This window comes from Bos indicus, chromosome 29 (assembly GCF_029378745.1).
Source record: "Bos indicus isolate NIAB-ARS_2022 breed Sahiwal x Tharparkar chromosome 29, NIAB-ARS_B.indTharparkar_mat_pri_1.0, whole genome shotgun sequence".
NCBI classification, from domain to species: Eukaryota; Metazoa; Chordata; class Mammalia; order Artiodactyla; family Bovidae; genus Bos; species Bos indicus.
The window spans coordinates 46041142-46180183 of NC_091788.1; the positions used below are offsets into that span (position 1 = coordinate 46041142).

The 139042-nt window shown below is 53.7% G+C and overlaps 5 protein-coding genes across 15 annotated transcripts in view; 3 read left to right on the plus strand and 2 right to left on the minus strand.

Moving 5' to 3' along the window:
• UNC93B1 (unc-93 homolog B1, TLR signaling regulator) overlaps positions 1-6501 on the minus strand; it is a 10091-nt gene extending 3590 nt beyond the window's left edge. Inside the window, exons 1-8 of the mRNA XM_070783153.1 lie at positions 6341-6501; positions 6044-6185; positions 5306-5459; positions 2462-2623; positions 2120-2252; positions 1685-1778; positions 1022-1146; positions 388-570 (exon numbers count right to left, since the gene is read on the minus strand). Coding sequence (XP_070639254.1) covers positions 388-570; positions 1022-1146; positions 1685-1778; positions 2120-2252; positions 2462-2623; positions 5306-5459; positions 6044-6185; positions 6341-6436 — 1089 coding nt within the window. The 5' untranslated portion in view covers positions 6437-6501. The remainder of the gene's footprint in view (positions 1-387; positions 571-1021; positions 1147-1684; positions 1779-2119; positions 2253-2461; positions 2624-5305; positions 5460-6043; positions 6186-6340) is intronic.
• Positions 6502-16911: 10410 nt separating this feature from the next.
• ALDH3B1 (aldehyde dehydrogenase 3 family member B1) lies at positions 16912-36928 on the plus strand. Of its 4 annotated transcripts, none has more exons than XM_070782380.1 (10): positions 16912-17050; positions 22559-22721; positions 26605-26715; positions 26817-26937; positions 27240-27325; positions 27767-27848; positions 29977-30363; positions 31095-31261; positions 34181-34280; positions 36232-36928. In XM_070782380.1, exons 2-10 carry the CDS (start codon positions 22560-22562, stop codon positions 36420-36422), a joined length of 1407 nt encoding a protein of 468 aa, XP_070638481.1. In that variant the 5' UTR covers positions 16912-17050; position 22559; the 3' UTR covers positions 36423-36928. The 4 variants fall into 4 exon arrangements, with proteins under 4 accessions (XP_070638481.1, XP_070638483.1, XP_070638482.1 ...); XM_070782381.1 differs by lacking the exon at positions 16912-17050 and adding an exon at positions 18072-18179; XM_070782382.1 differs by lacking the exons at positions 27240-27325; positions 27767-27848.
• A 1722-nt stretch (positions 36929-38650) lies between these two features.
• Positions 38651-42724, plus strand: NDUFS8 (NADH:ubiquinone oxidoreductase core subunit S8). 2 transcript variants are annotated; one of them, XM_019954708.2, is made up of 7 exons: positions 38651-38739; positions 39660-39723; positions 39809-39859; positions 40424-40513; positions 40610-40782; positions 42327-42455; positions 42539-42724. In XM_019954708.2, exons 2-7 carry the CDS (start codon positions 39660-39662, stop codon positions 42668-42670), a joined length of 639 nt encoding a protein of 212 aa, XP_019810267.1. In that variant the 5' UTR covers positions 38651-38739; the 3' UTR covers positions 42671-42724. The 2 variants fall into 2 exon arrangements, with proteins under 2 accessions (XP_019810267.1, XP_070638484.1); XM_070782383.1 differs by lacking the exon at positions 38651-38739 and adding an exon at positions 38981-39167.
• Positions 42725-45622: 2898 nt separating this feature from the next.
• TCIRG1 (T cell immune regulator 1, ATPase H+ transporting V0 subunit a3) lies at positions 45623-57398 on the plus strand. 2 transcript variants are annotated; one of them, XM_070782371.1, is made up of 20 exons: positions 45623-45754; positions 47996-48116; positions 48484-48562; positions 49635-49855; positions 49942-50027; positions 50291-50417; positions 50507-50589; positions 50711-50804; positions 50886-51098; positions 51770-51914; positions 54358-54497; positions 54599-54756; positions 54834-54924; positions 55404-55522; positions 55617-55830; positions 56177-56299; positions 56399-56503; positions 56578-56695; positions 56850-57027; positions 57113-57398. In XM_070782371.1, exons 2-20 carry the CDS (start codon positions 48000-48002, stop codon positions 57189-57191), a joined length of 2490 nt encoding a protein of 829 aa, XP_070638472.1. In that variant the 5' UTR covers positions 45623-45754; positions 47996-47999; the 3' UTR covers positions 57192-57398. The 2 variants fall into 2 exon arrangements, with proteins under 2 accessions (XP_070638472.1, XP_070638473.1); XM_070782372.1 differs by lacking the exon at positions 45623-45754 and adding an exon at positions 47188-47646.
• Positions 57399-59269: 1871 nt separating this feature from the next.
• Positions 59270-120102, minus strand: CHKA (choline kinase alpha). 6 transcript variants are annotated; one of them, XM_070782378.1, is made up of 13 exons: positions 119506-120100; positions 91865-91976; positions 82143-82172; positions 81146-81199; positions 74075-74188; positions 72606-72739; positions 72143-72247; positions 71263-71321; positions 70035-70122; positions 69517-69625; positions 66740-66846; positions 65463-65544; positions 59270-60379 (listed from the first exon to the last, which is right to left on the minus strand). In XM_070782378.1, the coding sequence occupies exons 1-13, from the start codon at positions 119847-119849 to the stop codon at positions 60320-60322; spliced, it is 1398 nt and encodes a 465-aa protein (XP_070638479.1). In that variant the 5' UTR covers positions 119850-120100; the 3' UTR covers positions 59270-60319. The 6 variants fall into 6 exon arrangements, with proteins under 6 accessions (XP_070638479.1, XP_070638475.1, XP_070638474.1 ...); XM_070782374.1 differs by lacking the exon at positions 82143-82172 and having other exon boundaries at positions 119506-120097; XM_070782373.1 differs by lacking the exons at positions 65463-65544; positions 82143-82172.
• Positions 120103-139042: the final 18940 nt, after the last annotated feature.

Here is a 139042-nt window from a genome sequence, read left to right on the forward strand (position 1 = left end):
GGGGCAGTGCTGTGGGCCCTCTGGATTTGTGAATGCGGAGGGCCAACTGTGTTTTTATTACACATACTTATAAATTCGAAATTTGAAAAGACCCTGATGCTGGGAAAGATTGAAGGCAGGAGGAGAAGGGGACGACAGCGGATGAAATGGTTGGATGGCATCACCGACTCAATGGACATGAGTTTGGGTAAACTCCAGGAGTTGGCGATGGACAGGGAGGCCTGGCGTGCTGCAGTCCATGGGGTCACAAAGAGCGGACACGGCTGAGCAACTGAACTGAACTGAACTGATAAATTCGAAACCTATTTGTTGTTGTTTATCCGAAACTCAAATTTAACGGGATGTCGTGGACTTTATCTGGCTTTACCCTCTGCAGGCTGCACTTACCAGCGCGAGACCAGTGCAGGCAAAGAGCACCTCGAAGCCGCTGTAGATGAAAAAGGGCACGAGGTGGCGCAGGCGGAAGTCGCGCACGTGCTTGAAGGGCAGCTGGAAGATGTTGCCCCAGCCCACGCTGCGCAGGTCGATCTCCTCCGTGGGCCGGTATGCGGCTCCGCACAGGCCCAGCACCTGCGGGCCAGGAGGTGAGGGAGGGGGCGGGCCGCCGGGAGCCTTGGCTCCGCCCCTTGAACTCGGCCCCGCCCCTCAGCCCAGCCCCGCCCCCGGCAAATCCCAGGACCCGCCTTCTGGCCCCGCCCCCAGGTTGAAGCCACACCTCGGACCCTCGCCCCGCCCCCCATTCCCCCCACCTCTGGTTCCGCCCGGTGTCACAACCAGTCCTCCAGGACCCTGTCTCCAGCTCGACCCCGGATCTGGCCTGGACCCTCTCTCACTGGCCTCTGGCATTCCAACTCCTCTCTCAGTCCACAGGCATCGGCCACGCCTCCGAGCCTCAAGCCCAGCGCATAGGCTCAGGTCCCCTCCCGAGGACTTAGCCCTGACTCCAGACCAGACGAAGCCGCCTCTCTCCCCGCCAAGGGCCCCAGACCTGACCCTGCCACACCCCCACCCCGGGCCGCACCAGCAGCATGGCCAGGAAGGCCACCGCCATGAGCACGCTCTCCACCACAATGAGGTTTCGGCTCCGCGGTAGCGTTCGCAGAACCGTCTTGTTGAAGCCGAGGAGGATGCCCTGGCTGTTAGTGCCTGAGAAAGGGGAAGGGGGCGGGGGGGGGGGGCGATGCATCGTGAGGCAGGGAGCAGGGCACACTGGCAACTCAGCCATAAAGAAATGAGACCAAGCAGATGGGTGAGGGGAGGGTTAGAGGGGTGGCTGAGGATCCGTGCCTGCAAAGGCAGGGTTCCTTGGGAAAGCCCTTTGGAGGTGAGGGCCAAGGGGGCTGAAAGTACCTCTCCCCAGGTTGCCAGCCCACCTCCCACCTCCATACATCTCCCTGCATTGAGGGTATACTTGATCCTGAGATTCCACAGGCAGCCTCAGCCCAGATGGACCTCCTCTAGGCAGCCTTCCCGGATGCACCCTACCCTGACCCCAGGTTGAGTCAGATGTCCTAAGAACAAGGCCCTTTGCTTTTCCCAATCACCAGAGCTGTGATGGCAGGCTCTCAGCTCTGGTTCCTGTGAGCAAGGGCATCCTTTCTGCCCTTGAGGGCCCAGTGTCTGCCGGGTGACTCAGCAGGGGAGGCAAGCAGACCTTAGGGAACCCACCCCCCTGAGCACTAACCACAGTTCTGCACGTTGAACAGCGTGTGGTTCAGGTCATAAAGGTAGTGGTTCAGGAAGTAGATCATGGGCAGCTGGGCGCAGGCGAAGCTCAGCTGTGGGCAGGAGAGTGGTGTGGGTCAGGTGCGGGGCATGGAACCAGGTGGAGAGGACAGGCACCGTCTGGGAGGGGTCTGGGCACAGTCTTGGGAGGACAGGGGCCCTCCCATCTCTGGGGGGCAGTCCAATGGTGGGGGTGCCCGATGCAGGAGGACTTCCTCCTCGTCAGCACCATGGACAGTGAGGTGATGAGGTCTCTGTCACTAGAGGTAAGCAAGCAAGGGTTGGCCTAAGAAAGGGCTGTGGACTAGAGGGCTGGAAAGACTGGGATGGGCTGCAATATGTGATTCTGGGCCTGTAATAGCCTGCCTCCAGGGTCCCCATGCATGGCACTCACGTGGAAGAAGCTGTAGAAGATGGCTTGGAAGACCAGGAGGTAGGGTGCATGGGAGCCCCGTGGTGGGCGCTGCTGGGGGCCCTGCTCATCCTGCTCCTTGTAGTGGGAGTACTCGTAGTATTTCTGGGCCATCCTGGACCACAAAGGAGAGAAGGCTCTCCCCCGCCCTACGTCAGCCAGCCGGGTAGCACCCAGGCATATGTGCTACCCGGCCTGTGTCCCACCAATGGGGAAACTGAGGCCCAGAGGGCAAATAAGGCTGGCCTAAGGTCCCCCAGCTGAGGTGGACAATACAACTCTGTTGGGTCCCCGGTCTTCTACCCTGCTGTCCACCAGACTCACCTGGTGATGTAGTTGCCCATGGAGGCCCAAAGAGGCACAATGGCCATGCCCAGGGCCACAGCTGAGGGCACAAGCGTGTAGTAGCGCTCCCAGTAGTTGGTGGAGACGAAGAGGGCGTAGATGCCCACAGCCAGGAACATCATCCACTTGGTGCCAAAGAACCTGCAAGTGGGAGGAAGGATGCTGGCACCACAGGCTACCCAGAGGGCCTCAGCCCAAAACCACAGGGCCACAACTCTGGGTCTCAGCTCCTGAGGCTGGCTGAGGTGGGGAGAGACCCCTGGCCTTGGAATCGAGGGACCTGAACTAGAGTCTCAGAGATACGGACTTGCTGGTGGCCTCAGGTGAGCCACTGTAACCACACAGATGTAATGTGCGCCGTACCCCAGCTGCAAGCTTCTCATGGCCACTGCAGGGATGGAGGAGATAAAGCAGGGAGAGGGTATCAGGAGACAGTGGCCCTTGGACACAAGAAGCCCTCATCTGTGTTCTGGGCTGACTACCGAGGCCCCTCCTCCACCCACATGCAGGACCCAAGCGAATGTCCGAGGAACTTGTCCCAGGAAACTGGGTGGAGGAAACTGAGGACCACGGAGAGAGCCCTGGCGCCCCATCCCCTCTGCACTTTGCCCTTTCAGTCCAGCGTGGTCAGTTGGGAAGTTTCCTCTTCACTGGCTCCTAGAACATCAGCCTCACTGGCTCTTGGAAAATGTCACATCATATTAGGAAGGGGTTGACGAAGGACAGGACAAGGGCCCACTCAGGGCGCGGAGGCTGATCAGGTTAGACACCACCCTTCTGATCCCGGGATTAGCTTTGTTTTGGTTTTTGTTTGTTTGTTTTGAGTATTTGTGCTCATTATTTCCTTTATCTGAGTTTCCAGCAAGCTCAAAGTTCAGTGACTCTGATTTTCTGATACAATTGCTTTCTCTTCTACAACAGGGTCTTCCTGGCTCTTTTTTTTTTTTTAATTGGAGTATACTTGCTTGTGAAGAGATTAAGAAGAGGTGGCAAGAATACACAGAACTATACAAAAAAGGTCTTAATGACCTAGATAACCATGATAGGGTGGTCACACACCTAGGATCAAACTAGTCCATCCTAAAGGAAATCCACCCTGAATATTCAATGAAAGGACTGATGCTGAAGCTGAAGCTCCAATACTTTTGGCCACCTGATGCGAAAAAGTCGACTCATTGGAAAAGATTCTGATCCTGGGAAACATTGAGGGCAGGAGGAGAAGGGGATGACAGAGGATGAGGCGGTTGGATGGCATCGCTGACCCAATGGACAGGAGTTTGAGTAAGCTTGGAGTTGGTGATGGTCAGGGAGGCCTGGCATGCTGCAGTCCACAGGGTCACAAAGAATCGGACACAACTGAGCGACTGCACTGAACTGAACTGCCATCTAATAAATAGGCAGGCTGCTGCTGCTCCTGCTAAGTCGCTTCAGTCGTGTCAGACTCTATACGACCCCATAGATGGCAGCCCACCAGGCTCCCCAGTCTCTGGGATTCTCCAGGCAAGAACACTGGAGTGGGTTGCCATTTCCTCTCTAATGCATGGAATTGAAAAGTGAAAGTGAAGTCGCTCAGTCGTGTCCTACTCTTAGCGACCCCATGGACTGCAGCCCACCAGGCTCCTCTGTCTGTGGGATTTTCCAGGCAAGAGTACTGGAGTGGGGTGCCATTCTCCTCTAATCTATTTGGGGAAGGGCACCGAAACTGCACTATACATTCTGAAACTGAAAAAAAGTAAAAATACTAACACTCATTGCTGATGAGGCTGTGATTTTAAAAATGACAGTCAGTGCTCAGGCAGGTGGCACAGTCCTTTGGAAAGTCCACCCGGGAGTATGGGGGTAGGGAAAGCATGGGGGTTCCGAGTCACTCTGCCTGGGTTCAGACTTTCAGTCTGCACTTCTGCCTGTGGGAATGGGTTCAATCTCTTGGTCTCCCTGTGTCTAAGATTAGAGCATCCACCTTGGCTTGTAGGGAATGCAATATGCTTATAAAGTGCCCAGCACAAAGGAAATGAAAGGAGGTTCCTGTGAATAATAGCGATAGGTTTCAAGAGCCATAAAGCCTTTTATATGCTTCTGACCTAGTCAGGGCAGTTCTGAACGTTTATCCTAGGAGGTTTTCTTCCTTCCTTCCTTCCTTTCTTTCTCAGCCTCTCTCTCTCCCTCACCACCTCTCTCTTTTTAGTTTTAAGACAAGGAAACAGTCCAGGAGCTGGGGTGGGGCGGGGGTTGCTTTTGTTTTGGAAAGACAGGGGAACAGATCCAGTGTATGCACTGATCTCTGGGTCCCATCTGAACACAGACCTACCACTTGGTGGTTAGGTTCTGGTGGAGGGCCCGGAGACAGCCCTGGATGCCAGTAAGGCGCAGGTCTGGAGTAGACGCCCCCAGGGCACCTGGCCAACCATGCCCTTTGCAGTGAGCGATGTCCTTCAACACTGCCACCCTGATGGGTCCTGGGGTGCGTCCCTGGGCTTTGCTAGCTGATCAGATTCTTTCCAGAAACGCCACAGCCCTGACCTCATAAGGTCATTGTGGCCCCAGGCCACAAAGCAGGGCACAAGAATGATGCCACGTGGGGTACGGGCAAGCTGAGGGAAGGAGCCAGAGCGAATTCCTGTTGCTTGAGACCCACGGTGTCCCAGGGCAAAGCTCCTGTTTCTTCCCCAAACCTGGGTTTCACTCCTTCTCCAGGTCAGCAAGGCCTCTCCCCACCCCCCAGGAACACCAGGGCAGCTGGAGACCCCGGTGTCCAACAGCCCTTGCACCCCTTCAAGGTCGGAGTGGGGGCAGCCGGGCCCTGGCAGGGACGCCACGGTGCACCTGATGAGCACGGGCGTGTAGAGCAGGGCGGCGATGGGCGTCACGTTGATACCCATCAGCATCTTGCTGTCGATGTCGGGCAGCCCCATGTTGCCGTACTTCACCTCACGGTAGGTCTCATCATAGTGCAGGATCAGCTGCATCTGCAGGAGGCCTGAGGGGGCAGGGAGCGGGCATGTAGGGGGCCGCCTGGCTCTGGGGGAAACCAAGCAGAGGCGGGAACGCAAAGCCGGGCAGGGAGCTCCAGGCACCAAAGGGATCACTAACTCCAATGCCCAGGACAGCGGGGTGGCCCAGACTGGACGAGCGTGCCACTGCCAGTGGCAACGATGGTAACTTGAATCTAGATCCCCTCCCCTGCGTCGCTTTGCAGGACTTTCGGACCCCAGCGCCCCCATGCCCTGCCGCCCCCCCACTCAGGATGGCAGCAGACCCGCCCAGGGCTCCCAGCCCGCCGCCCACACACTCTCAAGGGCCGAGGCCGTCCCCGCCCCCCCGCCCGGGGACGCACCCACTGAGGGGGCGCCGCAGCTGCATCTGCGAGGGCGCAGATTGAGAAGTGAAAGAGGAAGGGAGGCCGAGGTTTCTCTTTCCGTGAGAAACCTCAGGTCCGCAGACGGAGCCGGAGGAGGGGAGGTGGGGGGAGCCTTGGGTCCCTGCGCGGAGCCCGCGGGCCGTGCCTCCTCGCCGGGCCCGGGGCCCAGCACGCCGCAGCGGGGCGCGCCGCCGGCCACCTACCCAGGTAGACGCCGTAGGTGAGCATGCCGCCCGCGCTGGCCGCCAGCACGTTCTTGAGTACGCCGAGCCGCTTGCGGCGGTAGTAGCGGCGCTCCTCCTCCTCCTCGTTGTAGTTGGGGTACGCGCCCACCAGCTCGTCCAGCTGCGGGGCACCACGGCCGCTCGCAAAGGCGCATCCCGGCCGCTCCCGCGTCCAGCCCCGCCGCCCCCGGCTCCCGGGGCTGCATCCCACTCCCGCCGGGGAGTCCCAGGTCCTCCCGGTGCCCGCGCCCCGACGCCATCCGCGTCCCCGCTCACCGGGGCCTCGGGCCCGTCGGGAACCCCGAGCCGGTCCTCATCGCCCTGCGGCCCCGCGGCCCCCGCCACCGGGTAGAGGGGCGGCTCCGCCTCCATGGCCCGACCCGCGGGAGGACTCGCCCGGGAGTCAGGCAAGGGGCCGGCACTTCCTCCCGGCGCCGGGACCTGCCGCGCCCCGCCCCCGGGCCACCTCCTGCCCTAGGGGAGGCCCTGCGCGGCTGGAGGCGTGGCCGGCAAGGGTGTGGGTGTGTGTGTGTGTGTGTGTGTGTGTGTGTGTGTGTGTGTGTGTGTGTGGGTGTGGGTGTGGGTGTGTGTGTGTGTGTGTGTGTGTGTGTGTGTGTGTGTGTGTCTGTATGTGTCTGCGTGTCCGTTGTGTCTATTTCTATGTCTCTGTGCGTGTCTGTGTGTGTAGGGGAGCGCTCACGTGTCCCTCAGTGGCCTCAGGGATGGGAGGTGATAGTTCGAATCCCCACTCTGCCACTTCCCTGTGTTGTGACTCTGGAGATTAACTCCACTTCTCTGTGACTCTGTTTCCTCACCTGTAAACCAGGGATTAAAAAGCAGAGACATCACTTTGCTGACAAAGGTCTGTTTAGTCAAAGCTACTGTTTTTCCAGTAGTCCTGAATGGATGTGAGAGTTGGACGTAAAGAAGGCTGAGGAGGGAAGAACTGATGCTTTTGAGCTCTGGTGTTGGAGAAGACTGCTGAGAGTCCCTTGGATTACAAGGAGATCAAACCAGTCCATCCTAAAGGAAATCAGTCCTGAATATTCATTGGAAGGGCTGATGCTGAAGTTGAAACTCCAATACTTTGGCCACCTGATGTGAAAGACCCTGATGCTAGGAAAGATTGAAGGCAGGAGGAGAAGGGGATGACAGAGGATGAGATGGTTGGATGGCATCACCGATGCGATGGACATGAGTTTGAGCAAGTTCCGGGAGTTGGTGAAAGACCAGGAAACCTGGCATGCTGCAATCCATGTGGTTGCAAAGAGTTGGACATGACTGAGCGACAGAACAACAACAAACCAGGGGATACTCAGCTCAAAGGGTTCAATGGGCTATTTCGGGGTTGCTGGGTTAATGCAAAGCCTTAGGAAGGTGCAGGACCATAACAAGCTCCCCTCAGCCTTCCCACTGTCATCCCTATCCCATCTCCAGGCCCCATCTGATGTGTTTGCAGGTCACCAAAGAGCCCCCCAAGGATTCCCTGGTGGCTCAGTTGGTAAAGAATCTTCCTGCAATGCAGGAGACAAGGGTTCAATCCTTGGGTCAGGAAGATCCCCTGGAATCTTGGCAATGCCAAGGAAATGGCAACCCAATCCAGTATTCTTGCCTGGAAAATTCCATGGACAAAGGAGCCTGGTGGGCTACTGTCCATGGGGTCCCAAAGAGTCGGACATGACTGAGCGACTAACACTTCACTTCAAAGAGTCCCCACAGCACCCGGGAGAAGCTCCCAACAGAGGCCTTGGCAGCCCACACCCACCTCCCACTCACCCTGAGCTTCCTTTTGCAGGGTCATTGGGAGACAGAAGGTTGTGGGGGCTGCTGGACTGCAGTAGGGTGACCACCCCCAGCACCACACTGTAGCAGGGTTCAGAGCCTCCTGCCCACTTCTGACTGGACACTGGGTCCGGGGCTTCAGTGAGAGCCCAGGAAATTTCTGCTTTGCTGGAGGTGACACTCCACAGCTCTGGATATCTGCCTGGTTAGAAATATCTGGAAAGCTTTTAAAAATATTGGTTCCAGGATAGTCTCTTCAACAGATGGTGTTGGGAAAACTGGATAACTACATGCTCAAAATGAAATTGGACCTCCCTCTGAAGGTGCTCACAGAAATTAACTTGAAATGGATCAAACACATTATTCTTCAGTTGCTCAGTCACATCTGACTCTTTGCAACCCCATGGACTGCAGCACACCAGGTTTCCCTGTCCACCGCCATCTCCCAGAGTTTGCTCAAACTCATGTCCATTGAGTTGGTGATGCCATCTGACCATCTCATCCTCTGTCATCCCCTTCTCCTCCTGCCTTCAATCTTGCCCAGGATCAGGGTCTTTTCCAATGAGCCGACTCTTCACATCAGATGGTCAAAGTATTGGAGTTTCCACTTCAGCTCAGTCCTTCCAATGAATATTCAGGGTTGATTTCCTTTAGGATGGACTGGTTTGATTTCCTTGCTGTCCAAGGGACTCTCAAGAGTCTTCTCCAACACCAAAGTTCAAAGATATCAATTCTTTGGCTCTCAGCCTTTTTTGATTGTCCAGCTCTCACATCCATACACGACTACTAGAAAAAACATAGCTTTGACTATATGGGTATTTGTAGGCAAAGACACAAAGTATCTAATAACCTAATACCTAATAAAACTCCTAGAAGAAAATGTAGTAGCTCCTGAGAGTCATGTACGCACTTCTATATTCAAAATAGATAACCAACAAGGACCTACTGCATAGCACATGCAACTCTACTTAATGTTATATGCCAGCCTGGATGGGAGTGAGGTTGGGAGAGAAAAGATACTGTGTACGTATGGCTGAGTTGCTTACTTGGTCGCCTGAAACTGCCACAGCATTGTTAATCGGCTATATCCCCAATACAAAACAAAAAGTTTAAAGCTTGAAAAAAAAATAGTAGCTTCTCAATATGGGTCTTGCAATGATGTCTCAGTTAGGACATCAAAAGCACAAACAACAAAAGAAAAAAAATCAACAGGTAGGACTATATCAACTTTAAAGTTTCTACACCTGATGCAAAGAACTGACTCATTAGAAAAGACCTTGATGCTGGGAAAGATTGAAGGCAGGAGGAGAAGGGGATAAGAGAGGATGAGATGGTTGGATGGCATCACCAACTCAATCGACAGGAGTTTTAGTAAGCTCTGGGAGTTGGTAATGGACAGGGAAGCTTGGCGTGCTGCAGTCCATGGGGTCACAAAGAGTCGGACACGACTGAGCGACTGAACTGAACTAAACACTGCAAAAGAAACCATTAAAATAAAAAGGCACCCAAAAGACTACCTTGGTGATCCAGTGGTTAAGAATCCTCCTGCCACTGCAGGGGCACAGTCTTGATCTCTGGTCCAGGAAGATTCCATGTGCTGAGGGGGCAGCTAAGCCTGAGCGCCAGCACTACTGAAAACTGCTTGCGTGCTCCAGAGCCCATGCTCCGAAATAAGAGAAGCCACCACAAGGAGAGGGCTTCCCCGGGGGCTCAGCTGGTAAAGAATCTGCCTGCGATGCGGGAGACCTGCGTTCAGTCCCTGGTCAGGAAGATCCCCTGGAGAAGGCAAAGGCTACCCACTCCAGTATTCTGGCCTGGAGAATTCCACGGACTGTATAGTCTGTGGGGTCGCAAAGAGTCAGACATGACTGAGCGACTTTCACCATAAGGAGAAGCCTGAGCACCATAACTCGAGAGTAACTCCCGCCCACAGCAACTAGAGAAACATGCACAGCAACAAAGACCCAGTGCAGCCAAAAAAATAAAATAATAAATTAACAAGGCAGATAGATGGGGAAACAGCGGAAACAGTGGCTGACTTTATTTTTCTGAGCTCCAAAATCACTGGGGATGGTGATTGCGGCCATGAAATTAAAAGATGCTTGCTCCTTAGAAGGAAAGTTATGACCAATATAGACAGCAGATTAAAAAGCAGAGACATCACTTTGCCAACAAAGGTCCGTCTAGTCAAGGCTGTGGTTTTTCCAGTAGTCGTGTATGGATGTGAGAGTTGGCCTATAAGGAAAGCTGAGCACCGAAGAATTGATGCTTTTGAACTGTGGTGTTGGAGAAGACTCTTGAGAGTCCCATGGACAGCAAGGAGATCCAACCAGTCCATCCTAAAGGAGATCAGTCCTGGGTGTTCATTGATAGGACTGATGTTGAAGCTGAAACTCCAATACTTTGGCCACCTGATGCGAAGAGCTGACTCATTTGAAAAGACCCTGATGCTGGGAAAGATCGAAGGCAGGAGGAGAAGGGGATGACAGAGGATGAGATGGTTGGATGGCATCACCGACGCAATGGACATGGATTTGGATGGACTCTGGGAGTTGATGATGGACAGGGAGGCCTGGTGTGCTGCAGTTCATGGGGTCGCAAAGAGTCGGACACGACTGAGCGACTGAACTGAACTGAACTGATGGAATGTTGGAGAATTATTTCAAATTGTGCATCTGATAAGGGGTTCATATCCATAATTCATAAAGAACTCATACAACTCAATAACAGCAACAACAAAAACCAGTTTAAAAATGGGTAGGGGAGACTTCCCTGGCAGTGATTAAGACTCCGTGCTTCGAATGCAGATGGTGCAGGTCCAATCCCTGTCTGGGGAACTAAAATCCCATATGCTTTGAATCCGCCCCCCCCCAAAAAAAAACCCAGGAGCTAAATGGACTTTTTTTTTTTTTCTAAAGAAGACATACAAATGGCCAACAGCACAAAAAGTGCTCTGTAGATGAAGAATGTCACCTGCCATATCAGTAAATAAAGGATGCTGCTGCCCTCAGTCACTGCAGCAGCCCCGGACTGTACTCCCCGAGGAGAGTCAGGATGGGGAAAAGAAGGATGCTGGCCCTGGATAGTTCAGGGGCGAATGAAAGGAATGATTTCACTAAGCTTAGATTCTTGCTTCCCATACCTAGAAAAGCACTAAATTCATTAACTTTGGCATGTCTGATTTTCTTTCATTATTGTAACAGTAATATTCTGATGTTCCCGCTCCGTGGTTTTTGTCGCATAATCTCCTATATATCGTAGCTTCTCCCTGACCTCTTCAGAGCGTTCCCTCAGAGCTTATTTGAGAGGCTGCTTCCCAGGCTTAAGTCCGCAGCAGGTCTGTTGAATAAAACATACCTTTCAACTTTGAGGTTGTGCATCTTTTCATCAACAGCGTTGCGTCACCAGGGAAATGCAAATCAAAAGCGCAAGGTAAGATATCACCTCACACCTGTAAGAACGGCTATCATCAAGAGATGACTGGTGCTGGAGAGGATGCGGAGAAAAGAGAACCCTCTGGTTCTCTTTGTGCCCTCTTGGTGGCCTAGCCATTGTGGAAAACCATCTGGAGATTCCACAAAAAAATTAAAAACAGAACCACCGTGTGACCCAACAAATCCACTTCTGGATATTTATCCAAAGAAAACGAAACAGAACATCAGAGAGATATCTGCGCTCCCGTGTGATTGCAGCTTTATTCAGAACAGTCGAGATACGGAAGCCACCTGTGTCCATCCATGGATGAGTGTGGATAAAGATGCAGTAGACACATACAATGGAATACTGTTCCGTCGTGAGAAGAAAAAAGAGAATCTTGCCATTTGTGACAACATGGATGGATTCTGAGCTTATGCTAAGTGAGCTGAGTCAAAGAAGGATAATGTCTCTTCTACGTACAATCTTAAAAAAAAAAGAAAGAATCTGAAAAAACAGAGTGGGATGGTGATTAGCAAGGGCAGGTGATGAGGTATGGGAGAAATGTTGAAGGAACGCACTCATGCCTAGTAGATAAATAAAGCCTGGGGACCTAATACACTGTACAAGGACTATACACAACAAAACTGTATTATAAATATTAAACCTACTGAGAGAATAGATCTGAGTTATCCCACCACTAGAAGAAATTTTGTTGTTGTTATTCAGTCGCTAAGTCGACCCCATGGACTACAGTGCACCAGGCTTCCCTGTCCTTCACTGTCTCCTGGAGTTTGCTCAGATTCATGTCCATTGAGTCTGTGATGACATCTAACTATCTCATCATCTGTCATCCCCTTCTCCTCCTGCCTTCAATCTTGCCCAGCATCAGGGTCTTTTCCAATGAGTCAGCTCTTTGGATCAGATGGCCAAAATATTGGAGCTCCAGCTTCAGCATCAGTCCTTCTAATGAATATTCAGGGTTGATTTCCTTTAGATTGACTGATTTGATCTCCTTGTAGTCCAATGGACTCTCCAGCGTCTTTTCCAGCACTACAATTCTTCAGCACAGCCTTCTTTATGGTCCAGCTCTCACATCCACACACGACTACTGGAAAAACAATAGCTTTGACTACACGGACCTTTGTCGGCTCCTAGGAGCGCACCCTCCTAAACCCATATCAGAAGGAGGGCCCTTGGACTGGGTGGAGACTAGCATCTGTGGTCTGCTAATAACCTTCCTGTCTGCCACCTTCTGCACTTGAAGCAATTAAGGGAAGAAATCACTCAGCCAAGGGTACCAGACTCCTCCAGTTCCTTGGACAGAGAACTGAAAACCCCAGACGAGCCAGGGCGGAAGGGTGGGAGACAGGCCCTCTCACCATGCAGGGGGATCCCCAGGGTGCCCGGTCTTCTCTGGGTGTTAGTGCGGGAAGTCCCTTTGCCTCATTTCCACTCACCCCCAATATTTCCTCCCTTGGAAAACAGGCATAAGTGAAAAAGGCCTCCGACGACTGAAAACAGGATGGAGGGGGGCTAGCTGGTGGCTGGGGGAGGAGAGGAATTTTAGAGACTGAGCAGAACTTAGGGGTGAGAGCAGAGTGACAGCTGTGGATGAAAATAGTCAGTAAACCACCCGCAATAGGAATAGAAAAGGGCTTTATTTGAGCCAAACTAAGGACTATAGCCCCAAAGACAGCCTCTCAGGTTACTCTGAGGAACTGCTTCAGAGAAACAGGGTTTTCAGCACAGTTTTATGTCTTATCAGAACACAGAATATCAAACAAGTCAGGGAGACGTTCCTTCAGGGTTCCTTCACAGAAAACAAATCAGGGTGAATACAGTAAGTCAGTATGGCCTTGGCGCCTGGAAACGGAGTCTTATCACTGAAAGGGTTACCAGCATGGACATCCCAGGAAGAGAGGCGCATCACCTTCATTTTTAACGTGGACGTTCTTCTGGTCAATGCGCCCTTTTGTTTAATGACTGAAGCGAATGCGCAGTGTTTGACAGGCCACGAGCAGGCTGTTCTAGTTAGCACCAAATTCAGGTTAACTCATGGATAAGGCAGAATGAATTCCCTCAACCTCAGTCTGTGAACATTTCTTCTATCACACCCATGGAAAGGGAAGGGCAGTGCCCCAGACCCAGGGGCTCTTAGAGAGAGGCTGGACAGGGGAGATATTTAGTTGTCACTGTGTTGGGAAAAGGACAAACCCAAATAATTCCTATAAAGGGACAAAGGGAAGATGGGGTGACCTCTGAAGGGGCTGGGAAGCTCTGAGATGCAGTCTCTGGAAGCTCCCTCCGGCCAAGAACTCACCATTCACATTTTGAGGTTCCAGGTGGCCCGGTATTTACCCAGAGCGGATGTGTGTCCTCTAAGAAAGGGTAAAGGTCACCTGGGTGGGCTTACATGCTCATGGGCAGACACCCCTGGGCTGTGTATCTCTCACCAGGAGGGACCCCCAAGATGTAATCAGATGGAGTGTATTTTACAAATCATCCAGAAAGCAAACAGAAGGTAGGAGGAGATCAAGGACATTGCTCTAGGAAGTGGGTGGTTTGCCTATACAAGTGGGTCCCCCCGCCTCCTCGTGCTGAGCACCACTGGAAGCTACTTCTTCTTTTATTTATATATTTATTTTTTGGGCCTTGCCACACAGCATGTGGGGTCTCAGTTCCCCAACCAAGGATCACACCCACGCCCTCTGCGTTGGAAGCACAGTCTTAACCACTGGACTGCCAGGAAAGTCCCTGGCATCACTTCTTAGATGCTGGCTTTCGGCAATATTGCTTGTTTTATGTGGGATCTCAGTCCACACCTAAAATATAGGTTACTGTACAGTGTAGGGTCCCAGAAATATTTAATTAAGTCTTGGAGTTCTTGTTACATGTGGACTCCTTCTGTGATTTTGGTAGCTTTTACTTTTGAATTACTTTCTTAAGATCGATTCATTTCAGAACATTTTGGGGAGGGGGGGTCATGGTAGCTCATTTCCAAATCTGACTTTATAGCGCCCAGTGGTTAATGACACTATCCTAATCCTATCAGGCCTCCCTGGTGGCTCAGTGGTAGAGTATCTGCTTGCCAATAAGAGACGCTGGTTCGATCCCTGGTTAGGAAGATCCCCTGGAGAAGGAAATGGCAGCCCACTCCAGGATTCTTACCTGGGAAAACCCATGGACAGAGGAGCCTCGTGGGCTGAGTCCATGGAGTCACAAACAGTCAGACATGACTTAGTGACTGAACAACAACTTAATCCTATTAAAAGTGAAAAGAAAATATATTTACATCTAAATAACAAAACTTTTTAAAAAAACACAGACATAAAGAGTACAAATTCAAATGTCCCAAGTTGTGCATGCGTGCGTGCTAAGTCGCTCGGTCATGCCTGACTCTTTGTGACCCCATGGATTGTAGCCCACCAGTCTCCTCTGTCCATGGGATTCTCCAGGCAAGAATACTGGAGTGGGTTGGCATGCCCTCCTCCAGGGGATCTTCCCGACCCAGGGATTGAACCCTAGTCTCCTGCGGCTCCTGCACTGCAGGTGGATTCTTTACTGTTGAGACACTTGGGAAGGTCCAATTTTTTCTGTACTAGGATCTATTTTTGTTATCATTTGAAAATAATAGATGCTCCTCACAGAAAAGCAAACAGGAGGCATACACATTATTCCTGATTCGAACACCCTGAAACAGCTCCAGAGGTCGCGTGAAGCGTCACCCCTACATTGAATTCAAAAGAGCACTCAGGGTCCACTGCTGATTCCCCTAACACTGCTTCTGTGGCCTTGAGGCAGATTTTTGCCATTTTTTAAAACTAAAAAGCATGGGAGGACTTCCCTAGGGGTTCAGTGATTAAGACTCCACACTTCCAGTGGAGGGGGGCCTGGTTGGATCCCAGGTCAGGGGGCTAGCTCTTACACGCCTAGACAAAGATTGAAGATCTTCGCACGCTGCACCTAAGACCCTGTGCAGCCAACAAAATTGATTAAAATAATTATTTTAACAAATCATAAAAAACACTAAGAACCACGGGGATGACGATTGTCACAAGCTATTGGGAGGCCCCGAGCTGGGATGTGCTAAAGACCCTGCCCAGCGCCTGACACAGCAAGTGTCCAGGATCAATGCTGCTTTCGCCTGAGACCCGAAGGCTCCTGGGAGTGGGGGTGACCCCACTCGGCTCCTAGGCAAGACAGCGGGGCCCCCGGAGACGCCGAGGGCTGGGCACCCTGACCTGGCTGCGTTAGAATCCCTGCTTGTCCGTCTGTGTGGCCCTGGCCCAGCCACTGGCCGTCTCTGAGTCTGTTGTCTCGTCTGTGAAGTTCAGACCACACGTCTGAGAATTATATGAGAGTCTGTGTCATGTGTTAGTGAAGCTTTGCTAAGTGAGCACACAAATGAGCGCCGACTGTATGCTGGGTACTGCACCCCAGTGGCCTGTGACTGCCCCCCAGGGTCACACTGGCCTCCATGGAGGTGGCTGCCGGGGCGTAGACAGGTCCTGCCTTCAAAGCTGGGAGCAGGACCCCAGGGACAAGGCCTGGGGTGGCCACTCCCTTAGGAGTGTGGAGAAAGGGGCAGAAAATCCTTCATATCTACTGAGAACCTGCTGTCTACTGGGGGCTTTCCAGACGTGCTTGGATTTCACCCTCACAGCAGCCCCGTGAGGCAGAGAGCATCAACCCCGTTTTAGGGGGAGGAAACAGAGGCCTGGAGAGGGGTTGAGACTTGCTTAAGATCACCTGGGGAGCCTGTATCCGTCAGCAGGCCAGGTGGTCAGATGCTCGGATCTGAGGCTCTGTGAGCCAGGCTCATCAGGTGAGGGACAGAATGAATGAATGAATGAATGAACGTGATGCCTTAGCCCATGACCTGCTCACCTTCCCCCATCTCTCTGCCCAGAGAGGGAGCCCAAAGGTGACGATCACAAGGGCCTTTTCATCCAGATCTGCAATCTGAAACCCAGAGGAGCTGCAGAAGGGCAGGGCCCGGCTGGTCAGATGTGCCCCCCACCGCCAGCCGCTGACCTCTGTGCTCCCCCAAAACCCACTCCACCGGCTGACCTGGGTCCTCAGAAGACCCTGGCACCACCAGACTGGCTCCAAGAATGGCTCCCAGTAGTACCTTGGCAATATCTCCCCATTTATCCCAAGCTCTCTGGGACAAGGGTGTAACCCCAGGTCCCACTGAGCCCCTGGAGCTTTAAGGATCAACACGAGGCATCCAACCCAGAGAGGGGAGGGGGTTGCCCCCTGTTCCTCCCCAGGGGGCAGTGCCCCTTAGGACTCAGGGAGCTTCACTCCCAGGCCAGGTAAGGACCCTTGTGCCAGGAGGACAGTCCTCTCTGGGGACTTCCCAGGCTGAATTCGTGACAAGTTCAGGGGTAACCCCTGCAGGAGGGATCCCCGGTCAGGGAGGGGCCCCTCAGGATCCTGCAATACCCCTGCCACCCACCAGTGTCTCCCCAGGTGGGTCCCTGATTTGCTGTGTGGCCTTAGATCAGTGACTGCCCCTCTCTGGGCCTGGTTCCAGGCTGACCACTGCCAGGCTCAGCTCCAGCCCTGCCCCGCCTGCCGCTGGCTCTGCCTCTGCCTGGCTCAGCTCCAGGCAGCAGGGCAGGGCTGTCACATGCCGAGCCACGTGACAGGCAGCGGCTGGGGGCTCCATCCCACGCAGAGGACGGGGGCTCCAGCAGCCCCTTACCCCATCCCAGTGGCTGAAGCCTCTGGGGGGCTACCAGATCCTGCAGGAGGGCCCGGAGGCCTCTCCTGCCCTCCCAGGTAGGCAGGGGCCGCGGGGAGGGTGGGGGCCGTGAGGAGCATCTCCCGGGGGCCCAGTTGGCCCAGAGGCCCTGGGCCACGATCCTGGGCAAGACCCAGGGCACCAAGGTGGAGGGGCAGCAGTGAGCCCGGGGCGACAAGCCTGGAGCGGTGGTACGGAGGATACACCTGTCCCCACACCTGTAACCTAATCAGCCGCCTGTCTGACACCAGCACCTGTGGGGGGATCTTCCTCCTTTGTGCTGGCTCTGACAGGTGTGCGGGCATGGGGGCTGGGGTGACGCGGAGGAGCGGGCACACAGGAACCTCCACGGCCACACTTGTCACGACGGCGGCTGGAGGGCAGAGGGCGGCGCTCTTTCCCAGGAGGTTAGGAGGGGTTGGCTGGAGACCAGCCCGGGCCGGTACAGAGTGACAGCCTTCTCGTGTGGGTCCCAGCCCGCCGCTGTGCCATGTGGGGTCAGATCCTCCCCCCGGGCCTCCATCTCCTCCTTGTAAAATGTCACGTTGCAGGGGTGACAGGCGCCGTGAATGGGGTGCTGGGGGAGGCGGTGCTGATGGACATAGACACGCGGCCATCAGGACGAAGCCTGCGGCCCTTCTGGGCCCTGAGGTTGTGTTTCTTGACTCCAGCTGTCTTTGGATCTGAACTCTTCCCTTTGCAGATGGGAAACTGAGGCTTAGAGGGGCGGGGGTGGGGGGGTTGTGGGGAGCAGGCTTTCTCTGCCACTCCAGGCCGCAGCCCCCATCCACACCAGAATTCCACTGCCTGGACTCTCCTCCTCCTCCAGCCAGGCCTGGGACCCTTCCCCCTAAGGCCTCGGGATGGACCCTCAGCTCAGAGCTCCCTCGAGGCCTGCTGTGTGCGCTGGTCTGGTGCTGGCCCTCTCTGGGCCCTGGCCCTCTCTTCGTGGTCCAGGGAAGGACCTAGAGGCCCCCCCACACCGAGGGAAATGCTGGTGAAATCTCAGCCTGCGGCCTCCAGCTAGCCTGGAGTCAAAGTCAGGCACGAGGCCAGGGTGGCCCCGCCCCAGGGGCCGGCCCAGCCCTGGACATTTCATAACGGCAGGGCGGGCAGCTGGGCAGAGTGCGGCCGACCAGGAAGACGGGCAGCTGGGCAGGGCCTCAGGTATGGTACTCCGTGGCGGCTGGGATGCAGTGGCCAGTGATCAGGGCCGGGGCCTGCTGGCAGGCTGGTGCGGGGACTCTGGGCTGTTGTTGAGACTCTGGGTCAGGGCAGGCCTGACCCCTCACGGTCGCAGGCAAAAGCTAGCTTTGTCTTCTCAGAGCTGCTCTGCCTACCTGGGGAGAAAGAAGGAGGAGGAAGGGACTTCCCTTTGCCCCAACCTCAGAGATGAAAGAGAGAAGCTGAGGGTCCCTGAGGCCAGCCAGCACCCGTACTGAGTCTGAGCTGGGCTGGGGTTACTGAGGGAGCCAGGAGCCCCAGCTCTGGACCAGCTGCCCCAGGAAGGAATACACCCCTGTCCCTGGGATGAAGGGGGTGCGGTGTCAAGCATCCATCTGACAACACATTTCCTGGGCATTGGCCACACGTATCCGCTGCTGGGGCGGGGTTCACTGTGAGTGGTTTTGAGTGATCACATTCTTGGGAATGGACCCTGCCAACGTCCAGGAAGAAAGGTCAGCTGGGCCCCGCCCTCCCGGCCTCGCAGAGAAGCTGTTGTCAGACGGACCTCGCCAGGATCAGGGAGTCCAGCCTCCGGCACAGCCTCTCCGTGCGGCGGGGCTGGGGTTGGCTCAGCCCACAGCCAAGGGTTGGTCCGCAGCTCCCTACAGCCCCCACGGAAGGGAGGGGGCTGCTGCATAGAGTGCGGGAGACCTTGGGAAAATCCACGTTAAGGCTACACGGCTCCAGGCGTGAGGCCAGATTAGAGACTCTAGAGTACTGGGGCCTGTGGGGCTTTCAAGCCAGGCCTGTGACCTCCACTTATGGTCGAGGGGCTTCCCAGGCCCTCAGACCACCAAGGTCACCTCTGTTGCTCTTGCCAGCTCTGCTTCCCTGCCCCCATGGGGTCCCAAGTTGATGTCCTTGCCTCCCGGGTGTCCACGCTGGGCCAAGGTCTCCTTGGTTTCCCACCCCAGGATCTTCTCCCCTCGGCCCCGTCAGCACAGCCGTCCCTTGCGGTCTTGTCTGAATAACAATCATCAGGAACCATCCTCATGAGCACTCACGGGGCTCAGCCTAGCACCAACCACTTCCCAGCACCACAGGGTAGACAAAGGCATTGTGCCCATTTCACAGATGGGAAAAGTGAGCCACAGGGAGGCCAAGCCACCTGCCCGAGGCCCGAGCTGATAACTTGGGATTTGGACCCAGGTCCTTGGGCCTCCGACACGGCATACTGGGAGCATGCTTTTGGAGGGACTGTGGTGTAGACAGGGAAACCGAGGCAGAAAGTGCGAGAGGGTGAACAGGGGTGAGGGCTGGGAGGTAGCTCATCGGCAGGACCAGGCAGGGCGCAGGGGCGGGGCCCAGGCAGCAGCGGCTTCCCGATGCTGCTTTGGAGGCAGCAGACCTGAGTGCCCACCCTGCCTGTCAGTGTCTTGATGCCACGGGCCCGGGGCCTCAGCTTCCTTCAGGGACGCCATCTGAACACCGTGCTGTACCCACTGCTGGTGCCCCCGCTGCCGACACAGTACCTGCAGTGTCACCGCCTGGTCGTTCTTATTCTTACTAGCGCACCCCCGGGCCCCTGGCCTTGAGGGAAGGTCCCGGGGCCCCCGGGAAACAAGCCGTCCCTTGTCACATCGACTGACTTAACAGCTCCCAGGGAGGTGGGCCCAGGGCCCCCAGACCCCCTGGTGCAGGAACCCCTGCACGCATGTCCAGAGCAGCTGCTCAGCTCCCTTGTGAGGTCGCAGGCCCAGGGTCCCCTCAGGCTCCAGGCCCCGCAGGTAGCCTTGGCTCACCTGCTCCTGTGGCTTGAGTCAAGCTCCACGCTCCCCAGCAGGCACCCCCGGGGGGAACTCGGTCCTGACCAAATTGCAGGGGGTACTATTGTGTGAGTTGGCCTCAGTGTTGCCTGGAGAGGCTGCTGGAATGTTCCAACCAGACCTCCACCCCCGCAGAGCTCCCCGCCCCTCCCAGCACTGGGAGATGCTCCCTTCAAGCCAGATGCCTCACATTTTTGTGGGTTCTGCCGAGACTCTTAGGAAAGGAACCCTGCGGAGGAGGGAGGGGGCAGGTGTGGTTCGCACTCAGCATCCATCAGCAGGAATCTGAAGGTGAGAGGGGGGCCGGGGGAGGGAACAGGGATAAATATTTGTCGAGCACTTGGTAACAATAACCACAGCTGACCATTAACTATGCGGGCAACAGCCACTGCTTCCCGGGGTGATATGTCATTCAATCCTCCGGATGGTAGCAAGTGTTACTGGTGGTGGTGGTTTAGTCGCTCAGTTGTGTCCAGCTCTGTGACTCCACGGACTGTAGCCCTCCAGGCTCCTCTGTCCATGGCATTTCCCAGACAAGAATACTGGAGTGTGTTGCCGTTTCCTTCTCCAGAGCAAGTGCTATCGACATCCGTATTTTACAGATGTGGAAACTGAGGCAGAGAGAAGAGTGACTTGCCCAAGGTCACACAGCCAGAAGAGGCTGGGTCAGGGTTTGAGCTCACAAGGTGGCCCGGGGGGTTCTCAAGGCTCTGGGCTCCTGGGCCTCTGTCCGGTATACCTTCTTCCCAGGAGGAGGGTCAGAGCGGAGGGTGAGCCTGGGCTTGAGGGTAGCCCTGACAATGTCCCCGCTCTGGGGCACCGTCACCCTCTCTGGGGGACATGGAACCCGCCCTGTGCCCAGACCACTGCATGCTTTCTCCTGATCGCAGCAGGAGGCCTATGGGCTCAGTCTGGCCTCCATCACGCATGGGGACAGCGCAGGGCTCCTGTCGAGCTCTCGGCAGGGTGTCCATCGGGCCAGGCCATCCTGTCAGCTGGAGCAGCTTGGCCCTAGCGGTCATGGAGCCCTCCAGAAAGCTTAGGGCTGTGGCAGCAGTGGCCACTTAACAGTAGCTGGCAGGCCTGGGGGCACTGATGCCACTCCCTGGGCCCCGAACTGGCAGGCAGGGTCTCATCCTTGATAAAAAAAAAAAACCCTGTCAGCTGGTAGGTGGAAGGGAGACCCTAACAGATGGGGAGCACAAACCCAAATGACGGGCTAAGAAGGCAAAGCGGGGCCCTGCCTCCCAGTCCAGTGGGAGAGGAGAGGGATGGGGGTGGGGACAGGGAAGTGGACGGAAGGAAACCAGTATTTACCACAAAGTACTACACCGTGTGGGCTTCCCTGGTGGCTCAGACGGTGGAGAATCTGCCCGCAATGCAGGAGACCCGGCTTTGATCCCAGGGTCGGGAAGATCCCCTGGAGAAGGAAATGGCCACCCACTTCAGTTTCTTGCCTGCAACAGTCCATGGAAAGAGGAGTCTGGTGGGCTACAGTCCATGAGAATCACAAAGAGTCGGACATGACTGAGCACCTCACACACATGCAGTGTGGTGGGGAGCACGGTCGCGGGCCCACTGTGAGAACGTATAAGGGAGTAATCATGGTGGGCTGCCTGAAGGAGGCATCAGCCAAGCAGAGACCCGAGGGAAGGGAGTCAGAAGAGAAGGAGGAAAGGGTCCCCACGGGTCCTTGGCACCAGGCCGAGGACCGAGTGCGTCAGAGCACTCCTCTTGTGAGCTTCAGGTAAACAGGCAGGGGCCCCAGGGAATGCCAGGGCCCCTACCCAGCCTGCTGGCCCAGGCTGATGCCAGCACGCGGGCCGGGCTGCCCCTCACTGCTTGCCACCCCCACTCCCTGTTCCTCCTGCACCGTGGCCGCGGAGTGGGGGGTGGGCCGCGGCACCTGTAGGAGGCGAGCTCTTCCTTCCCCATCTTGCTGCAGAGCTGGGCCACAGGGAGGGGGGGTCCTGTCACCCGGCCTCTGAGCCACTGCCCACCAGCCCGGCCTCCCCGGGCAGGGCCCCCTGCCTGGGGACCGGGGGTGGCAGTGCATTCTGCGTCAGGAATGTCCCAACGAAGTGGCTGCAGCGGCCGTTGGTGGCCACACTCCCCCGGTTGCTCCACTCAGGCCTGCTGGGCTCAGGGCTGCCGTCTCTGGGAGGAGTGCGGAGCAGGGCGGGGGCTGTGGCTTAGGGGCTCGTTTCCCTGCGGCAGGAAGACGCGTGGTCCCCCGGCTGCCTGCTCGCCCTTAGGGGTTGTGGAGTAGCAGTTCCCCAGCCCAGGCCTGGGCCCGTGACTGCCCTGGGGTCCAGGGCTCTCCTGTCCACTGGCCGAGGGGCGTGATCTGTAGTTCTGTAGTGGGTGTCTAAGTGTGTCCTGTGTGTGATTGTGTGTGGTGTGTGTGTGTGTAGGTGGGGCAGCCCGGGTCCCTGGGATTACGTATGAGTCCCCGAGGGAGTGTCTTGTGGGCCCATCTGGGTGCGGGCAGGGGCCAGGGAGGGGGCCACGGAAGTGAGGGCACCCTGACCCACGCTGCCCCCCGCCCGGCAGGATGGACCCCTTTGCAGACACCCTGCAGCGGCTGCGGGAAGCCTTCGTCTCGGGGCGCACGCGGCCGGCCGAGTTCCGGGACGCCCAGCTGAAGGGCCTGAGCCGCTTCCTGCGAGAGAACAAGCAGCTTCTGCAGGAGGCGCTGGCTCAGGACCTGCACAAGGTGGGTGGGGGTGGGGTGGGGGGGAGGGCAGGGGTGAGGGGAAGAGGGCAGGGGTGAGGGGAGGGGAATTGCAGGGAGGGGGGCAGGGGTGGGCAGGTGGGCAGCGAAGGTGGAGACAGCTGCATCCTCCACGAAGGGGAACTAAAAGCTGTCACACCCACCTCCTTTCCTGCACCAGAACCCACTCTTCTGCATTCATCCAGTCGTTCATTTCCACCTCCACTCCACTGCTATCTGGGGCTTCCCGGGTGGTGCTAGTGGAAAAGAACCCACCTGCCAACGCAGGAGACTTAAGAGACACAGGTTTGGTCCCTGGGTCGGGAAGACCCCCTGGAGGAGGGTACGGCAACCCACTCCAGTGTATTCTTGCCTGAATAATTCCATAGACAGAGAAGTCTGGTGGGTTGCAAAGAGTTGGACCGCGATTTAGCATGCACGCGCGCACACACACACACACACACACAAACACGCACACGAACAGCTTTTGGGATTTTAGTCCCCCGACGGGGAATTCAACCTGCGCCCTCGGCAGTGAAAGCGCCGAGTCCTAACCACTGGACCGCCAGGGAATTCCCCCACTCCACTCTATTTATTGAACACTTACTATGTGCCAGGCCCTGTTCTAGGCTCTGGGGATACAACAAATAAAACCAAGTCCAGGGAGCTGGCCCCCCGGGGACAGACACAATTAGACAGTAAATAAATACAAAGCATGTTGGGTGGTGATAAACACCATGGAGAGACACTCCCAGTGTGAAGGGGTTGAGAGCGGGCCAGGGTCAGGGTGCTGTTTGGTATGTGGGGGTCAGGGAGGTTTCCTGGAGATGGTGATGTGTGAAGGGGGAGGGAGAAGGGTCCCAGGGACAAGGGGGGAAATGGCAGAGGGCCCAACACGTGCAAAGGCCCTGAGGCAGGAGGTGCTTGGTGTGTTTGTGCTGGAGGAGCGGCTCGGAGGCCGGCGTGGCTGGAGGGGAGGGCAAGAGGTGGAGACACACGAGGGGTGAGGTCCGGAGAGGAGGGTCGCACCCCTGAGGCCGCGTGTGTTGGGGGGACTCCGGCTTCACCAGGTACTGTGGGCATCATGGCCTCTGTCCAAATCCTGGACGCCTGGGGCTCAGTCCCTGCTGTTTCCAGCAGTAGCCTTGACGGGACCCCAAGAAATATCCTTCCTTGTAGTCAGTCTCCCACCTTCTCAGCCAGTAGGGCCCCCCCATGTGGCTGCCGCTGCCCCAAGACAGCTGTCCCCGAGTTTCTTCTCTGGACAAAACATCCCTGTGCTTGCCACAAAGCCACAGTGTCCAGACTCACCCTTGGACACTGGTGCCCCCTGCCCTTCACCACCAGTAACCCTCCAAGGCTGTGACTCTTTGCCAGCTGGTCAGGTGCTATTCTGACACTTCACACCAGGACAGGGCCAAGGTGCATGTCGGCCGCTGTCCCCAGGGGCTGCAGCAGTCCCACACTGGCTCATGCTGAGCACCGAGCTCTTCTTCACCCCTCCTGAGCCCACGAGCAGAACCCTCCAGGGAACCCTGGAGTCATCCCTTACTGCCCTCCAGCCATCTTTGCTGTTCTGCTGGGCCTGCTGGCTCCACCCAGTTTGTGGGAGAGATGTCAGCCCTGGCAGACCTGGGGGTGCCTCTGCAGCCTCCTTGGGACCCACCTGATCTGCAGACACCCAGCAGGGTGTCCACCCTGGCTCCAGAGCAGGCCTGGACTCAGAGACTATGGGGTTTCCTGGCATCTGAGGTCATGGGTCAGGGCACCCCCATTCCGTGGGGACAGCAAAAGCTGGGCACAAGGACTTGTCCTCAGGACGTGGCCTTCTGGTGATGCCTAGCCCCTTTCTTAGTGTCCTTGAACCTTCTATTTATCACCATGCTCCGGGACTACAGCTGGGCTCCCTCATCAGCTGTTTCTGGAATCATCTGTTGTCCCATTTATGAAACCATGGTGCCAGAGCATCCTCTCCTTAGCTCTCTGACATCCAAGGGGCCTGGCTCTGCCTCCCTGTGTGGAGTGTCCCTCACTGGACCTGATCCAGGACAGAGGGGACTCTCATCTCCTACCCTGGCTTATTGGGCTCCCCCCACGGAGCCTCTTCCCTGCATACCTGCTGGCCTGGCCTGGCCGCCTCTGTGACACCTGACCCGATGGTCTATCTGGTCCCTCTTCTCCCTACAGCTCAGATTTCACCTCCCGCCTCCAACCCTCAAGGTTTCAGGAGCCAGGGCCCCATAAAGGTAGCAGCAGCCCAGGAAATCCAATCTGTCCCTCCTTCTGGTCTCGGCCAGCCCTGTTCCCACCCTCCCAGCAGGCAGCAACTGCCCTGTCTGCCCTGCACGAATCCTCCCACTTAACTTCCAGCAGCCCTTCCCGGTACAGGTGGTCACACCCAGTAACCCTCAGAGGTGACTGAGAGAGGGCATGTTCTTGCCTGACGGCACACAGCCCCTGCTGAAAACAACCTACTCTTCCATGGCATTCAATGGGGTCCAGATCATCCCTTGAAAAGAGTGAAAATGTTAGTCGCTCAGTTGTGTCCATCTATTTGCAACCCCATGGACTGTAGCCCACCAGGTTCCTCTGTTTATAGGATTCTCCAGGCAAGAGTACTGAAGTGGGTTGCCATGCCCTCCTCTAGGGGATCTTCCCAACCCAGGGATCGAACCTGGGTCTCCTGCATTGCAGGTGGATTCTTTACCATCTGAGCCACCAGAGAAGCCCCTTAAACAGGCCCAAACCTCACACAGGTCACAGGAGATCTCACTGGGCAGGAGTGTGGCCTGTGAACACAGACACAGTAGAAGGCATGCCTGAAGCAGGCCGGTGGACAGGGCTTTCTGCTCCAGGGTCCCCACATCCTTCCCACTCAAGACTCAGCTCTGCCACCCCTGGGCCCATTGTCCTCACCTCTGGCAGGAAGGCACTCTCACTGTAACAGCGGAGTCTCATTCATGAGGACAGCCTGGCTCTGGTGTCCCGGGCGATGGCCTCCAGTTTCCTGCAGCCCGCATGCTGGCTCCCTCCCGCCTCGTGGGGGTGGGGCAGGCATGCCAGCTGGCAGAGATCAGGACAGTGTCCCTATTGACTTTTGCCTCTTTCTGCCTCCTGCCCTCGAAATCTGCCCTTGGCCCCTGGGCTATGGGAACTGATGGCAATTATCCAGAGACACCTGTCCTCCGTGTCTGCTGCAGACTGACATCCACAAAGCAGGCCACAGGGACCACATGGACAGTCTTGTTCAAACTTGAGTTAGATCCTGTCCCTGCTCTGCTCAACAGTCCCCACCCCAGTGGCTAGGCCTCATCACCTCACCCACTCTCCTGCTTGCTAACCAGGAAGAGAGCAAAGCTGCACAGCGCCTTTGCACATGCCATACCCTCAGCTTGGAATATCCTGCCTCCAGGTATCCATCTGCTGCCTTCCTTTCTTTCTTCACTGCTCAAATGTCACGCCATCCCAGAGGCTGGTACTGACCATCTTGTGTAAAATAGAGCAAAGAGACACACACACACATGCACAGGCCCTCACACACACACCCTGAAACTCTGTTTCATCCTTCTATTGCACTTGTCACATCTTAATGGAGTAGTCAGTATTCTCATCATCACGTGGACTGTGCCCCCCACCACAGCGTCAGCTCTGTGGGGCAGGTCCTCTGTCTGCTTCATCACCGCTACATCCCCAGCACAGGAATGGGACGCGTACTCTGTAAGCATTCAGTGAACGTGGAGTGAATAAATGAATGAATGAATGAGTCAATAAGGCAGGCTTTGCCCTTCCCAGGGCTCCAGCTCTCTCCAGGGCTCCGGCCACCTGCGGATCCTGGGTCCCTGACCCCAGTCCCGACCCTGCCCTTTCTCCCCCACCCACCCTGCAGTCAGCCTTCGAGGCAGAGGTGTCTGAAATCAGCATCAGCCAGAACGAGATTAACTTGGCCCTTAGGAACCTGAGGACCTGGATGAAGGATGAGAAAGTGTCCAAGAACCTGGTGAGTGACGCTGGGGTCAGGACACCTCTCTGGGTGGAGGGTGGCTGAGGGGCTGGGGTTTCAGCTCCTCACCGTTCTCCATCACGCTGGCCCCGGCCCAGGCCACGCAGCTGGACTCGGCCTTCATCCGGAAGGAGCCCTTTGGCCTGGTGCTCATCCTGTCTCCCTGGAACTATCCTCTGAACCTGAGCCTGGGGCCCCTGGTGGGTGCCCTCGCAGCAGGTGAGAGGGATCCTCTGCCTTCCTGCTCCCTGCCCATCCCCTCCCAGCCTCATGGCTTCACAGCCATCCCCAGAGCCAGGGAGGAGTTGGGGGGGCCTGGCACCAGGTGGCTAAGACAGCCTGGTTTCCATGTGTGTGGCCTTGGGGCTGGCACCGCACCTCTCCTAGCCCAGCTGTATTCTTCACCTGGAGGGGGAGTGAGGTGGGCTCCTGCCCTGCAGGTGTGTGAGGACCAAATAGAGATGGGGCGTGGCTACACACGGCCCCGCCCTCTCCCCGCCCCACCCCGCCCCGCCCCACAGGGAACTGCGTGGTGCTGAAACCCTCAGAGATCAGCAAGAACACTGAGAAGGTCCTGGCCGAGGTGCTGCCCCGATACCTGGACCAGGTGAGCCAGGCCCGGTGCAGACCAGGCAGCCACACTGGGGCCGAGCAGGGCCAGGCCGGCCCTCTGGGCCCGGGGCAGGACCTGAGTTCCGACCTCCTCTGGGTTGTGTGGCCTTGGCCAGGTCACCAGCTTCTCTGTTCCCCTCTGCGTGAAACAGAGGGGTGGGGCCTGTCCCCAGGGGCTCCCTGTCTGTCTCTGGTCATCCTGACCTCAGTCCCCACCCCAACTCTGCCAGACCCCAACCTCACACGTGCTGAGCTGGTACTGCCCCTGTCCAGTGCCCCTGGGGCGCTCCCTGCTCCCCACCCAGCCCAGCTGGAGCCCTGGCATAACTGGGTCAGGCCAGGCAAGGGGGGAGCGGCCCCAGGCAGGCAGGCAGCCCGTTGGGCTCTCAGGCTGGGACCCCAGAGGGAGCCTCCGTTTGTCCATCCCCCTTCACAGAGCTGCTTTGCCGTGGTGCTGGGTGGGCCCCAGGAGACAGGGCGGCTGCTGGAGCACAAGTTCGACTACATATTCTTCACGGGTGAGGGGCCAGCTGCCGGGGGCAGGTGGGGGGGGACCGCGCGGGATGGGAGGAGCGAGAGGCCTGAGGCCAGCTCGGGGCCTTGTCCCCAGCTGCTGGAGAGAGGCTCAGAGGACAGAGGTAGACAGCCAGCCAGGGAGGACACGGGGGTGAGCTCTGGAGGGTGCGCTCGGCTCCAAGACAAGCAGCCTGGAGAGTGGCCCTGGACCCCTGGGACCCTTGGGGAGCTGGGCCCCATCCCAAGGAACAGGCCTCTCCACCAATCACAGTTTCACACGTCACAGCATCCGCCCTTGCTGAGTGAGCTCCGGCTATGCCAGGCACTCCCTCACCACCCCACAGCCCTTCTGGAAGGCTGGACGGATGAAGGTCCGGAGACTTGGGTGACAAAGAGATGCAGTGCCCACCTCACTAGCCAGGGTTGGGGCAGGCTGGATTTTGCCCCCAGAGGTCACCTGCCATCATCCTGGCATGTGCCCATGGGGCCCAGACACCACCTAGCTTCAGGTGACCAGGGCAGAGTTCCCAGAAGAGAAGAAAGGATGGAGGAGGCAGACAGCCATGTCAGTGGGCCAGGCCCTGGAGGAGGGAGGCCAGACCTGCCTCCCCCACAGCACACCTCGTCCCTGGCCGGGGAGGCTGTCTCGGCCTCTCTCCTCCCCAGACCCTGCCGCAAGCCTGGGACAAGGCCTGCCAACCGCCACTGTAACAGACAGGGAAGGAGATGGGGGGAGTGCAGAGGCAGGGTCCTCAGCTGTTCCTCCAGATTCCCAGGGCAGGGGGAATACCAGGAGGAGGCAGCTGTGGGGGCCCACCACCCACCCTCCACTCACCTTCCACTGCCACACCCTGAAGCTCAATGGGCTTTGGGCCCTGGCCCCTTAGGACCGAGGGTGCAGAGGCGAGGCAGGCAGACCCCAGAGGCCAGTGTCCAGGTCAGGCCCCTGAGGCAGTCTGTGCAGGGGCCGACGGACCATCAGAAGGCACTCTGCCACATCTCCTGACTTGCCCAGGCCTCAGTTTCCTTACCAGTGGGACAGGGGCCATCCCCAAGTCACAGGCCTGTCTTAAGGATAAGTGGATGAATGAAAGCCTTTGTCACAGCACGTGGCCTGGGCAGCATCTACTCACTCACTCACTTGCTCGCTCACTGAACGTTTACTAGAGCGCAGACCGTGCCCAGCACAGCCAGGCCTTGGGATGAAGCAGGGTAGGAAGGCAAGGTCTCCTGCGTTGTCATGGGGCCCATTCCAAGTTGATCAGGGCAGAGGTGGGAAGGCACATGGTGAAGTTGGTCAGGATGGCCTCATAGTCGGGGAGGTGTTTGACAAAGACAGGAGGCCCTGAGGGAGGACCTGTGGTCAGGGGAGGGCACCCTGGGGGTGAGGGGGCCTGGATAGAGGGGACCAAGGACAGGGAAGCAGGAGGAAGTGAGACCAGAGAGGTGACTGGGCCTCGGGCTCCCTCGGGCTGTGGTGGCTGGGAGAAAGACCAGGGTCATGGCGACACAAATGGCAGCGTGGGACCCTGGGTCAGGCGTGGGCAGGAGGGTCTCAAGGCCCGGGGGCATCAGGAGTGGTTGGGGTGGCTGAGCGGAGGAGGGGACTGTGAGACCAACACAGAGAAGAGGCCGGGACCTGGGCGGGGAGGGTGCCAGGGCTGCCGCATCAGGTCAGAGGGAGGGGAGACCCAGATGTTGACCAGCTGGAGTGGGATGCTGACCTTGGGCCACAGGGGTCATTTTCAGAGGCCAGTGGAAAGAAGGGAGGGTGCAGAGGGGCGGGTTAGAAAGAGTCCCTGCAGGTCCCAGCCTGGGGTCAGGAGCCGGGAGACATTGTAGGGGGTGTAGAGGGGGGCGCTGTTCCTGGACGTCTAAGTGGGCAAGTCAGGTGAGGGAGCCGGGACCTTCCACTGTATGGGGCTGGTCAGGGGGTAGGGGGAAGATGATGGGAGGAAGGCCCCAGTGTAGCAGCAACTGACAAGGAAAGGCCAGGTGAGACCCCATTCAAAGGCCTCTCCAGGGAAGTGCAGGGCAGGGAGTGACCCCCCTTGAGAGTGCCCAGCCCTGGGCTGGGGCCGCCCGCCTAGTCAAGTGATGGAGAGCCACTCGGTTTCCTTCCTTGCCCAGGGAACCCTCAAGTTGGCAAGATTGTCATGACTGCCGCCGCCAAGCACCTGACGCCCGTCACGCTGGAGCTGGGAGGCAAGAACCCCTGCTACGTGGACGACAACTGCGACCCCCAGACCGTGGCCAACCGGGTGGCCTTCTTTCGCTGTTTCAACGCTGGCCAGACCTGCGTGGCCCCCGACTATGTCCTGTGCAGTCCCGAGATGCAGGCGCAGCTGGTGCCCGCCCTGCAGAGCGCCATCACCCGTTTCTATGGCGACGACCCCCAGAGCTCCCCAAACCTGGGCCGCATCATCAGCCAGAAGCATTTCCAGCGGCTCCGGGGCCTGCTGAGCTGTGGCCGCGTGGTCATCGGCGGCCAGAGTGACGAATGCGATCTCTACATCGGTGAGCCCCGCCCTCCCTGCCACTGTGCCCCACTCCCACCCCCACCCCAGCGAAGACCCCTACTTGCTGGGGGTCACAGCTGGGCCCCGAGTCTGGGCTCTGAGGCTCCCCCGACCCCACCGCTACAGCCCAGCCTGGTGCCATGACTTCGTGACACCGGTGTTTCCTGTTCCTGGGGTCTGAGCCCGCGACCCCACGACTCCACACTCTGGCCAAAGTTCTCCAAGCTCAGACCCCAGAGTTGTAGGCTCAGGTTCCCAACTTCAGCCCCAAGATCAGCTTCTCCACGGGCCACACGACCCCCAGTGCTACACGCCCACGATTCCGGTTCTCAGCTCCCACTGCCCGTCCTGAGCGTCTGCTCTGCTGTCAACAAAGAACCCTGGTCTCCTGGGCTGAAAGACTCGGAGGGTCTAACAGGCTGGGACCTGGAGCCTCAGGCTCTGGGATCTAAGATCGGATCACCCTCTGACTGTGAGACTAAGGCTGAGTGGTTCTCTGAGCCCCACGGGCCCGGTCAGGCTGGGGAGCCCCTCGTGGTCATTTCCCAGGGGCTGCGGGGAGAGTACCGTCCCTGGGACATCCGGGTCCCTGAGCCCTGACAGCCCGCGGGCCCCGCCCACCAGAGGGCCCGCCCACCAGAGGGCCCGCCCACCAGAGGCCCCGCCCGCCAGAGGCCCCGCCCGCCAGAGGCCCCGCCCCTGGGCTGAGCCGGCCCCTGTCCCGGGCAGCCCCCACGGTGCTGGTGGACGTGCAGGAGACCGATCCGGTGATGCAGGAGGAAATCTTCGGGCCCATCCTACCTATCGTGAACGTGAGGAGCCTGGGCCAGGCCATCGACTTCATCAACCGTCGGGAGAAGCCCCTGGCCCTGTACGCCTTCTCCAACAGCAGCCAGGTAGGGCTGGACGCAGGTGGGGGCAGGTGGCCGCAGTGGAAACTGGAGTAGGGTCAGCAGAGGGCGATGGCTACAGGACCAGAGTGGACCAATGGGCCTGGCAGGAGGGCAGGGGTTCTTGGTCCCTCGGGGGCACTGACAGGTGGCACGCTTGGCTCTCTCTCCTTTCTCCTGGGGGCAGCAGGGCCTCCCTTTTGCCTTTCAGTCTAGGCCACGTTCTCCTGGGCCTTTAGTGGGCAGCTCCCCAGGGTCTCCTCTAGGGTCCAGCATCCTCTCTAGGTCAGGCCTGGCCTCTCTTGCATCATCTCGGCCTGGTGACCACAGTGTCCCCTTCAGTGCTTGGCTCGTGGAAGGCACACACAACACGGGATGGGATGACTGAGGGGGGATGGATGACCAGAACACGCAGACCCAAGAGTGAGCCCTGGTCCCCTGCCCCTCCCTGGGGGCCCTTTGGGAGGCTCACATGCATGTGGCCAGCCATCTCCAGCTCAGGACACACGTCCCCCACCCCCAGCCCTCCTGAGATGCCTCATAGACTGGGCAATGCTTCCCCCCACTCACCGGAGTGCCGTGCAGCATGCAGTGTCTTAGTTCCCAATCAGGGCTCAAACTCATGCCCTCTGCAGTGGAAGCGCAGAGTCCTAACCACTGACCCTCCAGGGGATTCCCCTGGACAATGCTTTTCTAAATTTTACTTTTTATTTATATTTATTTATTTAGGCTGTGTCAAGTCTCAGTTGTGGCATGCAAGTTCTTAGTTGCAGCAGGCATGTGGGATCTAGTTCTCTGATCAGGGATGGAACACAGATCTCCTGCACTGGGAGCATGGAGTCTTACCCAGTGGGCCACCAGGGAAGTCCTAGAAAGGCTTTTCTAAAACAAACTTCTAATTTTGGAATAATTTTAGATTTACAGAAAAGTTGCAGAGAGTCCAGGGAAGGCCCCTATACTCCAGTTTCTCCCCTTACGTTGGTCAAAACTAAGAAACTGACATTGGCACATTGCTCTCAACCACACTCTAGACTTTAGACAGATTTTGCCAGTTTTTCTTTCCACCCCAGGATCCAGGCCAGGGTCCCGAGCTGCATTTAGTTGCCATGGCTCCTCTGGTCCCCTTGTGGCCATCTCTCAGCTTAACGGGGTGCTGGCCATCTGTCCTGCAGAATGTCCCCCATCTCAGTGGCCAGCTGTTTCTCTCATGAAAGAAGCCCACAGGGTCAAGGGCCCATCTCTGCTCATCCTCAGGGGACCATGAGATCCATGCATCACTGGTGAGGTTAACCTTCATCCCTGGCCAAGGTTAGGTCTGGCACAAGGTCTATTCTTCCCTTTCCTTATTCTGTTCTGTGAGAGCAAGTCACTAAGTCTAGCCTACCTTCAATGGAAGGGGGTGAGAGTAAGCTCTACCTGCTGGAGGGGGAACATCTACCTGGAATCTTGGCTTGGTTCTTTATATCAGTGCCTTTTTTCTGCTTGGCCGCGCCACGTGGCACGTGCAATCTCAGTTCTCTGACCAGGAACTGAACCTGTGCTTCCTGCAGTGGAAGCACGGAGTCTTAACCACTGGTCCACCAGGGAAGCCTGATTCTTTATATCAGCATGGACTCCAGTGCATCTGCTTTATTTTCCGGGTTACAACCCAATACCACCTGATTCGTTTCCTTGTTCAACCTGTCCCCAATACCACCTGATTTTCGTTCGACCTGTCCGGCCTTTGGGCACTGGGAGCTGCTCTGTCCCAGACACCTGCCCATCCTTTGGTTTTCCCACCACTTCCTTCCTTTCTGGGTCTACAAGCTGCCTGGCCCTAGAATCAGCTGTTCCTCCAAGGAGCCCTTGTTTATCTGTGTAATGTTAACTTTAGAAAACGCTACACAGGAACTTCCCTGGGTGTCCAGTAGTTAGGGCTCTGTTAAACCTGCTCCCAATGCAGGGGGCACAGGTTTCACTCCCTGGTCGGGGAACCAAGATTCCACATGCTGCACACAGCAGTCAAAAAAGAAAGTGCTGCACAGGTGTTTGGAAGCAGGGAGGCGGGTCATCTGGCCAATCGGCTTTCAAGCTTTTCTGACTGCCTGGCACTGTTCCAGGACACGCGGTGACACAAACCCTCATCCCACCCTGCGTGCCCTGCCCTGGGTCCTCACTGAGCACTGGTGGTCCCGGCTCCGCCTTCTGCTGTCCTTACTGCTGGTCTCAACGGGATTTTCTGATCCTGAGGATGGGGGTCCACTCTGCAGGAGGCCCTGATCTAGCTGTGACCTGAGGGTCACACATTGTAACTACAGCCAAGTTTTTATGCAACAACTCTTTAGTGTCTACTCATCTTGGTGATGGACAGGGAAGCTGGGTGGGCTGCAGTCCATGGGGTTGCAAAGAGTTGGACACGACTGAGTGACTAAACTGAATCTTTCTTTATTGTCCATAGACCTAAGAAGGGCCTTCATTAAGTCAAGCAGGGGTCAAGTTCATATTTCCAAAGTACAAATCTCAGTGTCCTCCCGGTGGTGCAGTCCGCAAGGCCTTCCACAGCTTCCCTGCCCCTCGGCCTCCCCACTTGGCCTTCACCCTGGGTGGGTGGGGGTCCCTCCTACTCACCTCTGCCCTCCTGGACACCCAGCAGGCACCTCACATCCCTCCCAGGGTATCTCCCTGATCACCCGCCCCTCCACGTCCCCAGGAGGAAGCTGGGTTTCCCGCCTCCCCTGCCAGCCTGAGTCTGTGTCCGCAGCCGCCTGCGTGGACCACACTCAAGGGAGGCTCAAGACACACGTCTCCAGTGGGGACGTGGGGGTGGCAGGCTACTCTTCAGATCACATGGTGGCCTCAGACCCTGCCATGGGCCCTGGGACCCCGAGGGGGCCAGGTAGAGCCCCGGCAGCTCTCTTACCAGCCTCACCGCTGCTTCCCCGCCAGGTGGTCAAGCGGGTCCTGGCCCAGACCAGCAGCGGGGGCTTCTGCGGGAACGACGGCTTCATGCACTTGACCCTGGCCAGCCTGCCTTTCGGAGGAGTGGGTAGGTGCCGGCTCTCACCTCCCCCCACTCCCCTCCACAGAGCCTGGAGTGGAACCTTCCACGCCGGTCCTGGCACTTCCCTCCGCAGGCAGACCCGCAGACACACAGCTTACGTTGTTTTCAGCATCACCGTGAGGTCCGTCCGCGGTGCTTGCTGCAGCTTTTCTCCCCGGCCGGCCTGGTGGCACACACAGGGCAGCCCAGGTGTGCTCTCTATGCCACATGCGGCTACACGCGGCTCCTTCAAGCCCTCCCGCACCCCCTCGGGTCCATGATGGAGACAGGGGGCTGCTGTCAGCTCCCCACTCCACCAGGCCCTAGCAGCCCCCAGGCCGGCTGCAAGGTCCTGGCCTCTGAGGCTGGCCCCAGCAAGCCCGACGGCTGTATGATGTGGGGCCACCACGGCCCCTCTCTGAGAGACCTCCTCCTCAGGGGAGGAGAGGGCCCACTGGGCACCGGAGTAAATGACCAGCAGGGCCTGGCAGGCTGCCCTGGTCGTCCCAGGCCCTCCCAGGCCCTCCCAGGGCTGGGCACAGGCCGGCCCCCTTCTGGAAGCCCCACCCCCAGCCTGCCTGGCTCCCCACCTCCAGTCCCAGTCGCTCCTCTTCAGGGAAGTGAGTGGATCTGTCAGTGGGGGAACCCGGTCCTCTTACTCCCCTGATGAAGCCCCCCATAACTCCCAGCCCCTGATGGAGCCACAGGACCCTGACTCGGCTTCCAGAGGCCTGCCCTGCCTGGCCTGGCCGTGGAATCCTGCTCCAGCCTCCTCTCCTGTTTCCCTAGCTGCTGCCCCAGCCACACGGAGCTTGACCTGAGTCCCAGCACATCCAGGTCACCCACCTCCAATGCTCTCTCGAGTTGTCCCTCAGTCTGGGGCCTTCCTGCCCCCACACGCCCACTTTATTTGGTCAATGCCATATCCCTCAGGCCTCACCCACTCCAGGAAGCCCTCTCAGACTGCCCCTGCTTCCACCAGGCTGCATCCCCGGGACTTCCTACTGCCTGGTCCTTGACTGTCTCCCTACCTAGACACTGTGGACTCAACACAGCACTTGCTGTATCTATAGGGCTGAACACTTGTCCCTGCGACTCTAGAAGGTGGTGCCACTGTTCCCCCATGTCACGAGGATACCAAGGCAAAGTCACTTGCCAGTTCAAAGCTGGGATTCAAACCTAGGGAGTCACCCCAGAATCCACTGCGGGGTTGCTTTCTTTACTTTCCATCTTGTCTCCCTCTTTTTTAACTGAAGTATATTTGATTTACAATAATGTGTTGGTTTCAGCAATTCAGTTTTACACACACACACACACACACACACACACACACAGGACTTCCCTGTAGCTCAAATGGTAAAGAATCTGCCTGCAATGCAGGAGACCAGGGTTCCATCCCTGGGTTGGGAAGATCTTCTGGAGAAGGGAATGGCAATCCACTCCAGTATTCTTGTCTGGAGGATTCCATGAACAGAGAAGCCTGGTGGGCTACAGTTCGTGGGGTCTCAAAGAGTTGAACATGACTAAGCAACTAACACATACACACACACACGTTTTCAGATTCTTTTCCATTATAGGTTATTATAAGTATTGTATATAGTTCCCTGTGCTACACAGTAGGTCCCTGTTGTCTAGTTTCTATAGTGTGCAGTTAACCCCAAACCCCCAATCCATCCCTCCCCCCACCCCTGGAACCCACTCACCCACTGTCCACCCATCTTGCCCCAGACCTGGAGTCCTCAACATTTATTTGACTGGGTGCTGATGCCAGGGTGGGGCTAAGCCCTTTACCCATAGCATCTCATGATTAGCCCACTTTACATGTGGGGAAACCAAGGCTCGGGGGATGAAGCGGCCCACTCAGGTCATACCCTGTGACCGGCAGAGCCCAGGTGTGTCTGATGCCCCTTGGCTGGCCACTGGGGGCCTGACTGCCGTGCCCCCTATCCCTCTGCAGGCAGCAGTGGGATGGGCAATTACCACGGCAAGTTCTCCTTCGACACCTTCTCCCACCACCGCGCCTGCCTGCTGCGCCGCCCCGGGCTGGAGAAGATCTACGCCATCCGCTACCCGCCCCACACTCCGCGCAACCTGAGGGTGCTGCTGATGGCCATGGAGACCCGCAGCTGCAGCTGCACCCTGCTGTGAGCCCACCCCAGGCGCGGGGCACTGAGCGTCCCTCCCACCCCACGCCCATGAGTCCGCTGCCGTGGCCACCTGAGGCTGGTGGAGACACGACCTGGGATCCACGATGCAGGGGGAAAGGACCTGCCAAGGCCACAGTCCAGACCAGTGCTTGCCCTCCTCTCACCCAGGGCTTCTCTTTTCAGGCCCTCAGCTGCCCCGCAACCAGGATGGGCCAAGGTGTGGGCACGTGGGAGACTGTGTAACCTGCTCTCTGGCTCCCAGGGTGGCCACCTATGTCCCAGGAGAGTCGGGCAGCTGTGGGCACTTCTCGGGACCTCTCTTTCTGTGGAGGGGTGCAGAAGGGGTCCTGGCATCTGGTCCATGCCCTGCTGTGGACCTGCTGTGACCTGGGTTGTTCCTGCCCTCTCTGAGCTTGTCCCCCTCTCTGGTGTAGAGAGGAGGTGACAAACAATATCTCCTGAGATCACTGTGAGGATTAAAATTTGGAACATAATTGCTGACTCTAAGCTCCAGCGTCCTGTCTCCTCATTCGGGCGGGGGAAGGCTGCCTCCCTTGTCTCTCTCCCCACCTCTCCCTCCAGGCAAGATTGATGAGATGCCCGCAGTAGATTCTCCTTCCCTTCAGCTCGAGCCCTGAGGAGCTCTGAACATGCTCCTGTCCCCCAAGTGGTTGGCCCTGGGCACCTTCCCTTCTCCATGTCCCACCCTGAGCTCATCCTCTTCCTTGTCCTGCTCATCCTCCTGGACTTCAACGCTATGGAGCGGTCCCCAGTCATTCAGCTGCCGAACTCCCAGGCCTCCAGCTGGACCCTCCCTTCTACCTCCCAAGTCCCATCTCTGAGCAATTCCTGATGATTCGATGACGCCACAGGCCTCCCCAATCCACACACTAAAATAAAGGCTGTGCCCAGGGCCATCCATCACCAACCCTCTTCGCCCAGGCCCAGCCCTTCTCAGTGCACCCACGGATCTTCCCAAAGCCCACTGGACCATGCCAGCCCTCAGCCTGAACCCCTTCACGGACTCCCTCTGGCCCACAAGTCTGGACGGGAAACCTTCCTTGGGAGGCTCTGCCACAGCCCTGCGCAGGCCCCGTGCCGCCATCCTTGTCCTCTTCTGATGCCCTTGATGTGTCCTCCTCCAGGGACCTCCCCACACGCGCTGGGCGCGCCCTCTGGCCCTTCTTGTTCTGCCCAACTCCTCTGTGCTCTCTGCTTGGATGTCAGCTCTTCCAGGAAGACCTCCTTGTCCACCTTCTACTCCCTGCCCCCCCAACCCCCCACCAAGACACGGGCGGCCTTCAAGGGTTTTCTCAGTGTCTGCGGTCTCCCAGTCCCCTCTGCCACACAGTTCACCGGGAGGAAACATGGGTTTATTTGGTGGCTGTTTGGGTTACGGGGCTCCCGAGTCGCATACATCCAGGAGCGGTTGAGGCGGCCGCACTGCGCAGCTCTCAAGGATTGGACCAAGTTCCTGCACAAGCCCGGGTCTCAGTTTGTAAATCGTTCCTCCACACAGGGTTGCAGTGAGGATTAAGTGAAGCTGCCCGTGTGGAGGTTTGGCATAGAGCAAGCACAGCTAGAGCAAGCACAGCTATGATGGCAAAGCGTCTGCCTGCAGTGCGGGAGACCCAGGTTCGATCGCTGGGTCGGGAAGATCCCCTGGAGAAGGCAATGGCAACCCACTCCAGTATTCTTGCCTGGAGAATACCATGGACGGAGGAGCCTGGAGGGCTCCAAAGTGAAAGCGAAAGTCGCTCAGTCGTGTCCGACTCTTTGTGACCCCATGGACTGTATAGTCCATGGAATTCTCCAGGCCAGAATACCAGAGTGGGTAGCCTTTTCCTTCTCCAGATCTTTCCAACCCAGGGACTGAACACAGGTCTCCCGCATTGCAGGCGGATTCTGTACTAGCTGAGCCACAAGAGAAGCCCAAAACCCTACCAAAGCCCAGCAACGGTGCGGAATCACCGTTATCGCCGGAACCCCGCTGGGGCGCAGCGTGTCTCCCTCTACCCGGAGGGCCCGGTCAGATGGGAGATGCACCCTGAAACCACGCCTCGGATGTCCCGCCCCTAAGGGTTCGGGAGTCCCGGCTCCTTCGCCCTTTCAGCGCCTGCTCCTTCCTAGCCAATCGGGAAGAAGATTTTTTTTTATCCCGCCTCCTTCGGCTGCACCGCCAGCCAATCAGACCACGCCATGGAGAGTCAGCAAGGAAATGGCGAAGCCAGCCGGCCCAATGGCAGCTTCCCGGGAGGCAGGCCCCGCCTCTCGGCGGACGGGCTGCGCTGCACCGGACGGAGCGGCCGCGCTTCAAGGTGGGTGATGCGGTCTCAGCCCTTAAGGCCGCGTCTAGGCAGCGCGGCGTCTGGGGGCGCGGGTGCGGCCCCCGTGGGCCCTGCCGGCTCCGCGCCCAGGTTTCACCTCAGCCTGCTCAGCACGCGCGGCCGCCGTGTCCTTGGGCGTGCAGCCGGGGGCGGGGGTGACCGATACGCCGGCGGCCTCCAGGGCGCATGCGCTGCCGGCTCCGTGGGGTCAGAGGTCGGGAGGAAAGTCAAGGAAGGAGCCGGGTTGGGCACCTGGCCCTGAAGTCAGCGGTCGAAAGAAATGGGCCCACCAGAGGTCGCAGGTCACGGGAAGGGCACTTTGTGGCTCTGGCCAAATGCCAGGCTCTGGGCTAAACATGTGGCCTCTTCGAGCCCCCCTCCATCCCCGTGACCCCTTATCACAGATGAGAAAACCCAAGGTCATTCGGCAGGCAGGGAGGCAGTTCCAGAAGGACCTTGATACGGGGGGCGGGGGAGAGGAATTTGATCTTGAGGGTTATTTAAGCCTTTAAGGGGTTCCAGCAGGGAAAGGCTGGGGGGTGTAAAGGGTGAGGTTTGGCCTGGGTTCACATCAGGAACCCCCCCTTCAGTGTGCGACTTTGGGCAAGTCACTTAACAGGACTGAGCATCTCATCTGTGACCCCTAGCACTGTGCCTGGCACGGCGAGCTCTCAATAAATGCTGGTGGCGGTTGGCAGTGTTACCTGGGTCAGGTTGGAGGTTGAGAGGGGTAGCTCCTGGGAACAGGAAGGCCATCTGCGCCTCTGACAGGGATGAGGGTGAGCAGGGGACAAGATGCCACAGTGGCACTGGGGTCAAAGGTCAGGGCACCTGCCGTGCTGGAGTTTCATGTGGGGAGGACCACACCTGTCTGGGACCCACCTGTGCCTGCCTCTTTTCACACCCCACAGATGCGCTGCCTGACCATGCCCATGCTGCTTCGGGCCCTGGCCCAGGCCCAGGCCGCACGTGCAGGTAGGACCAAGGGCACCTTTCCTGGGTGTGGGGGCCCAGCCTCCCGGCATGAGGTCACATTTGCACGGCATAACCCTTCTTGCAGGGCATGCAAGTGTCCGCGGCCTCCACAGCAGCGCAGTGGCAGCCACCTACAGTGAGTCCTGGGATTTTCGAGCCTCAGGCTTGGTGATCATGGTCCTGCCGGGGGCAGGGGAGAAGGCCTGGGTTCTCATCCTGGCTTTGCTGGGGGCTCCCCCTCTTGGAGCCTGAGTTTCCCCTCTGTAAAATGAAGCGGGTGATCAGATGATTCATGGGGGTGGGGTCTGTTATTGCAGGGCGTAGGTGGGGGGTGGTCCTTCCCTGTGGCTATACATGTGATCTCAGACCCTCCCTGCGTGGGACAAGGAGGGGGCTGCCAGGTGTGAGCCCTGGGAGCCTGTACCTCCTCCTCAGGACCCAAGCACCCAAGCCTCACCTGCGTTCCCTCCGGGCCTGGATGGCCTCACAGGGTTAGGGTGAAGCAGGCCAGGACTGCCCCTGGCCGGAGGCCAGCCTCGAGGGTTGCTTACTGAGGCAAGGGGCATTTGGTGAATGAACAAGCCCCCCGGGGTCCCAGCTCTTACATCTAGGAGGCCAGGCCTCGTCTCCTGAGCTGGAGTCCTTGAAGAGGGGCTGTGCGTGGCCCCTGCCATGGCCTCTCTGCCCGCCTCCCCTGCAGAATATGTGAACCTGCGGGAGCCCTCGATGGACATGAAGTCGGTGACTGACCGGGCAGCACAGACCCTGCTGTGGACCGAGCTCATCCGAGGTGGGCCCGGGGGATGGGAGGCTTGAGGCAGGCTCAGGGGGGATAGAGATGTGTGAGGGAGGAGGGGCCCCCCCACCGTGCCTGTGCCGCCCCCAGGCCTGGGCATGACCCTGAGCTACCTGTTCCGTGAGCCCGCCACCATCAACTACCCGTTTGAGAAGGGCCCGCTGAGTCCGCGCTTCCGCGGGGAGCACGCACTGCGCCGTTACCCGTCCGGGGAGGAGCGCTGCATCGCCTGCAAGCTCTGTGAGGCCGTCTGCCCGGCCCAGGTACGCGCGGACCCCGGCTGACTGCCACCCTGACCCCGGCTGCTGGGAGGGGGAGGCCGCAGTCTGCTGCAGAGAGAGTAGTGGGCAGCCCTGGGTCCCGATTCTCAACCCCCTGCTGGATGTGTGTCCCCAGGGAAGTCCCCTCCCACTCTGAGCCACTTGCCCCGTGATAGGAACTGTGAGGCCTTGTTGCCGGAGCCGACTCAGAGGTGGTGAGTCAACGGAGGGAAGCTTCCAGTCCTGAGCAGACCATGGACACACTTGGGTACTGCCCTTGGGGGTCTGGTCGTGAGTGTGAGAGCCAGGCCGGAGCCACGAGGCGCCACTTGAAGGTCTCCACTTTGACGTGGGCGGCAGCAGTGTCAGAAGCCCTGCCTACATATGTGCCCTTCACAGGGCCAGACCCGGGGACACTCGGACCACAGCAGGGCACTCTCTGCCCCTGGCTGCAGCTCCTTTGAGCCCCTGGCATTTGGTTCTGTCAGAGGGTCCCGCATGGACTGCCGAGAGTCACGGCCTGTGGGTGCAGAAACAGACAAAGTGGGGGCACTCAGGTGGTGGATGTGCCCGGCAGGTACCCAGCAGGCACAGGGGTTCTGACTGTCCACACAGCGTCCCCCTCCCAGCGGTTGCTCCAGCCACGTCTCTGTGACTCAGGACGGCTCCCGTCTGAGTCCTGGCTCGTCTCCTTCACCACTCCCAGGTTCTGCAGCCCATGGGCTGTGGCCTTGCGGTCCCCAGTCTCTGGAACATGTAGGAGCCCCCCCCCCCAAATAACAGTGGCATCCAGGCAGTGAGTGCCAACCATAGACCAGCACTGTGCCAAACTCATGACCTCTCTGCAACAACTCTAGGTTGGACAAGGTTATTATCCCCATTTTTGTAGAGGAGGAAACTGAGGCACAAAGAGAGAGGCTACTAGCCAAAGGTCCCACTGTGAGCGGTGGGCCTTACACTCCTGGGGATGTCTCAGGGCCGTGGCTACATCCCTTTGAAGGTCCTCGCCTCTGGGGAAGCCCTGGGCCACCCCTTCCTTCGGCTGGTGCCAGGCTGCCCCCCGGGAACTGAGAGTTAAGGACCTGTGTTTGAGTCTGGGCTCTGCCCCTCGTTTACTCGGTGGCTTTGGGAAGGCCCTCCACCTTTCTGAGCTCCAGTTTTTTCATCCATTAAATGGAGATAACTAGGTGTAGTTGGGAGGGTTGTTCAACATATGGTCCGCAGAGAGTGGGCATTATTTACAGGGTGAGACCCCCCAGACTGCAGGTGCCCTGGTGTGCCAGGCAGGCAGCAGCCCTCTCCTCGTGGGACTCCCATTCTCAGGCAGGAGGGGCTGGCAGATAGCAAATGAGAGTGTCAGCTCGGGCAGGCACGCAGAGGCTGAAGTCATGGCTGTGCCAGGTGGCCTCTTAGGAGGGGAGTCAGGAAAGGCCCACGAGGTGGAGAGTGGACGACAGAGGGGCCTCTCTGTAGGCCCATGTGGGGCTGGATCCTGTGCCAGGGCCCAGGGCGGCTGGCAGGTGACAGTCCCCTGTGCCACTGCCCAGGCCATCACCATCGAGGCTGAGCCGCGGGCCGATGGCAGCCGCCGGACCACGCGCTATGACATCGACATGACCAAGTGCATCTACTGCGGCTTCTGCCAGGAGGCCTGCCCCGTGGACGCCATCGTGGAGGTGAGCGGGGCCCCGCGGTGGGGGAGGCGGGGGCGGGGGCTCCTGGGCGGGGCCTGACAACTGCGCCTGCGCCCCGCCCGCAGGGCCCCAACTTCGAGTTCTCCACCGAGACGCACGAGGAGCTGCTGTACAACAAGGAGAAGCTGCTCAACAACGGGGACAAGTGGGAGGCCGAGATCGCTGCCAACATCCAGGCCGACTACCTTTACCGATGACCGGCCGACCCGCGGCCCCTCCTGCCCAATAAAAAGCTCTGACTTCCCCCACCACCTCTGTCATGCATCTGCTGTCTGAGCCGGGACCATCTGCAGCCTGTGGATTCTTCCGGTGGATCAGATTCTTGGACCGAGTTGCCTTACCTGTGCGACCAGCTGGGCCCCGCCCACAGCAGCCTGCGGCCCACAGGTCTTCCTGGGCATGTTCCGCAAAGGCTTAGCTGAAGGTCGACTCAGGCCACTGTTTGCATAATCCTGAGTGATCAGTTGGGGAGGCCCGGGCCTGTCCTCTCCTGAGGACCACCCACAGCTGAGACTCTCGAGAACCTAGAGCCTGCTGAGAAAGGGGGCTCTCCAGGAATAAGTTGGGCAAAGTCCCGTTTGCCCAAGTGCAGACGGAAGTACATCAAGAAGCAGGAACTTGGATAGGCCAGGACATCCTTGCCAGGGGCAGGGTGGGGGAAGCCTGCTGTGGGGTAACAGTCACGAGGGGATGACACAGGCACTGCTGCCCGTGAGCTGGCTTTGCCTGTCCTCCAGCCACATCCCTTTTCCTCCCCAAGTTCCGCAGGGCAGACTGCTGGCGTGGCCTGTGCTGCTCCGACTTCCTGCTTTGTAGCCCCAGCAAAGCGATGTGGTTCCTTCTGGGGCCACACGCAAGCCCAGTGGCAGTAGAATAGCCCCAACAACCCCTTCTGACTCCGTGCTGAGCGGTGTGAGAGCATTTCAGTTCATTCTCAGCAGTGAGGAAGCTGGCTTAGAGAGGTGAAGTGACTTGCTCAGGGTCACACAGCACGCACCTTGCGGGAAAAACTAACTGAGGTCTGAGAGATCTCAAGAATTCCCTTCATCATTTCCAAAAGTGCTTTTTTACAAAACACTAATCTCCCCAGGTGCTTCTTAGAAGGGGGAGGGTGTTCTTTGGATCAGTAAATGTAGGAAGTGCCCCAAGGGGCCTCTCCCTTCTGGGACAGGCTCTGCCCAGCGTATTCAAGGCTCTGAGAAGGCCTGCAGCAGAGAAGCCCAGACTTTGCCCAACTCACTCCTGGAGAGCCCCCTTTCTCAGATCACCTGCTGACATCTGGGCCTGCTTACCAGGCCCTGCTGGGCCATCTCCCAGGACCTGTGTGGTCCCATTGGCCAAGGTTTTGGGGCCCTTACAATCCATAAAGTGGCTCAGAAGTAAGAAGTACAGGACCGGAAAGGAATACTTGAGCCCTGGGAGTGTCCGTGAGTCCAGCACTGCTAGTGCTGGCGGCTGCTGGGAGCAGGAACTCCAAAAAACAGGCCAGCTGTCAGAGGCAGGCTTGAATATCCTAAAGCACTTCTAGTTTTGCTTTTATCAGACATACTCAGTGTTAGACGCTTGACATGGAGTCTATCTGTACACAGGAAAATTGTTCAGTCACTGTCGTGTCCAACTCTGACTCCATGCACTCCAGCACACCAGGCTTCCCTGTCTTTCACCATCTCCCGGAGTCTGCTTAAACTCGTGTCCATTCAGTTGATGATGCCATCCAACCATTTTGCCCTCTGTTGCCCCCTTCACCCGCCCTCAATCTTTTCCAGCATTGGGGTCTTTTCTAATGAGTTGGCTCTTTGCATCAGGTGGCCAAAGTACTGGAGCTTCAGCATCAGTGCTTCCGATGAATATTCAGGGTTGATTTCCTTTAGGATTGAATGGTTTGATCTTACTGTCCAAGGGACTCTCAAGAGTCTTCTCTAGCACCACAGATGAGCCTGTCCAGCTCCTGACTTAATTCCTTCCCTTACTGCTGGGTCAGCTCTAAGGCCATTTTGAAACATGTTAAGAGTTCCAGTTTGCCCTGCATGGGAAGCACTGACCTGAGGCCCCCAGTGGTACTCAGTTCAGTTGTGTTGAAGTTTCTCCTTGAAAGTAGCCCTACCAGAAGTGTCCCCACTCTTCTGAAGACACCCTGGCTGTGACTCAGTTTCCAGCCCCCAGCTCTGGGGCTCCATTTGCCCACCCCTCAGAGGCCCCTGGGCTTCCCTTGTAGCTCAGTTGGGAAAGAATCTACCTGCAATGCAGGAGACCCAGATTCGATTCCTAGGTTGGGAAGATCCCCTGGAGAAGGGAATGGCAACCCACTCCAGTATTCTTGCCTGGAGAAGCTCATGGACAGAGGAGCCTGGCGGGCTACAGTCCATGGGGTCACAGGAGTTGGACACCACTACACCACCACCACCACCACCACCACCAGAGGCCCTTCCTCTGCCGTGGGGGTTCAAGGATCACCAGAGCTGACCCACTGGGTAGTCTTGGCCAGTCCAAAGTGCAGGCAGCTGGACAGTGGTGACCCACAGGCTGGGACCGGATATGCTGCATGAAGCTAATAGGAGTAAGGACCCAGGGACAAGTCCAGCCACAGGAGGAGCGAGAGTGAGGGCAGAGCACTGCCCAGTGTCTGCGGCTGCAGTCTGCTGCCTGGCCCTCGGCATCCTGCTGCTACTGAGGGAAGAGGCCCAGAGAAGGGCAGCTGCCCACCCAAGGGCCCAGAGCACTGGGCTTGGAGTCCAGGCGGGTGCTCAGAAACAGGAAGAGAGCAGGACCTGTGTGACTACAACCTCACTCGAGGGGAGGGGTCCCAGAGGTGGGGACAAGTGGGTCTCGGGCCCCAGGTCTGAGCCTATTGAGGGTCCCGTCAGCCACAGGCCCAGGTGGTGGAAGTCCCGCCAGGTAGCCCCTGGGCCTGGGCTGAGCGCGTCCCCACATCCCAGCCTTGTAGACGTGCACGGTGGGCGCCAGTGTCTGCCCTGGGGTCTGGGCCTCCTCGCCCGGGTTAGGCGGCTCAAGGCTCCGAACGGTTTCCCACCCGCGGGGCGAGGAAGCGAGGGCCCAGCCGGAGGCCTGCCTCCCACCCGCCCTCCTGCCAGGGCTCCTGCACCGGCTCCAGGACTCCGGGGGCAGGTCCAGGGCGGCCCGGGGGCGGGGCTTCCCTGGCTCCGCCCCTCCCGGCCCCGCCCGTCGGGAAAAGTGAGTTGCGTGGGCGCCGCGGAGGCAGCGAGAAGTTGAGCCAGGAGATCCGAGCGGAGCCGAGCAGTGCCGCGTGAGGCCGACCCGGGGTGAGTGCCCCAGCGGGGGCTACAGGGCCCCCCGTTCTGCCTGCCGCCCTCGCTTCCCTCCGCCCCGGAAGGGAGTCTTGGCGCCCCGACCCGTGTGGATCAGTAGAGGCAGCTCAGTCCGCAGGCCCGCGGGTGTCAGCCCTTGTTGGGGGTTCGGGGCTGGGGGTGCACGGACGCGACTCAGAGGAGGAAGGGGAGGAGAATGGGGGGTGTTAACAGCCTGTGACCCCCCTGTGGCCTGGCTGCCGGGCCAGGCTGTGCTCAGAGCTTTCTCTGCTGCATCTTCCTGGGAGGGAGGGACCCATTCTACAGGTGCGGAAACTGAGGCCCAACCCAACTAGGAAGAGGCAGAACTAGAAGAGAGCGCAGACCCTCGCCTGCAGCGCGGCTCATCGAGGCGAGCCAGGGGCTCAGAGGAGAGGTGTCCGGAGGAGCTGGCCTTAGCCTCCAGCCTCCCAAGGGAGAAAGAGGCGAGGGGCACAAAGTGACTAGTCTGGACCCTGAAGGACCTGGGCCCCTTCATTTGCTCTGGAAATGTCGCGGGGTGTGGGTCCTGGCTCAGGCAGCGGCCAGGGTAGAGGAGGGGGAGGGGATGAGCCGGTGGAGGGCTGAAACGCCAGGGGAGGGGTCTGACCAGGTCTCTGGACTCCTGTGCTTGACCACCCAAGGGAAGGGCCAGGCCCCAGGGCCCTGTGAGACAGGTACCAGGCAGGACTGGTCACAGCAGCTGTCCAGGACTGCTGCCCGCCAGGATCCCGGATCTAGCTCCCTGCAACCCCTCATTTGGCCAGCCCCACCTTTCAGGGTGCCTGGGGCAAGGAACAACCCTCCCCCTGAGAACACACGTTGGGCCAGAACTTCCAAACCTGCAGCCCGGGCTCCTGCCTGGCTTGGCCACCTGCTGACCCGTCTATAAAACAGGGGTGCAGTGCCCCCTCCCCCAAGGCCTGCTGTTAGTTTTAAATGAGGTAGTGGAGGTGAGGAGGTACATGTGGACCCTGGTTATTTTTATCTCCCCACCAGGTTCTGCCTCTGCTTGGTGGCCAAGTCCCGTTCACCCAAAGAGGAAGTGGAGGCCCAGAGAGGGTGGGAGAGTCCCCCAAGGACACACAGCTAACCCCAGCTTGGGCAGGGCTCAGACCCTCTGTCCCTGGGCCGCCCACCCACTCTCCCCTATTCAGGGCCCCCAGCTAACTCTCGCCATTCTCTCCAGCTGGGGAAGGGGCTGCTTTTCCTATTTACTCTTAAGTTAATCAGACCCAGGGGAGGAAGTGACCCGCTAGGTGGCTCCAGCCCAGGCAGCGGGCGGGGCGCTCTGGCGCCAAACGTTCACCCTCAGCGGGGCCCTCACCCAGCGCTGCCCCTTCCCCCCATCAATGGGAGAGCTAAGGAAATGGAGTCCCACAGAGGGGCTGGGGGCAGCCCCGGGCCCCCAGGGCAGTGGCCGTGGAGCCCTGGCCTGTGAGCTGGGCGTCCACAGGGCCCCTCGGAGGCCAGGGGAGCCTCCGCCGCGCTGACGTTGGAGCAGAACCCCCGCCAGGCCCTTCCTGCCCTTCGGTTTCCATAGTTTCACTTTTGCTGGTTTCGACACCTGGAGGACTCCTCCCGGGGCTGCGGCGGGACTGCCCAGGCCCCAGGGGAAGGTCCTCCTCGCTCAGAGGCCCTGCCCGTCCCCTGTGTCCTCCCGAGGCCCAGGGGTGGCCCCCACCCCCTCAGCACACAGATGCCACAGGGAAGAGGCAGGCTCCGACTGCCCGAGGGGCCAGGCCAGACCTCAGCCCCGTGTCCTTGTCATGAGTGCTCCCTGGGCTGGAAAGGCGAGGGCTCCAGCTGGCCGCGGCAGGTCAGGAGGCCAGCACTGGAGGTGGCCTTTGACCTGGGGCCCTGAAGAGGTGAGGGCAGGTCACGGAGAGGGGACGACAGGAGGTGGGGCCAGGTGTGAGAAGAGCCAGTGTTGTAGGAGCCGCCGGGGCAGGGGGTGCAGGGGTCTCAGACAAGTCAGACCCAGCTGGGAAGGAGCTTGGTGTTGGACTCTGGGTCCGGCCGAGGGGTCAGCTGCGCTGCCTACTTCCGGTGTGACCTCAGCACCCCGCCGAGCTGCCCTGGGCCTCAGTTTTCCCATCTGTCAGATGGGGTGGTGACAGACCTTGCAGGACCATAGGAGCACGGAGTCCCTAGCTGGTGGGCAGCTGCCTGTTTCCTGCCTCCTGGCCTGAGCCCCCATGCCTGCCCGCCCCGCAGGACCATGGGCTCCATGTTCCGGAGCGAGGAGGTGGCACTGGTCCAGCTCTTCCTGCCCACAGCTGCCGCCTACACCTGCGTGAGCCAGCTCGGGGAGCTGGGCCTGGTGGAGTTCAGGGATGTGAGTGGGGCCGGGATGCGGGTGGGGGGAGGCCTCGTCCCTGGGCGTCCCAGAGGGTGGACCATCGCCCTCTATTGATCCCCGGCCCAGCTTGCATCCCGGGGGCCTCTGCCACTGGGTGCTCTGTTCTCAGGAAGGCTGTCTTTACTCATGCCTGCCCCAGCCTGGGTTTAGCCAGGCCTCAGCCCTGGTCCACACAGCGTCTAGTTGTCTTCACTTGGGCATAGGAGGGTCATGGTGTGGTCAGCACCTTTTGGAAGAGGCAAAGGCCTCCCCCAAATGGCCTAAGGAGAGCCAGCCTGGCCCTTGTGGGGGAACTCCTTGGCCCCCCGGCCTGGAATCCTGACCCTTCCATGCACAACCACAGCTCAACGCCTCGGTGAGTGCCTTCCAGAGACGCTTCGTGGTGGACGTTCGGCGCTGTGAAGAGTTGGAGAAGACCTTCAGTGAGTTGGCCCTAGGCCCACGCACCCCAGGCAAACTTCCTAGAGGAGGTGCCAGCAGAGCTTGGTCTGAAAGGAAGAGTCCCAGGCACCTAGTTGGAAGGCAGAGAAGGGAGAGCCAGGCCAGGGCAGCTGGGATCTGTGGGGTGTTCTTGAGTGAGCTGAGCTGATGCCCAGGCCAAGGTTTGGATGAGCCCTTAGTGCCGAGTGAGGACTTGGGACATCATTCTGCACGTGCTGAGAGCCACCCGTAGGTCTCTAAGCAGGAGAGAAACATGGACAGAACTTTCTCTGCTGTAGGTGGACTGGGGTGAGCAGAGGCCACCAATCTTGGCTTGGTGCCCCAAGGAGTAGCTTCTACTTGGACCTGGGCAAGAAGGACCCCTGCCCTGGGTTGTGTTCCAGAAACCCCTCCCAGGAGGACCCGGCACTGTGGGAGGATAGAGCATGTCTGGTTAACGGTTAGCTTGCCTGATGGGTTTTAAGTAGTCAGGCAGGTCCTCCGTGGGCCTGCATGCAAGCTGCCGTCCGAGGCCCTGCAGCGCTAGGCCGCCTGCTGGAAGCCACTGTGGGACCCAGGCCAGGGGCTGGGGATGGACGGAGGGCAGCCCAGAAGAGCCTCGGACAGGGAAGCAGAGTAAGCACACAGGGGTGGAGGTTTATCCTGAGGTTTTTCTGGGGTCTTGGACTCAGTGAGTCAGTTGGCTGGTGGCTAGGGGAATTGGAGGTGACATTTAGAATCCCCTAGATGTTAGCCAGCCCTTGGCTGTGTGTGTGTGCTCGGTGGCTCTGTTGTGTCTGACTCTTTGTGACCCCATGGACTGCAGCCCACCAGGCTCCTCTGTCCGTGGAATTCTCCAGGAAAGATTACTGGAGTGGGTTGCCATTTCCTTCTCCAGGGGATCTTTCCAACCCAGGGATCGAACCCGGGTGTCCTGTGTCTGTTGAATTGGCAGGCAGAATTCTTTGCCTGATGAACCGCTGGGGAAGCCCTCCAGCCCTTGGCTAGTGGTGGCCATTAGCTGGTGGCGGCCCCTGAGCGGCGCCCCCTGACACCCTTCCCCTCCGCACCCAGCCTTCCTGCAGGAGGAGGTGCGGCGGGCTGGGCTGATGCTGCCTCTGCCCGAGGCGGGGCTGCCGGCGCCCCCGCCCCGCGACCTTCTGCGCATCCAGGAGGAGACTGACCGCCTGGCTCAGGAGCTCCGGGACGTGCGGGGCAACCAGCAGGCCCTGCGGGCCCAGTGGCACCAGCTGCAGCTCCACTCTGCCGTGCTGGGCCAGGGCCACAGTCCCCCGGTGAGTGTAGCTCCCTGGGCAGGGGCACGGGGCGGGGGTGCGGGGCCCCCCCTGGGCTGGGGCTCACGGGGCCTCTTGGCTCCTAGTCGGTGGCGACTCACACCGATGGGCCCTCGGAAAGGACCCCCCTGCTCCAGGCCCCCGGAGGGCCGCACCAGGACCTGAGGGTCAAGTAAGTGAGGGGCAGCTTGGCGCTCTTTCCAGCCCAGTGCGGACTCCTTGTTCAGTACTCCCTCAGACTGCCCCCTGCCGCCTCCTCCCTTGGGCCTGGGATTCCCCTCTGCCCGACAGGTTTCTCCCCTCCTGGAGTGTGCCGGGTGGGCTCCTGCCCTCCCCGTGGGGGTGAGGGGTGGTGTGCCTGGCCGGGATGGGGAGGCAGGGTGGAGGGGAGGGGAGGTCGGCGCAGCCCCTGCCCAGCCCCGCCTGGTCCCGCAGCTTCGTGGCCGGTGCGGTGGAACCCCACAAGGCCGCGGCCCTGGAGCGCCTGCTCTGGAGGGCCTGCCGCGGCTTCCTCATCGCCAGCTTCCGGGAGACGGAACAGCAGCTGGAGGACCCAGTGACGGTGCGCGGGTGCGGGCCGGGGGCGGCTTGGGTGGGAGTGCGGCCCTCCGGGCGCAGGGACTGCAGGGTGACCTGGGCGCCCCTCCGCAGGGTGAGCCTGCCACGTGGATGACCTTCCTCATCTCCTACTGGGGCGGGCAGATAGGGCAGAAGATCCGCAAGATCACTGACTGGTGAGCCCCCCCAGGGCCCTGGGTGTCCCCTCCACCCCACACCAAGCCTGCGCCGTCCTCCACACTCCCGCGCACGTGGCCTGGACCCCAGGCACCTGCTCACCGCCCCGCTCCCTGCCAGCTTCCACTGCCATGTCTTCCCGTTTGCGGAGGAGGAGGCAGCCCGGCATGCAGCCCTGCAGCAGCTGCAACAGCAGAGCCAGGAGCTGCAGGAGGTGGGTGCCCGCAGCCAGGGTGGACCTCCGGCCACCACCCCCGCGGCCCACTGCCGCCCTGATCACCTGCTCCGGCCACAGGTCCTGGGGGAGACGGAGCGCTTCCTGAGCCAGGTGCTGGGCCGCGTGCAGAGGCTGCTGCCGCCCTGGCAAGTGCAGATCCGCAAGATGAAGGCCGTGTACCTGGCCCTCAACCAGTGCAGCGTGAGCTCCACGCACAAGTGCCTCATCGCCGAGGCCTGGTGTGCCACACGTGACCTGCCCACCCTGCAGCAGGCCCTGCAGGACAGCTCGGTGAGCGGGGCCCTCCCGCCCACCCACGCTGCCAGGCAGGGGCTCCTCCTCACAACACACTGCCCATTCCCAGTGCCACAGGTGCCCTGCCTTTGCTGGGGCTCACCCTCCTCCAGGGAGTCCTCCATGATGGCTCTGGCTCAGCAAGCCCTCTCCCCACCCCCACTTCCCCCAAGGCCCTGGGATGGGCCGTTGTACCCTGCAGGCCATGCTGGGTGTTGTTAGAACCACGTTCAGATCCGGGTTCTGCAGGCCCCAGCCCTGTGACCTTGGGCTGACTGGAGGGAGCCTTGGGCTCATCTGTGAAATGGGTGTGCCGACCCTGCCTCCCGGGGGTGGCCACTGTAGGCAAGGTCACCGGTGGCAACCAGGGGCTCCTTCTTCCCAGCCACCTGGATGGGGAGAAGCATGCTTGTTTCCCAAGTGACTTCTGGGCCAGTCTCTGGCTGTCTCTAAAGTCCCCTGAACAGGGGGCAGGTGGGGCTGGTTGTCTGGTTTCACAGGGAGAGAAGGGGCTGCCCCGGGTCCCTGGGCTGCCACCCAGTGAATCCCCACAGTGCTCTGCCTCTCCAGCTCTGCCTGGCTGGGGGTGGGGTGGGGTGGTCCGAGGCCCCTGGAGGCCCCTGCAATCAGCCTTCTCTGTTTGTCTGTCTGCCTCCCGGGTGCCCCAGAGCGAGGCAGGTGTGAGCGCCGTGGTTCACTGCATCCCCTGCCGGGACATGCCCCCCACGCTCATCCGTACCAACCGCTTCACGGCCAGCTTCCAGGGCATCGTGGACGCCTATGGTGTGGGCCGCTACCAGGAGGTCAACCCCGGTGAGGGTCGCCACCTCCCGCAGCCCCGGCCTTCAGGAGGGTCAGCTGCTGCCCTGGGTGGAAGGCTGGCAGGGCTGCATCTCCACGCTGGGGCTGCCCCAGCCTCCTGGGATGAGAGACGCCCTGCTTCTCATGCTCTCGGGGGGAGCCCGGGGTCTTCGAGTTTACCCCCAACAAACCCCACCTTGTTACACATACAAGGGAGCCAGCCAAGTTGTGCAAAGAACAGCTTTGCAGTAGGAGTGGCCTGGGTTTGAGATCCTACTTGCTTCCCTTGAGTTTTTTAGCTTCTCTGAGCCTCAGTTTCCTCATCTGTAAAATGGAGATAACGGTTCAGCTCTGAGCAGTCTTGGGAAGATGAATGATCACCAAAGGTTGCAAACCAGCGGCCCACGAGGCCAGAATCAGTCTGCTGTTATGTTTTGTTTGGCCACGTTGTCCAGACACGTTGAAAGGTTTGAGTTGGGTCAGGTTTTCCCCAAAGCAGACCCTGAGGTGGGGTCTCTGGTGCAAGTGGTCTCTTAAGAGAGGTGTTCCTGGGAGAAACCCGTAAGGGACCTCAGGGGATGGGGAGGCGTGTGGGGAAGGGAGGGCTGAGCAGGACCAGTCCTGGGTGAAGTCCGGCCACACTGGAGTGTGTCTGTCTCAAGGCTGACAAGCAGGGCTTCCACACCCGGCGCCCTCAGCTGTCAGCCAGCCCTGGCGGGTGGGCAGTGAGGCCATCAGCTCCTGGCACATCCTGGGTGCTCACCAGCCTGGAGACGCTGCTGCTCAGAGAGTGGTGCATCTGGCAGGGGCCCACACACAGCTGTCTAGGGCCCCGTGCCACCCGGGCAGAGCGTCTGCTGCAGGCACCAGGGCTTAAAGTGGGAGTTTTGGCAAAAGTCTGCCTTTTCCCAAGACTTTGGCAAAAAGTAAGAGATTTGGCAGCATGGTGCCCACCCCCAGGAGACTGGAGCTGGGTGCGGCCGCCCCTCCCATTTGGGTCCATCCTGGGGCCAGCGGGCACTGGCTCCCTCCCTCCCTGGCCCCAGCCACCTTCCTGAGCCCCGTGGGACCTGGCCTGTCACCTGCCCTGTCCCTCTCCTTCCAGACAGCACTCCCCCTGAGGCAGGCTGGCTTCCGTGTGCCCAGGGGCCCAGGGGCCCCGGTGTCGCTGGGTGAGGGCTGCAGGGCGTCTCCATGTGATCCTGGAGGAGGGGTCTGGGCGTGAAGCGTGAGGAGGGCCCTTTCACGAGGGGGACTTAGTCCGAGGCCGGGGAGGGGTCCTGCTTCACCCGGTGGGCAAGAGAAAGGGTTAGGGGCCCCCAAGGTGGTACGAGCAGGACCTGAGGGCAGAGTCTGGGGCTGTGTGGACCGAGGCCCGGATCTCGTGTCCTCTGGGGCCTGCTGGCCCTCCAGGATAGCACCTGGGAGCTTGATGTGCGCTCTCCCCGACACACACTTCGCCTGCCCGTAGTTCCTCTGCGTTGGCAGGTGGCAGTCTGCTTGGAGCAGCCTGATCCCCAGATATCCACAGCTGCTGATGTGCCCCCAGCTCTCAGCAATAGCTCCGCGGGGTATTCATTTGCTCGGGCTGCCGTAACAGAGCATCCCTGATGGGGTGGCTTCAACACTGGGTATTTATCGTATCTCCGTTCCCGAGGCTGGGAACCTGAGGTCAGGGTGTTAGGGCTGGTTCCTCCTGAGAGCTTGAGGGGTCTTCTGTTCAGGCCTCTCTCCTTGGCTGGGAGGCAGCCGTCTTCACGTTCGCATGGCCTTCTCCAGTGTCTGTGTCTAAGGTCCAAATTCACCCATTTTATAAGGACAGCAGTCATATTCAATTAGGACCCACGCAAATGACCTCATTTTCACTTGGTTACATCTGTAAAGATTGTATCTCCAAATGAGGTCACTTTCTAAGGAGCTGGGGGGTTAGGACTCCAGCCTACCTTTGAGGGGGCGAGGGGCACAATTTGACCCATAACTGGGATGTGCATTAGGATCCTAACATCTATGAGAAATTTTCCCCATTTGCTAAAGGGAAGCTGAGGCCCCAAAGACTGAGTGACCAAGTTGGCCTTCTGGAACTTGCCATGGGCCAGCCAGGACTTCCACTGGACTCTCTGTGCTTCTCCTTAAAGCTCTTCTCATAAATAATAGCTAGAACTAATGAGTTTATATTGCTTATTTATGGCCTGCTGTCTCATTTTTAATAGCCCCAGAAAGTAGTAGTAGTATTATCTCCATTTTGCCCATGGGGAGCTGGAGGTTCAGAGAGGTTAAGAGGCTAGCCAAAGGTTGCACAGCTAGTAGACGGCTGGCTCTTGCATGCAGGCAAGCGGTATGGCATCCCTGCCTGGCAAACACCACCTTTGTGTCTCCTGTGGCCCTGGGCCCTGGCTCGGGGGCCCCTCTGCGGGGCCGGGGTCACGGCTGACTGCGTGGCCCTCTCTGCCCACAGCACCCTACACCATCATCACCTTCCCCTTCCTCTTTGCTGTCATGTTCGGTGACGTGGGCCACGGGCTGCTCATGTTCCTCTTCGCCCTGGCCATGGTGCTGGCCGAGAACCAGCCGGCTGTGAAGTCAGCGCAGAACGAGGTGAGGAGTGGCGGGGGGCTGGGGGTGGGGGTGGGGGGAGAAGCGGGGGTGCAGGCACAGCCGGGGCCCGGGGCCAGCTCTCACTACACCCACACCCCCAGATCTGGAGGACCTTCTTCGGGGGCCGCTACCTGCTGCTGCTCATGGGCCTGTTCTCCGTCTACACTGGCTTCATTTACAATGAGTGCTTCAGCCGTGCCACGGCCATCTTCCCCTCGGGCTGGAGCGTGGCGGCCATGGCCAACCAGTCCGGCTGGAGGTGAGGCCCGGCTGCTCCCCTACTCCAGCCCCGAGGCCCCTGGGCCCCTGACCTCCCCCTCCCCACTCTTGTCACAGCGATGCCTTCCTGGCCCAGCACCAGCTGCTTGCCCTGGACCCCAACGTCACTGGCGTCTTCCTGGGACCCTACCCCTTTGGCATTGACCCTGTGAGTCCTGGCCATCCGTCTGGGTGGTGCGGGCGGGAGGGTGGGTTTGGGCTCCCCGCTCAGGGCCCCTAAGACCAGGGCCTGCCTGGCAGGGCCCACACCGCAGCCATTTGAAAAGCAGAGACGTGAGTCCTGCTAAGGGCAGTGTTCTGTAGCCCTCTCTGTGCCAGGCAGGCACCGTTCTGAGGCCTTGTTGAAATGATTTTGTGTCCAGTCCTTGTGACAACTCAACCGAGTGCATGTCAGTGCAGTCTCCCCATTTCACAGATGAGGAAGCTGAGGGTACATGCCCAGAGTTGCCTGGCCAGAAAGAACTGGGGTAGGGGCCCAGGCTGTGCTCTTAACCATGCCACTGTGCTGCTCCTCATCTGGTGGGTGACGGATTGTGCAGGGGGCCCTGGAGGGGCACACACGGGCCAATGAGAGTGACTCGGGTGGGGCGGCCCCTTCGTGACCCCCCGGCCCTTCTGCTCCCCCAGGTCTGGAGCCTGGCCGTCAACCACCTGAGCTTCCTCAACTCCTTCAAGATGAAGATGTCCATCATCCTGGGGGTCACCCACATGACCTTTGGGGTGGTCCTGGGAGTCTTCAACCACGTGTGAGGGCCGGGGTCCTGGGGTTGAGGGGCTGAGCAGGGCCAGAGTGGCCTGGTGACCCGGCTCCCCACTACTTCGCCCCCGTCCCTGCCCTAGGCATTTCGGCCAGTGGCACCGGCTGCTGCTGGAGACCCTCCCCGAGCTGGTCTTCCTGCTGGGGCTGTTCGGCTACCTGGTCTTCCTGGTCGTCTACAAGTGGCTGAGCTTCACGGCCGCCAGCGCTGCCACGGCCCCCAGCATCCTGATCCACTTCATCAACATGTTCCTCTTCTCGCGCAGCCGCACCAACAAGCCGCTCTTCCAGGGGCAGGTGGGCGGGGCCGGAGCCGGTGGGTGGGATGTGGAAGGGTTGGTGGGCGGGGCCTTGGGCAGGGCCAGGTGGGCCCACTCCCACCACGGGGCCCCGCCCCTTGGCTTCAGGATCCTGATCTGGAAAGCGGAATGCAGACCTGAGGCCGTGAGACGAGGAGGGAGGTCCAAGGACCAGCAGAGATGGTCCAGCAGAAGGGGTGCTGGAAGCCTAGGGTGCCACTCTCCCAGAACTCCGTGTGGGGTGACGTCTCTGCTCCGTGAGGGGCCCCGGCGGAGAAGTGGGGGGCAGGCTCCCTGGGCCCCGGGAACCGCGTGGCGCCCTGACTCCCGCCCCTCCCTCGCAGGAGGTGGTGCAGTCCACCCTGGTGGTCCTGGCCCTGGCCACGGTGCCCGTGCTGCTGCTGGGCACTCCCCTGTTCCTGCGCCGGAGGCACCAGCGTCGCCAGTCTCGGAGGCGGCAACCGCTGGTAGGGGCAGGGGAGGCGTGCGGGGTGGGTGCGGAGGGTCCCGTCCGGGCTGTGAGAGCCCACCCTGGCCCGTGGGTCTGCTAATGCTCCCACCTCCAGGATGAGGACAAGGCCGGGCTCCTGGGCCAGCCCGACGTGTCTGTGGCCAGTCAGAACTGTGATGAGGAGAAGGCCGGATGCCTCGGGGACCAAGAGGAGGAAGAGGTGGGTGTGGGGACTCCCTGGGTGGCGGGAGGCTGGCGGCCTGGCTTGCCCCTCACTGCTGCTCGTTCCCCTAGTTTGTCCTGTCCGAGGTGTTCATGCACCAGGCCATCCACACCATCGAGTTCTGCCTCGGCTGCATCTCCAACACGGCCTCCTACCTGCGCCTCTGGGCCCTAAGCCTGGCCCACGCCCGTGAGTCCCAGCGCCTGCCCCCACACATCTCCCATTGCTTCCCAGTGTCCCTGTCTGGAAAGAGGGGGTGGTGGGGAGGTCCTCTGCTGACCCTTGTGGAGGATGGGCTTAGGGACGCCCAGGGGGTTCCCACCGCTCCCTCCCTCACCTGCAGAACTGTCGGAGGTCCTGTGGGCCATGGTGATGCGAGTTGGCTTGGGCCTGGGTGGCAAGATGGGCGTGGAGGCCCTGGTGCTGGTCCCCGTCTTTGCCGCCTTCGCCGTGATGACCGTGGCCATCCTGCTGGTGATGGAGGGGCTCTCGGCCTTCCTGCACGCGCTGCGGCTGCACTGGTGAGAGGCCGCGGGCTGGTGCGGGCAGCACGGGGGGGGCGGGTCGTGGGCAGGGGTCCTCTCACCAGCTCTCCTCGTCCCCCAGGGTGGAGTTCCAGAACAAGTTCTACTCGGGCTCCGGCTACAAGCTGAGCCCCTTCACCTTTGCCGTGGAGGATGAGTAATGCCCACGACCTGCCCTTACCGTGCCAAGCAGGAAACAAATTCTGAGGCGGCGGACTTCCCTGGTGGTTCAGCAGTTAAGACCTCATGCTTCCAGTACAGGGATGGTGCTTCCGATACAGTTTGATCCCTGGTCAGGGAACTAAGATCCCACATGCCACATGGTGCGACTGAGTTCAAAAAACAATAAAGATGAAGAAGGCCTAGGACCCGTGCCTTGGTCTTGTGTGAGAGGCAGGGCCTGGGCGGCTGGTGTGCAGGAGCCTGGGCTCTCGCTGGGCTGGTCTTTCCTGGGGAGCCTCTCCTGCTTTGAGGGACACCATCCCAGCCTGTGTCTCTGAGGTTTGTCTGTGCAGCTGAAGCTGGTGTGGGGTGTGGAGGTGGGAGGCACCGATCTAGGATCTGGGGCCTTAAGATGTCAGCAGAGGCCCGAGAAGCGCATCTGCAGGACCCCCAGACTCGGGAAGGGGGAAGAGGGCAGAACTAGGACAGAGGACCTATGTGTCCAGCGCATTTTAGCTCAGGATGACTGTTGTCCCAGGCTGGACCAGGGGCAGTGAGTGAGCTCTCCGGCCTTGGAGTTATACAAACTGTAGGAGGATGTCTGGGATACTTGGGGTGTGGAGGGAGGTGCTTGGCATGAACTGGCCAGATTCTCATGTCCTTGTGCTGGCACTGGCCACTGGCCCTCACGATGCCCTGGAGCAGAGAGCAGCCTGGGGCGCTGAGTGTGACCCGCATCACACAGGGGGCAGTGTGTCGCTCCATGGGGGATGGCAGGCCACACCCGAGGCCACCTTCCTGCAGACGTGGGCAGAGGCTGTCCAGGGTACCCCGAGCGTTGCCCAAGGCTCTGAGGTCAAAACAGGGCTGAACCAGACCCCACGCCCTGCCTCCCTTCCTGTCCCCAGAGGCCACCATCTTCCTCATCCCACCCCCCCCCCCCCCCCCGCCGTGGGCAGTCCTGCCGCCTGGCCATCCAGCTGCTAGGGGGAAGGTGGCACCCTGTGGGTGTCTCTGACCTGGGTCCCACCACCAGCTGAGGGGCAGAGCCAGTGCTTGCCAGCGGTCTCACACTCTCCTGCCCAGGAGCTGCCAAGCAGTTCTTCCGGCTGCAGGCCCCAGGAACAAAGGCTGCCTTGAAGGCAGAGATGCCCTGGGCACAGCGAGTTGGGAGGAGGCCCCACCACTGTGGCTCCATCTGGCCAGCTGCTGGGAGGAGGAGCCTGTCCCTCCAGAGTCCAGGGCTGCCCCAGCTCTGGGCCCCCTGACACTGGGCTGCAGCCCACAGGCCTGGCAGAGAGTTGGATCCAAGAAAGAGCAGCTTCTGGTTAGGAACAGAGGGCAGCGGGTGTCTCAGGACCTGGACCAAGCCCAGGACTCCGAGCCTCACCTTCCTGGGGAGCAGAGCTGAGTGCTCACAGGTGGGGCAGGTGCTCAGCGCCGAGAGCTGGCATGTTTGTGGGGAGGGAGATGTGAGCTCGGGGAGAGGCTGGCTGCACGGACAGCTGGCAGCTTGGCTGAGAGCACTGGGCACTGTGGGACTAGCACGCACAGGGCTGTGGGGGCGGGCACCCTGGGGCTGGAGATCACCCTTAGGAGACGTAGGGATGGGGCGGAGGGGCACCCGGGGCTGGAGGTCACCCTCAGGAGACGCAGGGATGGGGCAGGGAGGTGAGTGTGTGGTCTGCCCAAGACACTGAGGACATGGGAAGACAGGAATGCTACCCGGGATGACAGGGCGAGGGTGGGGCTGGAAGGAGAGCTGCCACCCTGGCTGTGACTTCGGAGCTGACCTGACCCTGCAGGGCACCACCCAGCAGAGCCCTGGGGTCTAAGGCAGACGGCCTCATGGGCACAGGCAGCAGCTGGGGGCTGTGTTCCGAGACCTCGCACAGGGGCACGGCATCGAGACCCCCTCCTGGCTGTGCCCCAGACGTCTGGAAGGACGGGCGGTGGTCTCCCTCCACCGGCCCAGCCACTCTTCCCCTCCCGGTCAGCCCGCCGTCCCGCCCATCCTGCCGCATCGGGAGCAGCCGCGCCCCCAGAGACTCAGGACACATCCCAGGGAGACAGCGGAGACAGGCTTTTATACTTTTTATTGTTTGTATGGTACAGTCTTTGTGGTAGCAGGAATGTATGCACAAAAAAACAATTCAAATAAGAGTTCAGAGTAAAAAACAAAAGGATTTATCCCAAAGGACATTTAATATACATGGACTTCACAGCTATACTCTATCCACACCCCCAGACTCCACGCACAGGCTGAGGTCTCCCACTGGGATGGCCGCGCGATGACCACACGAGTGGGCAGCGGGCGTGGGCACGCTGAGGCCCCAGCACCAGGGGCGGCAGGAGGCTTCTGAGGGCACAGGGCAGGACCAGGCCTGGGAGCGGGGGACCGGCCCTGCCGGAGCAGCCCCAGCTCCAGGCTGAGCAGGGGGGTAGGAGCGGGGGCAGAGAGCAGGTGGGGGGGCAGGTGTGTCCAAGTGGCCCTCGGTGGCCATGGCCTGCTGCCTGCCCCGAAGCCAGGGTTAATAAAGCACTTTGTTAGAGGGCACGGGGCGGGGCACATCCCGTTGGGGTGAGATTCACCGGCGGAGGGAAGTTCGGACGACAGGAAGCAGGTAGCTGTGTTCCTCCCGGGCCCGCGCCGTCGGGGGCGGTCAAGCCAAGGAGCATGGTCACAGTGTCACCGCCCCCTCGGGAGCGGGCAGCGTCTGCACGCCTGTCACAGAGCCCGCTCAGCGCTGTCCGCCAGCGTGGCCGTTCACATCATGTAAAGATCAACATTCACCACAAAAGGCACCTGGAGTGACGCTGTGGGCGCCACGTCCGACTGCGACAGAAACGTCTTCTCTAGATGAGAGGGGTCTGAGATACTGCAATATTGCACTAGTGTACTATGATTCTGCTTCCCAATCTCAGGTCAGTCCTAGTGAGGTCGTAAACGAGATAAGAAATAAATGTTACTCAATTTTAATACAGTCTTTTGTATCATACACGTCTGTGTTGGGCGGCGAGACGTCTGAGCCTTCCGGCCGTGGGTACAGTAGTCGGAGCACAGAGGGGACGCGGACTCGGCCGCCCCCACGCCATCCAGGGATGCAGGCAGGAAGGCCGCACATGGTCACACCCCGAGCTTCCTCTTCTGGTCGAAGTAGGCATCAAACCTGGCTTGGGCGTACTCCTAGGAGACACAAGCAAGAGCGGCCTCACCAAGGGTCCCGCCTGCCCCGGGCACAGAGCGGAGCCGCTCCGTCCAGCGCTGCCCCTGGGCCGTCCTCCCCGCTGGCAGCCCTGCTGCCCGGCCCTGCCGACCCGGACAGGATGCGGGACGTTCGTCTATGGACCCGGCGCTGCCATGGTGCACCGACTCATTCACCTCGAATGCTACAGACAGGCTGACAGCCTCAACAGGCTCCTCTTTCCAAGCCCAAGGCCCTTGGGCGTCAGCAAGTGTGGCACCAAGGTGGAAGACGGGTGTGTGTGTGTGTGTGTGTGTGTGCGCGCGCCAGCTGTGTGCTGGGGTCACTGCTGCACACTTAGTAAAAGGACACCGGGAGGGAGTGAGCACGCCTGGCCAGCCCCCTGCCCTGGGTCTGCGCCCCCGTCCATCCATCAGTGTGGGCAGTTTCTGAAGGACCACTCCAAATTGAGAAGTCTGCCGTGCCAGCCGCCAAGACTATAGCGTCACCTTAAGAAAACCGAACACTGAGGGAGAATTTATAAACCAACACAAACTAACTCATCTGAAACGTGCAGTGTTGGCTGAAGCATGCAGTCTGCCTACCACCAGCACCGCCGTCACCCTCCGAGCTCTCCGGGGCCTCCGCGGTCAAGCCCTCCAGACCGCGACAGAACGCTTCCCCGTGAACAGAATCATCGGATCGGGCCCCTCTGGGGTCAGGGACACTTGTGCGCGGCCGGGGAGGGCGGTGTTCGTCCGTTTGGTGTGGAGTAGTTCTCTGTGACACGGCCCCAGTGCAGTGTGGTCACACTCGTCTGATGTTGGGCACGTGGGATGCTTCCAGTCTGGGGCTATCGGAGCATGAGAGTTCAGGTCTTGGTGTGGAAACAGGCTTTCATTTCTCTTGGATCAACACCAAAGAGAGGGACTGCTGGGCTGTATGGTTAAGTGTGTATGTTACTTTATATGAGAGGCAACTGTTTTCTATGCTGGTCACCCCCTCTTGCAGTACCCCCTGCAGTGCATGTGACATCACCTTCTCGCCAACATTCAACATTGTTGGTTTAAGTTCTACCCACTGACATGGGTGTGCAGGGCATCTCTCTGGGCTTTAACTGGCATTTCTTTCATGACTACATCGGCAGATGAACAGATGCTTACTGGTCATTTATCTTCTGCATTGTGTTCAAATCTATCCTTTCATAAAGTAAGTTGTTTGGTTTCTTGCTGAGTTATGAGTTCTTTAGACATTCTAAACACAAGTCTTTGTCAGATGTAAATTTGCAGTATTTTCTCCCAGTCTGTGGCTTGGCTTTTCATTTTAATGGTGTCTTTCAAAAAACAAAAAGTTGTATATTTTTATTCAGTCCAATCTGTTGTTATCTTTTTTCTTTGATGGTGAGTGCTGTATGTAACCTCAGAAAATCTTTGCCACAGTCATGAAGCTTTTCTCCCATTTCAGCTTTTCCATTTAGGTTTATTATCTGTTTCAAGTCAATTTTTGTGTATGGTACAAGTTTGAAGTTCATTATCTTTTTTCCGTATGGCTTATTCAGTTGTTGCCATGTCATATTTGGAAAATCTAACCCTTCCTGCAATGACCTATCATGGCCTTTCTGGGGAATACCCGTTGCCTATATGTGTAGGAGTCCATTTCTGGGAACTCGATTCTGTTCCATCTGATTTATGAATGTCTTTACACCAACTGGGCTTCCCTGGTGGCTCAGGGGTTAAAGCATCTGCCTCCAATGCGGGAGACCCGGGTTTGATCCTGGGTCGGGAAGATCCCCTGGAGAAGGAAATGGTAGCCCACTCCAGTATTCTCGCCTAGAGAATCCCATGGACGGAGAAGCCTGGTAGGCTACAGTCCATGGGGTCGCAAAGAGTCGGACAGAGTCAGTTGCAAAGACTGAGCGACCTCACTTCACCTATGCCAACACCACATGGTCTTAATTACTGCGCTTGGTAAACTCTGAAATCAGGTAGCATGTCTTCCAACTCTGTTCTATAATTTTGGTGTTTTAGTTATTCCAGGGCCTTTGCACTTTCAAGTAAGTTTTAGAATCAGCTTGTCAATGTCTAAGAAAAGCCTGTGGGGTTTCGATGGTGTCATGGAGACATAGATTGGTTTGGAGAGAATGAACATTTTAAGTCTTCTAAATCCATACCTGTGGTATCTCTCTATAATTGTCAGTGTACAGATCATGCATGTTATTTTAAGTATTTCACATTTTTTACGCCAAACTATTAAATTTTTTTACAAACTGTTTCCAGCACATCAGAATGCAGTTGGCTTTTGTATATTGACCTTGTGTCCTATGACCTTGATAAACTCAGTAAACAGTTTTTCTCTTGACTCTTCTATTTTTCCATGTACACAATCATGTCACCTATAAAATAAAGGCAGTTTTCTTTTTTCACCTTCCTGTACTGGCGAGAACTCAGCACACACACCCTGGCTGTGTTTTCCACTTGGGGCACGTGTGGGAGGAATGCCTGGTCCTTTACCGTCGATTATCACGGCCCCCTGTGGGCTCCCATAAAGCCCTTTACCTGGCTGAGGAAGTTCTCCGTTACTAGTTTGCTGAGACTTTCTGTTGTGAACAGGTGTTCCAAATGATTGAATTCTGTCAAACACTTTTCCCGCATTCACTGAGATGACTGCATGGTTTTTCTCCTTTATTCTGTTAATATGGTGAATTACACTAATGGGTTTTTCAAATGTCGATGTTAGTCTTGCATTTCAGGGATAAATGCCACTTGGTCATAAAATAATTATCCTTTTATATGTATTGCATTTACTTTTGCCAGTACTTTGGAAACGGCTTTTGTGTGATGTCCATGAAGGGCACTGATGTGCAGTCTTCTTGAAATGTCTAGTTTTGGTGTCAGGATCACGCCAGCCTCGTCAAATGAGCTGAGAAATGATCCCTCCCCCTTGATTTTCTAAACGTTTCTGTGAGACTGTTATTTCTTCCTTAAATGTTTGATAATATTCCCCAGGACCTGAAGTTTAGTCTACAGGTTTTTGATCATCAGTTTGATGTCAGTTTTGGCCATGTGTATCTTCCGAGAAATTGGCATGTTCAAGCGAGTTGTCGGATCCGGAGAGTTGTTTCTCACTCTTCCACTTTAACATCCACCGACTTTGTGATGGTGGCCTCTCTCTGTACTTGGTTTTGGTAATGTCTGCCTTATCTTTCTTGCTCAGTATAGCCAGATATTCATAAGTACTTTTGTGGTATCATTGATTTTTTCCCTATTTTTAGTATTTTACATTTCAATGATTTCTGCTCTTACCTTTACTCTACTTCTATTTACTCTGGGTTTACTTGGTTTTTCACGTTCTAGCTTCTCAAGGTAGAAGCTTATGTTACTAGTTTGAGAACTTTCTTCTTACCCAGTACAAATGTTTAGGCTACAAAACCAAAAGATTCCAAACATTGTTTTAGCTGCATCCCACAAATTCTAGGATGTTGTGTTTCCACTCTTGTTCAGTTGCTAAGCCATGTCCTCTGCAACTCCATGGACTGCAGCACTGCCAGGCTTCCCTGTCCTTCGCTACCTCCCAGAGTTTGCTCAGATTCATGTCCATTGAGTTGGTGATGCCATCCAACCATCTCATCCTCTGCTGCCTAATGGCGTTTCCATTATAACTCAAAATGTTTTCTAATTGTCCTTTTAATTTCTCCTTTGACCCAGGGTTTATTTAGAAGTATACAGTTAATTTCCAAATTGAGAATTTTCCAGATATTTTTGTGGTGGTTGGTGATTTCCAATTAAATTGCACTGTGTTCAGAGAACTTACTCTGCAGCAAATCTGAGGGCTGTCTCACAGCCCAGCCCCTGGCCTATCCTGATGAAGGCTCCCTACTCTCTGAAAAGGATGTACATCCCGCAGCTGCTGGGGCCCCGCACACGTTCGTCAGGTCGAGCTGGCAGGGTGATGTTCAGGTGACAGACTCCCCTGCGGCAGGGCTTCCTGGCTCCACCTGCTACCGCCGGGTGTGCAGTCTACCAGGCTACCAGGTGAAGGCGCCCCTCTCTCAGCTTTGTCAGTTTCTGCTCTATGTCTTTCGTTTTGGCCATGCTGTGAGGCACTGAGATCCTAGTTCCCTGACCAGGGACCGAACCCATGCCCCCTGTGGTGGAAGCGTGGAGTCCTAACCACTGCACCGGCAGGAAAGCCCCTGCCCTGTGTCTCTTGAAGAATACAGGGGCACACACACTCAGGACCTCTGTGTCCCGTGGGTGATCTGATGCCTGTTCTAGGATGTGACCCCTTTCTCTGTCTTCGGTAGTCCTGATCTAAAGTCCATTCGGTCTTACAGTAACATCTGGTCATGATTCCAAATCCACTTTAAAAAACCTGAATGTTCTCTTGTCTACGAGTGTCTGTGCTTTACCAAAGCTTCTGCCCAGCAGCAGAAACCATCCTCACGGTGGACTAAGGACAAAGGGACCCAGCTGTTTCCCACCGCAAGTCCCAAAGCCAGGTGCTCGCTGCACTTGGGAGCACCTGTGCCCAGGACGCCCCCCACCACGCACTATGGAGCGGAGTTAACGCAGAGTCTGTGCCAAGGACAGTTCTCAGGTTAGAATAAAAAGACAGCCTAGTATGGTACAAACTTGCTGCAAAAAGGGGTCTCATTCGTTCAGCACCAGCTTCCAGCTCTTAGGCCGGGCCCTGCAGGCCGGAGGATGGGGTGGGGACAGACGAATAAACTACGGCGTGGGGGGCGCAGGCCCCTCCCCGATCGCTTAGTGTCCTGTGTGTCAGGGGGACTGAGATCGGGGATGGGTCTTAAGGGTCCGGATTTCTACATGTGATGTCAGTCACAGGGCCACACGGCACTCCCCTGAAGCGGGCAGGGGGCAGCTCCCAGTGGCAGACTCAGCACCCACAACAGTGACTTCCACTGTGCGGCGGGGGGAGCCCACCGTCCCGGTGCTGGTCACCTGGCGCAGGAACGCGGAGGGGGACAGTGACCCTCTGGAAGGAAGAGCCATTTACTGCCAGGCGCTCGGGTTCAAGGAGGCGTTTCCCCTGGGAGTAGAAGAGAAAACCCGCCGCAGCACGTACCATGTACCCAAATTCAATGGAGGAAATCTTGGCCTGAACGATTGACCAGAGTCCCCAGAAGAAATGGGACGCGAGGGCAAACCTGTAAAGACAGCAGCAGGATGCGCAGTGAGACGGCGCCCAGGACGGGATGCCACTCGCTGCCCAGCGGCTCTCTGACTCGCCGGTGCAGGGGACAACGTGCCCCAGAGACGGCGGCCCCGCCCCCAGCCGGCGGCCCCGCCCCCAGCCGGCGGGCCCCGCGGGGGTGAAGACCCGACAGCCTATCCCGGGTACACAAGCTGACACTCACGGGACTCAAGCAGGGGCCCTGGCAGCCGTGCTGGTGAAACAGGGGTCACATGGGGAATGAAACCTCTGCACATGGGAAGCGGACTGGGGGGAGGTGCGGCCAAGTCCCACCTCTAGGCTGTGCCCTGTCTCCCGCCACTGCAAACCCATACTCTCCTCCAACAATTAAGACGAGCTCTCACTGGGGAACGAGGACTTCGGGGCTTCTGCTGCTCTTCGCCCCTGACCCGCTAGATCCCCTGGCACCACCATTCTGTCTGGGCCTCTCCTCCATGCCCCTTTCCTATTTCCATCCGTTCAGGAACCAGAGAGGGAAGCTCTCTGCCGCTGGAGGAGCTGAGGGGCCGCCAGCGTGGCCGCAGCTCAGAGAGAGGAGTGTGGACACTTCTGAGGCCCGCGAGGACGGGGCTCTGTGCCGAGGGAGGGGGGTCACAGGGACTCCAGACGTCCCTGGTACCCCGGAATCTCACTGGAGAGCCCAGAGGTGAGGGGTAACTCGGGCCTCTCCACTAAAGAGATGAGAGAGGGTGAACACACTGTACTCTACACCTCTGTGGAATCTGGGGGTTTCTCAGCCTTGCTTCGAGAGCTGCCGGGGACACAGACATTCAGGTATTTCCTCGTATTACCTGATGGAATCCCCACTCCAGGAGCACGAGTGACAGGAGGGCACGGGCCCGGGTGGCAGGGGCTGGGCAGCGGAGTCTGCGGCGGGGATGACGGTCGGAAACGCCACCTCCATGTGCTGACCCTGTGCACAGACCCCTCTCCTAACTTGCTGTGTGCTGAGAGCTGAAGGATCCTAACACACTCAGCCATGATGGCCATAACCAAATGTTCTCGTTTCTTTTCTTTTGCAAACTACAAGACCCAGAGATGTAGGGTTATGAGGAAGCTCCTGAAATACTCTTATTTGCAAGGAAGCATCCCAAGTGCACACCTTGAAGAAGGAAGCTATCATAACAGATCAACAAAGGAAAAGTTACCTATTGACTTCAAGCAGCATTTCTTCTTCTATAACAGACTTTTCTTCGTTACTGAGGTTTTCAAATTCATTTTGGAATGCAGCCAAGTAATTGGAAATAAAATGGAGCTTTAAAAAAAGTAATTAGGTTAGGATCAATGATTGTTAAAAATAGATGATATCAAAGTTGTCACTAAGTGCACACCTCACGTGACTCTTCCAGATGTCAGAGAAGCCCACACACTCCTCTGCTCAGGGGCAGGGATCCGGGGAGTTTGCCCACCCTGCCAGGGTGCCAGGGCGACAGAGAACGAAAGGACTCTCCAGGCCACACTGTCACCGAGACTGCTACTACTTCTGCAGAGGGTTGTTCAGGCAGAGTCGCTCTTCTCCTCTCACCCACACTCCTGTCTCCCACTGTCTGCCCACAAAGCAGGGCCAGCCTTCTGGATGGCACAGCATGTGGCATGGGCTTGAGGTGCCAGGGCACCCTGACCTTCACCAGTAAATACTCCCTCAGGGCAGGAGCTGGCCCGGGCGTTGAGAAGGGGCCTTTTCCCACCTCTCAGATGCCTTGACTGTACACTCCTGTCCATGCACTAGCAGCATCTCATTCCAGTCCAGAAAAGACACGGTTTACCCTGACGTTCTGCCAGGCGCCACCATGAGTCTGCGTGTGAATTAGGATCTCTGAGAGTCCCTGTGCCTCACTATTTCATACTGTATCAAAAGGCAACAGAACATGGCCAACCACTGCATGTTTGCCTTTGTGAAGAAGGAAACAGCCATCAGTGTTTCTTCCAGGTAGGAACCCCTGCTAACTGGTTACCTGGCTGGAAGTAACCAGTACCTCTCCCTCCCCAACCTGCCCCTCTTTCATCCTGCTGCTCTGAAATCGGCTTCCCACACTCTGCCCCTCCTCTACCGGAAAGCATCCTTCACGTTCTAGCACGCTCCAGGCAGGGGGCCGTGGACTCTGCAGTAAGCTTGGTACAAGAGACACCTATTAAACTCTGTGTGGCAGCCACCAAGCTGAGCATCGTTCCTGCACAGTAACTCACTCCCATGACACAGTGATTTCCACAGATGAGGAAACTGAAGCATGGAAACAGTAGGTTACAACCAGCAGAGGCAGACCTGGGATTCAAATCCAGGCCTATTAGTTTTTAAAACCCATGCTAGAACCACCACCCTAGGTGGTTAATTTCTGGGAGACTCTAAATGCTGAAGGTAGCAAATGAAGATAGAAAATCTGAAGAGACTGAAACCCTAACAAAGTGTTAATTAGCGGCACTCCCTCCCAAAAAAGTTCTAGGCCCAGATGGTTTTACGGGCAAAGTTTGCCAAACTTTCAAACAGCACCATCTTATAAAAATTTGCTCCAGAAAATAAAAAGGGGACACTCATTTTGTAAACTAGCATAATTTTTTATTCCAAAAGCAGGTATGAATAATTTTTTAAATGAACATTAAAGTCCTGTTCCATATATGAAAAACTGCAAAAATAAACTGCCTAACTAGATCCAACCAAGCGTCACAAAATAATGTAATTCACTGAAATAATTTATTTTAGGAATTCCAGTAACGTTTAACATTTTAAAACACCTCAGTGCATTAAAGAGAGAAAAGCATGAGATGACCTCAGGAGATGGCGACAGGGTAGGTGATCAAGACAGACACTGTATGGGATTGTTAAAACCTCTCAAAAAACAGAAATGGCACTTCCTTATATTTCCACTGCTGTGCAGTGAGGGTAGTCACACAGCTCTGCCTCCACTAGAATGAAATCCTTCTTACTGAAAATCTCCCCTTACTGGTTGGAGAGCCCCCTCTCTGGAGATGCCTGCCCAGTGTCGCAGCAGCAACCTGAAGCCTGCTGTGTGCTCTCCTCCCCGGGCTCACCAGCCTTCTTGCCCACATAGCATGACCCTGAGGTTCCAAACCATCCCAGTCACTTTGGACATATGCAAGGTCATGAGGTCAGCCTGAATTGTGGCCAGAGTGGAGCAGGCAGCTCTGGCTGCACAGCAGGTCTGCGTTTCAACGGCTGCCCCGAGCATGGGCACCTGCTGGATACACTGCCTGTGCCCAGCTCAGGCGGGCACTCAAGAGACCTCTCCTGAGTGAGCTACCACAGCGACTGACCAGCTGTGTCTTCACCCCCAGCCCCTGGGCAATGCTCTGATCAGGCAGAGCTCCTGGGAGAAGGCTGACCTAAAGCAGGGCTGCCCAGCACAGACACAGCTAAGGCTCTGCAAGGCTGGGAGAGTCGGGGGTGGTGTCCCTTCTGCCCAGCCTGCTTGCTTCCACATTGCAACCTACTCATCCTCAACCCAAGGCTTGGGCCATGGCTGACAAATGGAACAGAGAGCCTCCCCGGAGGAGTCCCACAGGACTGACTCTAGTCAGTGGACTCCTCTCCTCCAGGACAGGAAAGGGGGCTGTGGGTGCTGCAACAGCTGCTGAGCCAGTGCCCCCAAGACCACCACTGTCTGCACAAAGTGAAACACAGAGGAAAGTCAGTGACCCAAAAGGCCAGAGGGCAGGGCAGGAAAACTGGAAGGAGTTACCAAGGAGGCTGTGATCGTCTCTGACTAGCTACAGGCCACCTTTGGCAAAGGACTTTAAAGGCTGGATTCCAATACTGTCTGTATCTTGACACAACATTTTAAAGCAAAAGAACCTGCTTAACCAAAACAAGCATCTTTAGAAGTGGAGCTGTAGTCAACTCTAACTGGGCAAACCAATGTATGTAGGAGTCACTCACTTCTCAGCAAGTGTGCACGCATGAGGCTCCTACCTGTTGTTTCCTGGTGGGGTACTTCAGGATGTTTGCTCTGAAAAAAGGGTACTTTTCATAATTATAATCATACATCCATTCACAGAAATGATTCCCAATGTCGAATCCCCTGAAAAAGAGAGAGAGGCAGACAGTGAGGCAGCAGGCCTGCCACGAGCGCTCCCCAGACCCGGGGGTCCCAAGAACACGACTGTGTCAGTGATAGGACCGCCAACTGGGCAGCACCAGCGACCACGGCGCCCGGGCCCACCATCCGGAGCGACTGCTCGGAGCCCTCCTGCGGTCAGCGCTCTGAGGAGCCCATGTCAGGCCAAGCTCTGGACTCTGAGGAGCCCGGGGCTGCTCCTCACTAGCTCGACTGAGAACAGGGTAGGTGCCCATCTCACCCGCTGGGACAGAAAGCGCCAGCCCCCACCAAGGAAACTTGCAGCTCAGGGTGGTACCGTGACCCAAGGTCTCCTTCAACTGTTTCATACACGTATTAAAATGCTCACAGAAATAAAAACATTTGACATTACCTATAGTTGTAACTGCTGTATTCAAAGTCGATGAGCATGAGTTTCTGTTTTTCTGAATTCTCCCTGCCATCCAGCAGTAAGATGTTACCTGCAAAAGGGTTTGGATGACATGACCTTTACTCTGGGCATGTTCCGTCACTGAAGACACAGGTCCTCCAAGAGCTGGGCCAAGAGTGGTTCTGATTCGCTCAAGGCATCCTACACGTGAGGCTGCCTTGCCCACACCCTACTTGATCTGACTTGTCCAGCAATCATCAGCTAATTAGTAAAAGGTATTCTGGCTCAAATTGACATCTTATTGATTACAAGTCTTCACCAGGGGCTGTTCTCAAAATTAAAAACAACTTGAAGAGCCTGGAAAGGGCCCAAGAGTGGACCTCAGCCAGCTGTCCTGCGAGGATCAGGACGAGGACAGCATGGCAAAGCCAGGTGCCACGGCAGTGTTGGGGAGGGAAGCCCACCAGATGGGGCCTCAGAGGAAACTGTCTCAGTTTGAAATGACATTGAGTGAAGTTTGGTTACAGTCAGCTGTACCTGGCATTGCAATTTTTAAAAAAATGTAATATTTTTAAAAAATAAATTTATTTCTTTGACTATATTGTGTCTTAGTTGCAGCACGTGGATCTGGCTCTCTGACCAGGGACCGAACCTGGGCCCCCTGCATCGGGGGTGTGGAGCCTTAGCCACTGGACCACCAGATAAGTCCCTGCAGTTTTTTAAAGCGGAGAAACCCAAGGTCATTAGAAGCACCTGAACCGGCGCTGAGAGAGCAGGGGCTCTGGCCAGCGCAGTGCACGTAAGGTGCAGAGGCCAGGGCCCCCAGGCTGGTTGAGGAGGCCACCTTGCTCTTTCACGCTTCTTCAGATCAACAAGGTCACACGTTGACCAAAAGGAGTTAAACACTGCACAAATATGTAGCTTTGTCGATCCCAGATCTCGGTTTAGTGGATCTTCTCAGAATTTTTTCCTTACGGAAATAGGATCATCTTACACATCTTTCTAAAACTTGCTCTTCCTGCTAAATGTATCCCAGAGATTTCTCTGTTGGTCTGTATAGAACTCAACCTCATTTTAATAGTCGCACAACACACGTGCACGGCTGGGCCATACATCCATGTATCTCACCCCCACCTCAGGGGCCCCTGGTGGTTACCACACACACACTGGAGGGACCCTTCTAAGCAGACACACAGGGCCCAGGTTCTGCATCACGGGCAGCGTTCCTTACCTTCCTGACAGTCATTGTGACAGAACACGACGGGAGATGGAGTGGATTCAAGCAATGACCTGAGAGAGGAAGGTTCCGCGGTTACTTCTCTGACCTGCAGCTCCCTCCCATGGCAGGGTCTCTGAGCACACATCCCCAGCCTGGGGTGGGGTGGGGTGGGGGCCTCCCCCTTGGAGCTCTCTGACCACGGAGCCCGAGCAGAGCCCTGTGTTGGGTCTGTTTGGACCTCTGGTTTCCTTCAAGCTCTCATCACAACCTGACATTATTTTATTTACTTGTCTCCTCTCTCTCCTAACAAAAGAGAAGCTCCCTGAAGGATGTCTTGGTCATAATAGCTCAGAGCCATTCCTGATGTTGGTACAGCAGATGCTCAAACTCGTGAGAAATGAGAGGTGGCAATGCCGATACTCGGCTATGGGTGAGAGTCTAGAACCCTGCATGCCCAGCAGCCTAGGGATACCCCTGTAGTCTCTACTCAGAAACCTGGTTAAGCTTCCTGTTCCGTGCCCTCCTGCCCGCCCAAGCTTGGGCTCAACTGTATCCCTCATCTGCTGACACTCTCCAGCCTGTCCCAAGGGTTCCTGCTTTTTGTTTTTGTTTCAGGAAAAACCTACTGCCATAGTCAGTGACCAGGCCTGGAATTCTGGCGTTTTACTTCCTCCGTGAAGCCTTCATGGATCATCAGGGGAAGGTGACGCCGCTCGTGTAAAACTGAGACGGCAGAATTAACCTGTTTAAACTCATCCCACCAACCCAACGTAAGACACCAGGCCTGAGACGATGCTTGCAATGTTCACTGGCAGCAGACGCAGTGACTCGGAGCGCTGACGTGTCTGGGCAGATGCACTCGCCAGGGCAGGATACGGAGGCACTCACTCACCTCAGGTTTTCTAGCTCCAAAGGCAGGTTGTAGCTGAGGAACCTGTGCAGCTGCTTCACTTTGGACTCCCCGGTAAACCTAATTCTCAGCACTTGATTCAGGTATCTTGGAAGAGAGGGGAGCAAAAGATCAGGGCTCAGTTCACCATGGCCTTAGCTTGGGGCTCCCACTAAAGGGACCATGCAGAATCCTTAGGGCCCCCGACCCCAGAGTCTAGGAAGTTGATTTTCTGCCCGCCCAGCCTGTTCAGGAGCATTTCTGCAAACACTCTTCTTTCTTGGTTCAGGAATTGATTTTTACATGCTAGAATGATTTATTCATGAGACAATAAGTACCAGCAGACAGTGTGTGCGCCAGTGGACTGAGAAAGGCCTCTGACCCTCAGGGCCTTTCTGAGAACCGCTCCGGAGACTCTAGGAGCCCCGGGGAGAGCCACGCGAGAGCCAAGCAGCTGAGCACTTACTTTTCCATTGTTCCAAAGAGCCATTTTGGTTCCTTATTGAATGGCATTTTCATACCATGAAATCTGGCCATTTTCTCAGCTATTTCTGCAGAAATATCTGGCAAACTTAATTCTTCAGTGTCTAATCGCCGGCTCTGAGATAAAAGAGGGGTGAAAAGATGGCATTTATCCAGGTAAACTTGACATGTGAGGTCACATGACCCTAGATCTAGAGTGTCTTTGGGGGCATCACAGTCTTGTCCAGAGAACAATTCCTCCTGAAAGGACACTGTGCCCACAGACAGCACTGCTCAGGGAGGGGCAGCCACCTGCAAAGGTCCACTTTCTGGAGACAAAGTCCTTCCCGCGTACAATCGTAGCACCCCTGGGCTTGCCTTCCGGTCACCCCACCCCATGCTGAAGGGGGCCTCTTCCCTGGGCTCAACACGCCGGGTCTCCAGCAGTTTACGATGGGACCGTATCCAGCTCCACCACCAGCTCGGCCCTTCTGCCTGCGCAGCTGGCCCTGTGAGGTGCGGCGCTCAAGGCAGCTGCTCACCAGAAGTGTTTCCCACTCCTGCCCTCGGGCAGCCTGGCACTCAGCCGATGCGGGTGGGGACTATGCACACATGACTCTAAGTGAGGCACACTGGCAGATGTTAAGGCAACACTAACAACGGGCCAGCACAGGGAGAACGGGAGCACAGCCCTGACTCTCGGAAACAGCATCTGAGCCAGGCCTGGCAACGTGAAGGAATCTGACGGGCACACGGGGGCAGGGGAGGCTCTACAGTGAAGCAGGCAGCGGGAGACAACGAGGACAACGGTAGTGGCCCCGTCCTGCAGGGCAAAGACACGTGGCAGTGTGGTCAGGACCGCTTCCTGCAGTGGTTCTATGACCAGGGCCAGGGAGATGAGACCAGGGTGGCCGGGCTTGGCTCCGAGGCAAGCAGCTTCAGAGGGTGATGCAGTGCCAGGTTCCACAAACAGCTGTACCTGGAGAAACTGGGGTCGGTCCCAGACCACCACGGCCATACTGATGCCACAGCAAAGCGAGTCCTGTGGACGTTTTCGCCTCCCAGCACACACAAAAGCTACGCTCACGCTACACTACAGCGCATAGGTGGCAATGACATTATGTCGAAGAGCCCCACAGCGACTTAATTAAAAAATACTTTATTGCTCAAAAATGCTAACCATTGTCTGACAGTGCACAGCCACCCCAAACCTTCAATTCGTAAAATACGCAGTATCTGTGGAGCTCAGTTAAACAAGGTCTGCCTGTGTGTTTTGATCTGGATGAATGTACCTTTGCAGGAAAGACGGAGGTTTTGATGCAAATTCAATACAAAGTCTGTTTTTGTTTCCTTCTGTGGTAAGGCCACTCTTACTATTTCAGATCACGGTGCCCGGGCTCCTACGGTGATGACATAGCCCGCTTCCTCTGTGGGCCTGCCCCCAGCCCCGACCAGTGCCCCCACACTCCTTACCGGGATGAACTGCTCCAGGCGGCCTTGGGGGAAGATGCCAAAGAGCTTCGGCCCCAGCGACCTCTCGGCGAGAATGGCAAACATGACGCTCTCCAGGACCATGGCCTCGGCGCCCTGAAACACATGGTGGCACGCCAGCCGGTCACCAGGCCAGCCACGTGCACCATTCGCCCACTCCCACAGCGACTCTATGATTGGGCGCTGCGGCTACTACTGTTGGTATGGTTATTAATACTGTACTTGTTATGATCCTCATTGCCCCCACTTTAAACATGAAGAAACAGATTGGTAAACCCAGGATCCGTGCTGGCAAGGGCTTCCCAGTGGCTCAGTGATAAAGAACCCCCCTTGCCAGTGTAGGGCACACAAGAGACGCAGGTTCAACGCCTGGGTTGGGAAGATCCTCTGGAGTAAGAACTGGTAACCCACTCCAGCATTCTTGCCTGGAGAATTCCATGGACTAAGTAGCCTGGCGGGCTCTAGCCCATGGGGTCGTAAAGAGCCGGACACGTGTGAACGAATAACACAAGGACACTGGTGAGCATCATGCTCTATTGATGAGAGTCGAAATTCCAGTTGAATTTAGGTCACTGGTTCCAAAAACAGAACAGTATCAATAGTTTACCACTTCAGTTTAGTCTCACCCTTGACATCTCATCAAAGGCCACACAGTTCCACCCGTCCTGGCGAAGGTTGATTTGCTTTTCGGTTGAGAGCACCCAGTGAGAGTCAATGGGCAAAGGGCCCTCTGCCCAGGAAGCCCTGTCTGGGGTTACACCAAGCATAAAGCAATCAAGCTTTCTGGTTTCTGCTTTTACCCCCAATCCTGTCATTTAACGTTTGTCTGAAAATGAAAGAACACACCAAGTCACAGATGCTGCTACATTCTGCCATTAGTCCTAATAACTAAGTGGGATCTAGAGTCATTCTGCCTTCAAAATCCATCTTTTGTTCTCAATTCAAATCCATTCCTTAGTCCTCTTCCCTTCAGCAGCAAACCATAGCTAAAGCATGTCCATCTGTGCGGGTGGACGGGTGGGAAGGAGCCCTACGACCGGTTCTCCAAAGGTGCTTCTGCAGGTGGAGCTTCCAGGTCGATGTGTCAGGAGGGGCGGCAGGTGTGGTCTGGAAACACTCTCTGGTGACACCAGGTCACCCCTTGTTCAGAAAAGGGCTGTGGGGACAGGATCTCAGAGAAACACTGTTCACATAAAACACAGTTCTTTAAAATATACTCATTTAAATAAAGTATACACAGGACAAACTCACCAGGCAGGGACATGATTCTGAAGCTGGCGAGAAGAAAACAAAAAGAAAAAACTGCCTTCAAAGGATATGGGACACGTTAAGGTAAAAGGTAACTCGGTCACTTTTCATCTGGGGGACTGGGTAATCCATCCACCACCTCGTGTAATCCCCACGACTACGGTCTGACCATCATCACCTTGAGAGGCCCCATCTCACTAACTTGAGCTCTGACTGCAACGAACCAAACTGTGTCCTCCCCTAACTCCTAGGTTCAGGCCTTCACCCCTAGTGAGACGCTATTTGGAGATGCCTTTGGGAGGTGCTGAGTTTAGATGAGGCCACGAGGGTGGAGCCCTAATGGGTCAACATCCTTGTTAAGAGGGGGCTCCAGAGAGCTTGCAGCCTCTCCCTGCCCTGTGAGGACACAGGCAGAAGATGGCATCTGCAAGCCAGGAAAGGACCGTCACCAGAGCCCAGCTGTGTGTTGGCGCCCTGACCCTGGCCCGCCAACCTCCGGAACCATGAACAATAACCCTGGGTAGTTTTCCCTGGCAGTCCAAGCAAATGAAGACACCACCATCCAGACACAGCATCCATCTGTCGGGTTCACGGATGTGGGCAGGATCTCTACCAGGCGGGACCCCGCAGGGCATCCCCCCAGCAGGCAGAATCTGCGGGGCGTCCACCGGAAGGTGGACTCTGCGGGGCGTCCCCCAGCAGGTGGGATTCTCTATGGGACATCCCCCGGCAGGCAGGACCCCGAGGGGTGTCCACCGGCAGGCGGGACCCTACGGGACGTCCACTGGTAGGCGGGATTCTACGGGACGTCTACTGGTAGACAGGATTTCTACCAGTTCTACTCCTTAAACCCTTAGAGAATGACAACAAATCCCTAATAGCTCTACTGAACTGGCAGAATGTTTTCTTTCTCTCATCTGACCTCACAGCAAACATCGGCAGGAGGTACAGTCAGCGTGGGCCTGTTTACCTCAAGTCCAGCCTCAGAGACACCCCGCAAGCGAATGGAGGCTCGCATCATGGAAAGAGGGTGCTGGGCTCAGGCCCGGAGCAGGCCGTCCACAGGCAGTGGCTCCTGGCAGCCCCCTGCCCTCTGTACAACCTCCCGCCCCAAAGATCCAACCCACTCCCAACTGTTTCCAAGAGCAGGATCAAGGAGGGTATCCTCTGTCCTAGGTAGCCAGAATTCTGTCAGATTTAAAGTTTGGTTTTTCAACTTTTTGTGTGTAGAGTGACTAAGCTGGAGGGTACTGGGGACACGTGCATGCAATCGGAAGTGGCCCTTTTTGTCTGAAAGTTCTGGACACGAATTTAACCCACGCCATGACTTTAGGAAGTTCGGCGCTTTGCTCGTGGCACGCAGGCAGTGCAGAGAGCGGGAGCTGCCTTCACCCTTGTCGCCGGTGCCCCTGCCCCAGGCTGAGCCCACACCATCAGGACCCTCCTGAGCAGAGTCAACCAGAGCCAGGACGGCAGAGAGAAGAGCGAAGAGACTTTGGAGTGTCTCAGTTCTCCTTGACATTGCTCTGCACACTGTGAATAAGAAATACCTCTGTTTTTCTGTTATGTCATAGGTCAATATTTATTCACAGCAGGGAGAAGCGGAGGGAAGAATTTGGAGAGGGAGTAAATGAAAGAACACCCCAAGCCCCAGAACGAAAAGTGGGTAGGTCACGAAGGACAGTGGTAACCTCGGGTCTCCAAACCTTCAAGGAAAGCGCGCCCGGTGAAACACGGGTGCGGGCCCGTGAGCCGGCCTGCTGCCCGTCACCTGGGCGGGACTCTGAGTGTCCACCCACAGCCAGTCCTGCTTTCTCAGCAGAGAAGGCAATACCTCCACTGGAAACGATTCAAGCTGGCTTCAGAAATATACATTTATATACTCCACCCCCAGGGAAACAAGAACTAGACACACGTGGCCACTGCCTGGACGGCGCCTGCCTTCCAGGGACAGAAGCCGCCACAACTGAGCAGGGCCATCGGCAGACTGGGGCACACGCAGGGAAGGAGCAGAGGGCATCCTGACGGGGTGTGAGGGCGGCGGCCACCCCCACGTAGAGACACGGACCCTGGGAGGGGCCGATGCGCGGAGCAGAGGAACCGAGGAGGAGGAGGATGGAACCAGCCCGGAGGGGCCCCCGGGGCTGCCCAGGGGTCTGGGCCAGACAGCCCTCAGCATCCGGACAGCGTTAAATGAACTGGCCCAAGAGGAGGAGGCAGCGCGGAGCCTGAGGACGCCCCATGCTCACAGCGACGCTTTCACACTGTACACGGCAACCCAGCGCTCGCGCACACACGTACACACATTCGAGACAAACCATACACGCTCACAGCTGTGCAATGCTTTCTAATATTTTCTACTCTGGTTCACTTAAGGAAGCAACAGAAGGCTGACATCTGACGCCCCAGCGGAGGTTTACAGCCCACCCCGGAACAGCTGATGGAGACGGGGCGGTGGGGGGAGGGGAGATGCCTGCTGTCAGGACGGGGCAGAGTGTTTGACGGTGAACAGAGGGCAGAGGAAAGTGGGCACTGGATCTGGCCACACGAGTTGCTGGTAACAAAACCAAGAGTGGTTCAGAAAGCCACGGGGACAGGGCTCAGAATGCAGCTGGGGCAGAGCGAGCAGAAGAGGCCGCAGGGGCCCCAGGGGGTGGAAGGAAGTGTGAGACTGCCTTTCCACTTTATCCGTATGGCTTTATCTCTGAAAAAAATTAAATCCAGCAATAATACCCAGATTGTAACAACAATATGACCCTCCTGAGAAGATATAATAGTACTTCCCGGGTGGGGAGGGGGAGTCTGAAGAGGAAAGAAGGTGGGACACACCGCCACTGCAGGCCGGGGAGGTGAGCCCACCCGAGACTTGCAGGCCCCCTAAGCAGGAATGGAGTCAGGCCTCCTGCTAGTTTGGTGGAGAGGAGACGAAGATCAGCCATTCAAAGAGGCTCAAAGACCAACCACCTCCCTGTTCTAACCACCGGCTGCCTACCTTCTGACCCAAGGGGATCGTAAACAAACAGCACGGACTGGCCCCGAGTAGAAATATGGCCAGGGAGCTCCGTGGGGTCAGGCCGCTGGGACCTGGTAGGATAAAGCTCACCTAACTTGGATCAGGGGAGAAAGCAATCACCAAAGGACTGTCATCGAGAGGCTGACACGATCAGATGAGCAGTTCAAAAAGATGGCTCTGGTGATGACGAAGGGAATGGTCTGTGGGCAGCAAGAATCGCAGTGGGAGCCCCGAGGGGAGCTGGGGCAGCTTGGACTAGCCAGGTTCACAGGCCGGGTAGAGAGACACTCACAGACCCAAGGTCTGGTCCAAAGGAAAACCACCAACGGACTTGAGGATGGGACACAGGGTTGGGGAGGAGTGGCGGAGGTGGCTCCCTGCTTCCGGCCTGACCAGGAAGGACGGACTGAAGGAGAATGTGGGCTCAGTCTTGGACCCGGTGAGACACCCCGGGAGACAGGGAGCAGCTGGGGTTGGTTCCATGGGCTGGAGGAGCCGCAGATCCCTGGCCTCCAGGAGAAACAAAGGACCAGGTTTGGATCAGGTGGGCTGGGAAGAGTGGGGAGGGACAGGGCATCAGGCCTAGTACTTAAGACAAGAAGAGAGGGACTTCCCTGGTGGTCCAGTGGCTAAGACCCTACATTCTCCATGCAGAGGGCCCAGGTTTAATCCCTGGTCAGGGAACTAGATCCCATATCTCACAACTAAAGATCCTGTGCGCCCCAAGTAAGACCCGGTGCAGCCAAAGAAATAAATATTAGGGAAAAATAAAAAGACAATAGGAGAACGAGCCCAGAAGGAAAACAAGGAAGGGATGAAGTAAGGAAGGTCCTTTGCTTGGTGCCCGAGTCCTGGCCCCTTGGCTGCTAAGAAATCAAGGGGAAACAAGAACTGAAAATACAACTTAGGTTCAGCGTCATGGAGGTCCTAGAAACCCAACAGTTTCAATCCCAGTATAGACAGAAGTCTGTACACAAAGGCCCAGGAGACTGAAGACAGAACATCAGCTACCTCCCCCTGACAGCGGCTCACTCAGGGTCTCCCCTGAGAGCACGCAGTCCAGACCCTCCAGACCACAGTCTTTGGAGCTCGGCCCCGGTGGAAGATCCATGGAAACTCGAGAAAGAACATCAGTACTTTTATTCCATTATAATCTCAGCTCTCTTAAATTCCTGTTTCTTGGTAATTTTAGTAATTCGTATTGCTGCTCCTGTTCAGTCGCTAAGCTGTGTCCGACTCTTTGCGACCCCATGGACTGCAGCATGACAGGCTTCCCTGTCCTTCGCTATCTCCCGGGGTTTGCTCAAACTCGTGTCCATTGAGTCAGTGATGCCATCCAACCATCTCATCCTCTGTCTTCCCCTTCTCTCCTGTCATCAATCTTTCCCAGCATCAGGGTCTTTTTCCAGTGAGTTGGCCCCTCACATCAGGTGGCCAAAGGATTGGAGCTTCAGCATCAGTCCTTCCAATGACTATTCAGGACTGATTTCCTTTAGGACTGACTGGTTTGATCTCCTTACTGTCCAACGGACTCTCAAGAGTCTTCTCCAACACCACAGGTCAAGAGCATCAATTCTTTGGTGCTCAGTCTTCTTCATGGTCCAACTCTCACATTCATATACAACTACTGGAAAAACCATAGCTTGACTAGACGGACCTTTGTTGGCAAAGTGATGTCTCTGCTTTTTAATACACTGTCTAGGTTGGTCATAGCTTTTCTTCCAAAGAACAAGCGTCTTTTAATTTCATGGCTGCAGTCACCATCGATAGTGATTTTGGAGCCCAAGAAAATGAAATCTGATACCTGCTACTTTCCCCCCATCTATTTGCCATAAAGTAATGGGATTGGATGCCATGATCTTTGTTTTTTGAATACTGAGTTTTAAGCCACTTTTTTTTTTACAATAAGAGACAATAAGAGAGGGATTTCCCTGGTGGTCCAGTGGCTAAGACTACACTCCCAATGCAGAGGTCCCAGGTTTGATCTCTGGTCAGGGAACTAGATTCCACACGCCATAACGAAAGATCCTGCATGCCACAAGTAAGTGTACAATGAACAAAACTCATTTATTCACTGCGTGCAGGTATTTCTTTCATCTGCAGCGTGTGTACACACTGCACACACACCTCCGCACACTGGGAGAGTGGACTCCACAGCAGTCGCTCCCTGCGGTGTGGAGGTCACGACACCGGACGCCCCGCTTCTGTCTCAGGGCCAGGTGCTCTTGACCTGAAGCTCCTCTGAGCATATGCACTGCTGAGAGTGAGACCTCGCGGTTCAGGAGCACCCTCTGGACCTGGGCACCACACCGAGAGGGCTTCCCTGGTGGCTCAGACAGTAAAGGGCCCACCTGCGGTGCAGAGGGAAAAACACTCCTGCCTGCCCGGGAACGGGTGGCCCTTGAGATCCCTGGGCAACGGCAGAGTCAGGGCAGCGCGGACGCCAGGCTGCCTCCATGTTAGGACATCACACACGCCGGCCACCCAAGCTGCCATCTCCTCGCAGCCCAAGTGCTGTTCAGCTCCCTACAGCCCTCCCTACACCCTCGGCAGGAGCCGGGAACATGAGCTGTTCACCGCCTCTTCCGGAGGTGGCTCCCAGTACCTGGAGCCCTTCCTTTGGGACACAACCAGGACTCAGGGACAGGAAGGGGCACAGCCGGAGGGGGGGGCGAGGCCCGGAGACCCTGTGCCCACTTCCTGACAGCACAGGGACCCTGTCCACCCAGCACTGCCCTGCCCACCACCAGCTCACACCTCACACCGGATGCAGGGCGGGCTGAATTACTTACTTGAAATTCACTGTCTTTCTGAGCTTGTTCGGATCCCTCCTTATTACAGGACCGCTACGAACGAGAAAAAGCAAACACTTCCGGTGAAATGGGGAACGCTGAGCAGGCACTCACTCAGCAACCATCAGAACAGTCAGGGTGTACAAGACATCACAGATCTTTAAACGAGGGTTTCTCGCACAGTCTAAATGCACCACCAGAGTCCCACACTCGGACCAACACCTGAGGAAGCACCTCGCTGCTTTACGAGAAAAGGGAGGTGCTGTGGGTGCACACAGCCGTCACCTCACCACCACCCTGGTACCTTTTTACAATTTCATCATTGGAGGAAAGTCAGCGGAGAGAGCTTTCCTGTGGGCGCTGGGCTGGCTCACCAGTTTAGCCAGGTGGGTCTTTCGAGGCAGTGCCAGCCCAGGAAGACACTTTCCCACAAGGCCAGGGGCACAAGGCCCGTGGCCACCGAGGTCAGCACTGGGTGGACGAGGGTGCCCTGTGCAGGCAGGAGGCCTGTTGGTCGGGCAGCCACTAGCTCAGCGTGGAGTCCCTCCACCCAAGAGAGGCCCGAGCCAATTTAATACAGGCCCTAAACTTACTTCATCTGTTAACGTATTGAGAGAGGCTTCTACACCCCTTTCCTCAATGAAATTGCAAGTTAGCGGTAACCAGGAGTTTATCAGCGACACACTCGGACTGTGACCTTCCACAAGCCACTGTCTGCCCACATCGTCCACTCACGGCAGATCTGAGCTCTTAAAAGCAACCCCCACCCCAAGTGCTTTACAAACCTTCACACGGTGTTTAATAGGGAGACAGGGGAAAGCAAGTGAGAAACTTACGCGTCCTGTCAAATTTTATACTCAAATATTGCCCCTAGAAAAACGTTATTTGTTTAATTTACTAAACTAAGTCTGCTTAAGTCAGACACGGAGGCCCATAAAGGAAGCTCTTACAGAAATTTAAGGTAAAAGATGCTTGAACAATCCCGTGAAAAACATACCTTTCCATTCCACAGCTTTATCAAAAATACCTGTACCAAGGGTAGAAAGTGTGGACAGGGAAAAAAAAATGCCACGTTAAGCACCACCAGCTACTCTAGCACCATTCAAAACACCTAGCCATACAGAGCAACCACTCCCATCATCAACACGGAAATAATAACCCACACACATTTTAATGTATGTTCTGTATAAATAGTACATGTTCCAGTTTACTCAATATAAGAAGTAAACAAAATGTTCATATGAAGGTATCTGCAAAAGACTTGCACTTATACATACTTGGTAATGTCTTTAGCACACAGTGAAGTACATTTTGTATAAAGTACAGAAACTACAAATGGGGGATATATGCTATTTTCTTTTGTGTAATCTGCATTTCTCTGATGGGAAGATGTTACAGGTTAAATCCCGTTACAATGAAAACCACAAAATGAAAATACTGCAGAGACAGTTTTTGACTCTTGCTGATGGCTTGACACGGGGTGGGACAAACCCTAGGGAGGAGTATTAGGTACGTTCACTCCTTCTCTAACTGCAAAACGCCCTCCTGACCGCCCCATGGCCTTAGCCCTACACTCCAGCTGTCCCCTCTCCCCAGTGGCCCACAAATTCCTAATGAACAGGGACTCCACCTTTTCTTTATTGTTGGTCTTTCCCAACAAATCCTGGTGCTCACGATACTTTGTGGATGGCAGGACTAAATAAGCACTCCTGCACCATGAAGCTCAAGGAGGGAGCCAGGGTGCAGGAGCCTGCTGAGTCCAGACCCAGGTCTGTGACTCCAGAAGTGGGGGGCGGGCTATGTCCTTAGGCAGGGTGCCCGGTGGGCCACAGTGCCCCCCAAAGGTTAAATTCTTGTGCTTTTTCCCCCAAAGGACACTAAGAACAGAACAAGTTCTATGATCTGATATTCTGCATATTGATACTTCATAGGAAGAGACAAATAAGGAATCCGGAGACCCCACTGAAGTCTGCAGTAACGGGATTTGACCTGTACACACTTCTAGACAACTGTGGTTATTTCTATGCTGTTATTACTTGAACTGTATCTTCTTAGGGAGATACAGTTAAGGGGTTATTGAGCCAACACAAGTCCCCCTCCCTTGCCTAACGGTGCTCTCATAACAGCAAGTCACCTCACCTGACTCACCAATTGCCTTAGTTCCCAGGGCCATTTCTTTTTAACAAAGGAGCATCATTAGGTAGAAATAAGTTCTACGAATAACTTGCCCACCCTGCCCACTGCATTCTGTCCCCAGTGAATCATTACTCCTCCTGTCAGAGCACCATCAGGAAGGCGAGATGGACTTGCGCCACGCCCAGCCCTCTGTTCTGTTTCCTCAGTAGAGAATGTTCAGGGTCCCTCGATCCTGCAGGTAAGAAGAGCAGGAAATCAAAAACCAAGCAGGCTGAATATTCACGGAAAGGTGAGGGAAGCAGCTGCCCACAGAGAGAGCCACCGAAAAAGAGGCCTTTCTTTCCAGGGAGAGGGGAGGTAAGACTTAACTTGGGATCTCTGGGATTTTATTTCAGAGGCACAGACTTATTCAAAGCAGATATTAAAATACAACATAGAAATATTTAACATGACTCTGAGTTCTTCACCAACTAGCTTCTACATTAATAAAAATTAGCTTTCAATAAGTTATAAAATAAAGGTAAGTTTTAACATTTATTAGAAATTTGGATACTAACATTATTTAATATTAAATAATTGTTTTAAAAGTTTCATTTTCAACACTATTGTGGTCATGTATTTTTAAAATCAGCTTACGTGAGTACAGACTGAAACCTGCATGGAAGAAATACTGTGAAATCTGGAAGAACCCTAGAGAACAAACAAGGGTAAAGACGAAAGCAAGCTGGGCAGAGACACAGACGAACGTCGGGCCCCTGGGGTGCGCTACGCTCTTCTGGTCTACTTCTACATGCATCTGAAATTCTCCATAATAAAATGTTGTTTTAAATAAACACTGAAACTTCAAGACCTAAGAAGTCAGAATGCACCAGATTTGCTAAAGAAGACGCCCAATGCTAGGAATAAACTAAAAGCTCCTGAGTTGCATACTTAAACTACAGAGAGAGAAGATATCCAATAAGAAGAAAAATACACTGCCACTGGTTTCCTGCCATCTTTCTTGTTCTTTTCTTCCTAGTTTGGGCTTGGTTTTCAAGAGAATCTATAAGTATTCATTATAATCTAAGTACTCATCAGCTCTGCTGTAGGAAACAGGCTAAAGTCGTAGTAATAAAAAAGGGGGTGTGGTTTATATTTTGTTTTAAAGTCATGGAAGAATTTAAAAGCTGAAACAGATTTTTGATTGGCCAAGTACCTCTAAATTTAAAACCTAAATTCCTAAAAGCCTGTACACTATTGGCTAGATTTAAAGGTATGCTATTTCTACAGTAAATATATTTGGTACAAGGTTTCAAATGTTACTTTTCTGACAAAATCACATTTAAAGGATTTCTTACTTTAAAGACTATGAGGAAAGTAAGTTACCTAATATTCCACAATATAACAGGGTTATTTCTTGACATTTGTTTAAGCCAAATAAACTCTCATTGCTCGGGCAGCTGTTAATAAAAGATTCTGCTAATGATGAGGGAACTAGTTTAATGATTAAACTACTTTAATAAAGCCACATTTGCTGGATGAAACAAAAGCAGCACCTGGATTTTCCCTGCTCTGTGTATTTGCGGCTGTGTGTGTACATAAATGAGAGTGGCATACAGCTACTTCAATATCCTGTGTAAAACCTGAAACATTTATCTTCACAGTGCATTAAAGACCCGCTATTGCATGAGCTGCTTGTGGGGCAGGTGAGGGCAAAGTGATGAACCCACTGAGAAGGGAGAGTGACACGTCATCACTGGTATACTAAGTTGGAAATGCTGTTTAAAATCAAATCATCAATTACAGATAATGTCAGAAGGAGGAAGGCATACCATGTTAACATGATGGTGGCTACAGAGATAAAAAGATACAGACGGGAATCTACACACAATAAGGGCCAGCATCATTCAGCTACTGTCTCTTTTAAAGGCTCTTATAAAACAAAAGATTAAGTTGGCTGCAGCCTTTAATAAAAGAGCTTTGGGATCCATCAATTAGTAATTAAGAAAGAATAAGCCAAATGTTAGCTAGACTAAGCTTCTAGGGCATCTAAGATTCGGTCTAGGAAAACCCTCTCTCCACTAACCAGAGGGTCTCCTGCTGAACTGAGCCCCAAGGGACTCTGGGCCACCAGGGTTCAACCTGAGTCACAGGATGGCTGCACCACCCTGAATTCAGTCACCACGAGGCTTGTCAGGTCCTGAAGGGTCATGGGCTTCCCGACTGTACTGCCCGTGGTTCTGAAGACGACTAAGACGAGAGAAGAGGTTCTCAACATGGGGGCTACACCTGTTGCCATCCCTGTTAACCAAGGTGGCAGGAATGCACGGCAGGAATGTGGCTCTTCAGTAACCTTTTGCAGTATGTGTTCGCCTCAATATCATGGACCCTAACCTTCCCGCTTCCTGATTTCTATGAAAACATTCTGTATTTATTGCTCTTACGGCTTCTTCCACCATTTCCTGAAAATATATTATAGAACACATTAAAATGTGAGATGACAATGCAATGATCTAAAGTATAGCTTGTGTGATTATTTAGTGAACACATAGGGATAGCGAGAATTGAAACGAACAATGATTTCTAACATTTCACTGGAGTCTCTAGAGTGTGTTCCATCTACTCAAGGACCAGTCTAAGACAGTCTGATCCTGCCGATCTCTGCAAAACCAGATGGTGTGACGAATATCAAGAGGAGATTAGAACTTCTAAAAGGCTCCAGGCAGACCTAAACTAGGAGGAAGACAGGTGAGTGCAAGGCCAGGTAAAGAAGGTGGCTTTCTGAAGGTGACTTTCTCAAAACTGAGGTCTGATCCCAGGTGACCTGCCGCCCCAGGACTCTGACGGCTTCGGGTTCCTCCGGCACGAGCACCCCAAGGCTGACTTGCAGGCAGCATGTTTCCAGGGACAGATCCTGTGCGTCCTCCCACGTCAGAGCAGCACTGCTGAGCTTCATAAAGGCCCGGGGTGGGGAGAAGGACCCTACGTGAGAAGGGCAGAGAAGGGAGTTTCCAACTCCAACCACAATATCAATATATACGTGGCATTTCCTGAAGGCTGAAATGGCATGAGAGAAGCAGCAGCTGAATACTGGACATGAATTTTCAAGCTGAGGCCCATAAACGTCTATAATTACTAAATGTTTGTCATTTTCTACTGAGGAAACAGAAGAAAGGGGTCTGATTTGCCTGGGACTTGAAATAAAAACAACCACCCCAAAGTGATATATTCAATACATAACATTCTGAAATCTTAATTACTGTAGCTTTTTAAGCAAGCACAAACTGTAGCTGGTGCTACTTAACAAAAGCATTACAACTTTGTTGTTTTAAAAAACATTTCTTGAAACCAAGAACTAAAAGACAGAAATTAAAGCTGTAGAGAATGCTCCAACTTCAGAGGACTCATACTATACCGTGAATCGTGTCTGTCACCTGGAAACCAGAGTGCTCCAGGCACGATCGCATGGACAAGCCTGCAGCAGAGAACACATGCACAGCTAAAGTCGTACATTACCCCACACCCCTCATGCCACCCGACACGAAGACGTTCCTTCCCGAGGGCGGGCTGCAGTCACACCAGCGTTCCAGGGCCGGACACCTGTCCTGGCTTCATGCTATAAACCCCAAACATTTAAGACCAGCAAGACAAAAGACACTTTGCATATGTCAAAATTAGACACAGCAGCCTGTAGTTTATTTCGTTATCAAAAGAAGGCACCAAAGCAGGTATGGAAGGTGGTACCACGGTAGGGGGTAATTTGGCAACTGCCTTTGGAGGGGATTCATGGAAGAAATGCTAGGTGAGACCAAATGGGAACGCGCAATACTAGAAAGATGCTTCACTTCCGGGAGGAAGGTTTTGACTGCTTTACAATAGATATAATTGCATCATGCTCAACATAGATGGGGAGTTTTTAAAAGTAGGGTAAATTAGGTCACAATGACCTAATACAATGAGAAAAAAAATTCAATGCATCTTGTTCATCTGGCGGGAACGTGTGCCCAGCCACTGGGGACTGAGCTGGGCTCTGCATGAAGCAGGGCGGCCACCCCATCTCGGCTCCAGAGCCAAGTGCTGCTAGCAGGCGGCTTCTCAGGGGGCCAGCAGTTTACTGCTGACTATCTGTGGGCTGCTCCGGACTTTATCATGCCTGAATTTTCAATTAACCTGGGGTTAAGAGAAGACAGGGACGGTGACTTTTGGTTTTCTGAATTCAAAAAAGACTGTGCCCCAGACAGTGCTCTTCGAGTCCCCGAGACATATCTGCATTGTGCCTTGATGCCTTTCATTTTATTATGGTTAGTACTCCAACAAGCACTAATATTAGCCTTCTATTACTCAGAGAACAAAACAAAAGTTCCCCAGACAACACTCGAGAGATCTAGGGTGTGTTACAGACGTTCAGGCCTATGAGGCCGTTGGAAAGGCCAGGCAGAATCTCTCCATTCATGCGGAGAAGGGACCGGCTCCACACAGTCACTGTTCTGACAGAGGCGGGGACAAAGCCTCCTGAGACTTCCGCCCACTGGCACAGGTCACATTGAAGGAACAATACGTACTGACATTTGTGTCTTCCACAATTCATGATAAATAAGCAAACAGGTTATTTGTAATCAGCCAAACTCGCTTCTGGGAAAAGGCTGCTGCTGGGCGGTGCAGAGCGCATGTTCCTTCCCAGAAACCAGAAAGGAAAAAAAATCACGTTACATTGGCAGCTGACGTCATCAGTTCAAGCTCTCTTCTAGCAATAATACCTCTTCCCACAATGGCAAAGACTGAACCAGGACTTCTCAAGGCTTCTACTCAGCTGTTCTACCTGCTTTAGTTACAGTCGATTTTATGGTTAATTTCAATTTCCGTCATCTATCCAGCTAAGGAGGATAACCTCCTTCTCATTAAAGTTAGAGCTGGCCCGTGGGAAATAGACACTAAATTCTACTGACGTACACTGTTTGAAGGTCAGACCAATATTTTTATGTTTAATAATCTCCTACAAACAATATTGTGTGGTGTGGCAGTTTTTCAAGCTGTGTGTCTGATCTTATTTCATTCTCAAAAGGGCCCATTTTCCTCTTGTCCAATGCAGGACTTCTCATGTGCCCCTAAAATTAACCCGAATTCTGAATAGAACCTCCAGGGTTCAGCTGGGAAGTCTGCTTCTGATTCATCTCGTGGAGAAATGGGGGCTGGCAGAGACAGCTGTGTGGGGACAGAACTGTCGGCTTTAAACCTGCCGGGAGGCTTCACCTTGGCCATCTATTGTTTAGCCTGTGGTGAGCTGCACCAGAGAGCATCTCAGGGCTGCTATGGAAACAAGGTCAGACATCGCAATACCAAGATGAAGAATGAGACAGTCAAGAAGCATCTTATTATTTTAAACCAAGTTACTTGTGAATGATTGTAAATGCAAATTTAAAAAGTACTATTGAATATTCGATTCTCACAGAGGTAAAAAGTCCCAGAGCTGAAAACGAGGAGGAGAAAGGGAAAGAAGGGATGTGTGAAACTCAACCAGGCTCTCATGTTATTAAGCCAAACAGCTAAACACTGAGAAAGTATTACATAAGCTGATCATCACATGCTGTCGTGATTTGTCACGCTTCAAGGAAGGAGCTTATTCTAACCCACCTTGAAGGATGTGAGAACTGCATTTATACGACCAATGCAGGAAATACCATGAATGCACATACATGTATAGGGACGTGTGTGTGCTTTCCTCTAAGGCAGAGCAAAAAATAAGGCAAGCATGACATACATGTTGTATGATATTTCTGTCTTTAATCCATGCATTCATGAAAGTAATGTGACTTATTATTTGGGTTCCATATTTGCTCAGCTACATCTCTTAATGAATGCAAATCCTGACAAGTTACTATCAATTCTGGCCATTTTTTTGGTTATGATGGGAATATAACCTGTAGACTATAAATACCCCTCCTCCCATTAGAGGCCAGATTCACTATAAAGAGTTGATCAGCAATATGACCCAGCAACAAAATAAGTAATAGACATTTTAAAATCTGATTTGAAAATATGAGAAGAGTAAGAACTCACATCTGTGGTAAAATCCTGGCCGCATGCCACGAAAGCCCAGCTTTTAAAGCACAGGGCACTGCACTTAGGTCCAGTCTTGCTGGCCACTGAGACTCCGCCCCTGACTCCCCACTCCTCCTCTCTTAAACAGAAGTCCCTGCTCAGAGATCCTGAGTTTCTCCTCCTCCTCATGCTGCCTAAGTGTTCAACGGCCAGCAGTTGACAAGGGCCATTAACATCTGAAACTCTTAACTGGCAGCAAGGGCCCCTGCCAAGCCCGGAAGAACATGGGAACCAAAAATATTCGAGGCTGTAGGTTTCACAGTTTTTACTAAGTTTATACGTCAACAAAAAAAGTGTACTTGAACTAGGGCCTCAATCAAAAGTGTACTTGAACTTGAGTAATTATGTGAAAACACTGAGTCCCACCTAGAGAGCAAAGGAACAGCTCCTTTTCTAACAAAAGCAAGTCTGTTGTCTACTGAGTCAACTGTGAGGCCAGCCGACGTTTGATCAGTGCCCATCTCGTGAGCAACCTGTTTCCCTCTCCACCCGTGTGCTTTCAAGCACGGCTTCTGCACTTCCTCAGCAGGTGCAGTTTTAGGACTGGAAACTGACAGCCTAGTAAAAATAGAATTGAGAAGCTAAATGCAGAGTGCTTCCCCCACCTCCCCCGTTAGAACTGTGTGTAGAACATGCTCTGATCCATTAGCTCAGTAAAAAGTTAAATGCATTTTAAGTGGTGTCCATTATTCTCTATTTTTCTATTGAGTTACCCAATGATCTTTCTTTCCCTTTAAAAATAAATAGGGAGAGAGAATTCTGTTAAATTCTATTTCCAGACATATCTATTGCACTTAAGTACTGTAAAGTAATAATTCTAGACTGCTAAAATTTCAAAAAAGGCAGAATATTAACTACAGATGGTGAATCTTTATTTGGGGAAAAGAAAATTTCAGGGTGCATGGGCTATGTTGCAGCTGGCTTTCTCTAAGTTGCCCATCCTTAACATGGCACGCTCTAGAGCCATGCTGGCCAACATAGCAGCCACCAGCTACACAGGACTGTGTCCATTTAAATGAATTAAAATTAAATAAAGTTTAAAACTCCATTCCGTGGCTGCCCCTGCCACATTTCAAGCGTGCCTACGGCCACAGGTGGCTGGTGACCGGCGTCCTGGACAGCACGGATCAGCGTCTCATCCCCTCTGGACAGGGCCCCGGGACCCCATCTGGCCCAGGGGGAGCATCCAGTGCGCGCTGAACACGCTCCTGTGTAAGTTAAAACAGCAGCCTCAGGAATCAGAGGCAAATACTAGTCTTACTGCCTGCGATTCCAGGAGGTGGCTACTAAGGCATTTTAAAGGTGTTGCTTAAATGAACGCATACAAAACAAATGAGCCGAAATGGGACTTCACCATTAGGGAGAGTCCTTAGGGGGGGAAATGGCTGAAAGTCATTTCATTAAAAGACCCAAAAGGACGTAAATTGAGTATTTCAAGAACTTCTCTGAGACTGCAATTTGATTAAATAAAAAAACTGAACCGCAGGGTCAGCGGGCAGGGCCAGGTGTCAGTCAGTGTGAGAACCCAACTCCACGGCAGCTCAGGTTTCCTCAGACGTGCGGGCTTGTTTCCAACCTCAGACCCTCACCCTCTACGGGGAAGCTACCCAGTGGGAAGGTTTGGTCACATCATGACAATTTTTTAAGTGAGTTAACACTCAGAACACCAACTTTATTATTTCTAAACATATAATTGATTATCACAGATAATGGACATGACCTGCTTTTTAGACTGAGCTGAGAGAGACTAGTCTTAGGAAAAAAAAAAAATAAGTGAGAAAACGAATTTTCCATTTCATGAGGATCAAAACGGGCCCTTCCAAGGGAGATTTAAATGGATATAAAAATTCTGCCATTGCAATATACACGCATTTATATGTGTGTTCAGTAAAATGATAAATTCATGTATAGGTTTTTTTTTTTTAATCCAGATGTTTGGGAAATAGTTGGTTAAGACAATTCAACAAATAAGGCACTTAAACTGAAAGTTAGATTCAATTACTTACGTCATATAAAAATTCAGAAAGATTAAGAATCTAACAAACTCAAAGTTTTAAAAGAAATCTCACAGGGAGGCACTTACTGCATTCAGCTGCACTGAGCTTGTCCCTCTGCACTGGGGTTATCCTGCAGCCCCTTTCTGATGATGACAGACAAACCATACCTTCCCCACGCTGGAAGCTTACAACCTAAGTCTGAGCTGAAAATTTCAGTGTGGGGAAAATCTAGGCGTCATCAAAGCACTATTACAGATTTGACCAACACTGTACTTTTTCTGGACATAAAAGTGGTACTTGTACTAGTTTGCTAACAAATAGTAAGACAGAATTCACTTGGAATAATAAAGAAAAAAACCCAGGGGTGCAGCCCGATTACAGTAAAAGCAGTGTCTTTAAATAGTTCCCACAACACCACTAACACGTCTTAAATCTCCTCCCAGGTAATCAGGCCAAGAGGATGAGAACTGCGGCCAGGCCCCCCGCCCCGAGCAGCCGAGGGACTCACCATCTTCAGGATCGCCCCGTACAGCCGCAGGAGCACCTTCCGAGGCTCGTCTCCGACGGTGGCCAGGGTGTCGGGCAAGGAGCACTGGAACAGCATGTTGCTGAGGCCACCTCTGCTGGAAACAAGAGCACCGTAAGGAGCGGGACCTGAGGGCGAGCCGCGTCACTCTTCTGGGGTAACTGGGCGAGAAGTCGGCTCCCGCCCACGATACCTGCCCTCACCTGAGTCTCCATTCAGTCCCTCAGGGCACCTGCAACACAGATGAGCTCCACAGTTCTCAGATCAATTCCACAGGCAAACTCCCCATCGGTCCTTCTAGGACAGCCACGAGGGAGGTGTCTTGCTTTTAATTTAATTGGAGGGCAATTACTTTATAACACTGTGCTAGCTTTTGACATAATCGACATGAGTTGGCCGTCGGTATACCTGGCCCCTCCCCCTCTGCCGCCGCATTCGGAACCCCATCCCATCCCTCTAGACTGTTCCAGAGCACCCCGCCCCCGACTGTTCCAGAGCACCGGCTTTAGGCGCCCTACTTCACGCATGGAACTTGCACTGGTCATCGATTTTATATGTGGTAATGTATGTGTTTCAATGCTATTTTCTCAAATCATCCCACCCTCACCTTCTCCCACTGAAGCCAAAAGTCTGTTATTTACAGCTGTGTCTCCTTCGCTGCCCTGCATGTAGGACCATCAGTTCCATCTTTCGAAACTCCATATATATGCGTTAATATACAGTATTTGTCTTTGTCTTCCTGACTTATTTCACTCTGTATAATAGGCTGCAGGTTCATCTACCTCATTAGAACAGCTTTTAATTGCATGTAGCATCTGCCTCACAGAGGGACACGGGGCAAAGAGACCCTCCTCAGCCATGGGAACTGGGGGTGGGGGTATCTCAGATGTATCCCTTCCAGTCCATGTTCATCTGTGACCCCAAATTCCCATCCTGTTCCCGTCACTGCTGAGTTAAAATCTTGGAGCAATACCTAAATCATCCCCCCAGGACTTTCCACTTGAAGTTGCAAGATCCACCCCTTCTCAACCAGATTTGACTAACAGCTGTTTCAAACAATTTGCAACATTAAGAATTATTGGAGCTCTCAGAGGAAAGGGGAGACTTCAACACCCAAAACCTTTCACATGACTACTGAAGACGAGGAACACGTTACAGGGGACACTTAACAGTAAAGTGTAGCCTTGGGGACAAATCACCTGCCCGGGTTGGAAATGATTAGTGCAGATACTGGAGACTTAAATGAAGGAACATTAAACACTGTGCAGTTCGGAACTCAAGACCCAAGGCGCCTCGACTGTGTAGGCTTCAGATCGTGAAGAGCTATCACCCAAGCGAAGCACGATACTAGAAGCTCAGGTAACACAAAACTGAAACCGACTCTGGTCCTGCCTCGAGAGACTTCGGCTCCAGGGAAGAATGCAGGCATAAAACTCTAAGAGAGACTGCAAAATTGCAGGACAGTGTCTAAAGCAGGTGCTCAGCAAACCCTGACCTACGCCTGCCCGTCAGGTGCAGTGTATCACACAGCAATGCTGTGCCTGTACAACTTCTGGAGACAAAGTCATGAGCCAGCTGGAGCACGGCTTTCTAGAACAACAGTCCCCAGTCTCCAGAGCCAGCTGCCTCTCTCCCTGTTCTATCCACCAACAGTCCAGTGAAACTACACTCCCCAAGGGAGGCTAAAATACAAACCACAACGGAACCATCACACACCCAGACAGGGCTCATGGCACACGGTGAGAGGTCCCGCCAAGAACCGGTCCAAGAGACAGAGTTCAGTTTGTGTGCCGAAGAGAGATAACCGGGAGAACTCTTTATCTGGAGGTGTTAACGCTCCGCACTAACGGTGGCAGAGAGTCGTGGCCAGTTCCACTCCTGTGGCGGACGTTCTCTGCCCTTCCTGTGTTACAGAAGCTGGGCTGTGCCCAGGGGGCAGCCTGCCTCACATCAGCAGTGTACTTAGCAGCCACCTCTACAGCCGTCCAGGCTTGTGTGACCAAGTGCCAGCACAGAGAGTGTAAAGGAAGGGTCTGAAGCCAGAGACGGACCTGCTCACATGCTGGGCCCCTCCCCCCATCCATCCTGAGGTGTGGACCGACTTCCAGGTCGGTTCTGCGATGACGCTGGTGTCTTTGGGGACACCCCTCCGTGAGCAGCGGCTCCTGTGTCACCGGGTTCTGGCGGCAGGCAGACCTGCCCACGTGCTGTGGTACCAACCCGCCCACTCCCGTCCTCACTTCTGTGGGCAACGCCAGCACCAGCCTCATGGTCCCTCCTCAGGGTACCAGCCCAGAGGTCAGAGCCCCACCACAGCCTAGCAGTGCCCTCGGAGGTGGGCCCACAGAGTTAGGCCCTCCTCTCCGCTTCCAGGATCTCATCCCTCTCCCCTCGCTTCCCCAGCCCCAGGAGTCTGCCCCTGCACACTCAGTGCTCCTTATCCTACTCACTTGTGTTCCCTTTTCTGCTTTTCTGGTTCTCCTCTGCCTGTTCACCCAATTTCCTATAAAATTCTCTAGGTCTGCTGAAATACCCAGTGTCGTTTCCATTTTCTTGCCAGGATCCTGACTAGCACACATGGCCAGAACTGTAGAGGCGTCTTAGACCATGACGTTAAGGGCCACATCCCAGGAATGGCGCAGCCATCAGCTGCGAGGAGTGCGCATCCCCACCAAGCCCGGGAAGCTGCTGCAACGGCTCAGCCTGGCTACTCCCGGGCCTCTTCAATGCACGAGGGAAACGAATTTCTAGGTGGTTTAAGCCAATGTGACTCTGGGGTCCTGTGTCACAAGCAGCTAAGCCCAGCACTAACTGATACCACTCGCCACCTCACCCACTGACTCCTGTTCTTCCAGTCAAAACTCCTCACTCTTCTCTGCTATTCTAACTACCTACTATTTAAAACCAGGTTGAAGCCCAACATCCTCAGGAAGCTTTTGCTATCTTCTGCTAGCTCCCTGAAGGCAGGGGTCACGTCTAGCTTCAATTCTCCAGGCCCACGCCCCCAAGGGAAGGTGCTCAGCAGACACCTTCTGAAATCGGCAAGGCCCGCGGCACTCTCCCTTCACTGGGCTCCTCCCTGCCATGCATCATAACTGACCATCCTACACTGTCCTCACCAGGCTGGCGGGTTAGGCCCGGCTCTCTAATGAGGCTAAAAGCTCCCCCAGGGACAGGCCCTTTCTCCTGAGGGAGGGCCTCACTGAAGAGAAAAACCACAGGCTTCAGAGCCAGGGAGCCAGGGATTCAAATCCCAGTTCTGCACTCACTGTGAGACCTTTGGCACAGTGCTAAAGCTCTCCTACTCGCAAAAATCCACTGCTTGGTCAAGAGCAGCACCTCACATAGTCACTGCAGGAGGCAGGGTCACGGAGCCCGGGGACTGCGACGCTCTGAGTATCTGACCCGGCAGGACCATCTCAACCTCCCGACAACTCAGGGCGGACCTGGGCTGCCTCCATCGCACACAGGAGGAAATGGAGGCGCAAAGCAAGGAGGTGGCCGAGCCAGGAGCGAAGGCAGGTGTCGGGCTCCAGAGGCCCTGGGTTTACCTCTGATGCTGAGAGAGATGGGAGACAGAGCTGGAGGGTGCCACATGCCACATCGGACACACAGCAGGTCTGGGCACCCCCATGGGTCACAGGAGCATGATGTCAGAATGAGTCTGCAGAAGTCTTGCAAAAGACAAATGACTGTTCCTGTGGTCACATACGACCACAAACTTAGTGGCTTTGAACAACACACATTCATTGTCTTACAGTTCTGGAGGTCAGATGCCTGGACATAGGTCTCACAGGGCTAAAATCAAGGAGTCAGCAGGGCTAGACATCAACAGGACATACCACCTTCCAGGAAACACAAAACATAGCTGAACAGAGCTGCAGGGAGCAGCAGGAGTCACGGGTTCAATCCCTGGGTGGGGAAGATCCCCTGAAGAAGAAATGGCAACCCACTCCAGCATTCTTGCCTGGAGAATTCCACGGACAGAGGAGCCTGGCTCCTCTCCATGGCAGAGAAGCCTACAGTCCACAGGGTTAGCAAAAGAGTCGGACAAGACTTAGCAACTGAACAACAACAAATGAATCTCAAACAGGGGTCACAGGCTGGGATGAGGAGTCCGTGTTTAATGGGCACAAGGGTTCAGTTTAGGAAGATGAAAACATTCATGTGATGAATGGTGGTGATGGTTGAACAACAACTGACTGACTTAATGCCACTGAACTGTAGATGTAAAAATGGCTAAAACGGTAAATGTTAGCGACAGACGAGATGGTCGGATGGCATCACTGACTCAATGGACATAAGTCTGAGCAAAGCCCCAGAGATGGTGAAAGACAGGGAAGCCAGGTGTGCCACAGTCCGTGGGGTTGTAAAGAGTCACACATGACTGAATGACTGAACAACAATGCCATGTATATTTTACCATAATTTTTTAAAAAGGAATGGAGTCCTGATGCATGCTACAACTCAGATGAACCTTAAAAACATGCTCCATGAAAGAAGCTAGCACAAAAGACCACATCCTATGATTCCATTCATACGAATGTCCAGAACAGGAAACCTACAGTGTGGGCGCCTAGGGCGAGGGGAGAAGGGGTCTGAAGGGGCCTGGCTTTCCTTCTGAGGTGAGGAAATGTTCTAAAATTGATTGTGGTGATGGCTGCGTACAGCTGTGGATATATTCAAAACCATACACTAAAAACCACTGAATCTATCATTTAAGTGGGTGGATTATATGATATGTGAACTGTATCTCAATAAAGGTGTTTTTAGGGGGAAAAACAAACTTTGTTCCTACGTAATGATTTTTTCTGAACCAAGTAAACTGGATTGTGCTTCCACATAAACATTTCACAGATGTAAATAAGTCATTTTTAAGAATATTTTCAACAGCTTATTTAAAGAAAAGCAATCACGCAGCATCTGGGAGCCTCTATAAAAATAAGGGACTATTTTCCCAGGAGTCTGATATTCAGAATATCAGTCCTAAATATTCATTGGAAGGACTGATGCTGAAGCTGAAGCTCCAATACTCTGGCCACCTGATGTGATGAACTGACTGACTGGAAAAGACCCTGATGCTGGGAAAGATTGAGGGCAGAAGAGAAGAGGACGACAGAGGATGAGATGGTTGGATGGCATCACCAACTCAATGGACATGAGTCTGAGCAGACTCCAGGCGTTGGTGATGGACAGGGAGGCCTGGCGTGCTGCAGTCCATGGGGTCAAAAACAGTCAGACGTGACTGAGCAACTGAACTGAACTGAACTTTCCAGGAGGCAAGCTAGCTGTGCACCTCAGTTCAGGAAGCCCAGAAAGACAGGAGAGAAGGCAGACCCAGAGACAGGCTGGCCCAGCAGCCTCCACCTTCCATCACAAGGGCCCGCCACGTCCAGTCCTGGCCACCATGGGCATGTGGCTGCCAAGCAACAGGGCCGGTATGACATCAGCTAAAAGCCCTAGTTTTCCTTCCTGTCACATACTCTCCAAGCTCAGTCCACAGCGAGAGCAAACAGATGAGCTACTGTTCTAAGCTGTGTAACTCGATTCAGAGTTTATCCCTGGACTCCTGAAAAAGACAGGCGGGCTGGCTTGGCCAGAAACAGGCCCACAACCTGGAAATCCTGCATCTCTTGTATTTTCTGTAGCCTCTTGCTCAATATGCTCTAGTGGGAGGAAGTAAACCATTGATGATTTTTCTTTTTGGGGTGACAATCAAATGAAACCCTGACAGGCCACAGAAACGGCAGCAGAAATACAACAGTCAATTTACCCTGTGACTTGTCAGGAATATCCTCTGGCATAAAACCCCAGGAAAGCTGGAGGACTCCAGAGAAGTCTGAAACGCCACACTTTTTATCAAGTGGCAGAAGCGCTTTATAATAAACGTATCTGCCATAATTCAATTTAGGAGATAGTAGAGATACTCACATAAGCAAAATATCAAATAAAATGAAAATAACACCTTTATTTCATATTCAACACATGTAAGTAAGCAAGCCATGGCAGGTAGGATGCTGAAAAGAGAGGTCCCTGTGGTGGCAATTCTAACCAGTGCCTGGGGATCCAGCTGAGTGTGGCCTCTAATCTCCACCCCACGGTCCCTCAAACAGCACCAACGGGACCACAAGCGAGAACAGACCTGCTTTTACAGACTGTTGATCACATAGGAAAATCATCTCAATTTCTCTTGAAATTGATATTCAATTTCAATTGAAATATACAATTTCTCTAGATATTTTTAAGAATTAACTTACGGGCTTCCCTGGTGGCTCAGTGCTAAGAGTCTGCCTGCCAATGTAGGAGACATGGGTTTGGTCCCTGATCTGAAAAGATCCCACAGGCCGCAGAGCAAATAAGCGCACACACCACAACCGCTGAGCCTGTCTGTGCTCTAGCGCTGCAGCCACTGAGCCTGCGCGCTGCAACTCCTGAAGCTCACGCACCTGGAGCCCGCGCCCCAAGGCAAGGGAAGCCCCTGCGGTGAGAAAGCCTGCGCACCTCAACTAGAGAGCAGCCCAGCAGGGCCAAAAATAAACAAATAGAAGAAACATCAACAAAGAAAAAAGGATAAGAGCCAATCGACAATTTTAAAAAAAGAATTAACTTACGCTAACCGGATGACATGCCAAAGAAAATGAGTTTGTGATCACAGAGCCACAAAGCAGTCACTTGGTAGGGCTCCGATGCTTCTGGCACATTCAACGTCACCTACACACAAGTGACAAAGAACCCCGGTGACCCAGGCATAACTTTTAAAACTCAGATAAGACCTAGATGTCCATCAGCAGATGAATGGATAAGAAAGCTATGGTACATACACACTATGGAGTATTACTCAGCCATTAAAAAGAATACATTTGAATCAGTTCTAATGAGGTGGATGAAACTGGAGCCTATTATACAGAGTGAAGTAAGCTAGAAGGAAAAACACCAATACAATATACTAACGCATATATATGGAATTTAGAAAGATGGTAACAATAACCCGGTGTACGAGACAGCAAAAGAGACACTGATGTATAGAACAGTCTTATGGACTCTGTGGGAGAGGGAGAGGGTGGGAGGATTTGGGAGAATGGCATTGAAACATGTAAAATATCATGTAAGAAACGAGTCGCCAGTCCAGGTTCGATGCACGATACTGGATGCTTGGGGCTAGTGCACTGGGACGACCCAGAGGGATGGTATGGGGAGGGAGGAGGGAAGAGGGTTCAGGATGGGGAACACATGTACACCTATGGCGGATTCATTTTGATATTTGGCAAAACTAATACAATTATGTAAAGTTTAAAAATAAAATAAAATTTAAAAAAATTAAGAAAAAAAAAAAACTCAGATAAGTTTATCAGTTTATTAGTTGTTGAAGCAACTAAAGTAGGCTATTTTAACATGTATTAAATTTTTTTTTTACTTTCAGACTTTAAAATCTAGGTTCCAAAAATTTGTGTGTACAAGGAGCTGAAAGACCTCCTCAAAATAAAAAAGATAACTTCCTGCCCAAATTCTACTATTCAAATATAACCTCTTTGAATACTGTGGTGTATATTTTTCTTGTCGTTTTCCCAGGCTCCTTTCCCCGTTTCTCCCTTTTGATTAAAGGTGGCGTCATGGTGAATGTCCTGCTCTGTTAAGTTGCTTTTCCACTTCTATTACGAGCATTTCCCATCAATTCAGTATTAAAAACGTCACTTTTAATCATGCACAGAATTTCACCTTAAAGACACAGCATGGTTTAACCAACTGCCTACTGCTAAAGATAAAGGTTTTCCCATTATTTTTCACTTCTATACACAACCCTATAAAATGCATACCTACATGTCAACCTTTATGCACAATCTGAGGAGATCCTTTAAGGCTGGGTTTTCTGGGCCAAAGGGCACTACCATTTTAAACGTTCCTGATGGCTGCTGTCAAAGTGTCCCACAAAACAGCCACCACCAGGCCACTCTTCACCCATCAGTGGTGTCAGAACTCCTGTCTCATATCTAAATGGACCTGTTTTTTTAATCAATTAAAACCTGATATAGCAGAATATAACTTTTTTAAACAGTAAATTACTAGTGAAGATAATGAAATTTTTTAATGCTTCAAGATATATATAAAGTTAACACATGGCATGAAATACTTTAAAGTTAAAAAAATACTGCAAAGGGAATATTTGAAAGTACATCAATATGGGTAAAATCATTAATCCAAAAAAATTATGAAACATACTGAAAGTTAGCCAATTTAAAGGGATTTCTTTTTTTTTTTTTTTGTGGGTGTCTGTGTGTATCTGTGGGTGTCTGTGTGTGTGAGTGTCTGTGGGTGTCTGTGTATCTGTGTCTCTGTGTGTGTATCTGTGGGTATCTGTGTGTATCTGTCGGTGTCTGTGTATATCTATGTCTGTGGGTGTGGGTGTCTGTGTGTGTGCAGGCCTGTGATTTGCACCTTCCTCAAGACTCTTCCTCTGGGACCCCTGTCCAGCTGAGCAGTCCTGTCCCAGGTCGGCCCCTGCAGCTCGCAGTGCCTGAGTTTCAGTGCGCCCTCTCCACCCTCCAGGGCCCCTCAGCAGGGATCCGGTTTAGGACAGCCTCCAGGCATCTCGCACAGGGGGGTTGTTGGGGAAATGTGTGCTTTTGCCTCCTCCCACGGGGTGCTCCACACATCCTCCTGCCTCCAGGCCATTCAAGGAGACACCAGACACCAGCTGCATGCTCTGCACAAGAAAATACCCGCAGTCTCCTGTGGTTTCCTTGATTAAAACACCCCACCCCCACCCTCATGGGGGTGCTGAAGTGGCAGAGTGGAGCGGAGATGCCCAGAACTCTAGGGCCCCCAAGGGGTTTTCTCCCTCATCCTCTTCAACTTCATCTTTTCAGCTGGGCTGGAGGTTGAAGAGGAACTGACACCGATCAATTCCAAAAAGTTCCTTCCTGAGCGATCCCGCTCAAGGCCCCCAGTTCCTCTCTGGTGCTCCCAGGCTTTGGGGCCTCGGCCTGTCAGGCGAGTGTATCCTCCTAAGTTCTGTCTCGTCACAACAAAGATTTGGAGCGACGGACATTAAAGCCCTTGGCGCGTCACAGCTCTCGGGTCTTGGACAAACCGTGTTATAGCTCTTAGACAAATCAGTGTTACAGCTCTATTCTATTTAGAAGATAACAGGAGAATCCATCCTCAAAATGTGAGGGCATGCCAACCCAAAGACGCGAAGAGAGTGGAGGAGCGTGCCAGCGCAAGGGAGAGAGGGGGAGAGAGAGAGAGAAAAAAAAGCTAAAGGGATTTCTTGAAACATCTTAGTGATCTATGCTAAATAACTTCCCCCTAAACTGATAAACATCAATTCATTACTCCCCTCAACCAAAGTCATACAATTAATTGTGAAATCATTGTGAAAAGAAAACTGGAAAATGTAAAACAGCAGATAATCTAAAAATGTAGTTGATCCAAAAATGGGTCAAAGAAACAGTGTCTCAATAGGCATCACATTGATTAGAATTGACTTTAAAAGAACCAAACCAATTCCACAAAATCAGTGCAAAACAAAAGCCACTCCACGAAACTAAGATCTGGCATCTGATGATACTTACTCTCAAGGTTTCTCATAGCAGGAAATATCATTATGCTTTCCTGATATGAAAGGTCTTCTAAAACAGAAGACTAGATCAACCGGTTCCATTCGGTCAAATTGGAACCAAGATGTTTCAAAACATACATTGTTAACCTCCCTATGACAAACCACCCTATTACAAGTACACCTGTCACACAAAATGCTCTAACACTTCAGCACTTACACCAAATACACAGGTTATGAAAGATTTCAAAAGTCTGCTCTAAAGATCAGACTCATTTCAGAATGAAACAAGCAAATTTTAACATCAATGTAAAATGGCCGTTACCTCTGGACAAAGGAAAGGAACCCGAGGCCAATTTGGCAAAATGTTCAGATTTTATAAAGCTACTTTATTCTTTACTACTTTACAAATGTAATTTTTAATAAAGAGAACTTATTTTGCATAAAACTGCATGGCATCTAAAACACAACCGCCAGCATATGCTATAACCAACTCTTCTCAAAAGTCAGCCGGAAACTTAGCATACGCATAAAACCAAGATCGCCGGCAGTAAGGTGAGAAAAAGATTCTGGTGAAGGACCACAGTGGTCAAAGCAATGACCTCTCGATCTCAACAGGGGTGTGTACAGGGGTCCACGGGGATCCTCTGACACAGGCCTCAAAAACCAGTGCGTGCTGCTGAGAGTGCTAGGTCACTTCAGTTGTGTCCGACTCTTTGTGACCCTATGGACTGTAGCCTGCCAGGCTCCTCTGTCCAAGGGATTTCCCAAGCAAGAATACTGGAGTGGGCTGCTGAGCCCACCTCCAGGGGATTTTCCCGACCCAGGGATTGAACTTGTATGTCTTCCGTCTACTGCATTGGCAGGGGAGTTCTTTACCACTAGTGCCAGCTGGGAACATCTTCAAAAAGTTAAACTCTGAGTTACTCAATGATCCAGCAATCCCACTCCTACACATATACCTAGGAGAAATGAAAACATATGTTCTCACCAACACTGTACACAGAATTTTGTAACAGCCCCCAAAAGAGAAAGAACCCTAATGCCCATCAGTTACTGAATGAATAAACCAACTGTGGTATATCATGTAACGGAATATTACTCAGCCATAAAAAGGAATGGAGTACCAATACATGCTACAAGGATAAACCTAGAAAACATCATACTAAGTGAAAGAAACTGGTCACAGGAGGCCATACATACTGTACGATTCCATCTATATGAAATGTCAGAGGAGGCAAATCGATAAAAATCAGTCAGTGGTTGTCAAGCTAGGGAGAGGGGAGGATGGGAGGAGATTGCTAACACAGTATAGGGTCTCATTTTGAGATGATGAAAATGTCCTGGAAAAATCGCAGTGAATGCTGGCTAACTGTAAAAATACTAAAAAGCACTGAACTGTACCATTTAAGAGGATGAATTTCTTACTATGTGAATTACATATCTCAATAAAGCTGTTATATTTTCCTTTTCTAAATCAGTGATAACTTGCCTTCAGCAGTTTGTTAAGATAAACCATTCACTGATTTATCTGAATCTATGAATGACCACCCTCTTTAATATTAAGCTCCCTGTGTAGGATCCAGGGCAATCACTATTTGATTAAAATCTGCTCCCAAGTACTGAACACTTTGAATGAAACTGCCAGAGCTTAGGAGAAATCAAGCCCATAAGTGCTACGAAGGGCTTTGGAATGAGAAAAGTTACCAAGTTTCGGGAAACCTCTGAGGTTACACTTGGTTTCCAGCTTCCCACACCTACCTACAAATCTGTCTGGAGGTGGCACCTGTCCCCCACCAGTACCACCAGAGGTCCTTTCCTGCAGTCCTGCCATACCTTCTTGCTTTCCTCCCCACGTATCTTTTCAAGGGCTTTCCCTCCCCACCCCTGCCCAGTTTGAGGCCTGGCAGGGAGCCCCTCACACAGAGCCTTCTCTGCCACAACCCAGTCCCAGTCACCTTTCACAAGCCAGATATCCAGGCCATGGTAAAACCTGTCAGGAGAAAACATTTCAGAATCAAGCCCAGGGAGGGAAGGTTTGCCAACACCTGCCTCCTCTGCCCTTTGCCTTCCTCCTGCTGACTGGCACACTTCCATGTGTTCGTATCTCTGGACTTCTCAAAGTTTTAAAAGTATGCTTTAGCAGCTGTGACCACCTCTGCCCTGGGGGCAGTACTTCTACAGTACTCTTTGATGCAGCGTCCTGAATTCCACCCCTGCGCTGCCAGGACAAATGCAGTGCGGGAAAACTGAGAGAGGAAGGCTCGGAAGAAATGACATTTCCAACAGCCTATGTGCGGGGGAAAACAATCAAACGCCACCACCATCGCTTCTGGTATTAATTATCTACCATCGTATGTGCACCCAACAGAACCCTTAGCATCCTTATCCACAATCCACAAACAGACAAAAGCGACTCACAAACCCGGTCTGTCTGCAGTTCTCATTGGTAAAACAGGGTCCCCTGGCAAGGTCAGACACCCCCGCCTCCTCCACGTGACGCGTCCCTCCGAACGTGACGTGTCCCTGGACTGTGACAGCAGGCCTGGCCAGAGGTTTCTAACCCATGGGAGCACTGACTGGGCCTGAGGGTAGACCTGCCCCTTGACTGGATTTCTCACCTAAAAGACAGGACTCTTCAGCACACTCAAGTTCATTTGAAGTTCTTGCCAGACATCACATTCTCAGCATACTTTTGTACATATTTCACAAGCAGTAGGTACTGTTGTAGAGAACTGCCTGTCACAAAAAAAGTGGGCAAAAAATAGAGACAGGTGTATGTAATCTCCACCAAAACTGAAGTGCATGCTTGAGGGAACAGCTGAAATAACCATCATACTGTGTTACAACTGGCAAGGAATCACCACCTGTTAACACTTTAATTTCTGGCAAGTTCCTTAACCTCTCTGGGCCCCTGGGGTAAAGAATACCTCCTCGAGGGACTTTTCTGGCAGTCCAGTGGTTTGGGCTCTGTGTTTCCACTGCAGGGGGCACAGGTTTGATCCCTGGTCCAAGAAGGAGGATCCCGCCTGCCACGCAGCTTGGCCAAGAAAGAAAAAAAGAATAATACTTCTCCTGGAGGCCTGGTGCCCAGGTTAACTGAGATAAGCACAACTGCCATAGTACCTGGAACAAGTAGGCACTTAACAAATGGAATCTTTTATTACCATAATTAACTTAAGAAAGCAGAAGCTCTAGTCTTTAACTGTCCTGAAAAACATAAAAATGATATTTCAATTAAAATATAATACTATATGGCTATTCAAGAGAATAAGACAACTCAATAAATACCAACACAAAACAATCTCTAAGATACAGTGCTGCTTTTAGTGCAAAAAAGTGACCTACTGTGAGTATCAACATTAAAGTAGGAGGGGGAGCCAGGCATTCCCAGCCCCGGGCACACTGCAGCTCTCAGGTTTGCTGGAGAAACAGGTATACCCACACATACTATATTGCCTGACGTCTCTCAGAAGAACAGATAACGAAGGAAGGACAATGCTTGCTTCTAGGGAGAGGTGCTGGGGCCAGAGGGGGGAAAGACACCCTTCCGTAAAAATTTCTGAATTTTAACCAGTACACCGATTACCTACTCACAAAGTTTTTTTTAATATAATGAACAAAAATAATCTTTATTTTCTTTTTCCAACTGTCTTCTCTAATCACTGCACAAACAAAAAGAAGGGAGCTATCCCACTCAACTGAATTTCCTGGTTAATCACCAAGTCATATGAAGTACCATGCTAACCACAAGATAATCAGAGGTTAACAAGTGAAATATTCTCGTGTAAAATCTAAAAACTCTTCATGCCTTCCCTCCATTCCTGCCTTAAATCTAGGGTGGCAAATACGAGGTGCCTGTTCGCGTTTCGAGCCCCTCACTGGTCTGCGGCCCTTATCGCGAACATGAAACATCACTGAAGACCCTAGGAGGTAGCACACACAGAGGAGCTCAGACGCGAACAGCTCCCAAGGCAGGCCAGGAAATGTTCTGAATTCTTAGTCTTGCTTTTCCTTATTTTCACACATTTTCTTTAGAAAATTAAGGGAAATGTTTAGTAACTTTGGCTCCAGTTAACTGAACCTTTCCTGCTGATTTCCTTCCTCTAGTCACATAACAGATAAGACCCTGGGTACGTTTCAGGATTTTTAGACCCAGGCCTCGTTTTCAGCCCTGAATTTCATGGCAGAGTCCTTAAAAAAACCAAAGTATTTTTCACTGATGGCACTCTATAATAATGATGATAAATCTGCTTCTTGGTCACTAGTTCTAGATTCAGCCAACTTGATTTTTCTCTGACTCATCTTTTTCTACTTTAGCCCCGCTGTTCCAGAACCTACAGCATAACCCTTTCCAACGGCAGTCGACTATGTTACACAATGACAGGGCTCGGGGGAATTTACATGTTACCTACACGCAGGGCAAAGCCCCCAAACCTGGTAAGACACAAAAGTAATCACGCCCCCCTAATTTGCTAATTGTTGTTGTTGCTGTTGTTCAGAACGCTCAGTCATGTCCGACTCTTTGCGGCCCCACGGACTGCAGCAGTCAGGCTTCCCTGTCCTTCACTAACTCCCGGCGTTTGCTCACACTCATGTCCACTGAGTCGGTGACGTCACCCAACCGCCTCGTCCTGTCGCCTCCTTGGGTCACTACATTTCAAACAGGTTACTGTCACATTTGGGATGACATACAATTAATTTCCAGATTTAACAGCAGTGGAGATTTTCAAGGAGGGAGAAGAAGATGAGCACTTCCCGCCATATGGCAAATGAGGAAAAAACACTGCTGGCTTTATCAGCGCACCACCTACGGCACCGCGGCACTTTACCGGGCGGCCAGAGGTGGCAGAAGCGCTCCCCACTCCAACACAGAGAGCCAGGAAGCCTGACTGAACACCTACTGGAACACCGGGAAGCAAAGGAAGGCGGCTGCAGCCCCAGCAACGGGAAATACCAGCCCCCCAGCCCCCCGGGCCCTCTAAGGCTCAGTTCTCGAGGTGGACGCCTGACCCAGCCCTGCCCTCCTCACTCCCTCTCCAGCCAGGAAGCTGCAGGGCAAGATGGCATCTTGCTTGCACAGCTGCTTCACAAATCCTTCCCGACTCTTCACCCACCTTGTGGAAAAACACTGAATGGAGAAGGAAATGGCAACCCACTCCAGTATTCTTGCCTGGAAACTCCCATGGATGGTGGAACCTGGTAGACTACAGTCCATGGGGTCGCAAAGAGTCGCACACGACTGAGCAACTTCACTTTCACTATAGCCGATTCACTTTGCTGTACAGCAGAAACTAACAGAACATTGTAAAACAACTATAGTCCAATAAAAACTAAAAAAAAAAAAAAAAACACACACACTGAAATTTTTTTGGGGTGTTTTTCATACCATCAGGTATTGGCTGTTAAGACTGTCAGTCAACTTTGGTTGCTCTGGGAAGTTCTCATAGATTGAAAATATCCCCCACATGTAGAAAGGAGGTCAAGTTTGAGTCCACGCTAAGCCCGTTAAGGCTGAACAGCCCAGCAGATGTGACTCATACGCGCTGTGCTGTGTGAGTCACGCTGACGCGGCGGCAGGAAGCTGGTCTACGCCGGGCAGGCGCTGGGCACCTGAGAATGTCGTGCCCGGAGGGGCAAGTACTCACTGGCGACAGGAAGTGGCTGGTACTGTTAACTACAGTGATAAAGAGAACGCGGGGGAGAGCTTGCATCCAGCATGTAGACTCTGTCCCAGAGAAACAATCTCTGAAAGTTTTGGAGTAAAATCACCTCATTAGACTGAGGTTCACTGTGGAACAGCTTTTGTTCTAGCAACACGTGTTCAAGTAGCTTTACAAATGGCTTGTATCCTTAATCTGTAGACTTAACCAAGTCTTAATGAGGTTACTTGTTTGATTCTACAGCATTCTACCTGGGGAAAACCCACGCTGTGGGGATACTACACTTTGCTGCAGTGCCCAAGGTCAGCAATACGCCATTCCTAATGTCAAACATCCAGAAGGTATTCCTTTCCAATTTGTAAGTTTGAGGTAGAATACCCATAACACAGTTTGCCATCGGAAGCACTTGTGACTGTCCATTAGGTACATTCAACTGCTGTGAATCACCACCTTCCACCTCCAGAGCTCTTCATCTCATAAAGCTGACCCCCTTTAAACACGAACTCCCCAGTCCCCACCCCCCAGTCCCTGGCACCCACCAGGATACTGTGTCCCCATGAACTTGACTCCTCTCGGGAACTCACAGCAGTGGTGTCAGGCAATATTTGTCTTTTGGGGACTGGTTTATTTCACTTAGCATAACGTCCCCCAGGTTCACCATGCTGTAACATTTCAGCATCTCCTTTTTATCAAAGCTGGATAATATCTGATTGTATGCATATGCCACACTCTGCTCATCCATTCATCCATCAAAAACATCTATATATTTTTAAACACTTGTAAAAAGAGTCAGCTTAAATAATGAGAAACCCAAGATACTGCCTGCTCCAGGGAAGTCTTTAATACAAAGGCTTTCATCTGCTAAACTGCAGTGGTTAGTTTCTGGCCTGCATCAAACCGACTGCACTCTGTTGAAAACCAAAAAGTGACTGAAACCTCTGCAAACTGTCCACAAGTAACCTGGTGCAAAACCCAACACGCACAGGACTTGGCCTCCCTAAGGCTCAGAGCCTGCACCCAGGAGCTGCAAGAGCACCATCTAAAAGTCAAGAGGCCCTCACTCATGGTCCAATAGTTAAGACTCCATGCTTCCACTGCAGAGGGCACAAGTTCGATCCCTGGTTGGGGAACTAAGATCCCACATGCTGCACGGTGTGGCCAAAAGAAAAAAATGAAATAAAATTATAAAGAATAAAATAAATAAAAGTCAAGATGACTAGAAAAAAGTTAACATCATAACCAATACCTAAGCAGAAAAAAGTATCCTTAAGTCCATAGGGCTGTAAGCAGGGAAGATGGAAGACAGGATAATATGGAAACATATTTAGATAATATCTAAGTTTCTGAACATCTAAATATCTAAATTCCTAAATACCTGAATTTAGAACACAAACAAGGGGGAAAAGAGTGCATTTTTGAAAAATTTCTTCTAACCATCTAAAATTCAACGTGAACCAACCACAGCTCAGGGGGAAAAACCACTTCAGCTCAGTGACAGCACAGCTGTGCCGTCATCGGGGGCAGGCATCTGAGCGCCCAGCCTTCTCGGCACCGAGTCTGCGGGCACAATTAAGGCAGAGTCTTGGTCCCAGGTGGGCCGCTGGCTCTGCAGATGGCTGCGGGGCTTTCAGCACGTTGCTCGGGAGAACAGTGTAACGGTGTCTAGTGTGGGATGAAGTCACGTTGTTCGGGAGAACAGTGTGATGGTGTCTAGCATGGGATGACGTCACGTTGCTCGGGAGAACAGCGTGACGCTGTCTAGCGCGGGATGACGTCACGTTGCTCGGGAGAACAGCGTGACGCTGTCTAGCGCGGGATGACGTCACGTTGCTCGGGAGAACAGCGTGACGGTGTCTAGTGCGGGATGATGTCACATTGCTGGGGAGAACAGTGTAACGGTTTCTAGTGCGGGATGACGTCACGTTGCTCGGGAGAACAGTGTAACGATGTCTAGGGCCGAATGACGTCGGTTGGTTACCATCACCACCAACTGCAAAGCAAAAAAATTTTTTTTTTTTTTTGCCACACTGCATGGCATGCAGGATCTTGGTTCACTGACCAGGGATAGAACCCGTGTCCCCTGCAGTGGAAGTGCCAAAAGTTCATTTATTAAGGGTGTGCCAGGTGGAGAAAGCTCTGTCTTCAGTCCTCTACTCGAGGCTGCACAATCCTCAGCCCCATCGCTACTGGGGGCACGAGAGGAGAGGGCTGCGCTGTGCATTGCAGGGCGTTCAGCAGTGTCCCTGCCCTCTACCAGGATCACCATCAGGTGCCAGGGTCACCAACACCACCACCACGAAACCATGACAATCAAAAGGTGTCCAGACATGACTCGGTGTCCCTCAGAAAGTATTTTGAAGATACCCATTTCAAGCCACCAACCCGAGCATCCTTGGGACACAACCCGCTTCTGCCCTCTCTTCCCACCTGCAAGGTCCTTCCACCTTTCAGAGTGAATTCAAGGATGGATTCACTTGAATTCACTCTCACTTTCTCCACAAAGAACCCACATCCCTTCCAGCCCACCCAGACCTCCCAGGCCTTACATATTATTGTTTCATCACCAGCCCCTGGACTGCTGTGACACAGCTGCTGCTGCTGCTAAGTTGCTTCAGTCATGTCTGACTCTGTGCGACCCCATAGATGGCAGCCCACCAGGCTCCCTCGTCCTGGGATTCTCCAGGCAAGAACACTGGAGTGGGTTGCCATTTCCTTCTCCACTGCATGAAAGTGAAAAGTGAAAGTGAAGTCGCTCAGTTGTGTCCGACCCTCAGCGACCCCATGGACCGCAGCCCACCAGGCTCCTCCGTCCATGGGATTCTCCAGACAAGAGTACTGGAGTGGGGTGCCATAAGGGCTAGGCCCAGTGAGACAACTGAGTGTTGATGTACAGGGAGATGGCAGTCCGGCTACAGATGCACAATAGGCTGATGGAAAGCTGAAGACAATGCTGTCCTAGGGCAGTACAAGACTCCCTGCCAGTGGGCAGAGGATGCTGAGATCGGGGGGCGGTGGCCAGTCTAGGCTTGATGGCCAGGGCTCCACTGGAGAAGAAAACTGAAAAGGAGAGCATGGGCATCAGGGTCAGAGCTGAGCAAGCCAGAGACTAGGCAGAAAAAAAAAAAACAAAAACAACTAAGCGATTACAACAAGGTTATATGAGACAAGGTTAATACACAAAAGTCAGTCTCCTTCCTATATATGAGTAATGAACAAGTAGAAACTGAAATTTAAAACATATTATTTACATTCAGCTCAGTTCAGTCACTCAGTCGTGTCCGACTCTTTGCGACCCCATGAATCGCAACACGCCAGGCCTCCCTGTCCATCACCAACTCCCGGAGTTCACTCAGACTTACGTCCATCGAGTCAGTGATGCCATCCAGCCATCTCATCCTCTCTCATCCCCTTGTCCTCCTGCCCCCAATCCCTCCTAGCATCAGTCTTTTCCAATGAGTCAACTCTTCGCATTAAGTGGCCAAAGTACTGGAGTTTCAGCTTTAGCATCATTCCTTCCAAAGAAATCCCAGGGCTGATCTCCTTCAGGATGGACTGGTTGGATCTCCCTGGAGACCAGGGGACTCTCAAGAGTCTTCTCCAACACCACAGTTCAAAAGCATCAACTCTTCGGCGCTCAGCTTTCTTCACAGTTCAACTCTCATATCCATACATGACCACTGGAAAAACCATAGCCTTGACTAGACAGACCTTTGTTGGCAAAGTAATGTCTCTGCTTTTCAATATGCTATCTAGGTTGGTCATAACTTTTCTTCCAAGGAGTAAGCATCTTTTAATTTCATGGCTGCATTCACCATCTGCAGTGATTTTGGAGCCCCTAAAAATAAAGTCTGACACTGTTTGCACTGTTTCCCCATCTATTTCCCATGAAGTGATGGGACCAGATGCCATGATCTTGGTTTTCTGAATGTTGAGCTTTAAGCCAACTTTTTCACTCTCCACTTTCACTTTCATCAAGAGGCTTTTTAGTTCCTCTTCACTTTCTGCCATAAGGGTGGTGTCATCTGCATATCTGAGGTTATTGATATTTCTCCTGGCAATCTTGATTCCAGCTTGCGCTTCTTCCAGCCCAGCGTTTCTCATGATGTACTCTGCATATAAGTTAAATAAGCAGGGTGACAATATACAGCCTTGACGTACTCCTTTTCCTATTTGGAACCAGTCTGTTGTTCTGTGTCCAGTTCTAACTGTTGCTTCCTGACCTGCATATAGGTTTCTCAAGAGGCAGGTCAGGTGGTCTGGTATTCCCATTTCTTTCAGAATTTTCCACAGTTTATTGTGCTCCACACAGTCAAAGGCTTTGGCATAGTCAATAAAGCAGAAATAGATGTTTTTCTGGAACTCTCTTGCTTTTTCCATGATCCAGAGGATGTTGGCAATTTGATCTCTGGTTCCTCGCCTTTTCTAAAACCAGCTTGAACATCTGGAAGTTCACGGTTCACGTATTGCTGAAGCCTGGCTTGGAGAATTTTGAGCATTATTTTACTAGCGTGTGAGATGAGTGCAACTGTGCAGTAGTTTGAGCATTCTTTGGCATTGGCTTTCTTTGGGATTGGAATGAAAACTGACCTTTTCCAGTCCTGTGGCCACTGCTGAGTTTTCCAAATTGGCTGGCATATTGAGTGCAGCATTTTCACAGCATCATCTTTCAGGATTTGAAATAGCTCACCTGGAATTCCATCACCTCCACTAGCTTTGTTCGTAGTGATGCTTTCTAAGGCCCACTTGACTTCACATTCCAGGATGTCTGGCTCTAGGTCAGTGATCACACCATCGTGATTTTCTTGGTCGTGAAGATCTTTTTTGTACAGTTCTTCTGTGTATTCCTGCCACCTCTTCTTAATATCTTCTGCTTCTGTTAGGTCCATACCATTTCTGTCCTTTATTGAGTCCATCTTTGCATGAAATGTTCCCTTGGTATCTCTAATTTTCTTAAAGAGACCTCTAGTCTTTCCCATTCTGTTGTTTTCCTCTATTTCTTTACATTAGCACTCCCCAAAATTAAATACTGAGGTATAAACCTAATAAAATATGTACAAGATCTATATGAGGAAAACTAAAAAATTCTAAAGAAAGACATCAAAGAAGAACTAAATACATGGAGACATGACCCATGTGAAGAGTAAGACTCAATACTGTCAAGATGTCCGTTCTTCCCTACTGGGTCTATATATTCAAGTGATCCCAATAAAAATCCCATTAAGTTATATTGTGGATGTTAGTAAACTGATTCTAAAGCTATATGGAGAAGGAAAAGACCTACAATAGTCAACTCGATACTGAAAAAGAACAAAGTCTGAGGACTAATCCTATCAGATTTCAAGACTTACTACAAAGCTACAGTAATCAAGACACTGTGATACTGGCAAAAAAGACATACAGACCGATGGAACAGCATGCAGAGCCTCGGAACAGACCCACGTGGTCAACTGATCTCGACAGAGCGCAAAGACAAAACTGTAGAGAAAGGACAGTCCTTTCAAAAGCGGCGCTGGAACAACTGGACATCCACAAGCAAAAAAAACGAAACCTAGGGAATTCCCTGGCGATCCAGTGGTTAGGACTCTGTGCTTTTATTGCAGGGGGCATGGGTTCGATGCCTGGCTGGGGAAGTAAGATCCCCCAAACCTTACAGCCCAGCCAAAAGAAAAATGAACTGTAGATACAGACCTTATATCGTCACAAAAATGAACTCAAAATAGAGTTCCCTGGTGGTCTAGTGGTTAGGATTTGACACTTTCACTGTCATGGGCCTGGGTTCAATCTCTGGTTGGGGATCTGAGATCCTGCAAGGTGTGCAGTGAGGAAAAAAAAAAAAAAAAAAAGAACCTCAAAAAAACTGACTGACCTAAACGGAAAATGCAAAACTATAAAACTAGAAAATCACACTGAAGAAAATCTAGAAGACCTTGGGTATGGTGATGAGGTTTTAGATACAACTCCAAAGACAGGATCCATAAAAGAAATAACTCATAAGCTGGACTTCATTCAGATTAAACAATTCTGCTCTGCAAAAGGCACTATCCAGAGAATGTGAAGACACAGCCACAAACTGCAAGAAAATATCTGCAAACGACAAATCTGATAAAGGTGGTACTCAGTCATTCAGTCGTGTCCGACTCTTTACGACCCCACGGACTGCGGCCCGCCAGGCTCCTCTGTCCATGGATTTCCCAGGCAAGAATACTGGAGTGGGTTGCCATTCCCTCCTCCAGGGGATCTTCCCGACTCAGGGATTGAACCCACATCCCTTGTGTCTCCTGCACTGGCAGGCGGATTCTTTACCACTAGTGCCACCAGGGAAGTCCTCTGATAAAGGACTATTATCTAAAATATTCAAAGAACTCTCAAAATTCAACAAGAAGACAAACAACCTGACTGAAACTGGGCTAACCAAAGGAGATACAGCAATGGCAAGTAAGCATATGAAAAGCTGCTTCACATCGCTTGTCATCAGAGAACCACAAATTAAAACCAGATCCCATCACACACCTTCTCAATGGCTCAAATCCAGAACACTGACATCAAATGCTGATGAGGCTGTGGAGCAATTCCCTGCCCCACATGCCCCTCACTCACTGCTGATGGGAATGAGAAGCGGTACAGCCACTTTGGCAGTTTCTTACATAAACATACTCTTACCATATAATCCAGCAACTGTGCTTGCTATTTACCCAAATAAACTGAAAAGTTATGTCCACACAAAAACCTGTACAAGGATGTTCCTAAGAGCTGTATTCATAACTGTCAAAACTTGGAAGCAATCAAAAATATCCTTCAGTAGGCCAATGGATAAAACTGTGGTACACCCAGACCATGGGCAATGATTCAGCGCTAAGACTATCAAGCCATGAAAAGATATGGAGTAAATGTAAATGTTTATCAAGTGAAAGAAGGCAATCCAAGAAGGCCATACTGCATGGTTCCAACCATACGATGTTCTAGAAAAGGCAAACCTATGGAGACACTGAAAAGATGAGGGGTTGAGGGGAGGGTGGGATAAACAGACAGAGGACACAGGACTTTGGGGGTCATGAGGCTCTTCTGTTGGCGAAGGCAATGGCACCCCACTCCAGTACTCTTGCCTGGAAAATCCCATGGATAGAGGAGCCTGGTGGGCTGCAGTCCGTGGGGTCGCCAAGAGTCGGACACGACTGAGCGACTTCACTGTTTTCACTTTCATGCACTGGAGAAGGAAATGGCAACCCACTCCAGTGGTCTTGCCTGGAGAATCCCAGGGACGGGGGGAGCCTGATGGGCTGCCGTCCATGGGGTCACACAGAGTCGGACACGACTGAAGCGACTTAGCAGCAGCAGCAGGCGCTTCTGTAGGATCCTACAGCGGTGGATACAATACGCCATCACGCGTCTGGCCAAACCTACAGAATGTACTCCGCCAAGAGTGGACCCTAGTGTCAACTGTGGAGCGTGGTAACGCCACGCCAGTGCAGGTGCACGGGCGCGCTGGGGGAGGAGAGTGACCGACAGCCACGGGGGCTGCGGGGGACGGGGAGGTAAAAAGCCAACTCTGTACTTTCTGCCCGATTCGGCTGTCAATCTAAAACGGCTCTAAAGTTGATTCTTTTTTTTGTTTTTTGGAAAGAAGTAAAGCCAATTAAGAGACCAAATTTTCAGTGTGTAGTAAAAACAAAGTGCAAATGAAACTTTATCTTGAAAAATGAAACAGAACCATTTATGTTTTTACATGTAACATAACGTAGGTTATAAATGGAACTATGACATAAAAAGGAAACCAAGTAGGGAATTTTGGCTTAATTTTTCCAAAAACATTTATGATGGCACCACAAAGCACAACTCACTCTTTCTTTAACTCCTGCTGTAGAATTTTGCAAATACAGCTGAGGATTTTGCCAGTCTTTTTCAAGGGCCTCTCTGTCTTGATACTCAAACGATTCAATTTTGAGGCGCTCGTGATATCATCTACCCCATCGTTTCTTAACTAGTGGGCTGTGGAGGGACATGTGTGAAACTTTCAGTCCTCAAACATTTCTTTCCTCAAACTTAAAAGACATTGTGCATCTTTTGCAAGATTAACAATTATATTTCACAACTGTGACCGCTTTACCAACCAGCACTGAGTGTGACAATAACACTGATTTCATGGGCAGAGGTACAAGCTGATGTTCAGCTATGATGTCCGGGCATGGAGAAAACTCCCAAGTCGTCAACTCATTACAGACAATTTTCATGTTCCGATAATTTTTATCCTTCCCTATACCACTCTTAGCTGGAGGGACTTGGGCAACCAGCAGTCTGATGACAAAGACCCCTGTAATCACATTAGAAGGACAGAAAAGAAGCCAATTTAAGCTAAAATCCAGGGGCTAAAGTCAAGCGCTTTTCTATTGCTGAAGATGTAAAGATGAACATGACCTCCCTCTAAAAATTCAATCTAACGCAGTTGAACGAATAAACACACAATACGGTAAGTGCTGTGACACAAAGGTGTCTATGCAGAAAGTGCTATAGAAGAAACCTAAGCGAGGAAGAAATTAATTCTTCTGGCTCTCTAACTTAGGCCTTGAAGGAGGTATTTTAAAAGCAGACACCAGGCTGCCAAGTAGAGTGTAGGAGCGAAGAAAGGCCTGGAGACGGAAAACAAAGCTCATTCAAGAAACACAAGGTCAAGTGTAACTAGCTCAGTTAGTTGTTGCTGGTTAGGGGAAAGGAGAGATTTATAAAACAATAACAAAAAAAGAACCACTCTGAAAAAGTAAGGCTGGGGCCCAAGTGTAACACATGCAAACAAGTTTGGATTTTATTCTCCAGCTACAGAAGCCACCGTAAACTTTCAAACAAAGGAGTCAGGATATTTGAGAAATCCCTGGCAATGGTGTATTGAGCCGGGGCTGAGGCAACCCACAGCACAAGCGACTCCTGTTACAGGGTCTAAGCCAGGACAGCAGAGCAGGAGCAGACGGGAGGTGTGGGCGCAGAAGCAGGTCACCAGGGTTTAGCTGCTATCGCGTGTTGACAAAGGCTTCCAGAGAGAATGAGAAATCTGAGAAATAACCCTGGGGCACCAGCCGGCTGCTGTTAATATTAATAGTTCAAAGAAAAAGAAAAAAAAAAAAAAAGCAGGAGAAGCATATTCCAGGGTGGGGAGGAGCAGAAGGGTTAAACGTGGGACGGACTGGCTGGACTAAGCTGAGCGAGCTCGCATAAACCGAAGGCGGACCAGCACCCAGCAGAAAGCCGGGGCTGGAGATGTGGGCCAGGAAGACGTGGTCGCCAGAACCCATAAGGGAACTGGCTGTGGAGGGCCACTGAATTTCAGCCAGGTGTATCCCTCTCCCCACTCTGAACTGTCTCTTTTGTCTATCTTTTTTTTTTTTAACTAGGCATCACCCACTTTCTATACTCTAAAACACCTCTTTCTCCTCATTCAACTCATTCCATAACTACATTCTTCCAGAAAACAGGACTGACACCATACCATACAACATTATTCTAAAAGGTCCACCAAGCCAATAGGAAAGCTGTGTCTTTCAAGATTATCGATTCCTGGAGAAAAGAAACAAAACATTCTTGATGAAATAAAAATTTGTATTTTAAGGCAAGACAAGAAAAATTTAAACATAAAACTCTTCTCTGCCCATTTTGGCCTCCTCCCTCCCCCTTGGAGTGTTACGTTGTTAACCAGCCCTCCCCAGTGGCAGAAATACCCACGCAACCATTAAGATCAATTTTCCTTCTTCTGGAGCCAGCCACAAAACTCCTCTCTCAATCCTTCCTCTCTCTCAGTCCTCTCAGGAGTCACTCACCTTGCATGTGCAGACACTTTCAGTGAACTTTAGTGCCGATATATCATTTCCCTTCAAGCATCTCATACACACATATGTCACGTTTACAATGCCAATACATCATTTCCCTTCAGAACAGCAATTGGCCCAGAAGAGACGGGGCTACACCTAATGCGAGTTCTTAGTTTAGTCACTCGTGACCTTGTTAATGTCACTAGCTACATTACTTGCATTCTGCCTATTTTATAAGATTACTGTTTCCTACGTTACCAAACGTGTGACTAAGCCTCCAATAAAATTAATGGCTACTAGATAACTTGAAATGATTGACTAAGTATATAGCTCTGTAAAACCAATGACTATAGTAGTATAGCTCTACATGTGGGAAGAAGCAACAACAGGGAACTGTTTCTTGGAGCATAACAGACTACTAAGATACGTGGTCCAGAGGCTTTTGGTTGCTGTTCACAGGGCCTAGTCCCCTAACAGCACATCAAGGGGCCTATCAAGGAAATCCTCCCCTGACCTGGGAGTGAGCATGGCTAGCACCATGGAATTGCTCACCAAATGCCTCCTAAACCTTGGTCAAATTAAGACTGAAAGGGAAAGGACTGTAGAGAATCTTGCCCACCGTCCAGTTCTATAAGCATCAAATCATTAGCCACTGCGATCACTGACTCACATTCATCCCCAAAGGAATTCAGGGCAAAGATTAGGATGAGGTACTTCTTGCTCTAGGAAAAATGACCAAATTGGCCCTCAGATTGTTTCCAGGAGAAATATCTCACAAAGCTGGATTCCTGCACCTTCCCACACTGAGATCATTAACACAGATGTCTGTTCCTCCTGATTAGCAGCAACCTTCTGCTGAGACATGTACTTGTCAGCAAGGTCGCTCTCGGCCACGTACACACAGCTCCCCACACCCCCAACAGTTCTCAGAGTTTTCAGAGGCTGTCACTGGGTTATGAGGCTCAGCCTGGATCGAATAAAACTTCCCATTTCTTTCTTAGATTGAAGACTGATTAGTTTTTTCATCGACATCCTCTAAGCTTTTAAGATTGTCAGATTTGCGCAAAACACAAAAGGTTTTGCTAATGAGTGACACTCCCCAGAAAGGGGCCACAAAAACACCTACAGCTGGATCCAAGGTGTCCACATGTTTTCAGAGGCAACAGGAGAGAGCACTGGAGTAGGCAGCGGGTTCAAGAGGCTGGGCAGCTCGCTCTAAGGTCAGCTCAGAGCCACTGACCTCAGGCAAGCCGCTGCCCCTTACACCTTCCATTTTACAGCTGGATGATCTGAGCATCACAAGGGACAAGCCTCTCACAGAGAATTTTCAGGCCTAACTAAATGTGATAGCTTGGAAGAAAGTTTCATTTGGGGAGAAAAAACAAAAAAACAGAACATTTAATTAGGCAATTCTTGGGCTTTCCTTTCTCTTCGACTCTCACTGCTCCTAAGCGTATCTGTAAGAAAGGCCACTGGCACAAAAATAAAGTGAAGGTCAGTTAATTCTGCTGCATTTGCGGCTCTGGTAAAACACTGGGCACAGAAAAGGAATCAAATGACGAAAACTGGATTTCAGGATTATTGGTGCCAGCCAGCCAGTTTCTAGACACTGCACTCAACCTGGTCAAACAGTTAAAAGAAAATTAGCAGTAAAAGACCACACATTTTTAAATGTCTCAACAGTAGGAAGCCTACTAAATGGTAAGTGGTCATCTCAAAGGCACAGTATTGACAAAAACCAAATTCATGTTTTCTGGTTAAGCCTGAATACATACGTACACACACAGACACACACACACACTTCTTGTAATTTAAACTTATGATTAAGTTTTCTAAGCTTAACAAAGGGGGCAAAATCTTTTTACCTTTAATAGTTATTTTTAGAGCCACACATCCTAATTTTGGCTTGTCACCCACCTACATGTCTGCAAAGTTAGTGAGGAATGAACAGAAGCCACCACTTCACCGCATACAAATGTCTCTTTCAACAGGAAAGAGATCTAATCTTGGACTAGAGAAACTAAAAGCAAAAGTCACCAGGTGATTTTTTTTAAGCGGGCCACAATATCCCTCCTTCATTCAAGTCCCTAAACCCAAAGGGACTTGCTAGACATATTTCCGGCTGCCCGGGTGGCTCAGTGGGTAAAGAATCCGCCTGACAATGCAGGAGACCCAGGTTCAATCCCAGGGTTGGGAAGATCCCCTGGAGGAGGGCATGGCAACCCACTCCAGTATCCTTGCCTGGAGAATCCCCATGGACTGAGGAGCCTGGTGGGCTATGGCCCATGGAGTCACAAAGGGTCGGACATGACTGAGCGATCAACACTTTCAGTTCTTTCAGACGCATTTTAAGCTTCTGTACAAAGTGTACTTTGTGACTGAACAATATTGCTCTCCTTAGAAGAGACCTGTTTTCCCACGACACCGGTATGTTTTCAACAGCCTGCCTTCAGGCGGAGGGTGGGGGGGTGGCCTTGAGGGGCCGCGGGGTCCGTTTTTCTGGATCTGGCCCCTAGCCGGCCGCAGGCCCCCCGGTCGGGCTCTCGCCCCCTTCATCGGGCCCCGCCCCCGGCCGGCGTCACCTGACCGCCCGCCCCCTCTGCCACCGACCTGATGACACTGATGTGGAACTGGTCCTCGCGAAGGCCCCGCCAGGCGCCGGGCAGGAACTCCTTGCACCACAGATAGGCCCTGCGCCGCGTCCGGAGCTCGGGCTGGTCGTCCGCCGGCGGCGGCGGCGGGGGCGGCGGGGGTAGGGGCAGCGGCGGCGGCGGCGGCGGGGGCAGTGCGAGCGGCGGCTGCCGCCCGCCCAGCTGCTTGGGCTCGCGGTCACTGGCGCCGTCGCGCTGCTGCCCCACGCCGGGCGCCGGGGCCGCGCTGCCGCTGCCGCAGCTCAGCAGCAGCCCGAGCGGCGAGGGCTCCGCCTCGCCCCCGTTGCAGAACTTGGTCTTCATGCCGGGCAGGCGGCCGAGGAGGCGCGGTCGGCCGCAGCGCGTGAAGGCGAGGCTCAGGGTCCGTCCGGACGCCCCCCTCACGGAGGCCGGGCACCGAGGCCGCTTGCCCCCTCGCTGACGGGCAGGCCCGGGGCGCGGGCGACTGGGGGCGCGACGGACGGGTGCGGGGCGGCGGCGCGGAGGTAGCGAGCGGCGGGCGGCGGCGGCGGCGGCGGCGGCGGCAGCAGCACTCGGCTGGTCCCGCTCGCCGTGGCGCTCGCTCCTATACCGCCGCCGCACGAGGAGCGCCGGCCGCGTCACAGCCCGCCCTCGAGCTCGCCGCTGATTGGCCGCCGCCCGCCGGCCCCGGCGCATCACAACCGCCTCCGCCCTCTCCACGCCGCCTTTCCATTGGCTGCGGGAGCACACCGGCCCCGCCCCGCCTCCTTGCCAGTCTCGGGTGCTGCGGGAGAGGGAGGCGGTGCCTCGAAGGGGCGGTGCCTCAAGGGGGCGGAGCGTCGAGCGGGCTCCTGGGGTCACGAGGATGGAGAAAGCTAGTAAGCCTGCTGGGAGCTCCCCGAGAGCGGTCGGGGGCCGGGCGGCCCTTGAACTTCGGGAGAGCCAGACCTCTTCTTTGGGGGCTGAAACTTTGCTTGGATCTCCCTCGAAACCTGCAGGACAGCAGAGGCTGGAGCCTGGCAGGGGGCGGGCAGGCAGGAAACGGGTGCCCGGGGGCCGACTTCTCTTTCCCCACGACCTTGGAGCGAGGCACCTCCTTCTGCAGCTCCGTACGTGTGTTTTTAGAACGTTTCCCGGCGCCGGCTGCGCTCTCCGCGAGGCGTGGCCACGCCCCGTCCAAGCTGGAGCGTGAGAAATTATTGTCCCCGGGTCAGAAGCCGAGGCCCCAAAGGGGGAAGACAGGTTCAAGGCCGCGCCGCCGGCCCAACCCTCTGCAGCCTCAGTTTCCTTGTCCGTGGTGCTGAGGATGCCTGGGCCTACGGGCGCGGGGCGGGCGGGGCGGCGTCCCCGCGACCTCCCCGAACACTGGCCAAAGGTGAGTGTCGCGGGGGCTCCTGTCTTTGTGGAGGCCGCCCCGCCCGCCCCCGCACAGGAGGCAGCCCCGTGACTGTGACTAACGCACCTTTGCCCGCGGAGGTGGGGGGGCAGGCCCCCCCCCATTTACCCCATGTTACTGCCCCGTGTCCCTCTCTCCTCTCTCACCCCGGCGCCCCAGTCCTTTCCAAAAGTAGAGTACGGATACATTTAAAAATTACGGATCCTCTTTTTACCCGGCGTGAGCTGGGACAAGAGTTTTCCCTGGTTGCTTAGGAAATTCAGCGCCTGGCATACAGGAAATGGCTTCTGTGTAGGGATTTCACAGTCTTCGGGAAGAAAACATCTCTTCTTAGCAGTGTGTGCTTGGCTGCACTTGCTCCAAGAGGGGGGTTGGGGGGGAGGGCTCATTGAACAAAGGATTATGATGAAAGGGGGCTTTTGTCAAGATAGCTGTGGAGGTGGGCCTGGACACTGAACTGGAGGGAGCTGGGAGCCGGCCCAGCACTTTAGGGAGAGGAGGAGCTGAATGTTGGGAAAGCTGAGAAGTCAAGGTCTCCAGTCAGGCCATTTAGATAAGAGGGCCAAGGACTTTTCTAAAAATACCAGCCCTGAGAAGGTGAGGCTGTGTCTATGGTCTGCCCAGGTGACAGGCCTTTATGCCACTATCCGGTGGCAGCAGCCTGGTAATCTCACAGGAATGCTTGAAACGTGGCAGGGAGGAAGGGATACAGGAAGTGAAGATTGGGCCTCTGTCCTTTGAGGGAACTCTAATGTCTGCTGGTTTGGGCTGTTAGAACCCACAGCTTCCTTATGGGATCACAGTTCATTGTAGGAATAAGAAATTGCCTCAATAAAGGTGTTGGAAAGTTATGTCCATTACTGCTCCCATTTAATGGATGTGGAGACTGAGTCCTGTGGAGGCTGAACGACTCAGGTAAGGACCCTTGGCCCACGGTGAAGAAGATGAGGAGCAAGGCAGGTGTCCTGGTTCCTTCATGTGAAGAGCATCATGCCTGTATGGATACAAAACTTCCCACCCACTACAGTCTAACTATAGTCCTGGACTTGCTCTCAATGGCCAGTCAGGGCCCACTCTTAGCCCTGGAGTTGTCAACTCCATGCAAAACCTCCAGGGCAGAGACTGAGGTAGCTTGGCATGGTAATGCTAAAATATTAAATTTTACATTAGAGGGTGTTTGAGCTGGGCTTTGAAAGGTTGAGAAGACATCTCTCCTAGGCAGTCAGAAGCCTCAGGCTGCTTTTACCTCTGCAATGAGTATAATAATAGGAGCAACTTTCCTGAATCATCTGTGATGATGTATCCAACACACAGTGGGTGTTCAGGAAAAATATCAGACACATCACTACCCAAAGGAGAAATCCAGAAGGATAAATATGCCCATGACCCTTGAGGTAGCACCCATCCCCAAGACTTCCTCCTCAAATAAGAAGTCATCAGCAGCAAAAAGCCCCTAATACATGTACAAAACTGGCCATCACCACGTTATTTCTCGCTGAAGAAAGCTGGAAATAACCTAAATGTTTTTCTATCTTCCTAGTCTGAGCTGTAAAGGATATCGATGCATCAGTCAGGAGTGAAGTTAGTAGGAAGGGTTCATTTTTCCCTTGAGTGCCTTCAGTGTGCCAGAAATATTTGCTGAAAAGTTCTTCCCTGGTGGCTCAGTGGTGAAGAATCCACCTGGCAATGCAGGAAACACAGGTTCAATCCCTGGTCTGGGAAGATCCTACGTGCTGTGGAGCAACCAAGCCCACGCACCACAACTACTGAGCCTGTGCTCTAGAGTCCTAGTTGCTCCTAGCTCTAGGAGCCGCAACCATTGAGCCCACGTGCCACAACTCCTGAAGCCTGCACGCCCTAGATCCTGTGATCTGCAGCAAGAGAAGCTGCCATGATGAGAAGCCCGTGCGCTGCAAAGAAGAGTAGCCCTGACTTGCTGCAACTAGAGAAAAGCCCAACAATAAAGATGCAGCACAGCCAAAAAGAAAAAGTTTTTAAAAGGAAATATTTGCTGCTCAGCACTTGCTAACTTTATGACTTTGGGTTGAGCCTCAGTTTCCTCAGCTGTAAAATGGGTTATCATTCACAGGGCACAGAGTTGTTGTGAAGGGTGAACAGGCGGATGTACAGTATGTGCGCAGCGAGCAAGACACCCCCACCCTCCTGTTATATGCAGTCTCTGCTTGGTGTGGCTTCTTATCCAGCAGCTGGCATTGAGTAATGAATAATGCACACCCCTTGTAGCAAACCAGCCTTGGAAGACAATACTGTGTAAGATGAGAATGCAGTGTACATTCTGATCACCAAAATGTGATCGTTTGTGCACACGTGTACAAGGCTTGGAGAGAAATTTGCTATGGCAGGTGCTGGTGCTGGGAGGAGTGTGTCCCAAGCATAAAATCTTTTCTTCTAGGACATCAGAAAAAATTTTCCGAAAGCTCCTTGATGCTAAATTCTGTCTGAGAGCACACACATGGCATGGGTGATGGGCCTCAGGATAGACCAGGGAGCAGGGCATGGGGGAGACTGCGAGGCCCTGCCCAGTCTCTGGCCTTCCTGGAGACTGGTTCCTGTGGTCTGGCCTGAGAGGCCTGGCCGGGGAGTCTTTGGGCAGACCGTGGGCAAGCTCCTTACTTGTATCCAGCATCTTTGAACGTTCAAAGCCAACAGTATGTTAAGTATAATTAGCACTTCGTCTCTCAGGTGAGAAGGTTGAGCTTCACCCCAGAGGTAAAACCGTTTCTCCAAGGCAGGCAGCTAGTAAGGTCAGGACCCAGGGACCTACCCAGGACTCCTCCCCCTGAATATAGGGGAACTCCATCCTTCTGCACCAAAAGCACCTTTGACCCAGAAAGTCCTAGGCACTTGGCACAGTGGGGATTTCCTAGAGGACTGCAGAAGGAGAGCCCTGGTTGGGCTCTGCTTACCACCCCCTCCCAGGCTGTACTCAACCCAGTCACCCTAGTTTCAGTTCTGAGCCTTAAAATATTAATGTGGGTGGAGAGAGGCCATTGGACTGAAATCCTAACTGCTCAAGATTGAATTACAGCCCCTGCCAGCAGTGTGACATGGAACTGGGCTCTTCACTAAGTGCTTGGGTTTGACCCCAGCCCAGGATGCGCTGTTAGCCTGAGGCCGAGCAGGCCCAGCAGCTTCCAGAGGTCTCTGAGCCTTTCTGAGACACGATGCTACCTTACACCTAGCCTCAGTGCTTCAAGGCCAAGGCCACAGGCAGGACCAAGGGCCCAGAGAGTTTAATGAAAGCAGGGGACTTGTACACCCATGTGTCCAGCGGTTGGGATAGGCTCTCACCCCCTCCCCCCCCCCCATATGCAGGTATCTTGAGTATAGCATTAGAGGTAAAAAGCTGTCTGCAGCATTTGCCTCCACCGGCTGTGTGACCTAGGATACGTTACCTACCCCTTTAAACCAGATGGAGATGACTGTTCCTACCCTACTCGTTTGTTGGAGGTGGGGAGAGTCATGGAAGGAGCAGGGAAAGGGCTGGGCTCAAGGTCAGGGCCACACAAAGGGTAGCTGTGCACTTGTACTGATTGCTCTCTGGATCCCCAGCACCTGGTGTTATTAATAGTAAGGGTGGCCCTGCAGCAACTCATCCCATTAGCCAGGGGCTGGGGCAGGGGGAGGGGGGTGCAGGGGAGATGAGAGCAAAGAACTCTGTTAATAGCAATACAGAGCCTCCCAGAAGTCTACCAGGGCCTGGGGCCTTTTCCATTCTTTGAGGCACCTAGCACTTTTCAAAAACGAAGAAATACAGGCAAAACGTGTTTTATTGCTCCTCAAAAATACCACATTTTTTTCCCCCAAATTTGTGGCAACCCTGTATGGAGCAAAGCCTCTTGGTAGCATTTTTCCAACAGCATTTGCTCACTTCATGTCTGTGTCACATTTTGGTAATTTGGGGAAACACTATTATTATTATATTTTTTATTGTGATCTGAGATCTTGTTTTTGTGAACAAAAATTACTGCCCACCATTTCGATAAACGACGAATGCTGTGGCCATCGGAGCCATCAATCACTGTGGCAGTCCCCTTGCTGTGCACCCTGAGGGGAATTCAGGATGCAGAAAAACAATACTGGCTCTAGATAGCTGAGATGCCTATCGAAGGAATAATTGCACTGAGCCCAGATTCTTGCATCTTGCCATCCAGAGAAAACACTGAAACCATTAACTCAAGATGTCTGGTTTTTGTGATTAGCAGTAAATCTTTTGATGTTTGACTCTAAGTTTCATTTATTTGTTTGGGTTTTTTTTTTTTTTTTCCCCCAGCAAAAATCCTGTATATCCCAGCTTCTCCCTTTGCCTCTTTGGAACGTTTCCTCAGAGCTATCTGAAAGTCTATTTCCCAGACTACATTCCTCAGGAAGGTCCCCAAATAAACATACCTCTCAGCTTTTAGGTTGTGCATTTTTTTCCCAGCTGATATTGATAGATTTGCAAAAAGATTACCGCTCAGTGAAGGCTCAGATGATGGTTAGCATTTTTTAGCAATAAGGTATTTTTTTAAGTATTTGGATAAAGAATGTTCCCTGCCATATCAGTGAACAAGGATGCGGTGGCCATGCAGCCATCAGCCACTGCAGCCGCACCCAGCGGTGTGCCCCAAGGAACAGGGATGGGGGAGAAGAGGATGCAGGCCCCAGATGGCTCAGGTGCCGAGCAGAGGAATTATTTCAGTGACCCTAGACTCTGGCATCTTTCCATACATAGAAAAGTGCTAAATTCATTAACTCGACATGTCTAGTTTCCTTTAGTTAACAGTAATCTTTGAATGATCCCACTACCTGGTTTTTATTGCAAAGACTCCTCTGTCCCCTGGGTCATCCCTTACCTCTTTGGAGCTGTCCCTCCAAGCTATCTCAGAATGTTCACCCAATAAAACATAATTCTCAGGCTTCCCTGGTGGTCTAGTGGTTAAGAAGCCACCTGCCAATGCAGGGGACACAGGTTTGATCCCTGGTCTGGGAAGATGCCACATGACCCAGAGCAACTAAGCCCATGCACCTCAGCTACTGAAGCCTGCAGGCCCTAGAACCTGTGCTGTGAAATGAGAGAAGCCCCAAACTGCAGCTAGAGCGTAGCCCAAACTCACCACAAGTGAGAAGGCCCGCGGGCGCAGCAACAAAAACGCAGCGCAGCCAAAAATTTCTTTTAAAAACTGTAATTTGCAACTTTTAGGTTGCGGATTTTTTTCAGTTGACAGGATGTACGCTGGTTTGTAGACACAGTTATTGCATACTTAATAGACTGTGGCACACTAGGAGTATGTGGCATGTGCGCTAGGAAACATACAACCATCGTGTGACTTGCTTTATGTCGATACCCGCTTTATTAGGTAGTCTGGAACTCAACCCGCAGTATCTCCAAGGCATGCTGGTACCTCAACATAATTATCCAAACTGGGGCATAGGGCTTCCCTGATGGCTCGTTGGTAAAGAATCCACCTGCCAATACAGATGACATGGGTTCAGTCCCTGATCCAGGTAGATCCCGCAGGCCCCGGAGCAACTAAGCGTGAGCACCGCAACTACTGCGTCTGCTGTGTTCTAGGGCCTGGGAACCGCAGCTCCTGAAGCCCGCTTGCCCTGGAGCCTGTGCTCCACAATAAGAGAAGCCACGGCACTGAGAAGCCTGCGTTCTGCCAAGAAGAGTAGCCCACACTCACCCCAGCTGGAGAAAAGCCTCTCAACAACAAAGACTCAGCACAGTCAAAATAAATAGAATTATTTGTCTTATCTAAAAATATTTATTTTTTAAAAAACGGGGGCATATTTGAAACACGTAAATTGAACAAATCAGTGCCTTTTGTTTTTTCGGCCGTGCTGCGTGGCATGGGGGATCTTAGTTCCCAGAACAGGGATTGAATCCGCGCCCCCCGCAGTGGAAACATGGAGCCTTAACCACTGCACCACCAGGGAAGTCCCACATATCAGTATTCTTAACACACATGCAAAAGCTGCACAAGATAATGTTACTGTTCCCAAGCTAATAGCAGGATTCATTAAAAATAATTACGGTTTGTGGCACACTGAAAAGCATTTTCAAGCCTGACCACGTCTCTCTGATTACTTAGAAATGACACCAAAAATCTAACTCTGAGGCCCTAGAGCACAGGAAGCCCTCCTGGGACCCCCGAGGTAGACCCTGGCAGTGACCACCCACCTACCAGCAGTGATCCCTGGGGTCCCCTGAGTGCGTTTCCTGTGTCCCCACTGGAGAGCCTTCCAAACTCACCTTCTGATTTTGGTGGAAACCTGTCCCCTGGTTTTGTACCCCAGATGCCTTATTTTTGTGACACAAGAAACGCAGTTGTTTAGAAGATCCCTGTTCTGATGGAAGTCACCCTGTGGGGAACCAGACCTCTGGGCAGGCGTCAGGAAACCCTGGTTCAGGAACTGTGCCCCACTGGACTCCTTCCTGCTCAGTCAGGCCTGGGCCCTGAGGACCGGACTTGTGTCAAGTGGCCTTGGAGTGGCTTTCCTTCCTGTGGAGAAAACCCAGCAGGACCCGAGGACCCCTTGAACAGATGGGTAAGCTGAGGCTGGGGCGCAGGCGGGAGTCAGTGGTTCTGTCTACCCGGGATCCCATGGCCAGCGCTGGGCCCGCCCCGCACTCCCCACTCTGCAGGCTCAGGACCTGGCCTCTCTCTCCTGGAAGGGTCTCTCCCCTGGGAGGGTCTCTCCCCCAGGAGCACTTCCCGTCCCTAGCCTGGATGCCCCTAGCTCTGTCCCTGGTGACCCCCACTCCCATCTCAGTCTGAAGGAGCCTCCGGGAGGTGGAGCTCCCCTGGCGACCCTCTGTGTGACCTTGGCCGGTGCCCAGCTTCTGAGCCATCTAACAGGGCAGAGGGGCGCTTGGCGGCAGCCTTGGAATCCACTGGGTCCTAGAGACCAGCCACCGTACCCAGCACCCCCCAGCAGCTGCCAGGCCAAATTCCAAGGTCAGGGGCTGTGGGGAGGAGGGCGGCGGAGGATTCCTGCGCCCGGCCCGCCCCTGTCGGTGAGAGGGCGGGTGGCTGGGGGCACAGGCCTCCCCTGCTTTACAAGCCCCCTCCCCGCGCTTGGGACCCAGTAGGAGCCGCTCCCGTGTTCATCAGGAGCAGCTAAAGGCTTTTCCGTTTTTTTCCGACTGGCTTGATGAAGTCGCTTTTGCAATTAGAGCTTATAATTTACCAGATAACAGCTAGGCAGCGCCCGAGGCTGAGGCGCCAGACTGGCCGGGGGAGGGTGCGGGGGTGGCCGAGGGCAGCTCCTGGAGCCTTGGGGCAAAGGTTTCACTCCCAGAAGGCAAGTGGAATCTGCCAGTAGATTCTCCCAGGAAGCCAGGCCTCCAGACTGGGGCTAAGGCCCCGCAGCGACCCCTCCCCCAAAGGCCAGAAGCCTTGGTCCTCCTGCCCGTGAGACCACCCCCCCTCCCTTCTCACCTGTGCTGGCCGCTGCCTCTACCGACCCCTTAGTCCCCGTCCTCCTCCATGGGCTGCTCCTCGGTGAAAGCATGTGTTGGGATACCGGCGGTGGTGGGAACAATTTGAGCCCCTAACTCATACAGTTGTTAGAGGATTAAATAAGTGAATAGTTACCAAGAGCTTCAAACAGAGCCTGGCCCACAGCTGGAGGGTGAAAGGAGAAAGAACTCTGTACTCCTGGCCTCTTGTCCACACTTTCACCTGCATTGAGTCATATGCAGGGGGCCCTGTGCTATTTCATTATTTAATATGAGACATTATTTAATATGTCTCATATTAAAAGGCAGAAACATTACTTTGTCAACAAAGGTCCATATAGTCAAAGCTATGGTTTTTCCAGTAGTCATGTATGGATGTGACAGTTGGACCATAAAGAAAGCAGAGTACCAAAAAATTGATGTTTTTCAACTGTGGTGTTGGAGAAGACTCTTGAGAGTCCCTTGGACTGCAAGGAGATCAAACTAATCAGTCTTAAAGGAAATCAGTCCTGGGTGTTCACTGGAAGGACTGATGCTGAAGCTGAAGCTCCAATTGGAAAAGACCCTGATGTTGGGAAAGATTGAAGGCAGGAGGAAAAGGGGACGAGAGAGGATGAGATGGTTGGATGGCATCACCAACTCAATGGACATGAGTTTGAACAAGTTCTGGGAGCTGGTGATGGACGACTGAGTGACTGAACTGAACTGTGCTGTTTCACCACCAGAAATAGCCCTTTACAGCATCCTACTTTGGATCCACCAGCTCCTATTGTTTGATCTTAGTGTGCTCCACTGGGACCTTCCCTGGCTACCACTTCTATTCTTTTCTTTCTTCCTATTTTTTAAAGTATTTATTTATTTGGCTATGCTGGGTCTTGGTTGCCCCACGCAGGATCTTCAAACTTCATTGTGACATGTGGGATCTAGTTCTCTGACCAGAGATGGAACCCAGGCCTCCTGCATTGGGAGTGCAGAGTCTTAGCCACTGGACCCCCAAGGAAGCACTCTGGCTACCATTTCTGATCTTTTTCAACCCTTGGATCAAGCTGCAATTATCACGCTCTCTTAAACCCACCCTCCTGGCAGAGACTCCATGAGAACTCCCACTACCTGGGATCCCTTCTCCTTCCTGGGAACATGGGAAGATGACACTTCCTGGAACCCCTCCCCTTGTGGTGGGCTAGGACCACGAGACTCCTTGTGTCCTGGGGGAGCCTCTCTGCCCTCCTGCTTCCCTGGATCCAGGGGGAGAAGCCAGGGCAGGGGCACTCCTGCCAAAGCGCCTGCTTCAGGACTTCCCTGGTGGCCCAGTGATTAAGACTCTGCTCCCAAGGCAGGGGGCCCTGGGTCCAACCTCTGGTCTGGGAACTAGATCCTGCTTGCCACGATGAAGGTCCCATGAGCCGCAACTGAGACCCAGCGCAGCTGAAGACAACAGCAACACAGAAACCCCAAAGTGCCTGTTCTCCTGGATCTCCACGTGGAAGAAAGGCTGCCTGCCCACCACATGAATGGACTGTGACACACACAGAGGCCAAACGTGCCCCTCCAGGGCCAAGGAGGTTAAATGTTTGATATGCCTTCACACCTTCTCCCCCTTTCCTGGTGATCTAGGGAGCTGCAGAGAGAAGGCAACAGCATCACAAGAAGGGGGGAACTGGAGGAGAGACCCCTGACTAGGAACAAAGAAGGCTTTTAACATGAGCTTGAAGCAAAGTTTTGTGGTACTTCCCAGGGTGATCTGGGGGCTCTTTGTTACAGCAGCTGGCCTCTCCTAATACATCATTCTCTTCCTCCGTTACATCCACCTGGCAAACTCCCACCCGAGGCAAACCCAACTGGCTCCTCCTCACCTGCCCTTCTCAGCTGCCCCTGGAAAGCTGAACGTTCTGCATTAACATCCTGAGACTGGTTCAACTGGTTTTCTTTCAAATTCATGACCATGGGCCCAGTGGGGTCCTCTCGCTGTTCTTCTGCCTGTCCTAGGAACCTGGACCTTCTCATCTGAGACAACCAGCCTTACCGTCTTAAACATCCTTAAGTGTACTGCTCAGTAGCACTAAGTAAATTCACATTGTTGTCCACCGAGTCTCTGGAACTCTTTTCATTTTGCAGAACTGAGAACTCTGTACACCTTAAACAGCTTCCTATTCCTCCTTCCATTTGGCCCTGGTGACCACCATTCTATTCTCTGTCTCTGTGAATGTGTGTATTCTGGGGACTTCATATAAGTGGAACTATGCAATATGCGTCTGACCTATTTTAATTTTTTAAAAAATTGTTTATTTGGCTTTGCGGGGTCTTCGTTGCAGCATATAGGATCTTTAGTTGTGGCACATGGGATCTAGTTCCCCAACCAGGGATTGAACCCAGGCCCCTGAGCTGGGAGCGCAGAGTCTTAGCCACAGGACCCCCAGGGAAATCCGTGACCTGTTTTATTTAGCACAATGTCTCTGAGGTTCATCCATGTTATGGCATATATCAGAATTTTAATCCTTTTTAGACCAAAAAAATATTCTACTATATGGTTAGATCACGGTTTAAAAATCCATCTGTCCGTTGACGGACACTGGTTGTTACCACCTTTTGTGTGTGTTCAGTCACTCAGTCCTGCCCAACTCATTGCGACCCCTTGGACTGGGGCCCACCTCTGTCCATGGAATTCTCCAGGCAAGAATACTGGAGTGGATGGCCATTCCCTTCTCCAAGGGTTCTTTCCAACCCAGGGATCGAACCCAGGTCTCTTACAAAGTCTCCTGCATTGGCAGGGAGATTTTTTACTGTTGTGCCACCTGGGAAGTCCCCAAAATAGTGGATGCTAATACATACTGTAGACATTTTAAGAAATCTTCAAAAGGTAAATACATTTATAAAAATACATGTGCCTTGCCATTCATTCAATAAATATGATTTGTTTTAAAATAGGTCACAAAAGTTCAATTTACCAAAATTCTATACCTGTTTCCTGCCTTTTTATTTCAGTCTCAAATCTGACTTTAAATCAAAAGCAGTAGTTTAAGAATTGATTCATAAGATTAATCCCAAGAGTTATGTGGGTAGCTTTCAAATTACTTCATTCCTTATAAATCACTGGAAAGTCTTGACCAGTGGTTTCTTGGATCAGACATATCTGGGGGCTTCTTAAAATGTGCATAGGCCCTACCTAAGAACTAATGAGTAAAAATCTTCCAGAAACATTTTTTTTTTTAAGTTTTCAGGTAATAATATGCAGCCTAGTGTGGAAGCCTCTGACCTGGATCACCAGATCAGTGGTTCTCAACTTATAAGGTACATCAGAATCACTTGACAAAATTTTTTAAAACATGGAAAAAGAGAAAAACAAATTGATTTGCTTCAGTAGATTGTGAGTGGTGTCCAAGAACCAGGATTTCAAATATTCGTTGCAGCTGGACTGCAAACCACTCTAAGAAACAAGGCACAGCTTTTGTCAGGTTATGAATTCACATTTCAGCTACTGTGAATAACGCTTCCAGGAACACTGGTGCCCAAATACTTGTCCCTGTGCTTGCTTTCAGTTCTTTGGAGGATATGCCGCGAAGTGGAACTTCTGGATCAAATGGGAGCTCTGTGCTTAGTGTTTTGAGGAACGGCACCCTATTTTCCACAACTGTACCATGTGACATTCCCACAATGCACCGGGGTTGTGCTTTTCCCACAATTCACCAACACTTTTCTCTCTCGCTTCCATTTTTAAAATAGGAGTCCTAGGGACTTAGCTGGTGGTTCAGTGGCTAAGACTTTGCACTCTCAAGGCAGGGGATCCAGGTTGGATCCCTCGTCAGGGAACTAGATCCCACATGCTGCAACTGAGAATTCATACGCCGCAATTCAAGATTCTACATGCAGCAACTAAAGTAAGACCTGGTGCAGCCAAAGTAGAAAAAGAAGGGCATCCTATTGGGTGTAAAGTGGTATCTCCTGGTATTTTTTTTTTTTTTTTTCTTTTTGACCATGTCACATGTATTGTGTGGGGCTTCCCTGGTGGCGGCTCAGATGATAAAGAATCTGCCTGCAATGTGGGAGACCTGGGTTCGACCCCTGAGTTGGGAAGATCCCCTGGAGAAGAGAATGGCTGCCCACTCCAGTATTCTTGCCTGGGAAATCCCATAGACAAAGGAGCCTGGTGGCCTACAGTCCTTGGGGTCGTCAAGAGTTGGACATGACTGAGCAACTAACACGTTCACTCTCACGTGTCTTGTGGGATCTTAGTTCCCCATCCTGGGATTGGACCTGGGCCCTTGTCAGAGGAAATGCCGAGTCCTAACGCCTGGACCGCCAGGGAAGTCCCTCTCCCGGTAGTTTTGATCTACATCTCCCTGATGACCAGTGATGTTGAGCATTTTTTTATGAACTCATTGATCATTTCATATCTGTTAAAGCTTTTTGTAGAAATACACGTGCAAGCATAACACAGTGCCCAGGCTCTTCCTCTATTTCCTGCGTGCTAAGTTGCTCAGTCGTGTCCAACTCTTTGCGACCCCATGGACTGTAGCCTGCCAGGCTCTTCTGTTGATGGGATTCTCCAGGCAAGAATACTGGAGTATGTCCTCCTCCAAGGGATCTTACCAACCCAGGGATCGAACCCAGGTCTCCTGTGCTCCTGCATTGGCAAGAGGGTTCTTTACCACTAGTGCCACCTGGGAAGCCCCTTTCTCTGTTATCTTCTTCCCACATTTCATCTTGGACACTGCTTGTGGTCACCTTCTCCACCTTGGGGTGGAGCCCCCAGAGCCCTTCCCTCATACCTCTCAGGGTCAGGAGGCTTGGGGGGCACTTTGTTCTACTTCCTCCAGTCACTCACTCTCTTCTTCCCCCAGGGGTCTCAAGCAACATTTACAGGACTCAGTTTTGGTCCCCACATTCTGAAAGCCCCTGCTGGACTCAGAGACCACCCAGGGCCTGAATTGCTCCTGGACAGTGGCATCAGCTTGGGTGCCATTCTTTCTGCTGCCGGAGGTCCTGGGTAACCACATCTCTGTCTTATGGAGAGGCAGGCGCGGACTTTGCCCCAGACTGATGGTCTGCCCTGCAACTCCTCCTCCTTTGCTTTCTCCAGGAGACGGATCTGACGCTTGCTCAGGGACTTCTGAGAGTTCCAGAAAAACATCTACTTCTGCTTCATTGTTTACACTAAAGGCTTTGACTGCGTGAATCACAATAAACTGAGAATTATTAAAGAGATGGGAATCCCAGCCCACCTTACCTGCTTTCTGAGAAACCTGTATGCAGGTCGACAAGCATCAGTTAGAGCCAGATGGAACAATGGACTGGTTCAAAATTGGGAAAGGAGTATGTCAAGGCTGTATATTATCGTCCTGCTTATTTAACTTATATGTAGAAAACATCATGTGAAATGTCAGGCTGGGTGCATCACAAGATGGAAACAAGATTGCCAGGAGAAATATCAACAGCCACAGATATGCAGACGATACCACTTTAATGGCAGAAAGAGAAGAGGAACTAAAGAGCTTCTTGATGAGGATAAAAGAGAAGAGTGAAAAAACTGGCTTAAAACTCAACATTAAAAAGCCAAGATCATGGCATCCAGTCCCAAATAAATGGGGAAAAAGTGGAAATAGTGACAGACTTTATTTTCTTGGGTTCCAAAATCACTGCAGATGCTGACTGCAGCCATGACATTAAAAAAATGCATTTTCCTTGGAAGAAAAGCTATGACAAACTTAGAGTATTAAAAAGCAGAGACATTACTTTGCCAACGAAGATCCATCTTGTCAAAGCTATGATTTTTCCAGTAGTCATGTATGGATGTGAGAGTTGGACCTAAAGAAGGCTGAGCACCAAAGAACATATGCTTTCGAACTGTGGTGTTGGAGAAGACTCTTGAGAGTCCCTTGGATAGTAAGGAGATCAAACCAGTCAGTCCTAAAGGACATCAACGCTGAATATTCATTGGAAAGACTGATGCAGAAGCTGAAGTTCCAGTACTTTGACCACCTGATGCGAAGAGCTGACTCATTTGAAAAGACCCTGATGCTGGGAAAGACTGAAAGCAGGAGGAGAAGGGGAAAACAGAGGATGAGATGGTTGGATGGCATCACTGACTTAATGAACATGAGTTTGAGCAAACTCTGAAGGACAGGGAAGCCTGGCATGCTGGGATCAAAAAGAGGCAGACACGACTGAGCGACAGAATAGCAAGTGACTTGTGGGCTCTTCCTGGGGCTCAGCCTCCCTTGTGGTGCAATTCCCACACCTGCCAATTTCCAAAGACTAGGGTGGGGGTAGAGCCCGCCCTTTACTCCCCCAGCTCTTCCAATGGTTTCGCAGCCCCTGAGGGCTTGAGTTCAGTCCCTCTCTGCTTGAAATCTTACTTTCTTGGTTGAAACTTACCTAAAACAGAACCTGGTAAGGAAGGTGTTAAAGGAAATAGTTGGGTGAAACGAACACAATCTACTTCAATTAAAAAGAAAGGAAGTAGTTGGCGACACACTTGCTTTAGAACAAAAAAATCAGGGTTCAAAAACCAGCTCTGTCAGTTCTGTGGGTCTGTGGTATTTTGTGCATATGTGTAATTTGACCCAATCACTAAAGGCATCTTCCTCATTCAGAACATACCAGTGGGGAGGTCCACTGTACAGGGGTGTGGGAGAAACCAAGATAAGATAACAAATGGAAAATGCAAGCCCAGCGCCAACATTTAAGTGACAGCAGACAATTAGCTGTGATGATGATGATGATGATTGCCATTTGGCAGATGAAACAAGTGAGGCTCAGAGAAGTGACATCATGTATCCCAAACCACACAACCAGGAGATGGCAGGGTGTGGATTCAAACCCAGGAGTGGCAAAAGCCCTTCCTGCCGCTGTGCGTGCCCAGGCCTGCTGGGGGCAGCGTCCCATGGGAGGTGCAGCAGCTGCCAGCTGTCCTCTGTTCTACCCTGGGGCCACCGAGTGAAGCCGGGCAGCCCTGGCCCAGGCCTGTGAGCTTCACAAGGCAGGGGAGGGAGTTGGCCATTGGCAGAAGCTTGGAGCGGTCACTGAAGGAAGTAGTTGGGGACACTGCCTTCAGAATGGAAAAGCCAGGGTTCAAACCCCGGCTCTGTTTGTCTTGTGGGTCTGTGGGTTTGGGGCCCAGTGCTTGGCCCTGGGTCACTCAGCAGTTCAGTGACCTGACCTCCAACCCCATCACCAAGCCTGGCTTGCCCAGCACGGTAGTGAGGTGTTGAAGGGCTGGAGGACCTGGGCCCAGGTCCCTGGGGTTGCAAAGCCGGCTGAATCCAACCTCCCCCCCACCCCCCACCATGGTGACAAGAACGTGGGCGGCAGCTCCCGCTCCCCTCCTGCTGATGAAGCAACCCCAGTGGAGAGAGAGTGCCCCTTGCCTCAGGGTCCCGGCCAAAGTCCTACAGTTGTGTCTCCTTGCCCTAACTTGGTCATAGTTCCCGGGGACAGGTGCTCTGATTGGCCAGCCCCGGAGTCAGACGGGGATGTGTGGTCCACCCCGAGTCACATGAACTCAGAATGTTCCAAAGAAGGGGAATGGCCTCACAAAGGGGCAGGTAGCAAGTGACCCTGACAAGGGAACCAGGGCCCCTGCCGGTCCTGTCCCAGCCCTGCTGACAGTGGCTTCTTTACCCCCTGGGCAGCAGGGGCTGGTGGACTTTGGAGGAGGCGGCCGAGACGTGCCGGAGCAGCTGACTGTCAGCTCAGGTCCAGGAAGCCGTGAGCAAAGGCACGTCCTCTCGGGGGAGGGGAGCGTTTGGTCCTCTCCCTGCACACAAGCACTGAGTGCCCCGGCCAGCCTTCATTGCAGGGCCCTCCATCTCGGGGGAGGGGGACCTCTTCTAGCAGCCAAGATCTGGGGCTTATCAAGAGCTGAGCAAATGCCAGGCACCAGGCTAAGTGCGAGTCCCTCGTGGCTCTGACGGTAAAGAAACTGCCTGCAATGCAGGAGATGCAAGTTCAATCCCTTAGTCGGGAAGATCCCCTGGAGAAGGGAATGGCAACCCACTCCAGTATTGTAGAGGAGCCTGGCCGGCTACAGTCATGGGGTCGCATAGAGTCAGACACGACTGAGCGACTAACACTTTCACCTTCATGCCAAGTGCATGAAGCCAGTCCTCTTATTTAACCCTCCCCCAAGCTCCGCAAGCATCCGTTTTACAGATAAGGAAACTGAGGCTCAGAAAGATGAAGGTTGCAGCTGGCACGTGACTGAGCCCAGGCTCAGAGCCAGGTCTCTCTGACCCCAGAGCCTGGCTCTATGACCCCCTCCCTCAGGGCCTCCCCTCTTAATATTTTTGAACATATCATCCATATGTCATAAAAGCAGAGGTCGGGGGCCGTGCCTGAGGCCTCCGCTCTTCGCCCCGGGAGGGGGCTGCTGTGGGGGTGCTGTGAGACAGTGGGAGGGGTCTTTCCTCCTGGGACAGCTGAGAACCTTCCCAGCACCTCCCCTAAAGGACACTTCCTCTGAGAAGCCTTCCCTGCTGCATTCTCCACTGTCCCGTGTGTATCTTGGCCCCTGGGCTGCCCTCATCAGAGCCCTAACCACAGAGTGTCCGTGTGTGTGTGTCTGTCTGTCTCTCTGTCTGTCTGTCTGTGGACGAGGACTTCTCTGGGAAAGGGTGGGGACCAGTGATTCCCAGGTGCCCAGGGTGGCTCAGCAAACACCCCACGAATGTAGGAATGTCGGTGGGAGGAGGCATCGCATCACGGAGCGAGGGCCTGGCTGGTGGTCCAGGGGTGGCCAGGGCTGGTCCTCCGCCGCTTCCCTTGGCCAGAGTCCAAGATGAGGCCCTTCTCAACCCAGCTGACGCCAAGGCCTTTGGAAGCCACGTGGCCCATAGCTCACTGCCTCCCAGGCTGCAGTTTGACCCAGGGCCTGACCTGGGGCTGCCCACACTCCCGCTCAGCGCAGGGCAGCCCGGCCTTCCTCTTCTCGGGCTGAGGGCCAGATGCCAGCCCCGCTGCCCCCCTGTCCTCAGTCCGCCCACTGTCTGGGGGCCAGGCAGCTGGCAGGTGGGGCGGGACTACCCCAAGGGCCTCTGGGCAACCCGCCACCTCGGCCCCTCGTATTCCTTATCTCTGGGTTGGGCAGCCGAGGTGGCCCGTCCTCTCGAGCCTCCAGCTTGGCTCCGTGGTCAGGATGCACTTTCTGCCCCGTGGGGAGGGCGCTTGGCCCGAAGAGAGAGAGTCAGGCCCTCCTGCCTGCCCCGCCCCTGCCCCGGGCAGACCCTGGCCCGCAGGAGGCCCGTTTCCCTCCCTGAGCTTCCTGGCTGCCCCTAGGCCAATCTGGAAGGTTCCCTGAAGCTGGGTGAGGCTGGGTTTGTGCGCTCAGGGCTCGCAGGGCCGCGTGGGAAGCCCTGGGAAGCAGGCGTTTCTGTCCCCAGAGCTGGGGGTGGGTGCGGCTGGAGGATGGCTTGTGCCCTGCTCTCCCGCTGGCCCCATCTGGCAGTGCCGGCTGCAGCATGTGGAAGCGGAGAGGCTGCAGCCCCCGCCCATGTCCCCCTTGGCCAGCAGCCCCCCACCCCAGACCTGGGGGGGTGCCCAGGCTCTGCTCCCCACCTCCTTCCCCCCAGGAGCTCCTGTGTGGAGTCAAGTGTCCTGGGGTCACGTCTGCTTCGGCCCCTCCTCGCCAGCGGCCCCTGTGTGTCCAGCTTCGCCTGGGGGAGAGGCTGGCCCAGGGGTCTCATGGCTGGAGGCAGCCTGAGGCTTTGGCTTTTTGTGTGTGTGTGTAGGGGTAACCTGACCCCTGCCAGCCCTCCTATGAGGACAGGAAGTGGGAGTAGGTGGGGGGTGGTGGAAGCCCCTCCCATCACCTGTGACCCCTTGCCCAGGCCTTCTTGGGGTTGATACGTGTCCAGCCACAGGGACCCCTTAGGGTACCAGGGCTCGGGCTGAGCAGAGAGGAAATCGGGGTGGGGTGGAGAGCAGAGAGGGGTCCAGGCCAAGGGAAAAGCAAGCAAAGACCACCAAGGGAGCCCCAGGTGGGACTGATGGAGCCCCACCCCGTCCCCATACTTCAGGCCACCAGGGCCTGCTAGGAGCCCCCAGGGCCCCCAACATCAGCCCCATCCAGACTCCTGTGGGCTTTTGTGAAGCTGATCCACTCAGCAACCCAGGCTCCTCCTCCTCCAGGAGGGCAAGAGGGTCCCACCTGCTGCTTTTGTGCGTCTCTCCCAGAGATCCAGGAGACCCTGGGAGGCCTCACCTCCCCAAGGCCAAGGCCCACTCCTGCCTGGGGAAAGGGCAGAAGGCTGTGGGCCCAGCACTGGCCTGGGGTCTCACTACCCAGCGCCCCCTCCTGCAGCTCCAGGGTTGGAGGGAGTTGAACATTAACCCCCTTGGCAAGTGGCCCCGGCTAAACAAACACCTGTTATCACATGTCAACAGGAGCCGACTCGATGGCTGGGCTGGCCGCTGACTGAGGCCGCAGGGCAGACCTGCCTGGGCACTGCCTACCGCGGCCAGCGTCAGGGGCTGAGCTGCCTGTACCACTGCAAGTCCAGGTCCCGCCTCTGCCTCCTGCTTGCTGTGTGACCCCCGGCAAGGCATGGTCCCTCCCAGGGGGCAGTGTTCCTCTCTATATTGATGGCCTCCTGGGATGCGGGGCCACAGGTGGGGCTGGGGTCTGGAGGAAGACTGAGGAGGTCTGGACTGGACCTGGGTCTGACCAGCTCCCTTATT

Bases quoted from the DNA above. Each gene is read 5' to 3' on its own strand.
- TCIRG1 (XM_070782371.1), top strand. From the start codon at position 48,000: ATGGGCTCCATGTTCCGGAGCGAGGAGGTGGCACTGGTCCAGCTCTTC. The intron at 50,590-50,710 runs GTGAGCCCCCCC...GCTCCCTGCCAG, and splicing joins ATCCGCAAGATCACTGACTG to CTTCCACTGCCATGTCTTCC. The intron at 57,028-57,112 runs GTGAGAGGCCGC...CTCGTCCCCCAG, and splicing joins CACGCGCTGCGGCTGCACTG to GGTGGAGTTCCAGAACAAGT.
- NDUFS8 (XM_070782383.1), top strand. From the start codon at position 39,084: ATGCCAGGCTCTGGGCTAAACATGTGGCCTCTTCGAGCCCCCCTCCAT. The intron at 39,168-39,659 runs GTCATTCGGCAG...CACACCCCACAG, and splicing joins CACAGATGAGAAAACCCAAG to ATGCGCTGCCTGACCATGCC. The intron at 40,783-42,326 runs GTACGCGCGGAC...GCCACTGCCCAG, and splicing joins AGGCCGTCTGCCCGGCCCAG to GCCATCACCATCGAGGCTGA.
- ALDH3B1 (XM_070782380.1), top strand. From the start codon at position 22,560: ATGGACCCCTTTGCAGACACCCTGCAGCGGCTGCGGGAAGCCTTCGTC. The intron at 27,326-27,766 runs GTGAGCCAGGCC...CCCCCTTCACAG, and splicing joins TGCCCCGATACCTGGACCAG to AGCTGCTTTGCCGTGGTGCT. The intron at 31,262-34,180 runs GTAGGGCTGGAC...CTTCCCCGCCAG, and splicing joins CCTTCTCCAACAGCAGCCAG to GTGGTCAAGCGGGTCCTGGC.
- CHKA (XM_070782373.1), bottom strand. From the start codon at position 119,849: ATGAAGACCAAGTTCTGCAACGGGGGCGAGGCGGAGCCCTCGCCGCTC. The intron at 72,740-74,074 runs GTAAGGAGTGTG...CTTTTATCTCAG, and splicing joins GCCTGGAGCAGTTCATCCCG to AGCCGGCGATTAGACACTGA. The intron at 71,322-72,142 runs GTGAGTGAGTGC...TTCCTCTCTCAG, and splicing joins TTGGAGCTAGAAAACCTGAG to GTCATTGCTTGAATCCACTC.